Here is a 144,179-nt window from a genome sequence, read left to right as displayed (position 1 = left end):
TGGGCGCGGTTCGTGCGATTTCCCAAGATGATGCAATATTTGTCATCTGCTGGCAGCGATATTATACTAAATTTGATTTTTTGAAAAATGAATAGTATTTGATAAAATCTTGCCCATAGTTACAGGACTTAATTGTCACTGAATCACAAGTAACCCGTACCATCAGATAAAAGCAGAGAACACAGATAAGCAATGTTTGACAATGTCTCAATTAGGATAGGCGACATATTGTCTTCTATGGCTACCTTTCATTCTGATCTCATTTCATTTTATTTCATTTTTAACATTTTTTACACCTCATTGTAACTCTGAAGTCTAAAATATAAAAATAAAAATTACAGAATAATTGTGATAAATATGCGCACTGTTATGAGCTGCTGGTAGTGAGTCATAAAGATAAAGCGAACGAGCAGAAACCATATGTTTATTCATCATCGTCATGGGAACGACGCCATATTAGTTTTATTTCACGTTCGTGTGGTGTTGACGACTCGATTATGCCATCAAGAAGACGAAATTGAGGATGTTATTAGGACAGACTTTGAATTGACTACAAATAGGATGATAGTGTCATCTGAATAATACAATTAAATAGCTGAACTTTTTACTCTCTTAAGTATTCATAGATTGTTTGATAACATAGAATAATAAAGGAGGAAATCATTGGATTCCGTAGATTCCATTTAGTCAATGGCAATTCTATGGCTATGTACAAACGCACTTGAAAACTGACGTTGGCAGGGAACATCTCCAACTTCGAATCTGCGATTGCAACATATGGGTATATGTTATAACATAATACGGAAATGATTAATTTAATTCAATTGTATTTATTTATTTAATTAATTAATTAATGAAGGATTTGTCTATACAATTTCACACACGATTTCTACTTTTTGTTTTGTTTTTATTTACTTAATTGTTTACATTTCCAATGTTTTCTTGATACAACAAATTGCTAATATACATCCGAAGCAGTTGTTATCTATTTCTGTTAGTATTAAATGGATTCGAATTCAATTTTTATTATTTTTTTTTATTTCTTTATTTTTTTTATTTTTACAATTTTTTAGTAAATTCGTCGTACCCAGTATTAAAGTGAATATAGTCGAACAAAATGTAGTCCACCGAAATATTCGACCAAAAACATTGAGTTTTAATCTGAATATTACACCATTACAGATCAGTTTTTTTGGACAAGATCACGCTATTAAGACAACGATTATTTTCGGGTTTCTTTTCTTGGTCGCCTTTAAGTTACTGATAGCATTGAGGTTTCCTACTTTTAAAAACCATCTTAGGCAACCTTTCGTCAAATGCCAACATGCCAACAACACGTGCACGTGGTTTCATCTACCCCTTGGGTGAAATGAACATGCAAGTCATTATTAAATGAAAGATGTTAAACTTGATAACAAGCAGATAAAGCAAACACAATAAAGTAAACGAGGAAAACTGCTGACATGCATTTTTTTCCTCTGCAGGCTGATTGCTGCCCGGGGTGAAAGTGGCTTTGACAGAAAGACTGAAGTCATATTGCATTAAAGACAGTATACACACGATCCCTGTAACATGGATGTATGTTAATTGATTTGGCCGTTAGCTACCAGTCTATATTACAATGCAATTGACTGATAGAAATAGGCACTGGCTTCAATTTCATTAGATATGGCAAATTGGCAATGAAATCAACCATTTTATTGGATTAGCAAGATGAAGAGATCAGTAGCAACTGCATGATATGCTACTTTTCTAATCCGATTACTTGACTAAAAGTAACAATTTCCGTTCTATTTGAAATTACTCCAATCTACACAACACAGCTGCTCACTTTCTTGGAGATTGGCAAATTTTTAAACTGTCTGTCACCTTGAATAGACTGAGTTGATTGAAAATTCATCACTTTTCCCACAGCACCTGACCTTGTTGGTAACGTTAAGGGTGACTGTCATATTGTATCAACCACATACATTGTAGAGTGTTGATAGAAAAGTTGCCTAGCCGAGGACGTGCAACATCATTCATGTGTCAATGTATTATTTTAACGTATATCCAATGATTAGATTGACACGTTAACAGCTTAATATTATAATGAACTGCCGTTGCGTAGAGTTTAAAGACTCGATAGTTGTAGTTATCCTTAATCTTAAAGTGTGTCTGTCTGTCTGTCTGTCTGTCTGTCTGTCTGTCAATTTGTATGTATGTATGTGTGTCTCTGTGTGTGTCCCTCTCTCTGTCTGTCTGTCTGTCTGTGTACGTGTCTGTCTCTGTGTGTGTGTGTGTGTGTGTGTGTGTCTGTCTGTCTGTCTGTCTGTATGTATGTCTGTCTGTCTGTGTGTGTGTATGTATGTGTGTCTGTGTCTGTGTCTGTGTCTGTGTCTGTGTCTTTGTCTGTGTATGTGTATTTTGCTGTATTTAATTTCTTTGTTTTGTACCATTTTCTTTACTAGTATATTGTGTACAGCTGATATCTGAATAATTCCATACTATAGAATAAGACTAATATATCTTCATGTCACAGAAAGTTCCATGAAGGCCATGTTTAAAATCTAGGTGTGAAAAGCGGTTGCTTGACCTTTGACCTCTTGAAAAAATTGGTCCAGAACAAAAGAATGGTCTCATGTAAATCTTATTAACATAATACTAATGCGATGACCTGGGAGTGAAACATAGCCCTTTAAAAACTTCAATAAAACACTTTAGTCCATCGAAAATGTGAATGTTTGGTTGTCAATTAATTTGCCGTATTGTTTTAGTGATCCTAATAGTAAACAAGCTGAAAGGAGGTTAGGAAAAGATGTCTCAGCCCTCAGTTTTTTAAAATATCTTTTTTTATGCTAAAATAACGACTTTTATTAATTAGTATTTCTGACATAGTATATATTCAGACAATTTCTGTTCAGAGTCGTTCAAGTTGTAAAATAGAAATACCTGTCGAATCAGTGATCTCTGGATGGTTTCATATGCTAAATCCCTGGTAAGAAAGAGAATGTTATACTCTTGCTATTACCCCCCCCTCTCCCGACTCAGAAACTATGAACAAACTGACACTCTAACAATACCTTTCAATACCATCCCTGATATAATATCATGCTTTAAAATTTCAAGTCTAGAAAGATATCAAAAATGAAACAGATACCAGGTCCAGATGTTTTCACATGATGACGAATCGTAGTTGGTGAGAAAGAGAAAGTGGATTTTTGAAAATAACTAAATCTTAGCCCTGTATATAGCGTTAAGTGAAGCCTTGTCTATGTACCGTATAATGGCTAACGATTATTTCGACTTCAATATAATTGTCGACTTTTTGAAAAAATACACATTTAGGTAACAAATTTCTTGAAAAATGTAGGCGGTGATTTGAATTGAATTGAATTGAACTTCAACAGAAAATACAGTAGTCCCAATACATATTTACAAAATAAATGATAGTATGTTTCTGGTAAGAACCATGGATATAGTCCACTAGGGACTAATCTAGTCCATCATCCTGACTAATAAATGAAATGATAAAGACACTGTTTCCAGTTCAAGGGTCCTCGGAGTGAACGGAGTTAGAAAGTCTAGTGTTATGTAATCATATTTGAATTCAAATATGCAAGTCAATTTATAAATACAATCCCAGTCTATTTATCATAGAATTGAGAGGGACCAGTTGAAGTAACATACCCCCTCCTTGTACTTCAAAATATACTCCAAATGGACATAACACCACGATTACGAAAGAAGCTCACTTCTTTCCATCATTGTCAATTTTCGCAACCTTTCTATTTGTCGTCGCAATCAGACAGACAACTGTTCCCGACGGAAATTGAGCGTCGCGTGACTTTAACTTCAAACGATGTAAAAAAATTTGTGCGGTCTCTCAGAATGTAAAACAATACAGCAATTGACATGTACGTGTTTATACACAATAGAAACAACATTTATCATTGGTTTCATCTTAATTCAGCTTTAAGTATGGTGGCATTCAAAAGACAATTCATTACATTTCTCATTTATGTCACTCAAGTGATTTCTCTGTGTACATGTGTGTGTGTAGAAGCACGATGTATTAATTGTGTAAAAATCCACTTTTTTCTCTTGAAGTAATCACTATTAAATCTCAATGTAATTAAGGCAATCGTAGAGTAATACAAATTGAAGGGAATGAGAACGTTTCCTGAGAAAAATCTCTTTTGAAAAAGTCGCGTTTCACTGTAATCGCTTTGAATCTTACAAAACACACACTCTATCTTCAGACTTGGATCACGTTTCAACCCTTTCCTAGTTTTATTTTCGATTTTAATAACTTCCGGTTTGACATTATTACGGTTATAGCCCGGTATAACCCAACATCGCCTTAATAAGCTTCATAATCAATTTGACACAGTACATAATAGTTAGCAAATCGAACGCCTCTTTATCAACCACAAGCGATTTCTTTATTCCGTCACGATCACATTTCTATTCAACCTACACCGCAGTAACTTGCTTTCTTTCAATTTGAACAGGTGCGTTTGTCTCTGCTCAAAAACATGTTCATTTGAAAGAAATGAACCGTTCAGAACAACACAACTATGGAAAAGAAAAAATGCGAAAACTTACACTGTATAGAATTCGAATGAATACAACCTAATAGTACATGGGCGAATGAACATTTGATGTACGTGTTGTGTAACAACGCAATCGCTCAGCTCAAATCTGTTGTATCAACGTCATGGGTACCTGTATTAAAGTGATGTTGGGAAAGATTTGCCATTCAAAAAGTGACATCGTGAAAACGATGCTTCCTCGAAATCTGATATTTATTCCGGGATAATAGCAGTAAACTAAATGGTTTATGAAGTAGCACAATGTAACGTATGGAGCGTTACATTCAGTTTTTACGGTCGAGGGTGGGCCGGTGAGCTTTGTTTGTGTTGTACTGAAATTAGACTGCCCCCCCCCCCCCCATGAGCCCTTCGCGGAATAAACCAACCCTCCCAATAAATGAAGCAATTACGATGACCCCTTCCCCCTCCTGATCCTTTGGAGATAAAAAACATGCCATTTTTGTTCGTCCTATCAATTAATGCCTTACTCTCTATGGCAACGTATTGTTCACACCGATACACTACATTCATTAGAGTAACATTGACAGTCGACTTCGGAGTTCATAAGAAATTTCTTTACAAATAGATACATGTGACATTTGTAAGAGAAATCTGAAAAATCATTTAGCTCTAAGCTATACTTGGAGATACCAAGCCAGGGCTATAGTAGGGCGCCCCCCCTTCAATCTTGATTTGGCCATTGATGTATTTATTACTTATACAGATATGAATTTTTGTTGGGGGGGGGGGCGTATATCATAACTATGATGGATGCTGGTGGGGAAGATGTGACAGGGGGTGTCCCTCCTATGGGGAAAACATTTTCAAATAAAAACACGCAGGAAGCCATTTGGAGACGTAAAATATCAAACCATAAACATACATACTTGTTCTCTCTCTTAGATGACATCTGAGTACTTTATCAGGTGTTAGAAGTTTTGTAATTTAGAAGTTTGAATAAGATACAGATATATCGATATGAAAACATGATAAGATTAATAATCATAAAGTTACAGACTATGTCATTTTAGGTAACTCAAAATAACCGTTATTTAAGATAAAATTTTCCACTTTCTATTTTAACAACAAACAATTTAAGATCATAGGTCATACGTATAATATTCCATACACCGATTTCATCTACATAACTTAGATTAATTTTCCATGGAACAGAATTTTGTACGGATTTACTCAGACATTACGAAAGACAAAACCGGCTAAATGTAAATTAGTAATTGCTGTACTTTCCGAAATTTAACATTTTTTCGATGAAAGACGGTATCGTAGAAACCTTTAAAGTTATGATACACATACCACTTTAATGTCTTAATATATTGGGGTATACCTATTACTATTCTAAAACCCTTGATACCATAAGATTACATATTAGTTTTCTTCCCCATGACGTCATCACTGAGACGCGGTACATACATACAGACATGAAGGAATGTAAAGAGAATGTAAGTATATGTATTTTTATGGAATGTTTTTTATCAGACTTTGTGCATTACCAAGAATAATATTACTGTTAATTTGGATAGCTTACCTCTAAGAATGTCGGCTTCTTTATTTTACAGTAACAGTTTTCAGTGTGAGACACAGACAAGGAAAACATGAGACTGCCATTGAAAATCCGTGACCGCAAATAAATCATTTTATGTAGCTACTGATACTGTATACTTTCTACACGCGGCTTTCAGTTCAAGGAAACACCACAATTGTCATTTTTAAACATGTGACAAATGTTTATATATTTTTGCATACATAAGCCAATAGGGCTAGATGTGGTTCTTTCTTTGTAGACGGTACAAAACACAGTATTCATTATTTGATAAGTCTACATACGACACTAAACAACAACAACAACAACAACAACAACAACAAAAACAAAAACAACAAAAACTACTACTACTACTACTACTACTACTACTACTACTACTACTACTACTACTACTACTACTACTACTACTACTACTACTACTGCTGCTACTACTACTACTGCAGTAGAACACTGATAAATTCGGGATAAAATATTTTCGATGATAGCAATGTCTGATATTACACCAAATAAGACGTTATGTTAGTCGGGATTATTCGAACCTCCGAAGTTTTCCTCTACCGACCGTGGTATTGTATGCGTTTAAGACAAATTAAAACATCGGAAGACATAGCGTAAAATTAAACATTTCAAAATTAATTAAAAATGTAATTATGAGTTATAACAAATAAAATAATAAGGATACACAGTCTGTCTACCTATTTTAAACGCTAAAAGTCAGCATTTTCATTACATTTGGCCGACACACAACGATGGAAAATTAGAGTTCAGATACAGAATAGACTATTTATTTATAAAATTAATTGACACCTGACAGGTACAAAGGGTCCACTCTAGCGAGCCGATAAACAAAAGTAGAGTGAAAACACGATACATAAGATAAACACAAAAGACTAAAGAAACGTTATAAACAATTCTATTTCTGACACAAGTGTATTTTAATGATACTCTAATTTAATGAAACTCCAATTAATCCGAGTTCATTTTTCCTTTGCTATATATATACTTTTGTGATGTTAATTTTTCTTTCGGGTTATATTGTTCCATTCAATTCAATTCAACTCATTTCGGTACATTTTATATGTAAATGCAACTACGGTGAACACGAAACAATACCATGAATGCTTCAAAGTTACTTCTGTATACATTGAATGTTACGGTTTGCATACTATCAGGGCCCCGTTAAAGTGGCACGGTCCATAATCGACAACAGATAGAAACAAGGCCCATTTTGGCTAACAGTCAGAATATCGTGAACATTCTTGAAAATGCCCGGTCATGGTGCGAAACTAGGCAAGTTGAAGATTCAACGTTCTTGTACTGGATTACTAGGTGAATATCGTGAATTGACAAGATACACATTAAAGCTTCTCTACGAGTAATGCTGGAGGTGGTCGAGTATGCACATACAGTTTTGCTAATCGAGAATGAGATCTTTTTCTCTAATTTTTTAAGCAATTATGTCATATACCATTTTAAAATCATATCTGAATACTTCCTAGGAACATAGACAAGGAAAAATGTGTTTTTCTTTGATAAGAGCTACATAGTATACGATTCAACATGTGTGAGTTGTTAGACTGAAGGATATTCAAATATACATGAAACAAATGAAAGTAACCATGTGACCAAGAACCATCAAATTCTCTTTAAATCACCCTGTTTTCAAGAAATAGGGATTAAAACACATTATAAAATACAAACAAACAAGCGTCTATTTTTCGCGCCAAATATCGTAGGAACAAAGTAACTGCTTTTATTATAAACTGCAAGGTAAGCTTAAGTGTACTTTCAAGCAAATTATGTCAAATTACAGCGACTTCCTTGTTGGAACTTGTCATAAATATTCATAATGACAACCCATACTCTGACACCCATTAAACATGACATCCTAAAAGGTAATAACGTCGTAATAAAATTTTGTCACAGGCCATATACACCGTCGACAAAATTTGACAGTCATGGCGAAAATGAAGATTCACATCAAAACGTTGTAAAAGCACCTGGTTCCAATTTGTTCTATTAGAAGACGACTGTGACTGCTTCATTTTCATGTATTTGTGGTTCTACCTCTGTCATTTACTAAATGTGAGCACTGGTTAAAGAGTGAATGTAAGTTTCGAGATTATTCCTAAAAATAATGGTTTTTGTACAGACAACATAATATTGTTGACAGTAGACTCGGAACACATACGTTGGGGGCGCTATTCAGATATTTGTACTCCACACGATGCAGCCACAGCTAGTCCCGAAATTATATAGAATTGTATCGTAATGTTTGGGTGTTATGTACTAGGTTATCTTTGGGTCGAATAAATTTCTCAATAACAATAAAACCCATCTACCTACTCTACTGTCTGAAACCAGGTTATTGGAACAAACTTGTTTTTGTCCCATAGTGATATCTCTTTCTTTTTGCCTGTTAGATTGAAGTCAGATGTCTGAGAAATCACATATTACAGATGGATGGATGGACAGACAGACAGACAGAACCTTTTGCAATAGCCCCCCCCCCCCCCTTCATGGGACTAAAAGATCATAACGTGTCTGTTTTTTGTAAATTCATATGAAAAGCTAACTGCCATTTCATCCTGTTTTAGGGAGGAATTCAGCAACCATCATTCCATAGTAACTTGGATGAAGATTTGCATAAACATGTGGTTTCCATAGTGACAAGTCACTTGCTCTTAGCAACCCATGAAGCATGACCAATCCAGTATAACCACAAGATAAGGCATAGTCCACTAAGATAGAAGCAACATCGAGAAGAGCGCCCTCATCTAACTCAGATGCCCATTTTCCACATGCCTGTCAATAAAAAGACATATGAAGTGAATCTTTATTCAACCAGATATAAATAAATAGAACAAAGTTGAATATAAACTCAAGTATTACAAACCTACAATTCAAAACAAACAAAATATAATAAAAGAATACTAAATTATATCTGGTTTGGACTGTGGAAATAGTCCCAACGGACTAATCGAGTCCACAGCCCACAATTATTACTGCAATAAAATTTACAAAAAAGTCATACATACTTTCATATTTACATATGGTATTATATCTGTCTATAATGTAATAGTTCTGTCAGTGACTAGTAATGCTTAGGTATGTTTTAGTCAGTAGTAAAACATATTAAAATAACTTTTTATATTTAAAGTAAAACGACATAAGTTTCAGACAAGGTACAGTTCTTATTATGAAAGGTAACTTGTTGTAGAACTGACACATACACTCTTCAGTTTTACACCAAATATTTTACTACAGTTGTATAGACCAGAAAGACTTGTTGATCACAAGGATTTATGATAAAACTGCAAATTTGTATATGTTGATGAATATTTTAGTGATCTTCCACTGTTGAAGTTGTTCAATTATGAATAACTTTTCTATGGCAGCAAATTGTTCGACCATAGAGTTTGGTGCTCACATATCAAACATATCTCGTATAATTCATTGTGCTCTGTTGGGAGTGCTCAACTTCATAATTAGCATAGAAGTGCGCCCCCTGTGGTCAACTTGACATTCTTGTTAACCTCATCATACTGTGATTAGCTACTCACCTGACACCAATCAGTGAGACTGCATTTACACAGTCAAAATCATTTTCTACATTCACATTATGTAGTCGGTCAAATAATTAAAAATGGACAAGAAGAAATGTTCTGTAAGTCAAACTATCATTGGGAAAACACATTCCTGACTGCCAAATTCACCACACCAAATAGACAACAAAATGGTCTATGAATGTTGGCAGTATGACTAGTCACATCATTGTGGTTTCTCGCTCTCAATCTCATTATAGTTTTTTAGTTTGTGGTCGTTGTGTTGTCAACGATTGATAGATTTAGTTTCCATATTTCAATTTACATTATCACTAACTGCATGTGTAATTGAGAGAACATAGGTGGGGTATGTAGATTTTTTAATTTTAATTTTGTTTTCATATGTGAGTGTCTAGTTCAGGTAGTTATGTTTTCCATTGTTTTCCATATGGTCTCTGTGTTATTGGTTTCTTCTCATCAGTTGTACAGCCATTGCAGATTGGAAGAACAGTTATATATTGTCTTTTTAAGTTGATGTCAGTTTCTGCATCCACTATTTCTTGCAAGACAATTTTTGCGATTTTAGTATTTTTTTTTCAAATATGTAAAAAAAAGTTTAATGTCAGTGTGAGAAACTAGGTGGGGTCAGGTAACTGAAACCAAACAACTTTTTTTTATTAGGCCTAACCGTTAATGTTAAATCAGAGACCCTTCACATTGATGGGGAGGGGGGGGGGTCTATAGTTAAATGTTTCAGTTATTTGTGATGATTACAAAGAAAGGTCAGAGGTTTGATCATTGTAATAGACAATATGTGTAATATGCATATAGTATCACTAATATCAATAATATCCAAAACATAAAATATGTAATAATTTAATAGTGACAAACTTGATCAAAAGGTTCAGCTGTTGGTGAGTAACCATAGGGACCATCTTTATCATGTGTATGTGCAAGATCGGCACTTATCACCACGGCAACCCTCTTGGGACTGGAATGAAGCATTTTGTATAATGTTCCTCCTGAAAGAAATAGAAAACAACAGCAATGCAGTGGGTGATAAAAAAATACTAACTGAAGAATAAAATGAAACGAAAAAAAATTTGCAATGTGTAAAACAAATTTACAGAATTAAACATTTTTTTTAAACCACAGGTACTGAAAATCGTGTCAAGTAAAATTGTAATAAAACAGGTGAAAATGTCATAACTTTGTATACCCTTACCAACTCTAAGTAACTCTGGTATCATTTCCATACTGTCGTTGTATCGTCTGGTTGGCTGTGATAATATCACCACTTTGGTTTGAGAAGAATTCCAGGTGAAATACAATGGAATAACTTCACCCCATCTATCAATTTATAAAAATACAATGGAAAGTTTACATCGCCGTTTGAAAGTAATGACTGCTATAGCTGCAATAATTGTAGCGTTAGTTTTGACATTGACATTGATTTTGTTTTGATTTAATTCGTTTGTTTTTCTGGAAGTGTATTTTTTTTTCGTTCCGGAGTTTAAACGCCACCAACGCTAACATACGAAAAAACCGTCAAATTCAAAACTAACGCTATTGCAGCTATGACAGCTAAAATAGTACCGAAACAAAGCAGAGCAAAACCGATGAAATCCTTTGCTAGAGCACCGATCCATGACGTTACCTTAGTGGAAATTGTTCATTGTTTCCTGGTGCTCCAAAACCTGTTAACCCGCTGACATTGAGTTTATGTTGGACTCTCAGTTCATGAACGATGTCTTGGCTAACATCGGAATCCAACGGTACGCTAATATTGTAACAACATGGCGGACACGCACAATTATCTGTATCTGCAATGCCGTAACCTTCACTATTCAAGAACAACACAAAATCTTTAAGGTCTGCTATACCATGGGGGGTACTAAGGAATATGATGTCAGGTGACTGTTTACGAATTTTATGACCGAGTTGTTTAGCTGCATGATGTAGTGTCCATGCCTCTTCCTTGCTTGTCGAGTTTGTTGTGTTGAAATAAGTTGGGTCCAGAGCAATACCACCATGGGGAAGAACATAACAACCAGTGACTCTGGCATTACATTGTCTCATCTGAAATATGCCGAGAAAGAAACACATCAACGTGCACAAACAACAACACAACTTCATGTTTGCCATTTTGGGTTTGTTTAAGGTCACGAAGCATGCGCAGATCAGTCTTGAAATATTTCTATTGAATTCAAACTTCTTAAAAATGCCCACTCACGGTGTCTGAAACGAGAAGAAGATGTCAAGATACATTTGATGTCATTGTCCGAAAACTAAAAGTAAGGCAAACTGTTATCCCCTTTAATGTGAATGTGTGTATCATAGCCATCTCTATACTATATACAGCAGAGGACAGCACAGTCATGTACCTAGGTAACGATACCAAAAATTTATATTCTACTAGTAATAGAAGACAAAAATACGACAAGAAAAGCAGTCAAAAAAGACAATGATTGCAAGAAAAAAGGAAAAGAATTTCCCACATGAGGCAAGGATATTTTGATCATTGTATCGGACGAATTTTTTTACTTAATTAAACAATGGAAACAAGAGTTGGCCATCGTAAAATCGTTTACATAAGAAAATACCCGAAGCTATAGTATATGTAAGTGTTAATGAAAGAGAGGGAGGCTATAATGTATATATATATATATATATATATATATATATATATATATATATATATATATATATATATATATATATATATATATATATATATATATATATATATATATATATATATATATATATATAACTCGGTGAGTATCAATCTGCTATAAGACAGTGCTCTATACCGCAGTGGCAGAGCGTAATATATATATATATATATATATATATATATATATATATATATATATATATATATATATATATATATATATATATATATATATATCAAAGTAGGTTGGTTGGAACTTGAGGTGCTTAGTTGTAACTCCGAGTTTCACGCTCAATGCGTTCATCAGACAAGGTTGTCTGATGAACGCATTGAGCGTGAAACTCGGAGTTACAACTAAGCACCTCAAGTTCCAACCAACCTACTATGATTATTCCCGCCCTGCTTACCCAAGCATCGAGCACTCTATTCTACGAGTTTGATACTATTTACTATATATATATATATTGCATCAGCCGAGTGTGTAGCGCATATACTAGTATAAAGTCCGACTCAAGTTAACAGCTTGCACCACATACACATCAATCACATGTTTAACATCGTCGCAAATAACGGCCTGTTTTACGGCACCGTTCTTAAGGAGCCGTCCCACTGGAGTGTAGCGGAAGAAATAACTTCTCTGGTTTGCGAGAATGATGTTTAAAAACTTGTTATTAAACATAACATTTCTCGGCCCAATATAGTTAAAAGCAGCTAAATAACCCCATCAAAGAATTGTCAAGCTAATGAATGTATTTGGAAGATTATGATTTTTGAAAGGGCCATCAAAGACACCTGTGTGTGGTCACTAATTGGCCAATCGGTTTTGAGGATGTGTTCACAAATTAGCAAGTCCTTGTGAGCAACAGGCCAGTGATTGGCCAATTCATTAACCATCTGGCACTTGAGGAACACATGTTTCCATCAGTTTTGTTTATTCTTAGCTGTCGTTTGGATGAGAGCACATGTATTTGGCACTGTACGTTAAGGGGCGTTTGTAGAGATATTAATCTAGTTTGACTTCTCCGGGATTTCAGGAACAGAGTGAGTAAGAATATTATCCCCATGTCGTCTAATTTTTTACGTCGCCGCACTAAAACCTCTGTTTTCGTCCATGAGCCTTGAAATCGTCTCTGTGTGCCTCAAAATCCCACGTGATTTCAATGACCAATGGGTTATCACCATTGCCACTCTGTAAGTCAGATTGACATTGTTAGCCATGATCTGTACTAATTCGACAGTCTACGTAATTTCATCATATATCAGATATGCCAAATGTGGTACGTTTTTTTCCAAATAATGATGTGTCGTACTAGCTCTCATTTTATCTGATAGAATGTTCTCCATTCATTGTCTTCTCAAATTGTCAAAACCTACGAAAACTATCATGTACAGCAATTCTAAGTCTGCTATTTGGGTATATATATGATTGTCAAGTCGATTCATATATTGTTCCTAACTTTGGCGTTAAAAAAGTTACATTTTCGATCTTCAAAAAGACGTCGAGTTTGATCACCATATATTCTTTGTGACTCTGATTAAAGCAAGGTGTGGGTATTTTAATTACTTTTTAATTAACAGCTGTACAGTTTGAGACTGGTCACAATAATTGTAGCGTTGTTTTTTGCTTTTTAGTTTGTTTTTTGTTTTTGAGGTTTTTATTGTTCCCAGGTTTGCAGTAAAATTACTAAAATTTTGAGTGCAAACCCGGAAGAATAAAAAGCTCAATAACGAAAAAAATGAAGAGTCAAGATGCACTAATACTACAATTATTGCATCTATGCTTGAGACATCATGCTTAAAACTAACATAATCACATTTTGCGTTTTATTCAATTTTTGATCAGCTTAAGATGTCCAATACAGAGCATAATTTTCTAGTGTAAAACATTGTCTTAAAATATTCCATCGTTCCAGTGCAATGTCTGAATATTACAATTACACAATGTCAATGCAATGCTCGTGAAACAAATGGTTTACACACGTGAAGTGGTGTAAGGACACAAATCTGAAAACCTATAGCCAGAAATGTACCGATGGTAGTAGAACCTTCTTGGTTCCCAAATTAGAACTGACCAGGAACTGAATATACTAGCTACACATTTTACCACGACAGTTAAACTGCGAGTTCGAGTGACAATTTTAATTATTCGAAACCTTGAATGTCAAAACATACAAAGCAACGACACTAAGTTGTAACTGTTGCGCGTTATCGTTACCATAGCAACCAATAAAAGCATTAGTTATAGCTTATAAAACGGATAGACTCCGTGGCTGCTTTTCTTGACAATGAACAAATTGAGATTTACAATCCTTTCAATATAAATAAGTGCTACAATGCAGTGTTGTCCCATAGGACTAAAACTACAATAGACACGGATACAGCGTTCTTAACCCCAAGTGGCTAGAGGGTACATATCAGTCGGGCGCCATATATGTTGGTGTAATAACTATATCGCTGTCAACTTACTCTCTCCGGATTACTAACATTCGCCTGGGATATTTGCATGAACGTCAACCTCATCAACGTATACTATTGGGCCATCACTGTACGGTGTCTTTGAATGTTGAAGAATCTCTACAGTTCGATATTCTACACGTCGATTTCATTTCACTTTATTCTGTGACTTTGTGACTGATTTAAACTCCATATTATAGGATCATCATGAGTGATCGAAGGAATTCAGTGTCTTCAAGACGAAGCTCCGTTCAAATTGACCCCAAAGACGGACCGGGAGTAATTCTTCAGACGGGCCCATCGTCTCAAGACGACGGCGAGAGTGGGACTTACAGCAGTATAAAAATGGCTAAACCGAACGTTGGTATAGCAAGTATTGCTGCCTTACGAAGGTTTTCAAGACGTACGTCAATGGCTGGATTCGGTAGATCAATTCTGAAGAATAAGCCCAAACTGGAAAATACATACAAGATGGATCCTGATAGAAATGTCAAGTTTAATGCAACGCGGGTAGAGAGAATGCTCGACAGTGTATTGTGCTCTAATTTAGATGATGTAAAATATGACGCCAAAACTGCATCCACGTTAGCAGCCACCATCGCCGATACGGCAAAACGGCAAACCAAAATCATGGGTTTTGAGCGACATAAATTTGTCACTCATGTTGTAATTGGGAATATCTACGACCAAGACGCTAGTGTAACTAGTCGTTGTCTTTGGGATAGCAGAAATGACGACTTCGCTTCTGCTTATTACAGAAACGCGTCTCTCTTCGCCGTAGCTACCGTGTTTGCAGTCTATTTTGAATAAGTAACGAATTGAACAGTTCCTGAACTGCAACACAACTTCTTAGAATATATATACGCACGAATCCTGTATTGAATATTTGCTAATGTTTATCTAAAACACACACACAAAAAGATATCAGTGAGCATATTGTTCCATTTCTGTTTTACATCCAAGTGTTGGACATGATAATTTGTTTATTTTGTAAACAGTATAGAAAGTAATACTTGTTCAACATCATGGCATTGTAACCAAAGCTTGGACGGTGTTTATATAGCGTAAAATTGTACTTAATTGTCAGTGTGTTTGAAGGTCATTTTAAAGACATTATCAAATTTAAGCGATCAAAAGAACTCATATGTTTAGTGTACATAAGATGTTATTATTTTCGATTTGATATATATCTATCTAACATGACTGCTGTATTCTAGTTCTATGTACACCCGTTTGTTTGGTATTGGTATACGTTACCAAGCCATTCGACCTTAGTTGCCCCATCCTTTTATTCGGCCACAATCAGGCGTAACAAACAGATATACAGCTTAAGTGGCAGCAGTTTAGAGCCTTTGTCCTTTTTTTTTTCATTGTGAAAGACATCTCATAAAAGTTGGTGTTATAATAATTCACAGAGAGTGACGTTAGTTACCGTGGATCTGGTCACGTCCTGTCCATCAAGAGTTTGACCTATTGAACTAGCGTATACAGTGATCTATAGTGTATAGAATACAATCGACCTGGCTATGCCCAAAGTATTCAAAACATATACACACCATTTTAGTGGGTATGTCAATTCGTTTAAACTTACGGGACACTTAACTTATCAGCAGACTTTATTAGATATTCGTTGTGTGTTTCTATATTTTAACTTTATCTAGTGTCTGTTTTCTAGTTCAATCTATTGTCATCTTGGAATCTAATAAATACCTATTGTAATAGGTCTCTTAAATAAAGATATGCTTCAGTGGATGTGAAAAATACACCGACAATTCAAAACTATTGGTATCGATGCTTGATTTCCTTTGAAATACCCACTTCTAGCAAAACAATACTTTTGTCGAAATAAAAAAAACGAATGTCAATCACCAAATAGGTAAGCTCAATTTAGACAGAGGTCGTAACGACGTTGTCAACTGTACCAGTAACAATAATTCCATTCATCAGATTGACAAATCATTAATTTGTAAACCTTTGAGAACGTAGTAATAGAATCTCCCTGCCATCCTCATTGGTAATGACAGACCATTGATAACGAAATAATAGCTCCCCATTGTTATCACTTACTGTCTAACAGTGCCATACATTGACATATAATGGTACTTTTAATGTACAGTTATCACATCAATATTGGACTTTTCACTAGGAAAGGAGATTACAGCATTAACCAGTCTGATCAAAATGGTCAGTGTTAGAGGGGTGTCGTTGTGTAAACACTTTTGTAGCTGTTATTTTGTACTAGAATTTGGGAACGAATATTCCTTTAGGCCGTAATGGCAGACTGTAGTTATAAATGACATTACACTGCAAGTTTATACCGGCACTTAGTTTATCTAAAAAAGTCGACAGTTTATAAAGTTTAGAAATAGCAGTGTAAATATTAAAGTTTTAGAAAGATATTTAGCGACAGCTTAGTAGATGATATCCATTGTCAATACTGTAACCTATACTAAGCTAACGACTCGGCTAAAAAGTGGATACTAAATGTATTTGCCAAGAATGATAATCCCTTCAACTTAATGTCCGCATATCCAAGACTCCTTGCCATCCATAGCAATTTCCCGCCTTTTTATGGCTCTCACTGAAGCTGTAGGCACTGTATCCTTATTTTATAAGTAAGTACACTTTTACTACCATAGCATTTTAATTGTCAATGTAAAGTGTATAACGTTAACTGTCCAACCACACGATCGCGTGTACAATTTCTAGGGAGTGTACCCCCCCTACCCACCCACCCACACACACACACGACAATCGATTCCATCTTTGTTTACGTTTTATAAAAACAACTAAATTTACACACACACACACACATATATATATATCACCCTGTGGAGAATCTATACATTCCTATTTGAGTAGACCAGCTGATCTTGAACGCAGATATGTGTCGTTCCGCCCTCAACGGTCTTGCTGAAAGACGTTGGCCGATGTGTGAGGGCGCCCCCGATTAGGCTTACAAACTAAATCTTCCGCTACACATCTAGTAAAAAAAACGACAGCCCACATCAAACTATGACAATTACATTTTAGTAAATTGAAATTTGAAATAAAGAAATAATTTGTTATGCTTGTTATCAGATGACAGAATAAATATAGTGGAAAACACAAAATTTTTACTTTTGACCAGTGTATATGTGTAGACATTGCTATAGTACATGTAAAATACAACTCCCTAAAGAGTAACAAATTTGGGCAAGCCCTTATTAGTTACCCACTGGCAGGACTGTACTTCTTATGTATGTATTTCTTATGTATGTATGTATGTATGTATGTATGTGTGTGTGTGTGTGTGTGTGTGTGTGTGTGTGTGTGTGTGTGTGTGTGTGTATGTATGTATGTATGTTTGTATGTATGTATGTATGTATGTATGTATGTATGTATGTATGTCTGTCTGTCTGTCTGTCTGTCTGTCTGTCTGTCTGTCTGTCTGTCTGTCTGTCTGTGAGTGAGTGATGTGGCATACCATACAAACTCATTACCACTACTCTGTATTTCAAGACTTTATTTGAGGAAAGGAGAATACTATACAGGACATGTATACGACTGATACCACAAAACTTTGCATTTACAGACAAAGTTAAAGATTTAAATACTACAGACTGAAAATATACCAATACAAAAACTTATCAACACATCAAATATTAGACTACAACTACAGGACACCCAAATGGCTGCAACAACACACACATGAATGTCTGTCACTGTAGTCTGGTGGCAAGCCTGTAACCCAGTGGAGTCTGGCCTGTATTGTTGTACATCAATGACCTCATGGAATAGGTTAGCACACAAAGATAACATTAGTCATACATGTATGCATTTCAAATTTGACATCTTTAATTCTGATTTGTGACACTATTTCAGTCTTGTTTTGTGGTTTTTTGCATGTGCGTTTCCCTGAAAATGTCTGGCGCATACTCTTGGACAAACGGAATGGTACCACAATTCTGTATGGTATGGTGCAATGTTACCTCTGTGGACACTGAACGTAACCATTGGGTGTTCTGCATGAAGTGCTGATGATAATTTTCATTAAAAAAAAAACAATAACAAAAGAATATAATATCATATTAATGACAATGGTCACAAAATCACAGGCCTCTTGACGGCATCGTCTGAGATGCGCCATTAAGAAGTATTATTTTTTGAGTCAGCAGAAAAATATGCTATGACTCGCAAGAATGATAACAGACGTAACATAAATATGATAAATTGGAGTCAAACTCAAAGTCAAACATGGTAAATTACAATTCGTAATATAGTAGATATTCCTCTAAATGACCAGGTATACATTCATCTGTGTAGAGTTTTTGTTACCGGTAATTCGAATAATACAATACAATTGTCCACTTCCAATAAAGTGACACCTCCCTTGTCCTTGCACTGTACACTATTTTACCCACAACCCTCTCTGATTTGTACTTGCAGACATGACATCTCTGAAGTCAGAATGTCTCACCAATGCACAGGGTTGTCTGAAAACATTTTGGAAATTTTGACAACATAGAATTGCCACTGATGAGTTTCTGTATACCCATTTTCACTGGTATAGATATCAATGATTGATGTCGATAGCAATTTTATACATTTTTCAACAGACTTTCTTGAAAGACATTCAGGATTTTTGCAAGGAAATGAAGGAAAACAGATGTACCTGTTCGATCTGCATGAATGATATGTACTAGATGTAACACAAGAAATTTACATGTTAAGACTTTTCTACACACTAACTATACAAGTTAGTGATAAAGTTGAAAAGCACTTTATTCAAAGTACCTTTTATTTGGGTTTTGGGTGCATTTTTCGACAAAATTTTTTAACTTTCCTTTCGATTCATCAACATACTTGTTACATAATACTCAAACGTACTTGTGCTTGAACTGTTCAGAAATCTGGTTCATTGATAAGGAACATTCAAGCATACAAATCAGAGAGAATTATGGGTAAAGTATTGTACAGTGCCTTGCAAGCAGTATTCTAGTTAGGATTAATGATTGCATATTTCTAGCACAAGATATGTTGCATTTAATAGGATCTTACATGAGGTAGGGATAACGAAGCACAATTCTCAAGATCATATCATTTCTGGTATTTCACATTTGAGTGCTGTACATTCAGCTGACCCAAATACATGTACTGACCTCCGCACTTTGAAAGAGTTTCAGATACTCAAAATAAATTTTTTGCTCTGGAAATTTTGAAAGAAACAAGACTATCAAAGTATAACCTGTAATATACATGTGTATAGTAAAACAGTAGATATGGCATGCAGTTACTTAATACATCATTTTACATTGAAAAATAACACAGAGTAGAAGGGTATAATACAATTCTACCATACTGGCAATTTTATGCACGTTTGAAAGATTGCGACAGAAATAAACACGTTTCTCATTCATGTCATTGTCTTTCAACAGTCTAATCATTGGGAAGGTGATGTATGTGAATTTGAGATTTACACAACATTTCAACAGTAAAAATTCAGCATGCTTTGGTCGCAATTAAATTTTTATTCTAGCAATCCTGAGACAACTGGTATGCTTATAACGTGTCTACATGAAAGATAGTAACAACCTAAAATTATTATACCGGTAAATATCTGTTAGTAACTATTCAGTGGAAGAAAATGAAAACAAAATGAACGTCAGTTTTACAATCAATGTCTCTCATGGCAGTACACAGGATAACATCCTTTCTCTGTGATAAATAGATTCACCCAACAATAGGGTTCAGCCATATTTACAGACTATAGGGTAGCAGAAGTTCTGCAGAATAAAAGTCCCTCATTTTATTCTTACAAGAAAAGTTTTGCAAAATGTAAATCGGAAATGGAAGGTGCAAATTAACGGCGTAAATCAAGTCGAATCGACAGTAGTGTACATTTATGTGACGGTGCAAATATTCATATTCCTCATTATTAGGCAAATACTATATTATTAACACAAAAATGTCTGAATACATACATTACATATACACTTCAAAGGGTTAGACATTGAGAGAAAAAAACTACCAAAAAAAAAAGACATTATCATACATCTACTATGGCCCTGACGGACCAGGAAAGTGTTCTTTCCTACTAGATAACAATGAATAACATACTTGGAGTAAATGTAAAAATAGTATTTTCTATTGTAAACTACTCTATTGCCAATTAAATGGTGATATTTGTAATATTTCCAAGACCTCTTCACAGTTCAAAATGCTTGGAGAGACAATTTCAACTCACACATGCATGAAATCACCTTTACATATTAAGATAAGACAGAACAAACACTTTTTTTTTCATGAATTCACTATCACAATGTATTATCACACAATTCAAATCAGTGTATACTGTAATAATATAATAAATGTGTGTGTATGATCCAAAAAAAAAAGGTGGTTTGTTAAGCTGCACATACCTGTAAGGCAGGATAAATTCAATATAATTATATGACCCACAAATCTGACTTCTTTCAACTGATACACATCTACATTCTCTCAAAATTCAGATATTTGTGTCAAAGTCATACAGGGTCATTCTTGTAAAAACCTTGTCTTTTGATGGTTAGTCCAAATGATTTTAATCAGTTATGGTATAATGGGTTGGGAGTAAGACAAAACTTTGATGCCTCCATTTCATTTGGTAGCCATTTTGTTTACTTGAACAAATAATCATTTAGACTAAAGGTGATGTATGGTATTATATTAACTTTTTGCTTTCACGCATTTTGGTGAGACAATTTAGGGGTTATTTCAGGTCATTGACCTCATGAAACAAAGAATAAAGGTCATAGACAATATCTCTAAATTTCAGATTTCTTTTCTGGATTTGACATGCTATCAATTTGTTGCATTTGTTACAAGAAAACACAAATTATGCTAAATTGTGAGGAGGTGGGGGGGGGGGGGGGGGCTGCAAAACAGGGAGCATCATGCAAAATATGCCATAGAAGAAGCTGTATATCAAAAAGTGTGATATTAAGGCAATTCATCACACACATACAGGTAAATTCAATCTATTTTGGTTGATATTTCAAAACCAACTGCAAAGTTTGCAAATACAACGGTATGCTTGACATTACACTGGAATAAATATATATTACTAAATAATAGATTTTATCAACTCGTTGATGGAAAACTAGCATTGGGAAAAAATAATGTCAAAATCATGGTAAAATTAATAACACAATAATAATAATAATAATAATGCAAATCAGAAAGGAATGATACATTGTTTAATAGTTCAAAGCTAAACTTCATTGTTTCTATTCTCAGTCAAAAAGGAATTGTTCATTTAAAAAGTACATTTTAAGTCATTTTTTAAAATTTTTTTTAATTTTTTAATTTTTTTAAGATTTCTTGTTTCCATGTATAAATACTATGTTCACACTTGGTAATGCATAGGGTTGATATTTTCATCATACGGCTAAGTGATAATTAGTTATTTTAATGGTTCCATTAAATTAAAGCCATGCCTACACAGTAATATGTACATGCTAATTACTGAATACCAGTAACAATACAGGTAATAGGGTGTTATGAAAATACAAGATAACTCTCAGCCCCCTTCCTATTTACTCAATTACATGTATATGTACAACCTCTATTTCCAGCTCTAAGAACAACAAAACTTGTGTCACTGGTGTATTACCAAATCCACTCTATTCTTATGGCAAGGGCAAGACTGAAATGTTGAGTACCATAGTCTGTTTTGTATCCCATACAAAATGCAGGAGACAAGTAATATTAGGGTTAGGGATGTTAGAGTACCCACCATGGAAATACTGAAGAACACTGGACTCAATTTGTGTGTACCCTAGCCTGCTTTGTATCCCATACAAAATACAGGAGACAAGTAATATTAGGGTTAGTATTATCAGAGTCCCCACCATGGCAAGACTATATAACACTGGGCCCATTACATATGTTGTATACCCTACTCTGTTTTATAACCCTACAAAATGAAGGCTTTAAGTAACATTAGGGTTAGGGATGTTAAAATACAGACTGTGTTGATAAATCATTGTTAGAAGCTGTATCTAACGCAAAGTGTTGTCATTTGGAAAGCTAAATGTCCATCAGGTGTATTTACAGTTCTTGATGAATTTTGGCACAAGGGTTGTCTCTGATCCACACAAATCTTACTGTATGTTAACAGGACATGTTTTTGAATGAAATAAACAAACTTCTAAGGTGTTTACAATGACATCTGAGATGAGAGTGCGACATTACTAATTGTAACATTAATATTCAATATCATTCAAATGTATTTATAATTCATTGGCCTACATATAATTCACAAATTCTGAAAGATTATTTATGGAACCTATGTTTTTTTAAGAATACTATGTCTTAGCATAAAGCCTCATTTCACAAGTGTTTCAAACATATCTTGATATATCTGTGGGGTTTTTTCACATGCTGGATACACTAGAGAGCACTAAATACTTTTTTCCTCATGTCCATGTATTATCTGTAGTTGTCTAGTATACATTTGTGATGAGTCATTGAGATAAGTAGCTTTGTAATCTTGTTCATTATGAAGAGACTCCAATTAAAAAAACTCAGTTATCTCATACTTGTTATCAGCTTTTTTTTTTTGGTTATTTGAGCTGATAATACTTTCAAATTCAATAGATACTGGATTCCTAGATAATTTCTGAGTGTTCAAGTGATTTCACACAGAGATAATCATTTATCTTTTCATCTGTACTAGATTGAAATGTTGTACAAATAACTGACACTCAACTACACAGATACATGTACTAAGGTTTGTATCTGGGTGGAAGTTGGACAGGGGGTCACTTTCTTTATAAATGAACAAATTCCTTTTTGACAATGAAAACAAAACAAAACACTGGCCCCAATTCACACATACACTTGTCGTTAAACTCAAAACTACATCTGAAATCTGCACAAATAGTTCATTTATACACACTCATGTCTACAGGTATTGACATAGGTGAATCTTTAGAATTTGAGCCTATCACTGGTACCCAGTTATCAATTAGCAATAGTTAATTCATGAGTCACAAAGTGTTTAAGTCTCTCCAGGTATTGTCCATACAGCTCTACATCATTGTGTCCAGCTCCTTCGACCCACAGTGGCTCAACGGCTCGGGGACATCTCTCGTAGATAGCCAGACCATGTGAGAAATCTATCACTTCATCTTCTGTGCCATGTATCACAAGCACTGGTGACATAACTCTACCAACCTTTTCAATACTGCAAAAAAAAAATGAACAAAAAGAAAAAGGTTAGAGTATGTACATGAAACTGGAAGTCTGGTTTGGTCTGATATCTTAGGAAGGTTCCTAATGATTGGTGAGGTAATCTTGCCTGTATTGGCAGTTGATGTAATTTCCCCTGCCCCTCATTATTTTCAAATCAGACAACCTTTTGAAAGGCTTCCTGTATATACTATTAAAATGTGTGCACTATTGAAATGTCATAGTAATAGACAGGATGACATGGTAGAGGTGAATTTAACCCATTGCATGTGCTTCTGCCCCATGTCTACTACATATACATGTACAGCACTTCTAGTAACATTAACAACTTTTAGTCCTTGAATTCAATCGGCTGCTTCACTGTAGTTGAAATTGAACTTAACCTTAGTGTGAATAGTACATATTAATTTTGGTCTAGCGAAAGACAAGTACTACATTTGACATCCGGTCCAGGTATATCTGGTTTATAGTATGTATATACACAGTGCTGCATTAATAACATTTCCAATAAACACTTTTGCACCTGAAAGTACTATGTGAATCACATACAGTATGTGGTCAGTGGTCAGCTGTAACTATGGAATTTGTCATTCTGATGAGGATTGTCAACCAAGACAGATCAAAAGCTCAATGCTAAAACACTTTGAACTGATTATGTGTTATAACCATTGTAAATTATTTAATCTACCAAGCTGATAAATATTTTTGGTCACATATAATGTATTATTTGTATGTGACAAATAATTGCTGGCTTAACTATGTTCATTTTCTTAATGATTAAATTAAAATTAAAAGGAGTCCTCATTTTGTTTTCTTTAAATTTGCATAGGTGACAAGTTCTATATTAAAAACAAAGACGACACCATAATTATTTTAGAAACATAATGTAGTACTTTTTGCATATATATAAATTTAGAAAAGTTAACAAAATAAATGGATACATATATGTATACACACAAGTATTTGGTAAGTAAGACTCAGTATGTAAGTTACATTGTACATGAATTTGTCACAAAAGTCCGATAGAGTCACATATGTCTCTCTTTCACAACAATTGTCAGTAAAATAGACGTTACTCATAACCAGCTGAGGTCTCTAACCTATTCTCTTTGAATGTCAAACTACTATATAATATGTTAATGTTACACCTTTGTGAGTCATATAAAAATGTATATAAATTTCAAATGTCTGAGCTGTGGTTTTTGATTTCTGAGCTATGGCTATTGATTTCTACAATTCAAAATGTCATTTATATTATTTGGCAGAGCCAAGAAAAGTGTTTCTATATCATATGTATATAAAACTATATTTGAATGCTATATTTTAGGTATTTGCATATTGATCAAAACTGATACATAATCATTACAGAAATTAATGCCAAAATTGACGAGAGCACTTCAAAAATTTGCTGTAGAATACCAATATTTTTATCAATGCATAGCATAATGTGTTGTTTACAATGTAATCCAATATTTCATATTATAGTTATTTTTATTTAAAGTGCATTTTAAGTTTTGTTCACTTACTATGAACAAACAAACGGGATGAAAGTGATTGCTTTTTTCTCATGAGACCAGTCAGCGTACTATAATGTAGTTTCATGCCATGGGGTAAAGTACTTAGAGCATATGGTTTGTGAAAAGTGTTATGATATATTAATCATTGTATTCAATGCTTGGTAATAAACTGCATGTATCTGAAACCATGGCAACTCATCATGGAAGTATAATCAGAAATTATCATGACAATAATTACATTTTTTAATCACTTGCAAGGATGAATAAATTGACGTTATTTTCAAATTAATATTTTTGTCAGTTTTCTTGTCAAGTTCTCACCTCTAGCAATCCATGTATCATTATTGAACAATGTAATGACAATAATTTACATTTGAACTTACAACACCACAGTGAAATTCACTTTGATACAAACATGTCATTCTTCACGATGTATCTTTCAATAACTGCACTCATTACTGGTAGCAGCATATACAATACATTTGTAGATAACTACATGTGTAATATTAGTTTATTTTCTCATGTCAAAAACCAAGTTGTATTGTCAGAACACAAAATGTTGGATTTTCACCTCTTTCTGGTAATTCTTGACATTACACATCAATTCATTGATGGTACAGAAAACTGTATCATTACATGTATAAGTATTCACTCTTGAATTTTTAAAGAGCGTCCTGAGAAACACTACATGTGATTTGTAGTTACTGGTCAGAGATCATGAATTCCATGTAGGGTTTGGCAACTTTTTGATGGCAGTATACATGTTGTCCCGAATAATATAAACACATTCATCCGGTCAGTAAAACATAGTAATAAGTTCTTGTATCACGTAGAAGGGTTCTTATTGCTTACAAGTAATGTTTTGCCTGTTCAGATCGACAGGCTTTGAGAAACTGTCTCTTTGCTGGCTTTACCACTACTAGGTGGTATACAATCCATCATGATTTCATAATTATGGATTTCGTAAATCAAAATGAATTTCATTTCATCTAGTGCTTGTAGTGGGTGCTCAGAAATTACATGTAGGGATTAACATGTGTGTGTACACATGTGTACCTTGTTGAAGGAAAACATACAATACTATACACTGTATCTCTAAAACTAACACAGTATTACAGCTATGTTTAATGGTGAGATATAATCATTTTTATAAACAAACCAACATCCATTTTGTCATATAAATAACCCTATATTGCACTGATATATACATGTAGTAGTTACCATAACACTAATATGGTAGATGGACAAGAACTGTGTTATGACATTAATGTCACATTTAGTAACAGACAGCCTTATAATGAACTGTAATATGATGTCCAATCTCACATTTAGTGACAGACAGACATATTACCTTACAATGACAGGTAAGCTATAAAGTACATGTACTTGTTATCTATTATAAATGTATTACTTATAATGGAATAATTATATGTTACTTTTAGAACCATCATAATACATGTACCATGTACTTCCAATACACACAGAAATACATAAAGGTTGTTGGTACTTTACTGTATAGAAATAGCTAATGGTAGCTATAAAACCATTATTTATTATAGGGACAGTAATAACAACTGATAGTTTGAACAGGAAGTATAGTCAACATCATAAGAATATACATTTGTATATATATTCTTATCCACAATTTTTCGATTTTCAGCCTGAATTTCAAATTCCATGTTTTGTTTGAATGTGTTCAACTTGGCTTGTGTGGTATAATACACTGTGTCATTCAAATACATGATATAAACTCATTATTCTTTTGTCATATTGTCAAGCACTTTTAATATTCTTTTCCGTAATTTACTGCTACTCCTTAATGGATGTATTCAAGTACAATATTTGACCTTTGGGTATGGCTGAAATTACTCAATACTTATCAAAATTTATCACCAATCAGTGACAGTCCAAAATACAAACATTAATTTATACCTATTTAAAATAAGTAATGAAGGTATAAATATGATGGAAGAAATAGTGTATGCTAATTACATCAAGTATTGACGACAAATACATCTTTGTATAACAATCAAGCTACTAATGGGCAAACTATAACTGTGATATTGTGTGCGGATAAATTTCAATGCGCACACTCACTGCATGTTTGAAAGATTTTTTATTTCAACCTCATGATAACATAAAATTTTACAATGATATCTTTTTCTAGTTAGGTTTTACCTTACATATATGTAACCCTGTATGCATCCTCAATTTGACTAACTACCTGTATACTAATGGCACATGAAACAGGTATATATAAATGCACTACCGGATATTAACAATGTAATGTCTTGCTTGTGACGTGTGATGTGGAATCTCAAGTCTTATGGATATGGCTAGCATGGTTTACTGTCAACTTCTGCATTAATGAAATGTCTGGTCCATTGATGGATTGATAAAATCCTGTAATTCATGTGAAAACCAACAATTTGATAAAATCCTGTGATTCATGCGAAAACCAACAATTTGAATATCTAATCAACAATTTAAAGATATTTGCAGTTATTCTGAAGAGATTGTATTGTATTGAACTTTTCATATGATAGCTGATATGTACGCCATGCACCTGGGTTTTAAAATAGAATTGAGTCCTAGAAATAAACACCTCCACTAGGCAATATCAACATGCATTAGTGCATGTTGTGCAGCCATGTATTTTGAGCCCCGATAGTTAAAAGTACATTTATGGAATTTTGGGTTATTCTGTCAAAAAGAGTCTAGGATTGGAAAACGAATTATAACTCCTAATATGCAGACTACTTTTATATAACACTGCAAAAAACAGTCAATTATACTTAATACAAGTAATTGAAAATGACATAGTCCCCGCTATGATTGGGTTCTAAGGAACTGGCAGTTTATGTTGTCATTTTCAAACCTGGTTAATGTTGTTTGGCCTCATATGGTTGTTTTTGATATCACTACTCTGTTCAAGCATGTCTGAGTTATGGCTTTGGACATGAAAACTGTGCCAACAATATGGCTGCCAGGCAGCCATATCGGATTGTATAATGACGAAAATGGATATGCACATGTATGTCATATACTGTGCTAATACCAACTTTGAATGAGATCTGTTCAAGCATGTCTGAGTTATGGCTTTGGACATGGAAAATTCGCAAACAAAATGGCTGCCAGGCAGCCATATTGGATTGTATCACGACAACAATGAATATGCACATGTATGTCGTAGAACACTGTGCTAATACCAACTTTGAATGAGATCTGTTCGAGCATGTCCGACATGGCTTTGGACATGGAAAATTCGCAAACAACATGGCTGCTAGGTGGCCATATTGGATCATAAAAAACAAATTGACGTGCATATGTATGCCATAGTATGTTGACCCTGTACCAAGTTTGAAAAAATCCGTCGGAACCCAATCCATTAGTCCCCGTCCGGACGACTAATAATAACTGGTGTAGGACTGCTTTGCTTTACAATGATATATTAGGATTCACACATTACAGTAAAGAAGTCCAATTCTGCCTTGAGTTGAATGGACAGTGTCAACTATATAAGATTACATACAACTATAAATTACACATCAATAGACATAGTCTACCATAGTATACACATGACATAGTAAAAATAATGAGATTTCATATGCCTGAGTGATTCAATATCCACTGCATGTCTGATTACAAAGAAACACTTCTAATAAAATCATTCGACACACGAAATGACCCTGTATATACTGAATGATAGTGGGTGTATGTTCTTATATTTCATTTTTACATTATAGGTACATGTATACAACATTACAGCAACTACATGTATACATTGTAGACTATCAGGTTATGTGCATACATTACATTGTAGATGTCATAAAAACAAACAACATGTACATGTAATTAATAAAACACACACATTTACTTTAAGACTACCTACTGGCCCTCCAATATATATATTTTTTAAAAAGGAGTTGTTAGATCACTATAATAAAGCATAGACACCATATTTTGTCTTGTATATTGCTGATTTATTTGGAAATGGCTCAACAACAAGATTAAATAAAGTCAATAATAATGGGAAACAATTCTGTGACCTGTCAGAATTGTGAAAGAAATATATACAAGGTAGCGGTCTACATCCTAGAGATGTTTCTGCTTGCAGCCACTTCATCCTTACTATGGGATACTGAATTTGTAGTGCTGTACTAAAAATGTACAGACAATACATGTATGATAATGTGATGAAGATATTGGTTTACCATGTACAATGTACAATATATGCAACAAACAAACAAACAAACAAGGTAACAGTTACATACTACACTGCTAGACTGGATTTCACTGTGATGGTTTTCACAGGCACAGGGTTAAAAAGCCTATGTTAAATAGGATGTGAAAAATAGTTGTCTGGTAGAGCTATATGAAAGGTTGGTTTCAACAAAAGAATCATATCCTAATGGCCCTTATTCATGAGAGTGTACAATTTTGCGATACTTTGAGAGAAATCTAAGCGCTGGTTAGGTTTAAATAGCTAGCTTGCCAGTATTTGGTATTATAGACACAGCTTAGCCTCCATTCTTCTATGTCAGGCGTACACATACCATATTGTTAGTTACAGTTTCTACAGATTTCAATAATTCCATATTGCAATTTTTTTGTATGAATACTGACATTGCTAGGTTCAATATTAAAACATTCATTTCAATAACGACATATTTAACCACATTTTTTCTAATTCTAATATGATCCTACATGTATGAAATTTTCTGCAATATTAAAATCAAATTTTACGATCATTTATTCACAAAATTTATTGCATTTATTTTACGTCAATTTGTAATTATGGTATCAGCTCTACAAAGTCTTAATCTATCAAAGACCAATTACCAGGTTAAGCTTTCATTATTTGATACATAGGCGTACTCCTGGATCTTTAATTAATATTTAATTACTTGTTATACAGAACTAGGAGCAAGTGTTAAATTTTGATTGTTCATAGGACTTTAATTTTACAGATCTATTTTGAGCAAATAACTGCAATTAATCACTACCTGTATATTGCTATTTGAATATCACGCTTTGCTTTGTTTCATCAACCATATACATATTTACATATCTGCCCTCTAAGACAATTTGATGTACTTCTTATACATGACATGTTTTGTGACATCCCTTATTATTATTTAGAAACTGAAAGAAACCCATTTTATTTATTATTTGATTCCTAACAACAAATTTTCTTTCATTTGAGGGTAGATTGATCTTCAGATATTTTACATGAAGGTGCAAGTGGTTGTACCACCATCAATCCATATTCTGTGTTCGATATATTATAACACAAATTCCATCCGTTTACCAATTCATATTGTGACATTTAATTTATATACATTTGACAGTCAGCTATATAACACGGCATACAGGACATCTAATCTGTCATAAAACTATAGTATGAATAAATTGCTTGTCACAGTGTCAGCTTTACAGCACGGCATACAGGACATCTAATCTGTCATAAACCTGCATCATAAGGGCTGTAACTTCTTTCTTTCCCCAATTAACCACTTCAAAGACCATTAAGAATATATTTCAAGACTTTCCATTATCACTTTACTATTTTGGGTTTTTCTGTGTTTGATTCAATAAAACATTACACATTAAACTGAAGCCTTTTCACATCAATCAGAGAGAGAGTTTTCACATCAATCAGAGAGAGAGAGAGAGAGAGTAATATTTGCAGATGTGTATTTTTAAAATGTGAATCGATTTTACACTCGCCCTAAGATGACATTACATTTTCTTTGTTTCATAAAAATAGACTTTGTAGGAAGATGAACTCATATTTCTTTTAAATTACCCGAGGGAGATAGCCTCAAAACAACAATGTTATCAATTCTGAAATCCCTAACCCTAAATGTGACATTCTTGTGGCAAATTTGGATTTAATGACATGCACGCAATGAGAACTGTGTTATTCAGTTTTGATACAAGCCTGTGTTGAAAATATTCCTGTATTATGTGTACAAATACCCCATCCCACCTGAACTCCACCGTGAAAGTTCACCATGATAGCTATTAAAATTAAATCCATTGGCAATAGCATGGGATCTAATTTTAACAGGAAACTACAGACCTTGCCAGAATTAACACTGCGCACACATAGCATTTTTGCCAAAGGCTGGGAAACCCAATAACAGGAAGGGGCAAATTTGGTAAAACTGGTACAGTTTCCCATATACTATACTATGATTTGGTGATGGAGTTGAACTCGGGTAGATTTTACCGACTTACCATCCTTCACAAAACACTGACAATGTGACATGTGATATAAGTTTGTCACAATATCTTATTCTCATGGTGCCATCATAGCTTATAATTATAGTAGAAATCTCTTTTCTATATATCAATTCAATTATGGGGTAGAATGGTAGAATGTGTGAGAATTCTTGTAGATTTGACTGTACCTGACTGACCACACTATCATATCTATACAGATATCAGCCACTGAATTTTTATATTCATGATACAATTATTTAATAATGTCCCTTGAGTTAAATACTAGTATTTCAGATCTAGATATTTGATAAGGTACTTATCTCACATGTACTTTCATTTCCTATATATCAAATAATTACATCACTAAATTGTATATAAGGTCTGCATTACTTTTTTGAATTTATCATCCATCTTGTGTAAGTGTCATGTGAGACTATTTATTTAAATGCCCGCAAGGTAGAAATACTTTGGCTTCCTACAATAAATTGCTATTGGTTACCTCAAAATATTTAATATTACAATCCCTTTCCCTTCCCTTCTAGACAAAAATGAAAACACTTAGACTTGCTACAATAAAGTGTTATTGATTCCTTCCCAGCATTTCAATATCACAACAACACACCTTCCAGCCACAGCCACAGCCCATAGCCCATAGCCCACAGTCTCAGCCACAGCCACAGCCCATAGCCCACAGCCACAGCCACAGCCACAGCAACAGCCCCTGAACCATAAACATCGGTAAAAAGTGCACTGATGTACATCAGGAAAAGAATGGTGCTGAACACTGAACATTCAAACATTACTGAACTTACAATTATATAAACTTTCTTTTTTATTAATGTCAAATTGTCAGTCTGGTTGTTTTTATCTTGTGAGCCGATGTGAACAGGTCTAGGTCTACACAGGTTATTTTCTTTTCCAAAAGTTAACCTTGTCATTTTGAACACATAGAAACCATACCAAAATGAAGAAAAAAATAGACAACATATATTGAGATTTCTATCTTTGATTAAACTATTCCATTTTAAATGATTTGCATGACCATGACAGTAAATATGGCTGACTGGTGTTAACTAAGTCTGCCAAGATCCAAACTTTATCTACTGGTTTGTATAAATATGAAGCTAACTTTCCCATATAGATTACAACCTATCCTATACTGATGTTGGCCTGGGGCATGTTAGCGTGAACATCACTTGTAATACAGTACTGGGATTAAACAAGGCATGTATACAAATGTATCTTGATCTGTCTGAGACAGCCACTAGTACCAGACTATCAACTGGCCACTACTGTAGTCTAGAACCGTAGTCTAGATATACTTGTGGTATCCAATCATCTCAAAAAGAGATCTGACATTTGATGCAACAGCTAGCACTAGTCTAGCTGGTCACTTGTTGGATACATTTAGTAGGTATATCTCTGATCCCTTGAGTTCCCTCTGATTCTGGAAAGTATATGCGTGGGTTTGTTTTCTATGATCTCTCTCTCCATGTATAGTGAAATGGACAAATTCTGTTGAAAATCTAGCTAAATCTCCTGCTGTGAAAAGGGTGTAGTAATGTCAGTAGTAATCATTGGTTACTTTGTGTAGTTACTGAAAACTCAACCTCCAGTTTTAAAGTAAGTCACATGACAACACGATAATGTTATCAGGTTTATATCAACACTCCGGTAGCAATAAACTACTGCTGTCGGTGGTAATAACAGAACAGTGTACTAGAGAAAGCCATTGACTGAATGGTGGAGGGAGAGCATAGAAAATGAGCCCACACGTATAGTTACTAGACTACACACCAACAATTTCAGTGGCTATTACTACTATCATGGCAGGACCTTTAGTGTGCAATCAGTGAGTTCCACTATGGATTCCCTCCATGAAACCCATTCATATTGGAACCTATTGCAGATTCTAACTTCTAAGTGAAGAATCTGTGACGGCTAAAGTTATGACGTACATGTACAGCTTTGCACTATCAACAATTCTATGTGTTTGGCTGTTATTTGACTACGACATCACATTAATTACATCTCAATTACAATCTCAACTCATCTGAAGGCCATTTACATTATACATTTTCTATTGTTTCCCTTCATCAAAGGTTGCAAAATCGATTCAAGTCTCTCTTCAAATCTGTTTCTATGCATGCCTTATGTAACCTCGCAAGGCTACCTCTAAACTATAAATAAAGTACACATACTACAGTAACATTTTTACCTGACAACTATGTATTTATTGACCTCCACAAGATGTTAGACATTTTCAATAAGTTCACATATTTGTCTGTGACAGCTGTCCCTTTCACAGTAGTGAGTACAGTGTATGTTTTGTGTCTATCTATTTAAATACTAGATCAATAATATTTAATGGCATGCACACATTATCCCAACTTAATTCATTATTTATCAATTATAATGTACAAATAGTAGAATTTGAGGATCGATTGCAAAATATTGTACAAAATCTGCTATGATGTCAATTTAAACTATATTGTTTGAACATCTCTTTAGTACACATCTAACAACATACACGTCCATATATAGATGTTCTCCTTTGTGAAATTACTGGCATACTGATTTACTATTAGTATTACTGTGCTTTCTTAGGCTACAGTGCTACTTCTCATGTTAATGTTAATACCAGCAGCCAATGTACCCACACTGAAACAACTAATCAGCAACAACATAGCATAGTTCATTGAACATGACTAATAATATGCAATCTTATGATATTACCTTTGAACCATGTCAATGAATTACAAGGACAGCTGAATAACAAATATTGGTGTGGTACTTGAGCCAACATAACAATAACTCAAGTTCTAGATAATAACTCAGCAACAAGTGGTCTGGAGTCTCATCATGGCTACCAACTTACTTGGAAAGAACACTCATTTAGGATTTTCTATCCATGTTCATGTATTACAAAATTTAAAAGATTACAGTTGGAAAGCTTTGTAGTTAGCAGACAGGTCTTTGAATCTATGCTTATAATGTGGACTACACATTAGATTTATAATTAATCTCCTGTAAATAATATACTGTTTTGAAATCTAACAGGGTACAATGGAAGTACATGTATGTACACAGGGGTTATACTTTCATGGCACACGTAAATACCAGAATAACTATAAACAACTTGGCAACTCATTAAAGTTTAGAAACATGTTAAATCACGTTAAATAAATGTACTTATTTCCTCTCAGCCTCTGAAGTCTGTAATCACATTTGCCTTTCATGAGTGTACATGTATTATAAAGAATGAACAATGACCTTTCTCTACAAAACAACCAACAATTTGCAATTTCCTTGTCAGATCACATGAAAAGTGACGACTACAAAAGAGTGTGATCAAGTCACCAACAGGTCAACTCAAATGTCTGCTTCCATTAGTATACTGGTTTACCACCCACACCTTCAAATGTCAACCTTGCCAAGTGTCATGTCACTGAACACAAGAAGTTCCATATTTATAGTACATAATGTATTGTAATAAACTGAAGACAGATTCACTGCACAAACCATAACCACAATATAATTGGATAGTAAAATAGATGATCATGTTTCTGGGCCCTGGGAACATTATCACATGTAAAGGCTGAGGAAAAGCAGTAACCATGTCTGCAGGATTCTGACAACGACGGTTCAACCAGCTACAATGCATAATATAGACTTACATGTATCACACAACCATCATGGATACTACTACTGGTACAGTGTATGCATATCGCATGTACATGTAGTAGTTCATATTATACATAGTTGAACATTGAAGATACTCCCATCAGAATGTGTACAAAAAATAATGAAAGTAACAAAATATGTGACAAGATTATTCATATACAGTTTACTGGGAACTATTGGTAGTCATAGTCCATTGGTCCAGACAGACTACATGTCTAAAAGCTGCCAATATGTCACTGAAATATTATGTCTCATATGTTAAGGTTCACTGGAATCTTATTTAACAAAAGGCAGGTCAATTCATTCAGTCTGCAGGCTTGTCAACAATATAGGTAAAAAATTGTCCCAGTGTTTTGTTAAAGACACTTAGTTCCCCAGGCAGCTTACCTGAGTTCCATACCAAAATACAGTATAGCAATACATGTACATGTCATCTCAGACCACTATAGTCTCTATAGTGGTCTGACAGTCATATATTGAACACATATTGCCTGGCCATGAGGGCTATAGCACCCGTTTATTACACCCGAGGTGCCATTTTGAACTGCTGTGAACTCGCGGTGGTCACGTGACCATGTAAAAGTTGATGGAACTATTTCCCTAGGGAAATAGTCATTCTATTTTCCTATCACGTGACTGATTCCAGCGAATCATGGCACAGCATTATCACTAGGTATATTATAAGAACCCTTATTCACAGGCACACCTAAAGATTCCTGATGATAACTACTATTTTGCTTTGGATAAAGCCTGTAAGAATCAAATCATCAACACTCATATTCTACATTGTCTAATATCAGGGATTTCCTAACCCTGATGATGTTACTTGTACCAGTTTCCTTCATATTGTTTGGTTTACAAAACAGGCTAGAGTACGTGTACACATTGAGCCAACTGTTCTTCTCAATAGATACATTGTCTTCAGTTCGAGTAGAGCTATAACTCTGTTTGGTAATAGAGGTGTTTATGGTACATGTATGATGTCGTTATCATCAATTCATTCTACATTTTGTATGTACTATGACATTCAATAAAATGAAGACAAAAGTGGTTTCACCTGTGACAGAAGTGAGTGTAGCAATGACAAACCATAGACAGACTCTGTGACTTTAAATAAACTGAAACCTTTAGGGAATAAAGAAACACTGACACTCTAAATGTAAAGTCTGTGCTACTTCCAACAATGTGAAGTCACTTTCACAGTTACAACTGACCTAAAACTGTGTAAATCTATTGATAAAATGTCAGAGGTTTCACAAAACATCTTCTCACAAATGGAATTATTGTGTTTTCTTTTCCCTGCCTTCATTTTCGCCACTAGATTGCATCTACATACAATTTCCCTTCTCAGACACATCTAAAATTCCTTCTAGTAGAGATCACTTGAGACTAGTGATGATAATTTGATGGAATGTCGAATTCTTTTGATATGGAGACTTGGTGAGAGTTATAAAGTTATAAAGATGAAGTGATTTATTTCCAGCTGGTACTGGATGTCATGCAATTGCTAATTACCAGGCACACACTGTACATGTACATGCACATACATGTACGTCCAGGCATTTATAACATTACCAGGGACACACTGTACATGTACGTACATCCAGGCATTTATAACATGACAAGGGACACTGTACATGTACGTACATCCAGGCATTTATAAAATTACAAGGGACACACTGTACATGTACATGTATGTATGTCCAGGCATTTATAACATTACCAGGGACACACTGTACATGTACATACATCCAGGCATTTATAACATTACAAGGGACACACTATACATGTACGTACATCCAGGCATTTATAACATTACAAGGGACACACTGTACATGTACGTACATCCAGGCATTTATAACATTACAAGGGACACACTGTACATGTACGTACATCCAGGCATTTATAACATTACAAGGGACACACTATACATGTACATGTATGTACGTTCCAGGCATTTATAACATTACCAGGGACACACTGCACATGTACGTACATCCAGGCATTTATAACATGACAAGGGACACACTACATACATGTACATGTACGTACATCCAGGCATTTATAACATTACAAGGGACACACTACATACATGTACATGTACGTACATCCAGGCATTTATAACATTACAAGGGACACACTACATACATGTACATGTACGTACATCCAGGCATTTATAACATTACAAGGGACACACTACATACATGTACATGTACGTACATCCAGGCATTTATAACACGACAAGGGACACACTACATACATGTACATGTACGTACATCCAGGCATTTATAATATTACATGTACAAGGGACACACTGTACATGTACGTACATCCAGGCATTTATAACATTACTCATACTACTGCTTTATAATTCTGCGCAGCAAAGTAAACCAAACTTTGTCCGTTGTACCATTTGGTGAGATTGATTTTCTAAGATTCACCAATGAATACCACTGTACTATTTAAAGAAAATTAAATCACAAAGACATGAAACGTGTTGAAAAGATTTTAGTTTCCTGGCTAAGACAGTTGTAGTTTTGTCCACCTGATATGTTAAGTGACTTCACCTTCGGTTATGAAAAGTAGGGCATACACTGGCAATTGGAATATTTAAATTTGTTATCTGATGGCCTTCAAGGAACCCTGTGATATGACTCAACTGCATGTATATAGTGAATCAACTCATTACAACTGAACACTGAACAAATTTACATTACCTTTTTCAGTCCTAATTTCTGAATACCTATTCTTTTCAAATGAGGCAACATGAGATCATATTCACTCAGGAAATGATGGCACGGTATATAAATATAAGTACAATGTAAATGTTAAATCTTTTATCCATGGTATTACAGTAGCATGATTACACATGTCAGAATTTGGTAAATCTCTACAAGTTCAGCGATGAGAACAAGAAAATGTGACCTTCAGAACTGTGGCATCAATCAAAATGTCTGGGCTTTCATACTTCTCAATATTCCCTTTCTACTTGCATGATGATGTGGATAATAACATTTACTAATGTGTGTTCATATGTACAATCTGATTTGCCCACCTCCAGATGAGTACATATCAATCATTCCACTATGCTTACAAATGATAATATAGATTATCACAGATAACAAAGATACATGTATGTGGGGGAGGGATTTGAGATAAGCCCATTTTTATTTGTTGTTCTCTTTCGTGATGGTTTTGAGAAATTACACACAAATTTATGCATGACAGTAATGAGTGTACCCTATTGACATTTGATTTTACTAGAAAACCATTTCCTGAAAATGTCAAGGCTATATACGGTCAGTACTTCTGACATATTCCAACACTAAATAGAAGTGGGTGTAGGATTAAAAAAATTTACTTGTTAGACTTCTCCTATACATTCACATCCCAAAGGTACATAAATTTATAGTCAAATTCCCTGAAACATTTTCACAAATTACACTTATTATCACATAAATGCATGGAAGGCCGAAGGAGGAACAGCTATGCAATAATATAATACCAAAAAGTGTTGATGTACATGTATGTTTGAATTGAATCTTTTTTCAATGGGCAAATTTGTGAAGTTTACTAAATAAACAAATCGCGTCCTTTAAATATGATGTCCTGCGAAAAAAAATTCATACATGCATATATTATACAATGACACACACTGAGAATGGTTGGACTCCGACTGTATACACTCCTACATACATAGACTTCCTGTTAGAGCTATCTTCTGGATGACCCACGTGGGGATAATGATTGTAAAAATCTCCAAAGGTGATTAACTCCCATCATTTCAATGGCTTTACACACAGTTGCTGAATTACAGTTGAAATCTAATTAAGACAGAACCACCTACGATGACACCTTAACTTCTGAGTTTTGATCAGAACAATGGTTTTCTCAAAACTGATTCCAACATGACTATAAACTTACTTATCAAAATGTTCACATTATCAAAATGTGATACACATCGTGTCATAACTGTTCAGATTTGATTATGGAAGTAGGTAGAGTATGTACATGTAAGTGTATGCCTGTGATATCAATACCATATTTATAACCTTGACATTTTAATTGTCTGACCTTTAGTTGGAATCTATACCTGTACATCCACAATGTCATGGATAACACAGCTGGCACACCTTTTACATGTATTTAATCACAGATTTGTTTCTTTCAAAAATATATAAGCCAGTACTCAAAATAAATCATTAACATATGTCAAATTCTTCCAACTGTACACATAAATAAACTGGTCAATAATATCATTAAAACATTTTTTAAAATAAATACTGTGACAGTGTCATGTACTTTTTGTTTTTGTTTGGAATTTTTATTCCTTTATATTATTTCTCAATTCCAATCAAATACATTTTTAGTTGTAATTCCTTCTTTATATCTCGATATATTTGAGGTGAGCAATAGTTGTAATAAAACTGACATTCCACTGTGAATGTTCTGCATTCGGTAAAATCAAAGTATGACATGACAAAAATTCCTTTACATAACCTAAATCTAACCATGGTCAAATCTAAATGTATACCCACCTTGGGAAAGCATCAAAGCACCAGGTTCGTTTGGTGTCAGGGAATGCCACTCTCATGCCTGACATTAAAGGTGAATGCAGCACAACAGCAGCACACTCGAACCTCGAGGCCAGATCAATGGTTGGTACGGTGCCTATACTCTGCCCGTACAATATGATATTTTCTGGGCTGATACCATATCGTGTACGTAGTGCCTGCCAGGCTGCATCCACGTCGGAATATAGATTTCTTTCTGATGGCTTCCCTGTGCTTACGCCATAACCTGAGTAATCGTAGCTGAAGATGTTACAACTAATGCGAGTACCTAAGCCTATATAAAAGCTACTCATCTGGCCAATATCGACGGCATTTCCGTGACTGAATAAAAGTGTGAATCGAGGATTTGTTGAACATCTTACAAATATACAAGCAATTCTATTTCCTTTTTTTGTCCGCGTTTGGAATACTTCAATAGCGTCCAGTTCCCGTTGTGAATACTGCCATTCGGCTCTTTCTGTTAGATGTAAACTATGCCTATTCCCAGATTCGTCAGCTATAAGGGAATATGTTGGTTCCGGTGGAAGAAAGGCAAGCTTTGCCGCTATCCTCGATGGACATGGCGGACAACAGAACAGACAACACAACTCGCCAAACGATAGCCCATTCATTTGGAATTCTTCAAATTCGACCTCGTAGGCAAAGTGTTCAGATAGTATATAGTTATCTGTCGCTACTCACGATCAATAATTGTCATCCAGATGGACACTGTTTCACGAAATGTTGATAACCTTTGGGATTCTGTAACAGTGTCACGGAACTGACTGCGATGATTAGAGAAAATATACTGACGTCATAGGAAATGATCCCGTGGGTGAAAAGGTCATCACAAAAGGCACATTTTGATTGGACACAAATCCTTCCCCGTCTTTCTTATATACTCTGAAAAGAATGGGTCGTGAACAGGCATTGCGCGGATACCTTTTGAGGAATTTACGAAACGTATTTTCTAAAATTAGGAAAGCAAGAGAATGTAATATTTCAAAAGTCTGAAAGTGGGAAATTGAATCTTACACATTTTTGTGGAAGAAAGTATAGGAGCCAATTACAGTGGCTTTTACAAAACACTTTTGGAATCAAAGTAAGATTAATTTGCTGGTAATTTGTTTTCTCCAACATTTAACCCACACGTGGGACAGGGTTATCACGTAATTTCTCAGAAAGTGTATCTACTTTGAATGTTTCTTACATTTGTGAGAAGGATGAAGTTGATAACTCACAATATGTTGACGTCACACGTTAAAGGAGTGACGAACGGTTACCCTCTTGTGATTGAAGCCAATGAGGTTCGTGTAGAAGAGGTTGATTTCAATCCTGAGTTCATATCAAGAATGATACCAAAACTGGACTGGGACGTTTTATACAAGGCTGCTGAGAGTATTGGTCACCTAGGCAGCCTGCCTCCTCAGCCTGTAACGGATTATGACAGTAATGAAGACTTTTTGAAAGAAGCTCACCGAGTTATGATGGAGGTTGAAATTATTGAGGGACATTTAGTGTGTCCAGAAAGTGGAAGGAAATTCCCTGTAGCAAATGGAACACCGAATATGTTATTGAATGAAGATGAGGTCTAACAAGGGTTTCCATGCCAACAATACATGGTTTCCATATCAACAATACATTGTCATCATTCCTTTGTGCATATACCCCAACATTGATGGTTCCATTGTACATGTACTTGGATTTTAGAAATCTGACCAAAATTTGTGAAAAATTTAAATGTAAAGATCGAACTTCACTTTTGGCTTCAAATCCATTGGGGAATCCATGCCCCTTTACCTTACCTGGCATGGAACCTGGAGTGTCATGAAGTTGATGTGGTTCCAGATCATTCACTTTTGGGATGAAGTATGTGCTACTTGCAGATTTGGAAAAGAACAGGTTGAAAAGACATCCTTGTAAACAAACTAGTATTGGGATGCTGTACATGAAATGTGACTGAAGGACAAGACAATGTTAACCAGCGGTATATGTTGTATGAGGGAGATATATGATTTTATGGAGAGTGCTATACATGGGACCAACCAGAAATTGTGTTCAACATTGTTATTCATAACTGTAGATCTGTTTACAGAGGGTTGCCGAAACTCAAAATGTTACTTTGCTTTATGTCATCTGAATAAGAATATAATCCATCTAGTTACCATATCAGTATATTAGCCCAAGTTGCTTGCAGGCAGAGTTACTACAGGTAACGCAGTCTTGTAATTACTCTGTTTGCAAGCTAATCACCCAATCCCATTCAGTATCTATTTCTTTGTACTTTGTACTTTGATTTTAGTGTAATAACTGAATAAATAAATGTCAGCACTTGAACTGAGTAACTGTTCATGACATACATGTATAACCTATTTGACCTCAAAAGAATACAGTATGCAGATGAAGTAATCTTTTTCAAATCCATTTGTAAAACATTTAAAACCACCCTATCTAATGTATTGTTATATGACATGGTCACATTGAAGGAAGAGGAAGGGATGATGGCAGCAATGATGAAAATAAAAGAAGGTACATTTTTAGGCATCAAATTGGTGACATCACTTAGTATTGATCCTTCAAAGTGAATTGTTATATCATTTTGAGGGATCAATACGAACTGACTAAGTGATGTCACCTAAAAATGTACTTTCTTTTATTTTCATCTTCATCGCAGCCATTGCTGTCATCATCCTCCTCCTTCACTTAACAGCTGCAGAGCAGGTCACAAGTTTTCTCCAAATACAATCACCATTGGAGAGTGCAGTCATCTGATGTACTTGCAAGATTGTTCTGAAGATCCCCACATTAACCAGTACTATGTACATTTATGTGAGATACGATATCTGTTGACACCCTGGTCTCCTACCTGCATGCATCATCTTTTATTTTAATAGTTGTAAAAGACAAAAGGATGTTACTTCAGAACCACAATTGAACCATACAGAGCTACATGTACATGTAGACTGTGTATGTCACATTTATTGACATTGTTATTGTAGGACATAGGTTTCTGGTGAATGTCAGTCATGGTTAGTTGTATATTATTGTTTGTGTTTCAGTACATGTGATCAAACCCTTAGACTTCTTGATGGACATCAAATAAATACCAGCAAGTTCTTCTGACTTTATTCACTGGAGGTTGAGTTTGTAGTAAACTGAAAGAATGCACTGTTCACCCTTTCCTTAGCTTGAGATTTAGCTAGATTTTTGGTAGAATTTGTCCCTTTGACTATATGTGGAGAGAGAGAGATCGTAGAAAATGAGCCCGGGTATAATTCTAGACTAACTCAAAGACAGTCAAACATTTTTTAGAAAACAAATCTCAAAGGATGTTTCAGTCTCACACTCAACTGTTAGGACTAAAAAACCATGACACCAGTCAGTGATAGAAGAAACTTTAATAGTGAAAGTTGATAATAAAATTTGACAATCCAACATAACTGTACATCTTATAGAAGATAAAATAACGTCAAAAATATCAAGGTTGTAAGAAATGAAAAACATATAACAATAACTTGGAAGAACTTTGCTGCCAAATGTGAACTGAAAAAAGTAAGTTAACTTATGATGGCATAATTTGGTAAGTGATAGCATGACTACAAAATGTTGGTTTCAGCCAGTGGAAAATTAAGTATAAATTAAAAGGTTTGTGATAGAATAAAAGTTGTGGACCACTTGGTGAATATTAGCCTGTTTACTGTGCTGCACAGGTTGGTAATTACAATTTGAAAATGTGTGCCCAATAACCCGACTACAACCATGATGTTCTTATTCCAATGGAGTCATTATGTAAATGTACATGCACAGCAGAGATGAACACAGGAGTTAACACATGAAGCATATGAAGTGTGCATGTGATAATTTACTTGTAATTATGCAAATTAAGTCATTATGTAAATGAACACGGTTAACACATGAAGCATATGAAGTGTGCATGTGATAATTTACTTGTAATTATGCAAATTTAACATTCAAGTGTTTGATAGTGACTTTTTGGTGAGTGACGTTCTGAATCAGTTGTGATGGTTCTCAACACAAGCTAATTGTGAGGGCTAGGTACAACGACTGTACCAATGTAACAATAGCACAGTAAACAGGCTCGGTGAATACATGTAATGACAGGGTTTAATGAGTGATTTCACATGTATAATCACTCCATAAATGAATCTTTGACAGATCTGTGATATCACATAAAGTGAAATAGTAGATATGTAATTACATGGCAGTAATTTCAGTTGACAGTAAATCTCAACAATTTTATCTCTAGAACCTGATAACTAACTTTGTTGTACCTGGAATGACATGTTGTCAGTAGGAGATGAAATAGCACTTGGATATGAAATCTTAACATGTAGGAGGAGTAATACTAAGTAGTTAAAGCGATCATGTTAACTTAAAAATTAAAGCAAAGAATAGCGCAGTGAAGACTGTAAGGAAACACAGAGATTATGACAGATACATGTATCTGAAAAGCCTGACACCCTACGTGATTTAAGGTGTAATTTCATAGTTACAGAAACCACACCATTAAGAGGTTAAATTAAGATATGGCATACATTTGGTTGGATAATGATAATATGATGTACCAAAGTTGTACTCTACTGTAATGTAGGACTAAAATAATATTAGTTCATAGATGGAGTGATGCTGTGGGAAACATATCTTGGTGTACATAATGAGATAGAGTGATGATGTCAGAAACAGATCTTGATGTACATACAGAGTACTTTAGCTAACACTTACAGTAGTGAGCAATAAAAGTGATACATCTGTTCTTGTACTGAGATAGACTTGTGTACACTCCTCTAGTCACTTGTTAGCTAACACTATAACAGAAGTGCCAACAACAAGTCTTTCATTCTAATTTCTAGTACTAAAAGTGTTGTAAGTAGTCAAATAGTACACTGAAATAAGTAAAATATGACAATCATAAGTAATGCTCTGTAATATTGCATGGCAACACTAATCAAGCTATATTGAATATAGAATGATTTCAAGTTATACTAAAAGAGTTTCAAGTAAATCTTGTTTACTACCAGCACTGACAATCTGTCATCAGATCAAATATTTGTCATCCAAAGTCTAAATCTAGCCAAGTGAGATGGATGAAAAAAGTCATCTGTTTATGGGGATATATTTAATTCAAGTAATGCTAATAGCAATAAATGTGATATGAAATGGCAACAGAACAAATATAATATATGACTGGGTGTATTTACTCTAACATCAAATCTAGCAAACAAGTTGGCAAGTTAGGCTGGCTTACCTCTTTATACTAATGAATGACACTCAGTCTTAGTCGTCTTCATGTCAGGTAATAATTTAGCACTCTAATGGAAAATGGCTCGAATGTAGCATTTAAATGCAATCTATACATTATGGTGAACACATGATTAGGCACAGTCAGCTTATGGAAATAGTACGTTATTTTATGATACCAAACTAAACTCTGGTAAGCATGAGGTTGGAGATAGTACCCTGGTACATTATTTCATAGTTTAGTGCTATCCTTGAAGGCTTTATCGAATCTTAAATAACGTGTTATCGAGATATGTAACATTTTGTAAAGTGAGTCTATGTACAGAACTTAATGAGTAAAATTTAAAATGTTTGTAGGAAGCTTGATAAGGTTATTAGACTCTTAAATAACCCGGAGTTTAACATTTCTTAAGATCTTAATAGTTAGAGATGAATCGATACCATGTTGGCATCCTGACTAATAATTTCATGATACTTCAACCAAACTCTGGTATATGGGCCTTCCTTGACAGCAAACATGACTACAAAAAATGTTATTAATATGAGACAGTCTTCCTTTGCACTTCTCACCTGTTGCTCGTCATAATAACTGCCAAAAATACTGTACAACTAATGTATACATTACAACTTATTAAACTATCCCTAAACCTAAAACTTAAAATGTTTGTAATTTTCTTTTGATTTGTGTTTCATTTTCTGGAGACCCAAATTTCAAAGGTGAGGGTTTGATATGGAAGTCTAACACTATTACTTTCAACATCTAGCTGCCTTCACACTAAAGCTCTCTAAGCTTACCATGCCTCAAACTATTATTATTGTCACTAGTTGTAATGAAATCTTTGATCTACTGCCATCATAGTGAATGGATTGATACACACTTATAGTAGTAGCACTGAAAATATACAAATCAATTATTCACCTTTTCCTCATCATCAAACACCATGATTATGTTTTAAAGTAAAAATCCAGCTAGCTAGTACCAAGTTTTTACAGCACTATATTGAAAACATGTAACACTTTGCTAGGTCAACAAGGTTTCAGCTAAAGGCACAATGTGATAATATTTGTTTTCTTGCTTAAAACCTTTGTAGTATTGTTTGTTTAACTAAACTGAAGCTAAATTATAAAGAGCCTACCCTGCAATAAGGTGTGTGTGTGTTACATGTTACTTGTCTGTGATGCAACATAGGTCTACTGCTGCAAATACATGTATTCTGCAAACCATTGTGCGCCCTCTATAGTTGGTAGTACTTAAATCTTTCGTTTATATACGCTGCTCTGGAAAGAGACTTCTGATAATTGCAACTAAAGTAAACTTGTTTGAGAGACAGCACAGAAAGACATTTGGAAAGATCTAGGTAAAACAACAATTCTGACATGAGAAATATAATAAACACATTAAAACTTACATATTTATAATGAAACAAGCAAATAAACAACAAATAACTTCAAAATATACCTTCTATAGAAAAACTTAACAAAGGCAATGAATAACCATTAATCTTTTGATTTGGAAATTGTTCTGATTTAAAATTAAAATGTTAAATATTGGGGAATAAAATTTATTAATATTTAAAAAAAAATTCATGCACACAATCTTTGGTTAACTTGATTCATGCTAAATAAGCCATGCTCTAAAATAGCTATATATTCTATGAAAATTTAATAATCTACACACTATCTTTGCACATTTTCAGTTCTGGGCTAAGAAATGGTTATCGATATGAAACTAACCATTAAACACTTTTTAAAACTAAATACAAGACAATACAGTCAAGTATTTGGTCAGTGCCAGTCAGTGGTTGCAGTCCTTGTGGTTAGTACTAATTGCCCCAAAGGAGAAGGTTGTTCTGTTCTATGTTATCTTATATTACCAAACACTGATCATACATAGCAAATAACATGGAAGTATAACTATAACATGTAACAGACCAAGTTTTCTTTGAATGACGACTGGTACGGACTGTGTATTGAGCATGGAATAGTCTGTAAGTATGCCGCGTTGAGGGCGCCCTCACTGACCTACCCCTTCACAAGCACAAGACTGTACCTTCATTTTTTTCTCTCTTCACATGCATTGTTTCAAAACTAGAACTAGAAAATTACTATGTTGAACAAGGTTTCATTAAACTAAGTAGAAAAACTATATTTGCAGTATAACTGGATAGTTATGTTTGCTGACTAAATTAAGAAAACTCTATATGTATCTCTAAATTACACAAACACACAAGATAACTAAAAAAATGCCAATTCAATAATGTACATGAACAGATAATATGCATCAAATGCATTTCCCTCCATGATATAAACAGATCAAAACACACTATAAAACCTCGACATATTAGCTGAAATGCATTCTATCTTACATAAATCCATGATTCCCCATGATGGACCAAATACCCTTCCCCTCAAGTAATAAATATATGTATATAACATTTGAAATATGTTAGGTGCTGGCATAAGATGCCTTTTGGTGGGCAAAATTCTCTAACTAAGAAATAACTCTACCCTATGATTTTGCTATGCTATCCCTGATTTCAATAAGTTCTTTCTACGTAGTTTGTAAGGTCTGCCATGATGGGACGCCCTCACATGCGAGAGGAGGCAGGTGAGGGAGGAACAACACGACATATCTTACATTCTACTTTCTACGCTGCATATCCAAACTTGTTTACATTCCACTTTTGTTGATTGAAGCTAGAGATCCTCCAACAACTATGTTGATAATCAGCCAAGAATGTATTTGCTCACAACTGGTAAAATCTCAAAACTCTAGTTTTACACTGACCCTGCCTCAAGTCACACTGACTACATGGTACCTAGCATGTGATCACCATGTGACAATCACATGACACCATATCTACTCATCATACTGATATTTTATGAACAGTATAGCTATTTTATTTTCAACAAGAAAGGCCAATGTTTCCTGAACATCATAAATAATGTATAAAAGTCTGACTTTTCCTATGATTATCAATTACTTGCAAGTGATATGATGGCAGTGTTTCAAATATTGGTTAGAAACTAGAAACACAGTAGGTTAGCATAAGTTTTAAGGTGCAAATCCACAATGTGATACAGGAATTCTTATGATTTGTTTGGACATGAATCGATACATCTTTGATTCTGTCACATTTTCACTAATGACCTGTGAGAGTTTATTATTTTATCTTTATCATCAAAAGATTAATAAGCAATCATGATTTATGGTAATATTGAAGAGTTAGTAGCTGTACTTTAGGGATAGGATGGTACTAAAACTCTACCCGACCCTCATCACAGATGCACAAATCTACAACCACTCAAACTGAACTGTAACATATGTCTGCTTACATGTCAACGTCGAGAAATCAGAATTTGAACTTTATATAGTAATAACACTGAATTATCACACACTATTAACCAAATAACCAGTAGATTTGTCGTCGTCGTCGTTGTCGTTGTCGTCGTCGTCGTCGTCGTCGTCATCGTCATCGTCGTCATCGTTGCTGTCGCCATCGCCGCCGCCATCGTCCTCGTCCTCGTCGTCTCAATTCTCTGAAATTGTTTACTTTTTAAACAAATAACCAACAAAAAACTTAACATAGTGGACCAGCACTTTTGGGCAGTCTGTAAAGTAAATAGTAAACAAATAGTCTTCGGTGCAATAAATCTCTTACTAGTCACAGACTTGTAACAGTTTAGTGAGAGAGGTTGTATTAATATTTAATACTATCAAAGAATAGACTACAAAATGTACCAACTGTACCATATCTCTTAATTAATCTTTAGATTTCAAATCTTGACGTGCTTTCATAGAAAGAAATTGTACATTAGAAGTACAGTACCTGACTTTTTTAGGAGGGTGGAGAAGCTATGAGACCAACCAAAGATAGCAAGACTCCTATATTTCCTGTAGAAGTTTTCATCACACACTTCTTAGGACTTTGAATTGAAGAATCTATATTTTGGGTATTTATTTCTAAAAATGGATGATTAAATTATTGATTGCACTGTGGAATGATATAGCAATTCATTGTCCAGCAACTTGTATAATTAGAGTCACACAGTGTTGCCTCGATAGCTTACACTCAAGTCTTGTATTGCCAATCCCTTATTTACTGTGGAAGACTACGCTAAGGAGTGGATATACTGAGGAGTAACATACACATTTTTCAAAAGGAAAGGTAGAATTTCTAATTTTGGTAAGGAAAAAAAAATAGTTTGTAGTAACTTTACATTGGATGACCATCACTGCAAACATATTTGGACATGAAATGATTAGGTTCAGGTAATTCTACGTTTGGTGAAGATAAACAAATCATTGCAAATATATTTTGATCCTGAAAACTTTTATGTAACTTTTCATTTTAGGACCATTAAAAAAACTGATACCATATATATTTCTGTACAAATTAATGGACCATCTTTTGATCATAATGCTAGAAAGATATTTAAATTAAAGTTCAGGGACGGGACTGCTACTTAATTCCAAATCATCCATGACTCAACTTTGAACTTTGACATTGCTTGTAGGTATGACCTCTAAACATGATTGCTCATTTGGTTATGCAACTGCATAACATCTTGTAATTTTTGTCCAAGTTGAGAATGTATTCTTCCCAACTCCTGACGTTGTCTTTCTTCCTTTTGTCTTGATTGCTGTAGTTGACTTTTCATGTCTTGGAGGGTGTCTTGGAATGACTGATTTTCCTGTTGTAAAGACTGACAAATAAAAACACATGGTTAGAATTGAAAGTGTCAATGACTTCATCGTCTATTCATAAACACACAGCTGAGCCTAGGGTACACTAGGGAAAATACACAGCCTGGGGTATACTATGGCAAAATACACAGCCTGGGGTATACTAAAATGGCAAAATACACAGCTTGGGGTATACTATGGCAAAAGTGATTTGTTTGAATTGTGTGTTTCTCAATCAAAAGTGAAAGAGAACTTGTGTATGAATGTTAGTGCTTCCATGATGAACATAAACAGTTTTACAGCACTAGTTAGTGTTCATATTTAATTTATATAAAGAAAGCTACTATGCAACCACTGTATTTTGTAAGGTATCCTGTGTCGTGTCAGGGCGCTGTCACGCATCAGCTTATCCCTTTTAGAACACAGTATTTAAGCCATAAAGACACAACATATCTTACTGTCTAGGGATCTCTGCAACTTACAAGGTTTTTTTACCCCACAACCAAAATTAAAGTAAAATATAAAATCTCAGCTCTACGTATAATGAGCTATGCTATAACATTATAACAGCATTGATTTTGAATATCTCCCTGGGAGGAAATTTGAAGATCTCAAATAAACTAAATTAAATACATAAGATCTTTGCCCAGGTTATAGGGCATGTAGAATTATGAATTCTGTCAGTCAATGTAAGTGTTATATTTCTACCATACTCAAAATAGATGTATGAAGTAAATTAGATGATCTCAAATAAACATAACTGAAATTTTACCCTGATAAATAATATTGGATATCAAGTCAGTTCAATGCAAGTGATCTCTCAATTATATTCAAAATACATGTGTTCTTATCAGCCTTTGATATATTTATATTTATAACAGGTCACTGATCTAAACAGATGTAAGTCATATAAGGGTCAGTAATGTTAACATCTAGTATTGAATCATATCCATAAATATTTAATATTCACTTATTAGGATATTTTTTCATTTCCTATAAGCTCTCTTTTTTAACATTTTCAACTTCCAGTTGATCTCAATCTGATTGTTTCACAATGTCTGAAAAATGTGTACATTCACACTGTTTTTATTGATTAAATGGTCTGTCCATGTACTATACACAGACCCCCATGATGGTGTTCACAGTCATGGAATGACGCAATTGAAATAGCGCCCTCAGGCATTCGACATTTGCATATGAATGAATCTAGGTATGTGGTGTTTATTCACAATGGGTCTCACTTCATCTTTTATTCAAGACCTGCATTAACACAGTATAACCATTGGTAACACAGTGAAAGTAGGTCCAACTAATATAATTGACGTAGGAAATACAAATGTACTGGAAGCTGTATGCCTTCGTATCTTTGTTGTGTAATTATACACTGAGTAGAGTTAACATAGTTTTCCTGCTACTGGTATCATAAAATTGCATTTCTATGGTTACATGCTTTCTATTTTTCAACTCTGATTTGTGTATTTCTGGAGTGCTTTTCAAATTCCAGGGAGTAAATTTGGAAATATCTGGTATGCCATCATCTACATCATTAGCCTTCTACTTATTCTGTCATATTCCAATGTTTGAAGAACTTGGGTAAAATTCACTAAATTTCCACTGCTATTACATAGTAAATATTCCAGTATTTGAAGAACTTCAGTAAAATTCATTCAATTTCCACTGGTATTTGAAGAACTTGGTTAAAATTCAGTCAATTTCCACTGCTAACACGCCAGTATTCTAAGAACTTGGGGTAAAATTCAGTCAATTTCCACTTGTAACATTACTATCCATCTATGGCTAATACAAATTACAAGTCGTCTAGACTCAATTAAATTCAATCTACTCAAACTGATTAATTAGTTTAATTGCTGGTGCAAATCGTTGGCAAACAACCATTGTCGATGAAATAATTTGTATTCATGTTTTACTGGTCTGATGTGGGACATACATAATACAGATGGAATTTCAGTTCCATATGGTCTGAATTAAGAGACTAGAGATCACAGATAATGTTACCATATTGCTTTAGATTCATGCAGTGAGTTACAGTATCCTGAGTACCTTACTGTTGTAGTACATTCAAGGATAAACTTGATAAATAGCATATAGCATTATCAAATTATGTTGTAACCTAGTACTAAAAATATGATATTCAGTATATACCAGGTCAAAATGAACATTACCACTATGCATACAATTCTTGACATCTTCATTTCAGATGAACTCATTACATTTTAAATTGGTGATTTGATTTACAGGTTTGTCATTGTGAAAACTACACCTATGATAAAATATGAATCACAAGTCATGTTATTTCAATGTAGATGAAAACCTGAATATTTTTTTAATACTTAATGTCGTCAGGTTAGAATTGTGTATATTAACTTTTGGCAGTGTAAAAGAATGCCTTGGCAATACTTTGACTACTAGAATGGTTACATCTGATTTACTATGTAGCTCAGTACTGTATCTATCTGTGGTGTTAGTGCATCTTTTAAAATATGATATAAAATGTGCAATGACAGCAAATCCAATATTCAGATACCTTGATACGACTTTCCATTGTTCTATTCTGATTTTCCAGCATGGACAAGTCTTCCACTCTTCTGGACAATGTATGTATTTCCTGTAAAAGATTCAAGTCAACTTTTTAATTTACCCCCTACCATCTGTTGACAAGACCCAGTGGCATAGACTGTTGTGGTTTGATCAAGTGAAATGACCCATGAAATCTAGTGATAAAGACAACAACAGATAGGGGTACAGATGTTCTACTGCATAATACTACATACCTTTTATGTATCTGACCACATTGTACCTTAATTAGAAAATGATGAATGTTCTAAATTGAAATGTGACAAAGACATTCATGAAAAATGTGAATTGTTTATCAGAATTTTAATCTAAATACACAGTACTGCTATTTATTATATGGTTCTGAGATTTGATTTATTAATAATATTGACTGGAATAAAACTGACCTGTTCTTTGGCTTTGTTGTCAGACTCTACAGAACTCAGTCGACTTTCTAGATCTGTCTTCTCTTTCTGCAACAGTAAAACTTTAGAACTATCACCACCTGTTGATTCTAACTCTATAATCTGAAAGAGACACAAAGTATACCGTCATTACAACAGCATATGGGTATCAACAACAATTACATGTACAAAGATAGCATTTTTTAATTTTTTTTTTTTTTTTTTTTGGGGGGGGGGTTGTTTACGAAGGGCAAATACAAGAAATACCAATAGCATTAACTACCACAGTACAGATCAACAATTTCAACAGTTGGAGGTCCTTTTGAATCTTATTTGAAACTCCCCTAAATGAGGAGGGTCCTGTCGGAAATTCAAATGTAATAAATAACAAATATATAATTGGAGGCAGGCAGAGAATCAAAACTTCACTGTGAACTGAATAAGTGAGAAAAAAGTCGTTATAATCAGTGTTATTCATCCATAATAAAATATGTCACTTCTAATAAAATTCAATTTCTTTGAAAATAGGTAGATCATCACTCTGTCCATACCTCTAGATATTCAAAATTATTTTCACATTACCAAACAATTACTAAATAACGTACTTGACAGTGATATATTCTCGGCTCACATGAACATTTTCTAGTACACATAGTGGTACTTAATCTTGACTTGAAATAATTTGTATGAATTATTTGTTGTCACTTTAATATGACTGATGAACAGAACACATTCCACACATAATCAACATAGTGGTACCGTACATACACACTTATTGCACTGTGTGAGATTACAGACAGGTTTTACGAAGAACGGGGAAAACAACAATAGTATGATTGTTGACAAAATCATTGACATGACATTCTTTACTGGGTGTCAAGAGGCACTCAAATCTAATGTTGATATAGTTCTGGAATTTCTAGATATCGTCTAACAGGTCGAGGTCAAACATAGTATGAAGTTTTTAAGTGTATTGGAAATGTGAAATAAGAACCAAATCAATAATCATGATATTTTAGTGTATAGCTTTTAGTAGTCTAATAATAACAACTCACTGACTAGTACATCAATGAAACATAATGCAAAACTTCTCTAACTCTCTGTCTGAATACATAAATGCTGTTCTGATTATTATAACTTTATAAAAGCAGCTAGTCAGGTGAATATTTTGTTTGAAAAATTCATTATTTTTAAATATTTCCTTCAAATGTCTACTATTTCCTAAACTTATCTTTATTTTACATACCAACACTAATCGACACTATATTCCTCATAAACATAGACTTCAAAACTTTCTCACACAATTTGACAGTTATAGAAAAGTTTACAGGAATCTACAAACATAAAATGGTTGTTTAGCCAGACACTAGCATACTAAGTTAGAGGGTCAATTGAAGTCATGTGACAACTTATCTTGAATTCATAGTAACAAGGCTCCTTATCTCACTCATATTGCACTCACTCAGTGACATCAGTAGTCAAGTGAAGACTTACAATTATAACCAGATGAAGACTATTGAAAGGCATAAGGGGTACAAACTTACTCTTTTTTTAAGTCTTGAACTTTCATCTTTATACGAGGCAAGTTGTCTTTTCCATTCCTCTACGTTAGCTGTACTCTCTTGTAAAGCTGTTGTTAGCTTGGCATTGTTGTTTTTCAATGTTTGCAACTCAGTTTCCCACTTTTTTGCATTTGCAGAACTGTAAAAGAAGTGTCAAAATCTCAAACACACTATATAAAGACTTACATTGGAACATCTTTTTGTAGTCACTATGATGTATTTTCTTGTGAACCATGCACTTTTCCTGGACAGCTGGCTTATCAAGTTTGAGTTAATATTCAGATTCACACATTGGAATGACAATACAATTGATTATAAATGTTGGCTTTTTATTTTATGCAGTAGAGTTAACAATTTACTGGATGTATGTATACAATTCTAACCCAGAAACTTGTCTTGGAGTTACCTTCTCAAGAAGCTCTTCAAAATGTTGGTAACACCAAGACAACAAGTTTTTGGGTTAGTGAAATTCAGACAAACTTTGTTCCCAATGATAGATAGATTATTTCAGTCATTGTTTGATAGGCTATAGTGCAGAGAATGGGTTGACAGCTGTTAAACCAGCCTTTATTCAACTCATTTATTCTCATTAATTATACCACTTTCCTCATCTTAAAAACAGTTGTTCAGTCTTTCCAACCAAAATTCACCTTCATAACACAAAACAGGCCAGTAAAGGTAACAAACATATACATCCCTCCAGTTAAAACTGAATATGGGAAACAGGCATTTCACTACAGTGGTGCTGTTCCATGGAACAATCTACCCCTATCCATAAGATCAGCTCCTAACCCATCGATATTTACACGTAAAGTACATCTTAAGAATGTAGTCTGGTAATGTAATTGGATATCTTTTAAAGTACACTGTGCCTCTGTAATGTTTTGTCCTAGTTTGTCCCTTTTTTGTTTATTTTTCTGTGTACAATAAACTTGCAACAGGTTCCATTGGGAGAACAGTGCTTAAGGACTGAAATGGTGTCTGTATATGAAAGATTAATAAATAAAATAAAAAAGTTGTGTACTTGTGACATCACTACTTTGTGAACAGTATCAGTATTTTAAAGATGTGTATCCACTAAAGGTAAATATGGAATCTTGAAAAACATCAAAGTTTTACAAGCTAACAAATAACCACAGAACTAGTCTACATTGTATATTTTCGTAATTTGATAATTTGAAAATGTGCATTTATCCCAACTTGGCTGAAAAGTTTCACTGATTCAACATTTAGGTCAAAGTTTAAGAGAAAAGCTGCACCAAATTTGAGTAACTTTATGGCACAAAAAAATTTATGACCCAAGTAATTCAAATGCCAAGTAGATGTACTGTCAATATAATAAAAGCTATTGTAGTAGCTCTAACAACAGTTTTTTGTCCTTCAACCTTCATTGTCATGTTCTCAATGAACACTGCTTGTGACCTTTGACCTAAATATCTGACCTCTGACCCACTTCTTTATGACTTACCTTTGTGCTAAGGCAATTTTCAATCTATCGTTAGCATATTTAAGCTGGGAATCTGTGGCTGAATGTGAATCACCTTGTCGAAGGTTTATGAGGGTGGACTGTTGATTTGCACTGTCTGTGCTGGTGTTGTCCTAAAAAGGTCCAAGAAAACAAGAATTATTGTCATCATGGTGGCTGAAAACTTTTGTGCGACTTTACCTCTTATTTACAATGAACAAAAAATATTCATAATACAACATCAACTTTGAGAAAACTGTACAGTTGTATAAGGATGTATCATAACTTTCAATTTATTGGGTGGGTGGGTGGGTAGGTGTGTGGGGGGTAAGAAAGTGAAATCTATTCCACTCCCTTTGCTTTGTTATCTCTCCCTCGCACATATTTAATGTATGGGAAAACAATGTCAATTTGACAATAATTCCCCCTCTCAGACTCTGTTACAATATTCTATGTTAAGCAACCACACTAACATCACGGGTCTTGAAACAATTGCAGATCTGTTTAAGGATTGTACGTTCAATAACTATGCAATGTTTATTTTAAAGTAATGACACATATATGTACATTAATTTCAGGTTTCAATGAAACACATCATTTTTTTCAAATCAGTGACATTTTATTATAGATGATAAATGAGTTTTATATATCAATGAATTCACTCATACTCATGGCATAATAAAGCTGTTTACCAACCAAAAACCAGGATGTCACATATTATGTGTTATATATTTCGAGTACCTATATATCATAGTAACCCTGTTAGGGGTGTGCTGGAATGCGAACTGTGTGTCAAGTAGATGACCAATATATGAATAAGTGATAACGTATTTTCATTGCTTGTAATTGTTGCTGTCATAGTCCCCCATAAACATGTGATGGACTCATAGCTTTTTAAGAGGCATGTTGTAGGGGTTTCACAACTTTAATTGTTTCAATCAACATCCTTAAATATAGGCCAAAGTCACGTAAGAAAATACTTTGGGTGGGTGTGAAAATTAGTTGTCTGGCTGACTGAGCTATAGCGAAGGTTAGTCCTGACTAAAAGAATAATGATATTGAACTTACATCTCCACTGATAAGATAGTAGTAATCCATGGGACTCAAATATTGGGGTTTAAACAGATGTTAAGAGTTCTGTAATTGTTCCAAGACTCTTATTTTTATGAACGGTTAATTTGTGTGGTTGTGATTTTTATTCAATTTGACAAAAGTTTTCCCACTTCTGATTGTCTCTAATATAGACAGACAGAAGACAACATGTGGTTCCTAGCAATAGTTGAATTTTGATTGGTTTCTGATACCTGTAACAGTCACGCACATGGTCTTTGCAGTCACATGGAAATTTTACTGATTGTTGATTGGCTATACCTTAATACAAATCTTAAATACTGACTGCTGATTGGCTACTGAATGTAAGCTATGATACACAGATGGTTTTCGTAGTTGGTTTTGAACACTTGTTCTTCATGTTTGTCAACAGAAAAAGATTGTGACAACAAAAATAAATATAACATTTATTTAATATCATTAATATTCACCTACCTCATTTTGGTCATTATCTTTGCTCTGATTGGATGAGACATAATTATTCGTCATGGGTGATTTGACTACGGATCCATTTGACTGTACAGAGCTGCCACTACTGCTATCACTACCACCACTCTTTGCTTTTTCTGATGCTTGTCTTGTCACCTCTCTTATCTCATTAAACTTTTCAGAAAACTGGTGAGAGAGAGAAAGAAGATAATGTTCATTTTTAACAGCAATTTGTAGTCTTAATTTCACTGAGTTGTATACCAGAATGAGTTGCTAGCAGAACTGACCATAAACTACACTTCTCATGGGGCTTTACGTCACTTCCTGCTATGTGGTAGAAAACAGTGAAAGTAGTGTCTAAGTCCACATGTCACTTCCACCTACGGGCAGAGAAGTTTGGATTGACGTTTTCTCCCATACCGATAAGTGAAAGTGAATGAAACCAACACATTTTATCATGTTTAATGCTCATATATTTATTAAAAGTCATTCAATCACAGGGTATCCTTTCCCTTTAAGAATATCTGTAAGAAAAACATATTGATGATACATTTTGTACATATTCATATCAGGATCAAGACTCTTGTCTATCACTGACACATTAACCATAGACCTTCTGACGTTGGTGGAGGGGTTATGCATTAACTGTCAAAACAATATTTTAGATTGATTGTACAGATGACTGTTCATAGTCTTTTACATGTATAGTTTAATACAGATAAAACAAATTCTTAGATGAATTGCATGGAATTTTATGAAATTTTGCAGTTTTTAGTTACTACATGACACTGTGGTCTTCAAAATGTCTACACATGCATACACAATAATGTGTTCTTTTGCCTTATAAACATACCCGAATTATTACATGCATGTATCGTAGCAGCCTACCGGTGTGCGTTATTACAATGTTTATACCATTTAGCTGGGCCTATGCAACTAAGTGTTTCTATTTATAACATCATATCAAGGACAAATATCTATTGCTGGTATTAATGACAGTCTTACATTAATTATCATTTTATTGTTGAAAATATAATCTAACACTACAATATATTTATCTTTTAGCCAAGTTTATGTACACGCTATGTTGAAGCAGGTGTAACTTTCTTTGCTAGCAGATACTATTTATTGCATGGTACAAATGTACTGTCATTGTTCAATACATCATTCCATCTATCCAGCATTGACAGGATCTCATTGACATGTACTGTAATATTTTCAAATGCGTGTATGTGTACTGACATCATTTTTGCTTGGTGACAAACGTCTACAGACAATATGCAGCTGGTTCTCTAGTTGCTCCTTACAGTGTTTGACAACAACCATTAATAAAATTAAAGTAATAAATTCACAATTGTTTATCTATCAGCTGATTTTTGGGGGTCCATGGGAAACATGCTTGCCCACGCAGTCTAATCCCTGAATAATTAGCAAACCATTAACAGGTCATTATCTTGGTAGACACTGATTATCTTCCGAAGACAAACAACAACTATTTGACATCAACACCTTGACTGTGACCATTAAATCGTAGGACTTTGTGACTATGCTTCAAAGCCAGCAAATAAAGATAATCTCCATAGTTTATGCCATGCTAAGACCAGATACTGCAGTACAATGTATGTACATGATGTTACTTTATGTAGTGGTGAACTCGTAGTGATCTAAATCAAAATGAGTTGACACACTTTCTTAAACGAAAACCTTATACACATTTGGTTGCATGAACGGAGACGCAATGTATTGTTCTTAATAGGCAAACTATTAAAAAAATTTTTTTTCACATTTGATAAGTTACCGTTCAAAGTTGGTATTGTTCTTAATAGGCAAACTATTAAAAAAATTTTTTTTCACGTTTGATAAGTTACCATTCAAAGTTTGACTAAAAATATTCCAAGACATTGTGCCATGTATTTGTAAAAAACCTATTCTGATCCAATAATTATATTGTAAATGCATGCTAGTGAGCTACGTGTTGAGAACTGTTTACTGTCATCTGTTCTAATCTAGCTCTAAGTCTTATAATATGTAATCCAATGATGTGTCGGAGTATCGCATGATCATTGCCAACTTGCACGATTGTCGAACATCCTACTAACCACTCGGCAGTAGTACCATAAACCCTACGTGTATTGGGGTCTATGGCACTACATGCAAGACCTTAAATCACTGAAACGCAAGTCTAAGGGCTATCTGTGGCTTTGAATCTCTCTCTACCTCGTCATGCTCAACATGAAATTATGAACCAAAAGTTGTTCATGCAAATGAGTATATATTAACCCCCATCTGTTACTAGTTTAGAATGATGTAAACAGTATATAAATAGCATCCTGATATGACAAATGTACTTGGGCAGATTTATGTAATTGAGTATTAAACAAAGACATGATGACTTTGTAGGTAGCTTCGTTTGAATTTGAAATTTTATTTCAGCACCTCATTGAGCTAGATGTGAGAAAAGATTTGAAGTCATGGATAGCCTCTAGACTAATGATCAGAAGCCATGGATGACCTCGAGATGACCGATACACTAGTGAAGCATTTGCAGATTCTCAATTTGTGTTTTTATTTTTATTAATTTGCATAATACACAATAGCTTGTGTATGTTTTCCCCAGCTGTTACTAGGCCATGGTACAATAGGCATCATTATGAAGTAATACCAGGTTGTACTACTACACACAGATGTACACAATAACCCTTGACCTCCACAAGTGCCACTTCAAGTTAACATGTAAACTAAAGTACATATTGCAAACTAAGCTGTATGACCTTGGTTGCAGCATGGATGTATTATGGTTGCAGGAATGGGTGGTATTATTAAATTTCAATATGGAGAATGTGGCATGTTTGGTAAATTTACTTGTAAAATCTCAATTTATTTGTTTTGGGCGGTAAGTTGGTAAAATTTATGTAAGCAAACCACACTTTTATCTGGGAATCCAACATTACTGGTGTGAGGAAACACTATAATTTTTACCAGTGACCACTTTTCCACTCTATATCACAAGGGTTCTCAAACCTTTGCAACAACACTGAATACAAGAACTTGTGAACAATTTTAACCCCCCCCCCCTCCTTTGTTACCAGGGTAGTCAAACCTTAGCAAACAAATGAATACATTGGAACTTTGTTGTGTAAATTTTACCAAACAACCAATCAATTAACAAACAAACAAACAAACAAACAAACAAACAAACCAATTCCCTCCCTTTGTTACCAGGTTTCTCAAACCCTAAATACTGAATAAACTTAGCATAAACACCCAGGGTTCTCAAACTAATTCCATCATATTCATCTACTATCCAGGGCACAAACAGCTTGGTAGATATTTGTGTAAGTATACTAGCCACATGTATCTACTGCATTCATAATCCTAGCAACTGTAATATTTCAACATTGTTAAAGCCATTTCAATACTAAGCTAAATCCCTCAAAAACAAATAAAATGGAGTGTTTTACTGTAAAGATCACTTAGGAGTGGTTAATCAATTACTAATGTTGATTGTAAATGAATCAGGTGACACGGTCAACAAATATGAAATTATTTATTCATAAATTCCACACACGAAAACTACTATATATATGATAATAAAATTAATGAAATGTTAATCTACAGTTATAAACTATGGTTGAAATTACACATATATGGAACGATATCTAATAAGTAGTATTTTTTTTTATACACAAAATGATAATGTAAAATACAGGGTTTCCCCCAGTATACTATAACACTAATACTATGTTGTGTTCTTTCTGTTCTCAAAAAAGTTCAAAATTAATTTAACCTGACGACAAATTATTTTGGTATACCATATTAATTTCCAAAACTGGCTGGTTTGAGGATAAACATAATTAAATAATATCATGCAAATCAGTCTATCAAACAGTAGTTCTCCAAACAGGATGTCAACAAGTGTCAATGAAGTCATCTATACTATAGTGATGTGGGTAAAATTACACTGTTATTGATGCCTATTTTTGTACACTGACCTCTGTTTGTAACTAATACCTCCAGTATTTCGTTACTGTCAGTCTTTCTATCAGACATCAATTGATACTGTCCTAATGCTACATGTATCTAAATTTTGATGACTACTGTGAATTATCCAAAAAATGATGTAGTCTGATATAGGACGATTGACTCTCACTTGAATTTTCATTGGTTGAATTCATACATGGAGAGATTTCTGTCTGTAATTTTACATTTACAATTATTTAGTAAGTACAACTAAAAATGTACCAATCTTAAATTTTTTTGTGTTAACATTTAAATTTCAACAACTGAAATACTACAATTTTGTGAAGTGAAATGGCAGCTTTCCTCCACATCTGTAGACCTGTTCACCAATCTGATGTTCTGGGTTGGTAATATGCCTATTTTTAATAATGCTATTTTTGTCAGCCTTTTTTTCCATAAACAATATTTCAAATACTGATTATTATTTCGACAACTACAAGACTACACCACCTCATTCAATATCTGGCTGTCTTGGTTCTCTGATTTAGCCAAAACCAAGTGTCACTGAATAAAAGGATTATCTATTACAATACGACATAGTATGTTATGTTATGTTATGTTATGTTATGTTATGTTATGTTATGTTATGTTATGTTATGTTATGTTATGTTATGTTATGTTATGTTATGTTATGTTATGTTATTTTATTTGTTTATTAAGATATCATTTCTGGACTTATCAAATTATACAGTACTCGAATAAAATTTACAAAAAAAGAGCCACATCCAGCCCTCTGGCTCATAGGACACAAATTATATGAAATAAAATAAATATAAATAAATAAATAAATAAATAAATAAATAAATAAATCAGTAAAACTGAAATACACTGGGCATTTAAAAACATACTACATGTAAACAAAATCCTGTGAAGTCACAGTTGTATTTTTTTAATGAAATGAGTGATATTTTGTTGTGACAGCATCAACAACACACCATGAATCTGCATGAGTATGAGGTACTTGCCATTACTTAGAGTTAATATTTGCATCTCATATTTTGTTACTGACCTTGTTGAGTTCGACCTCTGACCCAAATCCTAGGCCATACACGGTATTGGCCCTACCATCTGACCACTGTCCAAATTTCTGACTTGTCTTGGTAAATGTCATCAATGGAGTGATAGTGCTATTAATGATTGCCTGGAAATCAATAACACACAAAAAATGGAAATATAAGAAAAGTAATGACGTGATTAGAATCAGTCATTGTAAATCATAACAGGTTCATTATTGTTAAAAAGGAAACAGCTGTGTGAAATGGAAACTATAAAAATATAAACCATAAATTTAAGAGATAAGCTATAGATATTATAGTTGTAGATGGTCAAAGCGACACACAGAAAACTCAGGGTCACACAAATAAAGGATTTTTTGGCTAACTTTAGTATTTCTGTAATTTTCTACATTTACTACAGATAGTATATTGATGTGAAAACAGTTTGTACTGGTCCAAATTATGAATATTCCCTGCAGTAAATTTGAAACACTGCTATATCAGAGAGTTCTTATGTATCCGTTCCTCTGCTCTTAGTTGTATGAACTGCAACTTTAAAACACCCCATACCCTATAAAACTGACCCTAAAGCTAAACATCATTGATTTGGAATGTTTTCCTTTCGTTTTTTTCTGAGAATGTTGATTAGTATTATAACCAACACCTGAGGATTCAACAGGAAGATTTATTTTTGAGTGTTTTCTCGCCCTGGTGAAGAACGACTGGATTATGGATGAATGAACTATTGTCCTTGGAGATTTTGTGGAAATTTTACACAGTTGAAAGACAAGTGTAGGTTATAGTTACATCTACTAGTGTTTTAACCGAGACAAAACAAATATGGTTGGCAGTGTGTCCCAATGTAATGCACCACTGACACACAGCAATTTCTTGTGGTGTACCAAAACACATTTTTTGATCGTTTTTTCATTAGAAGGTAGATGACTTCTATGCTATTGCTGATTCCTCATCACCATAGCACACAGTGTTTACTTTAAATTAACCTTTAATCTAAGGAAGTAATACCATGTATCATTACACACAGTATATAAATGTGTAAATGTAATTAGTTTAAAACACTTTACATGTGTATACCATTAATATACATGTTGACAATTGTAATGTATTAACACATTGGTCACTATATATGTGGACACACTCTGCAAATAAAATTATTGTACTGTACTGTACTGTACTGTACTGTACTGTACTGTACTGTACTGTACTGTACTGTACTGTACTGTACTGTACTGTACTGTACTGTACTGTACTGTGACTGTACTGTACTGTGACTGTACTGTACTGTACTGTACTGTGACTGTACTGTACTGTACTGTACTGTACTGTGACTGTACTGTACTGTACTGTACTGTACTGTGACTGTACTGTACTGTACTGTACTGTACTGTGACTGTACTGTACTGTACTGTACTGTACTGTGACTGTACTGTACTGTACTGTACTGTACTGTACTGTACTGTGACTGTACTGTACTGTACTGTACTGTACTGTACTGTACTGTACTGTACTGTACTGTACTGTACTTTACTGTGCTGTACTGTACCGTACTGCCTAGAACTGTACTGCATTACTTTACTCCCCACCCCACCCCACCAACATACATTTATTTACCTTTGAACCATTAACACTAATGATCCGATATGAATTCCTGGTACTGTCATAGAAATAAGACACTGCTACGGCTTGCTTGCTGGATGGAAGCCAGTTCTTTTTAGTGGTAGGATCAATCTGGAAGACGTGTGCCCGTGTAGTGTATATTGGCTGCTCCCTGAAATACAATCATAATATGTATCACTTATCAAACAAAGCTGTACCTTGTCTTATGGGTTACCTTCCATGGTGATACATGTTGTATCTTTCTTGTTGTTGACAGACAGAGATGACATTTTTTCCTTAATTCTAAAACACAAACTTCAGTTAATTGTCTCCAAGACGTTCCTATATATACAGTAGTATAGTAAAACTTGCCATCATTTTGCTTGAATAAGTGGTGAATATAGTAACAGGTTACTTTTAATAACAAGAACAGCATGGTTACACATGTTTTGTCTATTCAAGCATAGACATAAATGACCCCCTCTATGCTTTGAAGTTTCCTGGTGTTGACTTCCTGCATTGAGTAATACACTCTGTGTATTATGCCAGGAATGCCAATTTGTTTGGTATGGTGATTAGGGAAAAGATTCGACATACAGGACTATGAAGGCAGAAATAAAATGAGCATCTATTCCATCAATCATGAAAACACTATTCATGTTGTAGTTGGGTGTTGTACATCACCAACTTTTCTATTTTGAATTGATGTTGTTGCACATAAACTTCTCACCCTAGGTGTGATATTATACATAACACTCTTATGTTTTGAAATGACGTTTTGTATTTTTATAACATCTTAAGGTGACACCTTAGGTGTGATATTGCATATAACATCTCATATTTTGAAATGACATCATTGAATATACCACGATGTCATACTAACACTTGTTTTTGTAAAGAGAAATTAGCCATTTTTTAGATATAAAAGGACCCATCTAGTTTTATCAAACAAGAAAAATATATTTATCAATGAAAATTTCTACTCATTATTATAGTAACAAAATGTTTTGACTGCGAGTAGAAATTGTCATTGCGCATGTATGAGTCATTGAACAGTCATTTTCATCAGACATACTCGGTATATACTTACATATCAATGTAGTCTACTGTCTATTATTATACTATAATATATATTTGTGAATATTAGAGATGCGCTGAGCATAATATAGTTTACATAGTAAGGACTTGAATATCTGACCATTTACCTTGCCCAGATATATATGAAATTGTCTATAACATTTACACATGCACATCCATTGTCACCTGACAATTCAATGAATGAATGGTCCAACCCTACAATGTTGATCTTATACCATATTCTGACCTTATGATGAAAAGTTCTCTCTCATCATAGTAAACCAAAGCCTCTATTATGGCGCCGTCTGAGACACATCGTCAAGTTCATTGCGTCAGCAGAAAAATTGTACTCTTGCTTGCAAGAATGATCTTTCTTGGCAGTTCAACAAATTACAATATCAGTCAAACTGTTATAAACTAAACCCTGTCTTTTATTACGATAACAGTCAAGTTATAATTTGTTATTGCTATGTTAAAAAGACTGATGTTTGATCAACAAATTCCATGGTCCAAACTTTTACAATGTACTTTATAATGATACATGAGAATGAGATATGTGTTGTTTGACTGATAGGAATGTTTGCTCTTTGACAAGGTTTACTGATAAGAATTTCACAGATAGTTGGAAAACTACCAATATTTGAACTTTATATTTAGTTGGAACATAGATGTTTATGGTTGGCAAGATATGCAAATTACAGACATAAACAGGTTTGGAGTACCTATAATTAGTACACTGTTGTTGATAATTATCACTATATAACTAAAGATTAATCTTACTGAAGTGTGTGACAAGGCCTAGGGGAGTGATTATCAGTTTGATGCCCATGAACACCTGATTGCATTATTTATTTTGATTAGATAGACTGCAGTTATTGTTGTAACACTTTAATACTATGGCAGAAAACTAAATGTAAATGTTTTCAATGTCCCTGACTCCCATCCCTCCACACAGACAATGGGACACACACACACACACACACACACACACACACGCTGACCCATCTCCAGACAGACACAAAAATGTAGTTTACACAACAAACAAACAAACAAACGTACGTACGTACGTACGTACATACATACATACATACATACATATACAGAGACAGACAGACAGACAGACACACACACACACACACACACACACATACACACACACACACACACACACACACACATACACACACACACACACACATTATATTCATGGATTGTAGTCGAAGCATTTCTTAGGCTGCAACTAGGTGTAACTTTCAAATTAATTCCACCCCCTGTGGGGATTTAGTTAGATGTACCCAAGTTTGAAATACCACTAATACAAAGGCATGTGATGATTAACTACTGAACAATGGCTAAACTGACACCACAGTGTTGGGACTAAGTAGTTTGTATTTGCCTGTCTGACGACAAAAATACACCGCAAAGTTACCGCACCTAATATCATTAATTTAAAAAAAAATTGTTACACATTTCTAAAGTCCGACAAGACTTATGTCAACACAATCACACAGTCAGTGTTTTCAACTGGGTCAAAAGTGTTGTGTTCGGTTCAAATATTGACTTGCTGGGTGTACTACCTTGAAGTTGAGAGATCTCATCTAAAATATCGTACGTGGACTACGTTGGTCACAAAATATATGTATATTTATTCTAAACACTTCGTAGTATGAAAACCCACTTCTACATGTTCATATGTGCATTTTACGATCTCGAAGTTCATGCCAACCAACCCTACGGACGCAACACCACCGTAAGTAGATACAACCCGATCGCATATCACATCAACAGTTAGTTACTACAATCATACCACTTATCATTCAAGCAAAACAAAGTTACGTCCAAAGATATCACTTTCTCCACTTACCCCATTTTGATTCACTGTCCGAATAAATAGTAATATTTTGTGTTTTTTGTCTTGGTTATCTGTCAACAGTAGGGAAACCTCATCTTAAGAGTGCACTGGGTTGACCAACTAAATACGCTACTACTGCCACAGAAACATTGTGTACGTCCCGCTTCGACGATTTCTCTTTCAACGTTGATTTTCATGCGCAGGCGCAAGTGGTTATAGACTCCTTAGGATTGTAAAAACATGTAGTGGTCTGAGATCATTGTAAGCTGAGAGAGTGTTGACAATGTTGAGTCCGGTGGCGGTGCCGTGAGCGTGAGCCCCCAACGACAAGAGTCTGGATAACCGAGACCATCGGAAAGTACAGTGATGATATTAACTGTAGCAGTTTTATGTTAAAAAATAGATAACAGAACGTACTTGTTTACAAATATTAATTTATGCAACCCTGTTTTCGATTCGGTCAATTATATTTTTTCAAGGGCAATTATTATTATTATTTATTATTTAAACTTTATTACAGACCCATGGTCCAGAGAAGAACAAAAATATACCACAAGACAGCGTAATTTTTACATAACAGACAAATACAAACAGAAAATATTACAAAAGGTATTATTTTAAAAGAAAAAAAACCTTCAACCAGTGGGCCTGAAGCCCACAGAACCGTACATCACAAGTAATAACACGATTAATCAGAACATTTTGGCTGTCAAAAAGACGTAGCATAAACCGAAATGCCACCTTTCTTCTCAAAACAGAGAGAGAATTAACTGAATTGGAGACAAACGTGTTAGATGCACTGGCAGAACTTGGAAGTCCTATCAGCCTCCGGAACGCATTGTTGTGACAGACAATTATAGTTTGCATACTACTTACATTGAAGTCACACCATAAATGGTTTCCGTAAATGTTATTGCAAAAAATGTTATTACAATGACATCCCCAATCAGGCAAACAGCACAACTTGTGACAATATCTTCAAATCGTTATATAAAAAGTCTTAAAATTACAATTGACGACCAAAATTTGACTATAAAGAAGCGACTAAAAGTAATTCAGTTATTTATGCATTTTAGATATGGAATAGATAACGCGTTCCAATTGTTAATATTTGATGTTACATTTCTTCTGTATCAACAACTACTCTCCGATCTCTCGGATCGGATGTAGCGTATGCGCGTAGGGATTGAAAACAGTGGTTCATTTTGGGCCGCATATGCATATGTAAGTAAACCTAGGCAAAACAATACTCATTATTTTCCATGGTGTATAAAGATCTTGTAGAGAAATTCTATTTGGGTAAATGAAATTTATGTTTTCCATTACAAATGACGAAATGATGAAAATTTATCAACTGCCTATAATATACTTGGGGAGTCTTGAATCGCGACAGTCCGATTAAATACATAGCGCCCTCTACAAAATTATTTATATTTTCTTTCGTTTTTGTGCATCTATTAATTCGCTGTGTCAAACGCGTAAACTAACCTGACCTTTGGAATATAATGTTTTTTCTACAAATGGACGACGTGACCGGTGCCTCGTAAACTACTGTCATCAGGTTCCTTGAAGAAAGCGGTTATGCTAAGGGGCTTTACCCGCGCGATTCATTATTCGTGACTCCAAAGTTAGAAATGGAAATACATTGGGCGGGTTTAACAAATACGTACACTTATAAGCTTACTTAATTTCTAAAGTTGATTTTCAAATCATCTTTTCTCATGTGTTGTAAGATAGTATGTACAAACAACCAGTCCTGTGTGTGTGTGTGTGTGTGTGTGTGTGTGTGTGTGTGTGTGTGTGTAAGTGTGTGTGTGTGTGTGTGTGTATGTGTATATATGTATATATATATATATATATATATAACTCGGTGAGTATCAATCTGCTAAGACAGTGCTCTATACCGCAGTGGCAGAGCGTAATAGTTTTGGTAGTACATATATACATGTATATACATGTATATATATATATATATATATATATATATATATATATATATATATATATATATATATATATATATATATATATATATATATATATATATATATATATGTCTGATGATCGCACTATGCGTGAAACTCCGAGTTACAACCAAGAAAGAGTTCCAGTACTACCAAAACTATTACGCTCTGCCACTGCGGTATAGAGCACCGTCTTAGCAGATTGATACTCACCGAGTTATATATATATATATATATATATATATATATATATATATATATATATATATATATATATATATATATATATATATATATATATATATATATATATATATATGAGTGTGTGTGTGTGTGTGCATCTCAAAACATTTAACTCAATGAATTCTTTAATACCATGCATGCTAGGATTTTGTGAACATATTCTCCTATAAAACTCTTGGAATCACCATGTATTCGTATGTACACATTTTATCTACACATTGGGATAATCATAAATTATTTTTGACAAATAAGTCTCGCAATCGCATCGAAGTTTTTTTTTTTGTGTGTGTTATTTGTTGATAGAAAAACCATGGACGTTGGTGATACTATTGAAAAGCTTCACAGAGTACCAGACGTGATCGTCGTCTACACGGATTAAATATATGCTAGCAGATTTGTGTATTATTTGGAAGAAAGTCCGGGCAGTATTGGAGTTGATCTAGCAGACACTACTTTGTCATTCCTGACTTTAGCCACCACGTAGTTGTGTCAGCAAGTTGAGTTGATTTCCAGCCAAACCATCGACGAAGAGTCTGACCCACATTGACCTTGTGTGGAACTTATAATGTTCCCCATGGTAAAACCACAGCTAAATGGCATTTCCCCTCCTCTTGTCTATGGTAAAACCACAGACCCTACACGAAAGTGCGCGCTATATACTAGTAATATAATTATTTGACAAAGGATCGTCCTGCTAGGGGGTCTCTCAATCACTTATAATGTCTCGCACTTCGCGAGAATGTGATTCGTGACTTCCGTATGCCAAGAATAAACAGTGGCTGAAAAGCTTCACAGAGTACCAGACGTGATCGTCGTCTACACGGGTTAAATATATGCTAGCAGATTTGTGTATTATTTGGAAGAAAGTCCGGGGCAGTATTGGAGTTGATCTAGCAGACACTACTTTGTCATTCCTGACTTTTATCCACCACGTAGTTGTGTCAGCAAGTTGAGTTGATTTCCAGCCAAACCATCGACGAAGAGTCTGACCCACAGTGACCTTGTGTGGAACAATTCAACATGTCGGCGACAACAACCGGTAAGACAGAGGTTATTATCGAATATTTGTTCCCCACTCACTGGCTTTCATCCCGTACTACGACCCAGACATTCGAAGAATACGGAAAACCAAGTCAGCTTTTTTTTTCACCGTGGTGATCTCCTGACATACATTTGAGTGAAGCTGACAATAAAAATCGGCGATTGGAAATTGAATTCTGTTTTTTACCTCGTAGACGGATAAAAGTTTAAAATACGTAAACAGTGCTTGGTGTGTTGAAATTCGGACAGATTATAAATTTTGAAATACAATATTTAATTTAATCGACTATTTGAAACTAAAATAAAATCGGCAAATCACGACTAATAGGGTAACCAAAAGGTTTGACTTAAACGATTTCCTGTTGAACTGCTATCCCCAACATTGAAATGAAACGAAGTATACTACTCGACAAGAGGAAGTCTACCTCATTAATACATTTTATAAGTGTGATTTAAAAGTTTCATAAATCGAAAACTATCACCAAATATAGCATCTAGAATATGTCATGAGAATTATAGAAAAAGACATGGTTTTCTGAAATTTTCTCTTTTCTGTTACAATTTAAAACAATGTTAGATACATGCCCTCATCTTTTTTGCAAATTTCTTTAGAAATCGTATAAAACACTTCATGATATTGAAAAGTTGAAATGAATATAAAAAGAACACAAAAATTAATAGGCCCTAAAGGGATAATGTGAAACTAATGCTGTATGTGATTGTCAAGTGTGTACAGTATTTTATATCATATATTGTACTTTTTTTTACTCAAACTTAGATGGACTATACTTGTATGCAGCATTCGTACTGAATAAAGTCACTGTAGCTAAGACCAAACATGAATTAAAAAAAAATGAATTATTCATTTTAAAATGAAAAAAAAAATTGTCCTCTTCCCATTTTGTTCAATTTTTTTGCCTTTAAAGGATTGTTGTTGTTGTTGTTGTTGTTGTTACCTACATGTAGGTTTGGAGAGGAACAATCTTTGTGGCAATTTAAAGAGGTCAGCTTTTTTGCCCATTGCTTACTATGGCTGTGTTGACTCATATTCACAACAATTAAGAGGGTCACAGTGGCTATAGAAAACTAATCAATGTCGACATTTGTCAAGGGTAATTCCTTAGTCTAGAGTGATTGCAAATATTGTGCAAATTGGTAAAATATGCTAATTTCTGTCCACAAGAATCAAAAGCATATTATGAGACACTGAAAAGTAAATTGGAATTGAGTCAGTCAGGGCAAATCAGTCTTGAATGTGTTTTAGCAAATTAGTATGTGCCATTGATTGATATGTATGTTGAGAAGTTTTGTCATTGAAAATTAATTTGACCAGCCTGATCTTATGGAATAGTGGACAATGAAAGAAGAGATTTGGCCGACTGTGATTGTCACATATTAGATTGTCTGTCAGGTTATTGTGTAGAATATCAATTACCTCCATTACAGGCAGAATCAACCTATCACAATGTAATGTCTCTAGGCCAATTCAACTTCTCTGATAAACTTGTAACTGTCAAATTTATGTCTCTAAATGTCATATCGAAATGAGATTGCTGTATTTGAACAGTTTCAACAACCCAACCAATCTTAGCATTATAATTTATATCAGTTGTTTGACCAAATAACTTGAGTGCAAATTTGTCAGAGAATAATTAAATTGAACATTACCAGTCAACACACAAATGTCAAACTTTGTTAACATTTTACATTTGTGACATTGATATTATATAACTATAACAAAATTTTGACGTACAAATGGAGTATAAAATGTAGTTTATTGATAATATTTGTTGGTCATGTTACATGTCTGAATATCTTCTGTTTAATCAATGACTTGCATGGTATGTATGTATCATTCACCAAATTGTAATGGTTTTGTGAGAATTGTAGTGAGGGGTCAAATTGTTACAATGGAAACCATGTTACCAGAAACAGTAATATCTGTCCTGACAAAATCTATCTTAACATTGCTATATTGTATCATAGTTTGAGAAAAATCTTACTAATGTGGCTACATTTGATTGTTTGGTCTGATAAAATTGCAACATCTTTGTCTGAGATACAATTATCTACATTGCTACATTTTGTTAACTGTAATGATTTGTTGACAATCTGGTATTTCGTACAAAGATAATGTAGCAATTTGTACTAAGATTTTGTTTCCAGCCAGACAATGAAATGTAACTAAGATCTTTTAGATCCAGATGATAAAATGTAGCAATGTTCTAGTAAGATTTTTGTTGAGGCAGACTACACTGTTTCAGGTGACACAGTTTTCATTGTAAAGCTCTTTGAATTTTATTGTTGTTTGACAATTCAATCCTAATGCATCAATGCAGGTCAAAGTCAGTTTAGTCAAGTGAAACATTGCAGCACTGCAGGTCAAAGTCAGTTTAGTCAAGTGAAACATTGCAGCACTGCAGGTCAAAGTCAGTTTAGTCAAGTGAAACACATTGCAGCACTGCAGGTCAAAGTCAGTTTAGTCAAGTGAAACACATTGCAGCATTGTAGGTCAAAGTCAGTTTAGTCAAGTGAAACACATTGCAGCACTGCAGGTCAAAGTCAGTTTAGTCTAGTGAAACACATTGCAGCACTGCAGGTCAAAGTCAGTTTAGTCAAGTGAAACACATTGCAGCACTGCAGGTCAAAGTCAGTTATAGACTGAAGTGAAATACATTGCAGCAATGCAGGTCAAAATCAGTTACTAGTATATGAAAAGCGCTTTGAGCTCAGAGTGGGAAAGCGCTATATAAAAACCAACACACCAACATTATTATTATTATTATAGACTGAAGTGAAACACATTAATTAGAAATCAAACAAATTTTCCTAGAATTGACATCCATGTATAACATACTTCAACTTTTTGCTGCTGTCATTATGTAGTCAATAAATTGTGGAAACACAATGCTAAACAAAATGTTCCAATCATAATAATAGGTCATTTATACTTTGTAGTCCATGGCCATTGGCCCAAAATACATTGTAGTAATGGTAATATCTCTACCTAAAGTTTAAACTGACTTTGAAAAACCTTAAAAACATGTACTTTGTGATTTCAGTAAAAAAAAATAGGGTAACCCCATAAATTTTACAAGACATACTGTTTTCTCTTGTGACCTGTTTTTTCAATTCATAACATGTCTACAGTTAGTGGGTGGGGATTTCCCTTAGAGCTTGTAAAAAATCATCACATAAAATGAATGATTCCTGTGATGATAAAATGCAGGAAACAATGAAGTGTATCTATAATCTAGTTTAGTTCCCTGTTAACAAAGACATGTCTCATGACCTAGTTTTTTCAACTAATATATTTGTATAAAGTAGTAATTTTTTGGGAAGGGTACATTCACTATTAAAGGTAGTTACAATCATGTAAACCTGACCCACTCACTATCACTTAACAAAAACCTTGCTGTGTGACCCAGTTTGAGGTGACTGTCTAGCCAAGATATCAGATACAATGTCAAATACTATTGTATGAAGGTTGACAATTTATCCCAACAACGTGTCTGACTTCAAACTTAGAAAGTAAAGTCGACAAAGCATTTCTAGAAATGTCAGGTTCACTTATTTACCATTGCTAACAAAGAGAACATAAAAAGTTGGATGAAGTGCTCTCTAGAAATGTCCTTTTCACTCACAGTGTGTTTATACCTCTTGAGACCTGTAAATATTTATTGTGTGTTGTCTTTGGTGTTCTCCTACTTGATATAGCCTGAACAGTTAGTAATCATTTGTCATGTTGGTTCTGGAGAAACATCTGGAATGCTGTTATTCTGCATGAAAGAAACCTCTGTAGTTCTTGATCAAAAATACAAACATCCAAGTATCTATTACCATCAAGGCGGTTGGAAGGTCAAAGGGCAGAATACCTGGCTCCCCCATGCCGAGCTTGAGGTGTTTCCTAAATAGTATACAGACTAAAACTACACTTTTATTGGTTCACTACATGTCACTTTATGAAGTAGTAACTATGGCTACCATAGCCCAGAGACATGTCATGGTCTAGCATGGTTTGAAGAGAGTTGAGTTTAGTGAGACAGGGGCAAGTCTCTGGGCTATGACCAGCACACATTACATGTATAATGTTACTGTTGTTGTCGTCTTTGTCGTCATCACCGCTGCTGCAGAATTTAGAACTTTGCATTCATGTTATAACAATTGTAGTTTTATTAGTTTGACTTGTCAAATTATGAAATCATAACTACATGTTTGACTTCCAGAACACATTCTACATGTATGTACATTAATTACTACTTTATACTTCCAATGTGCTATATGAAAAGTATGATATACTAGATGTTGTCTGACAAACTTTAACAATATTAAAAACACATTATCCAGTTTTCTTCTGTTGTATGTTATCATAAACCTTCACTATTTTCATTCCCGTGTTCTGCTGTTGTCTGTTATCACAGTTTCACTATTTTCAGTCCAGTATTCTTCCATTGTCTGTCATCATAGACATTCATCATTTTATGTCCAGTGTTCTGTGGGCGTCTGTCATCACATCCATTATACACAGTCCAGTCTTTTTTCTTTACTCTTTCATCACAGATGTCCATTTTTCCCAGTTCAGTAAATTCTATAGTTATCTGTCATCACAAACATCCGTCCTTCAACGTTTAGTCTGTTTTTAGTTAGTATGGAATAACTATCATACAATACATCTGTTGCACATCAATATAGTGTATAAAGGTGATATCATAATTGCCACATCAATTACATGTAGATAAACCATGCTTGCCATATTAAATCAACAGAAATTGTCTATTCTTGGTATTTATTTTGTACATGTTTGTCAAATTGGTAGAAATTGTCTAGATATTTAGAATCAATTTTGTTCATCACAGAAGAATCATTGATATACTTAGGAGGGCCCACTTTGTGATTACTTCATTCCATCCATTGTATTTCTGTTGATTTTCTAGCACTTCATCTGTAGAGGGGCTCTTTTGATTATTCTCCCCAGGGAACCTCAGAGTGGGGCAAATGACATCACTTGGGGAGCACCAGGTCGAGGCAAATGACATTACTCAGGGAGCCTCAGGTCAAGGCAAATGACATTTACTTGGGAAGCCTCAGGTCACATGAAAACTTAACACATTTTGGGTACCCTGGGGAACATAATTAGAGCTGGACATGCATGCAGTAAATCAATGATTCATGGTAAATGAATGTGTCTTTCCAGAGTAGAAAGTGGTTTTATCCTAAAATATGATGGACAGAGCTCCTCAAGAGATAAAAATAACTAGTAATCAAATGTTGTTTCAATATCAGATCAGGTCAGGTCAATCCGTGAGCTTTCCCAGGCTCCAGAAGGAGAATGGCCTAGGGTACCCTGAGTATAATGTCATGTACATGTCATAGTTAACTTCACTTTGGGTAACTTGAGGCATCTTGAGGGACCCCCACCCCACCTCAATGATGACATATCGGTAATTTGAATGCATTTGTATTATTCTATAATGTAACACATATGACCTTTCACCTTCAAGTAGCTGAATGTAGATGTGTAGACTCATGTTTTATGCAAATTCTAAAAAAAAATTGTCAGTTATCCTCCAAATTTTGATATCAATTCATAAATAGATTTCTCATCTATAAAACTTACAGAGGTTAGGTGGTCATACACCAAAATCCTTTTTTTCACCAGGTAATTTTAAAGGAAAGATGCACACACTGTACTGAGATGGAGGAGGTGAAAGGTCTTATGTTGGTTATTGTCTAAATTCAATAGATTCTTAGGTTGACATAAAAACAACTTTCCAGCTAGATGCTTCAAATTACTGTTGAATAGAGAAGTTAAATAGTAGCAAGGCCATGTATTGTGGGTATTGTCCATTAATAGGTTCAAATCACAATATGAAATCTGTACTTCTCAAAATATCAGATTCATTCTCATATTTGCTGTATTTCACTTTTTGAGATAAATACTATCAAAATTGTAAAATTTGCGAGAAAGTGAAAATTTGTAAAATGTACATACATGTAGTACTCTGTAAAAATTTCAAGGGAAGTACAATGTACATGCAGCCACAGAGAGCACACAGCAAGCACCCTGAGTATGTAACACTATTAACACTGGCACTCACTAATGATGAGGTTCTCATATCATTTATATATTTAGTATCTATAACTTGAGATATACATATACAAAATTTTAAAGGGAGTAAAGCCACATACTACAAGTACCCCCCGAGTACGCTACATATACACTGGCATTCTCAGATCATGGACTGGGTTCTGTTATATTCTCATTCATATATTTGATAAATAACAGCTTCTGCATGCCTAATTCCTGTGTGTTTTTCTAGGTACCAAAACATGGCCAAATATCTAACTCCTTACACTCAGGATTTTGTACAATTTTTACATCTTTTTCCAGTTTAAGTAACTTTCACTGATATCTCAATGTAAGAGACAATTGACAAGGTGTAATTTTAATAATGCTATTTTACGTCCAAGCAAAAATCAAGGACACATATTTTTTCTGCAACGAAAATTGAATACGAGTCATACATCTATGTTTAACTGTGTGTATATGTTTCCATAACCTTGAAGATATTGATAGCTTTTCCATTGACAATGAACAGGAGTGTAACATTCTAATAGCTATTTCGTACTGAATTTTTTCAATGAGGAACAGATACATTTTTTTTCTTCTGGAAATAGTTTATTTCTTCTAAATAGCTATTGTCTGCTACTCTTTGATGGTACCGTAGTATGTTGCTGGTATAATGCTTGTGTATAAATGTAAACAATTTAATTGTTTGTCAACAACTTAATAATAATATGCTTTATTTATAACATGACCACTGGCCCATAGCAAAGCAAATGATAAATAAATCAACCACTGAATACCAAAGACTGCTTAGATATTACAAATTTTTTAGACGGCTTCCTTCTTCAATGCAAATGCTTCAATTTCAAAGACAAATTTTAGTAAGGTTACATATTACATTGTATTTTAACGTCTCTGCTTGAAAAAACTTTAAAAAGATTTACCAAAGACTGTTGCATTTGAAATGTCAATTGTGGTAGTAAATTTTCCCTTTGACATTTGTAAACGGAACATTAAAAAAAAAGAGTGAAACTTGTCTCCTATAAAAAACAAGACTCACAAAATGATATTGTTAATTCTTTCAACAAATTGTAATTTATGAAGGGTCAATACAGTTTCATCATTAGTTGATCATGTGAACAATAACAACTACATGTATAATATTATGAAATAAGATGTTTCAGTAGACATCCAGGGCTCAAAATTAACAGTAGTTCTGTGTCCACAGACTACCAATTCTTGTCATGGGGCTACCATAATATGCAGCTGATTATGCGATGATTTAAAGATGTAATATTTACAGAAATGAAAGTTTTTTGATAACATACATATTTCCAATTAATAGAGGAACTCTGTTTTCAAATCAGGAATATAAGACTATTGGTCACCATCCTTTCTTTTTCTGAAATTGGTAGCCCACTAGGAGTACCAAAAGAAAAAAATTGATTTTGAGCCCTGACATCACGTCATCAGTAATAGACACAGAACTACATAAATTAGGAGTCTAAGGTACAATGTATGTTGTGTCAGTCTCATTGTCTGATGGAACATACTGAAGATGCAAATGTTCTCCCCAGGAATTTCATTGCATGCAGACTAATTTCCATAATAATAAATCATATTGTCATGCAAATGAGTGTCATTAAAGATCCCCAATAGCATCATAAACGTTTTAAAATTGTTTATGTACTTCTCAATATCTTAATCAGGTTTCTCACATTTTGTGATTTATGCATATCTTCATCAAGACGTTGGAAAGACAGATTACCCATTGATGTGTTTAGGCTAGCTTAATAACAACACTCCGATAATACAATGAAAATGACTTTGATATTTTGTGAGGAAAAAAGGAATTTTACAGTGTGCACTTGCTGTGATCAGAGGTTAAAGGTCAAATGCAGTGAGCGAATGCCAATAGATCAACTTTTATTAGAGAAATAATTCATAGGATACAGTTTTAAATTTTCTTGTTCATGAAGTATGGAGTCATGTGGAGTCATGATGGGTGAAAGGTTAGAGTGGCTGGCTTGGAATCTGCAGGTTGCAGGTTCGAGCCCTATCGCTGTCGTTTGTTTCTGAGTAGCTAAAGTCCTTGGGCAAGATTTGAACCACAGCTGTGCCTCAGTCAACCCAGCTGTACAATTCGGGACCTGGTAGGATAGAGGTTGCAATATGAATGCTTTAATCCTATGCGCTTATAAAGGCTGCAAAGGATTGTATGCTCCCCAGGGAGTTGAGGAAGTAAAGGGCCATTGTGCCACTATTGAGCCATGCCAGGGGTAATGATTGTAAAGCGCTTTGAACAGAGTGGGAAAGTGCTATGTAAAAAATAACATTATTATTATTATTATTATTATTATTATTATTATTATTATTATAAGTATGAAGCCTTGTGTTTATGTATTACCTAAAAATAATATCTCAGAATCTGAGTATGAAGTTTTAGTACATAGGAAGATAGATGTTTATGATATAGTAGGTTTAATCTTAATGAAAATGTCTTATTTTTGTATTTTCCAGGTGCAGAAGACCCCCAAGGAAGTAGAAAGAGAAAGATGGGGTGGGTATTCATTATCATATTGTATCCATTGAATCCCTACATGTATGTATTGTCTAATGTTTCATGGAATATTTTCACATTTTATCTGTTGAATTCCCTACATGTATGTATTGTCTAATGTTTCATGGAATATTTTCACATTTTATCTGTTGAATCCCCTACATGTATGTATTGTCCAATGTTTCATCGGATATTTTCACATTTTATCCAGTGAATCCCCTACATGTACATGTATGTATTGTCCAATGTTTCATTGTATATTTTCTGTGTTTTCTTTGGACAACAGTGTTCATTTTGATGGCAGCCATCTAGAAATGAAAACTTGAAACGTAGTCATATATTTTGTGTGGATTAACTTCTAGTCTGTACTTCCTCCTGTTTGCATCAAAATTTATACCAGCATTTTTCTGTGGAATTCCTGAAATTCTGTACAGTCACATCTGACATCAACAATGAAGAGTATATATATATGTACCAAAGAAGCCTTCTCTGTATTTCCAACATAATATGGCTACCAATACAATTATCACAGTATATGATATTTACCTTTTGATAAATCAAAACCATTGTGTTGTTGGTCAAAATTATGAGAAAAAAAAATCAGTTTTCTTGTGAGTCACTGCATAAAGGATTAGGAAATATAAAATGTTGGTGTATTACACATTGCTGTTTGTAAGACACACTGATACAACAATATTTATGCTACCAAGTGACTTCACTATAAATGATATGTTTATGGTAGAACCCTTTGAGTATAACTATCCAGTTGTTTCCCCCTGTGTCGTAATGAAATATATCCAACTGGTATGAAATATTTCACATTTTACATATCCACAATCCCCTTTCATATTTGTTGTGGAAATCACGTTTTAATGGATAACTCACAAACTGTAATATATAGACTGAATTCAAGTGTCTATTCCTATGTATAGAGACTGAATTCAAGTGTCTATTCCTCTTAATAGAGACTGAATTCAAGTGTCTATTCCTATTTATACTGACTGAATTCAAGTGTCTATTCCTATTTATAGAGACTGAATTCAAGTGTCTATTCCTATTTATAGAGACAAAATTCAAGTGTCTATTCCTATTTTTAGATACTGAATTCAAGTGTCTATTCCTAAATATAGAGACTGAATTCAAGTGTCTATTCCTAAATATAGAGACTGAATTCAATTGTCTTTTGTGTGGCCTGGTTTCACTGTCCTTGAGTGTACAGAAGAACAAATCACATTGTTTTGTTCCACTGTAAAATTGGTAAGGAATCATGTTGGTAAATTTATCCCCTGCCTACCTATTGAAAACAACATAAATTAAACACTGACTAGCTTTATTTTAAAAAATCTCTTCTCCTCACAGACATTGATTTAACACATAAAATACATTTTAAAGTGTACATAAAAACAGATTGTAAGTTTCGTATTTATTTTATTAGAATTATCCAAACATGTCAGTTTTGTTCTTCAAGTAAACAATGTAGTATTATGTCTGGACCTGTTATAGAGCTATGACCTGGTAGTATACCTGCAATAGAATACAGTACTTTTAGCTGAAACAGATTTGAATACAACAATAGTACAGAGTTGTTCGGTTTGACAAAAGTTAAAGTTAAAGACTCAGATTATTTAGTAAGATAAAAATACTAACATGTACGTCCATTGTTTGGTTGCTGGCATTGTGACTCATAATATAGAGATAGTCCTAAAGAGGAATTGTTACTAATATCCTGTTCTCTATTCATATCCTAGAGATTTCCTCTTTTAATATATACCTTCTTTTGTTCTAAAAAGTAAAGAACTCGTTGATGTGATGAGAGTCGTGAGGTCTAGGAGTTGTTAGAAATGTTTAGTTTGTATTCAGTGCTTTAGATATGCCTGCAAGGTAGAGGTTTGGTACATACGAACAATGCCACCAACCAGATGGTGTCTTGGGAGTTGAAAAATGTGACTAGTTATTATGTACTTGTGCCCAGCGGCCCTTTACGCACCAATACACTGATTGAAATTTACCCCACATTAGTTTCATAGTTGTGTGGGTGATGATTTGTACAAGTCACATAGTCTATCAAGCATGTGTATATAAATCTTTATTGTCAACCTACATTATTTTGTATACATGTACATGCACATCTATGTCTGAACACATATTCATGTGTATATGGTTATGAACAGCTTATATCCAAAACTGTAAATTGTATATTAATAATGTCACTGTATATGTAAGCTACACACTCACATACAATGATACATACCTATGGGACACACGTGCACACATACACACACACACACACACACACACACACACGTGCGCGCACACACACACACACACACACGTACACACACATACACACATACATACATACACACACATACACACACACACACACACGTACACACACATACACACGTACACACATATACACACACACACACACACACATACACACACACACGTACACACACACATACATTCAACTACTCATTTGCATACCATATACAACAGTTACCAGTACACACATCCATACATGATGCAAGCACTCTTTTTTTTTTTACATAATTTTTTGTTTGAGTTAACTTCCAAATATTACCACTCATAGCTAAAAAATCAAAGAGGTATTGAAAATAGTTGAACTCTGATTTCTATCAATCCGTAAAGGCCTGATCAATCCAAAATGGCTTCTCAACTTGATACCATATTTATACACAAACATCATGGGAAGGAAAGAAACATGATAAAATAATTCTACAAGATTTTCTGACTCTAATAGTAGCAATAATGATTGTTTTAGATGAAATACAAAGGACTGTGATGTTGTAGTTGCTTGAAATACCATTTTAATAGTATACTTGCAGTATTCAATATGTGAGATAATTGTAAATCTTTGATTTATACACAGTTGGTTCCTCTGTGATAGAGGGACTGTGATTTATAGTTGATGTGTTGAATAATGACCAATATGGGATATTTGTCACAACTCCCGCTGTTGTCATTAATATTAGGCTGCATGCTGCCATACCTATGTTACCTTGATATTGTACTGAAAGTGTCATTAACTGTTTTTTGTATCAACTATGTAATAAGATCTTCCACAGTGTTGCAATACATTCAAAAACATTTCTAAATTGTCTTCTGACAATTGCTACTATACATGCATAGATTTCTTATACTACTTGAAGTTTTTGTAAAATCTTGAATTATCTCTTGCTATTGTACATGAATAGAGGTTTAACACTGGTAGAAGTGTTTGAATTGAAAATGTTGTGATATTTGAACCCCAAGTTTTGATGTCTTTAAAAGCAAGGGTTGTTTTGGATAATCTCTTTCAGAAATGTTATATGGATACTCTCTGCTTTGAAATTACATTTGTTTGGAATATTGTGCTAAGGTTGAATTTGATATTGACATTTTTTACCACATTTTATTATAAGTATGTGTATATCCTAAAATATTAGTACATACAACCTTGAACCAATGTATGGCTGTCATTTCAACATACTAGGCTACTGTAGTGGAAATCACATACTGTAAATGCAGGGTTTTCATGTGCAGCAAATAAAATTTGCCACGAAGGACAGGGGTAGACAGGAAATGAGAGGAAGCTGACACTCCAGTCTTGTCAAGTAGCCATTACAAATCACAATGACATTCAATTGGATATGAAATATAAATGACATTGGAAGGTAGATTAGGTTTGAGAAAGAACGATTCTCAAATGTGTACTAGCTGTAATCACAGTCTCAACCATGGAGATTAATTTTTGCAAATTGTATGATTATTTGGAAAGAGGTTATAAATTCTTGAGAGAAATAACCAAAAGACAAATAGCTGTGGTTTTGTGATATTATAGCAGTGATTATTAAATAGTGTGTGACATTTGAAGTAGGAAAATGGCAAATTTTGAATTCGAGAATGAATGTTCATTGACTCTGAGTTCATACTCAGTAATGAATATTTCTACTCACAGAGTCAAAAAATTTCTCTAGGAAGTGAATCCCAATTTTCGCTAATGTTTCATCAGCAGCATCAGGGATGTACTACAATTGGCTATTGTCATGTGTCTTAGAAGAAACATGTGAAATTTTGCATTCGTCTTTTCAATTCCACTCGTCAAAATCATACAAAGTCAACAGTTATTTTCTCTCTATGAAAGAAAGACTCCTCTCCTCTCGTAATAGGTCTATATCTTTGTACTACAAGAACATTGTTTGAAATTATGAGTAGGTTTTGAATTTTAATTAAGTGTAGATTAGTCTCAATTTTTAAAAAAAAAATTTGAATGACATAAATCCTATGGTATAATTTGGTGTAGATTTTGAAATGTGTCTTGGTTTCATTTCGTGAAAAGGATATTGTTATTATCTTCAATTCCTCTTAATGGTTTATTGTACTGATTACGATTGATATACTCTGGAGTATCAATATTAATTACAGCTCTCAATGTGTCTACTTGTATCTTATACAATGTCAAATTATTCCAAACAGGAAATTGAAAGAGGAAATGTATTGTATCATATCTAAGAGCGTGAAGAGTTCTTCAAAATGTCGTACAACTTTCACTTCTTTTAAAGTTTTACTTTAATATTACTAATGGAGTACTTTCACAATAATTTGTCTGACAGTGTACTTTTCAACTGATGTTATGAAAAATTACTTTCTTGTAATATATTGGAGAAAAACAAGTTCCTTAGGCATTACAGTCACTGAGGGTTCCATCATAGACCCTCCACCAATTGATGGAGGGTCTATGGTTCCATATTATATAGCATAATGCTTAAAAATGTACTGGGTTTTCCCCTGTTTGTTACCTGAATTCCTAGACCACAGTGTAAACACTGCGTAAAGAATGTTATTATATTACTGGTTTCCCCTCTCTCTTACCGACATTCACTGAATAAAGTACTAAATCTAGTGTTGTCATTTTACCTGTTTCCCGTCTCTTTTAAATTTTACTGATGTGCATAAACCATAGCGAAATCACTACATGCAGTGTTGTCATTTTACTGGTTTTTCCCACTCTTTTACTGACGATTGTAAACCATAGCAAAATGAAGTGTTGTCATTTTACCAAATTCCCCCTCTCTGTTACTAGCCCCCCCCCCATCCCATAATCAAATGAAATTACTAATTGTAATGTTGTCATTGCATCAAATTCCCTCCTTCTCTGTTACTAGTGTCAGATAGCCATACAAAATCAGTCAATTTTTGTTATCATTTCACCAATTTTCACTCTAGTAGTGATGTCATTTTACTGGTTTTCCCCTTTCTGTTACCGACGTTCCTGAAATCATAGCAAAAAGATTTTGTTCAGTTATGTGTACATGAAGTAGCATTATCCTAGGATAATAACATACCATGGTAGTGTGTTCTGTTGACTTAGCACCAGCTTTAAATGGCATATAGCAAATTACATGTACCGTAGGTTTGTAATTCCCCCCCCCCCCCCCCCCCCGTAACAAAGAAGAAAGACAGCTAGTCTTCTAGTAATTAGTGACAAAATGAAAATCCTCCTCCAAATCACTTTATTTTATACAAAATATGGTATCAAAACAGGTACGTGTAACAGACCAAAAATTCTTCATGTCACGTCAACAACCAGCAACTATCGAAGGTGTTCGTCTTTGACTCTGAGCCATCTTGTTATCAAAACAATTTAGGGAGAAAATCCTATATGATGTATGTAATCACTACAGTAACTACAAAAACTTGACTTCCTTGCTGACATTGCATCATGTTGCCGAGGTAACATGGTCACATTTATAAATTGTAATTCTTTTCATATTAAGTATTCATCTAAAATTTTCAACATAGCTGTAGGCAGTATATTGTATTATGTGGGAAACCATGAAACTGAGTACAACAGACATGCAATATGCATGGCTATTACATTTACTGAATCTTCAATATTCAGTGGTCATCATTTGAGATTTTCTTTGTTTCTGTTGGAGACCTAAACAAGGTGTGCCTCTGATATATATACATATTCTAATGATATAAGTTTGGGGGCACAAAAAGGTGTTTTTTATAACTAAGTGTTCACTATAACAAAGTTCGTTATAAAGAGGTTGCTGTGTACTTATTTTTCAAGTGAATCTGATGGTAAAAAGTCATTTAAGAAGCAAAGAGATTCTTTGTTTAAAAAAACCATTGATTATCGTTTATGTCTAGGGAGAACCATATTTTGCTATGGAATGATGTGGGTATGTGTAACCACACTGCCAAAAACTGAATGTTCATAAAAGAGTTGATTTATGACTAACCTATATATGATTGATCATTACAAGTTGTCCCAAGGACTCCTACCCTTTTGTGGAAATAGAGTCCCAATTTAATTTGTGGAGATATTGTTGAACCAGAGCTGAAGTGGATACATTAATCCTTCATCATGGTAACATACCTTGAGAGACCTATCCCCATGGTAGCTACTTACTCATGGAATTTGTGCAAGGAATGACTATTTTGAGGAATTAATCTTGTATTCCTGAAGGCACTGGAACAAAAGGAAAAGGTTGTATAAGATATAAATTTAAAGATGTTAGCAAGTTAATATAACAATTTATTATGGTGAATAGTGTAGCGTAGTCAGGAATATATGCTATAAGAGGGAAGGTTGTGCCATTAGTTTTTGAAGTACAGCATGTCGGTTTCATAGGATGGAAGTGTCAATTTCTTCTCATAATAAATTCTAAAAAATTGATGACCCAAAATTGTCAATTTTTTTCGCATAAACTTATTACCAGTAATGCTACGGCCTACAGTGAGTTGTTAGTGCTAGCATCTTTTTAATACAGTGAATTTTTTTGCCAGTTTTTTCCACTCAAATAAAATAAAATGAAATTTTCTAGATTGAAATACATAAAGTATATTATAGCTTTTACTACACATGTACTTCAGTATATGTGTTAGTTTCCAACTTATGGTTGTAAAACATGTACTATGTCATTCCAGTCCAGTATCCTGTACACTATAATTTGACTTAGAAAAAGGATTTATTGTATGTAGTACAAATAAATGAAAGTATTAAGTGAGTCAAAACTTCATCTGGTCTCCAAGGTCCATCTTTTTTGTTTGCATAACTGTTATACCATAGACACTTTTTGCCTGCAAGGTATTTGATAACGTTATGAATATGACATCTGTTGGGAATACATATCAGTTATTTACTGCTGAGAAGTAAAATGAATACATGTAGGTAGGATATATAGAAGATACTAGAGTGTGTAGGCATATTAGATCAAGATTTGTATATTTAGCCCGTCGTCAACCAATTATATGTTGTATTTCTTATTTGAACTGAGAATTTCTGAGCATTTAAAATTTAGTATGCAAGATATAGAGAGGTTCAAATACTTTATTTTAGATTATGTTAGACAACAGACAGTGCTGAACATGTATATTTTTAGGTTGTGACTCTAAGTGCATTTCCCTAGAAGAAGTGAAATTATTTTGTTTTTCGAAGCTTTACATAGGAATCAATTAAAGGGGCACAGTCTGTAACTGTATGGTTCTTGGTTGTTACTTTTGTTTCAAGGGGCACAGTATGTGATTCTATGGTTCTTGGTGGTTACTTTTGTTTAAAGGGGCACAGTATGTGATTCTATGGTTCTTGGTGGTTACTGTTGTTTAAAGGGGCACAGTATGTGATTCTATGGTTCTTGGTGGTTACTTTTGTTTAAAGGGGCACAGTATGTGATTCTATGGTTCTTGGTGGTTACTGTTGTTTAAAGGGGCACAGTATGTGATTCTATGGTTCTTGGTGGTTACTTTTGTTTAAAGGGGCACAGTATGTGATTCTATGGTTCTTGGTGGTTACTTTTGTTTAAAGGGGCAGTCTGTGATTCTATGGTTCTTGGTGGTTACTTTTGTTTAAAGGGGCACAGTCTGTGATTCTATGGTACTTGGTGGTTACTTTTGTTTAAAGGGGCACAGTATGTGATTCTATGGTTCTTGGTGGTTACTTTTGTTTAAAGGGGCACAGTCTGTGATTCTATGGTTCTTGGTAGTTACTGTTGTTTCAAGGGGCTCAGTCTGTAACTTTATAGTTCTTGGTGGTTACTGTTGTTTCAAGGGGCACAGTATGTGATTCTATGGTTCTTGGTGGTTACTTTTGTTTAAAGGGACTCAGTCTGTGATTCTATGGTTCTTGGTGGTTACTTTTGTTTCATATTCTGTATTCTAAGACGTGTTAAATCTTGTCTAATCTGGTAGAGCTCTACATGAAATTAAGATATGACAAAAATGACACCCTGACTTAAATTTTTGGTTACCAAAGTATTAGAAAAATACTATTAGTCTTGGTTACCAAGCATCTTCATGTATACTTACCCACTCCTATTATGCTATGTTGATGCTGATTTATTCCTTAATACATTTTTGTTCTTACGTACAATGTGAACTTTGCACTGACTAATACCAAAATAGGACTTGAGTTACAGGCAGTGCCACTTTTAATGAATCTTACTTGATAATCAAAGTGTCTTCTCCTGACAACAAAAAAGAAGTGAAACTATATCTTATAGCTTACTAAGTGTTGACCACCTCACAGTGAAATGTCTACGTGCAAATCGTCATCATTGCAGTATGTCCCAGGGCTTATGTCAAGAACAGAATACGATTTATAGATGTATACTGTCAGCGAGTTTAGTACTTTTCATCCCTCTATTCATCTTGAGATATTGTAATATGCACGCCATCAAAAAGATGAAGAGAACAGTAAATGAATCTGGTTGTAAATAGTTTTTTGGAGGTTATGATCAAAAGCTTGTCCAAAAAACCCCCCAGAAAACACAAACTAATAACATGAAGTTTATGGATCTATATGTCAGTACATTGTAAGGTTAGACAGTTGTTTAAATATCATTAGATATTATAGATGTAATATGAACCACATCTAACAAAATGAAGAGAGAACAGTAAATAACCCTACTTACACATCATTTTCTTTGGAATCCAGGGCTGCTGTCAAAAACAGAATACGATATATATACTAGTATATATATATGTGTAATATCTGTGGGTAGTGGTCTTTGTCCACTTCTCCATCTTCAGATATCGTAACAGAAACCCCATCTAACAAAATGAAGAGAAAACAGTAAATAAATCTAGATAAACCTCACTTGAACTTTAAATTACTTTTCTATGAATTGAGATCTGTAGTTGATAGATTTATTATTTTCTGTTTTAAAAAGTTGATGGGAAAGGTCAATGCAGACAGTTCAGTGACTGTGTCAGATTACAGTGTTTCCATGGTAATTCATATCTGTGGTGATGGTTACTGTTAGTGTACTCTGGTACATTTAGCACATAGGGTAATTGAGTTGAGATGACTCTGAAGGCCATACAGTATACTTTTGACATTCCAAATCTAATAGAGCTCTACTTTGACAGTAACGTGTACTCCTGATAACTCTTCAGCTGTTGTCTTTCCACAATAAAAGGACAATTTTTTATTCTAAGTATGTTTGTCTATGATTGGTCTAAGGATGAAAACAATAAGTTCATCAAAGTTTTGTGTGTCACTAGTATTACTAGTATTGAGGTTAATTATCGGCCTTAGTACAGTAGTTCTCAAAAAATGAACATATAGTACTTGACACTGAATATTGGATACATACACCTCATTTCAGAATTAAAGACATTTTTATATAGCTTACAAGATATGTTACTTGATTTTGAAGTTTTACCTTGACAATCAAGGTCAGGTTTATAACCCTAATACTGTGAGTCAGATACATTTAATTGAGTCTACATATATGTATCTGTATATTAGTAAGATCTTAATTCTTAAATTTTTTAACAAATAGGTTTAGTAATTGTGGTGTGTTGTTGAGAATAGGACTGATGTGTACACTTCTGCCTCTCCACTCTTTATACATACACACGTACATACATGCAAACATAGACATCCACACATATTATACAACTAATACATGCCTATACACTGATATAGCTACCCCTGTCCCCCACACAAACACAGACACAAACACACACTTTACATTTACCTGTAGTTACACAGTGAATTGATTATTGAATGATTGAAGAGTACATGTCAACATGTCAAATATTTTATTTATGCTCCTATAAAAAGGCTGTCCTCGGAATACGATATGCTATTTATAGATTATTAGCTGTGTATGACAGGTCAGACAACTTTGTGTAGATTTGTTGGCCACATACTCTAATCACTCAGCAATGTTTTATAGGTAGTACTCCTTTGTGATGCAATGACATTTCAGTGGTCTACAAAATGAAACTTGATTTCTACATGTTTATGGTGAATTCTTGTCTAAAACATCAAACATATGCAAATATGTCATATGACTTCTATTTGCTGAAAAACTAAAATGAATACAAAAAAATGGCTTGAACTACTTGAAACAGAATTCTCACATTTATTATGTATTGTTTAATAAAACTCAAAAGTGAGAAATTATAACTGAATGATACAGGAGTATAAAGAATAAAAAGTATTTTGCATTTCTCATCTGTTTATATGTCAGCCCTTGTACAATTTAGTTCGATATGAAATGACAAGAACTTGCTCCCAATTTGGTTGAATTTAAAAGCTTCTAGACTGGAAGCCATAATATTATCTACATGATGATATGTCTTTTGCTATCAATGCAATATGGTGTGTTGCTTTGAATTCAGGAATGGAAATAGCTGTAGAATAGAAAACACCATTACTTTCAAACAAAGAATTTCAGGTCACATATATATTTGATCACATAATATGATGGAGTTACATGTTTTAAGATTTGAACTGTATTTTTTCTCTCATAGTCTTGAGATGTTTGAAGTCAATACATTGATGTACAGATTGGTTTGAATACCAGTAGTATAGATGTAAGAATATAGCAGAATGGGAACAAATCAATAAAACTCTCTTTTGACTGAAATCCCATCAATGAGAGAGAAGAAATCTGCTGGTATCATGGTGATTACATTTTGACTATGGCCATAATAGATCTCTATTCAAATTTGTGCTATTCTCGAATAATCATATAATGAACCTAATTTCCCAGTCCTATTACTCAGAATAAGAGACACTATTTAAAATGATATTGTGAGGCTCATATTGTATTCTTAGCCCCCAGGCAATTTACATACAACTCTTAAAGGCTGTATTTGTTTTCTCCAGATCTCCATTCAGCATATCCTGCATGTTCTTCTAGAAACATTACTTCAGAAAGCATGACAGTATCAAAGCTTCGTAGAATTTTTTAACCAGAAAAATTGTACCATGGTATATTTGCTCACCTTAGCTAGCGTGAGTCATTTTTGATGGCATATGATGTTCAAATACAAAATTGTTGCTGATTGGTCATTTACAGCATCAATCTCAGCTTTTGCTGTGCATTGACCAATCACAGTATCTCTAATATCACAGCATAGGTTTCTATGTTGTTCTTATTCAATGTTGTGGAAACCATGCAGCAGTAAAGAACTGCTATGTTAGACACCAGGGAGAGGTAATGTTGTGACCTCGTGATGTTTCTCCCTCGTGTTATATTTCCATATTTGTTATCGGAGTAAGATAAAAATCAGAGAACACCTCATATCATTTGTCATTCTGGCGGTGTATGTTCATTAATTCATAAGGTTCATGTAAAGTTTATAACATAAAGCTTTCAAGTGAGATATGATATGGACTGCTTTTAACTGCCAGTAGATATATGATATTACAAAATATGATGTACAAATCTTCTATGAAAATGATCAAAATTGATATTCAAAAAATAATCGAATCAGTCTGAGCAAGTCTGTATAAAGTTTTTTGGTAATTTCCTGTTTACTTGTCTTGCATATTTCCTTTGTGATATTGGTTTGTATATCAACATCAAAAGTGATATTTAGGCCATAGTCACATGACCTGAAATTGTATTGTCTGATTGGTCAGTGGTCATGTGACCTGATATTTTTCATTTGATTTCTTGAATACAGTCACAAGATAATACATTTCTGAAAATGAGACCAACATTTTAAAAGCAAACTCTTTTTAGTGGTCTTTTCGCCAAATTAGATTTTATCTTCCCCATTTCTAAACATTAAAATGGACATTTGCATGGTTGTAGTGAAGTAACAACAGTCAGAAATATATCACAGAATGAGATATACAACAAGTGGAACTAGTACGCCAAGGAAAATAAATTCTAGGTCAGAGTGGAACATTTTGTTAAACTTCAATACTGAACATGGTAACCATTTCCGCTTCAAATAGTATTCAGTGAACACTTTAGCATTGTTTCAAATATGGCAGAGTGGTTGTTGGTGACACTTGTGCATGATTTTAAACAAGGAGGGGAGCTGATGAGGTCACCAATATGTTACCTCATTACATGTAAAGTTGTACAATACCAATGGAATCACTGTTTAAAACAAAGTTGTTTGAAAAGTGAACAGCAGTCCTACAACAGCTGTTAGTACAACGAATAATACAACATTGGGTCAATGAACGAATAGACAAGAAATTCATCTCTCTGCTGTCTGGGTCTTTACCTTACATGCAAGGTTACGAAAGCTAAGGCTTGACTGCGCCTGTTTGTTTGATACAGTGGATATCACTTTCATGGCTTTTTTCAATATCAATCTAGCTATATGCATGTCCACATATGTTCTCATGAAATTTCATTTCATTTTATTTAAAGTCAAACATTATTATTAGAACCATATTTTACCATATTTGATTCTTAGTATACAATATTGTATATCATTATACCATGCACAAGCCATTTAGAACAAAAAATCTGGAATATATACTGTGTTCTATGTCATGTCTACATCACTGGTTCTGCTGTGTCCGAAATATGAGTCAAAACGTTCAAAATTGCATGCCATTACTTTCCCTGATTTTTCCTTCATATTACTGGTTCTGGTATAACTATGTTATTCCCCAATATTTTTCTTCATTCAGCTGGAAAATACTCGTGACCTAAAGGGTCGTAGTGACAAAGGCTCCTTAGGTCACTTGTATTTTCCTTTGCTGAACAAAAGGAAAATCTTGAGGAATAACATCTAATTGCCACAATAAAGATGTTTGCAAATGAGATGGTCACATATCGGGAGTGTAGGGAAGGTGGATAACCTAACTGAAAGGTGCAATGCCAATATTATTAGGACTGTATATTTTTATTACATATTTGATAAATGTTATTATGATGGCAAATGTATATTGAATTTTGTAATCATGATTTCCATTTGATAAGATTGTGAAATTATGAAAATTATGATATTTATTGCATCTTGTAAAAATCACATTCAAATGAGGTAGTAGTTTTTTTCATGTATTTCTTAAATTTTTTATTAAAGCTTCACTTTTTGCAGAACTATCTCAAATTGTCCTTTCTGAATCAATATGGTATGCATACAGTATATATTGATATTTGATAATAGTATATAATTTGATTAATAAATTCAATACCACTGCATTTAATTCATAAATTTTGAAACCAGTAACATAATATGTAATTGGAATATCGCCACCTGTATTGCCACATTGAATTAAAATTATATGTCAATATTACCATGTGTATTTCAAATTTCAATCTCTAAATACCACTTTGTATTATTGTATTACTATAATATTTATCATTTTAAGTTATACATCAATGATCAGTATAAGTATTGTTAGTATTTCATATATTTTCACTTTATGTTACCATCAAATTCATGTACATTTACTCTGAGAAACAGCAATATAGTCTTCCCTGAATATTCAATTGAAAATATGTCATCTCTGATTTCTCCCATTGTCTGTTTAAAAGTCACCATTATGAGTTAGTTGTGTTTTATGTATGTACATGCATAAAGGATTGCCTGGAGAAATGATAGTCGACAATCAAGGTACTCAGTAGGTATAGAACTGTGGACAGTGTGATTGCAGTCTGCATTTCCCTGAAACCCTGTAGATGTGTAACTGTGTGGACAGTCAGTGTAATTGCAGTCTCTGCCGTTCCCTGAATCCATTTAGATGCAACTCTGTGGACAGCATGATTGCAGTTTTTGCAGTTCCATGAAACCATTTAGAATAGATGTAACTGTGTGGACAGTGTGATGGCAGTTTTTGCAGTTCCATGAATCCATTTAGATGTAACTATGTAGACAGTGTGATGGCAGTTTTTGCAGTTCCATGAATCCATTTAGATGTAACTATGTAGACAGTGTGATTGCAGTCTTTGCAGTTCCATGAATCCATTTAGATGTAACTATGGGACAGTGTGATTGCAGTTTCTGCAGTTCCATGAATCCATTTAGATGTAACTATGGGACAGTGTGATGGCAGTTTCTGCAGTTCCATGATTCCATTTAGATGTAACCCTTTGGACTGTATTATGATGCATTGACATGTTTTTGAAGCCGTACAAACTGATTAAAATGTGTAGCTATTCTGACAAACCAGTCACTTTTTCTACTCGTAAGAGGGAGTGTTTTCTGAGTTTGTCACAGGCGTGGTACAATTGTAATTGCATGGTGAAGAGTACCATATGTGAATCTCTGTCATGATCAAGGACATGGAGTTCCTATTTTGACATATCAATCTATTTAGTTGTAATTTCATTTCACTTATATATACATTGGAAAGTCACTAAGGTACAGAACTGGTCAGAGTCAAGCTGTTTTTGGATTCATCTACTGGTATATTAAAATTGCATAAATGTATAAAAAATATATTTAAAAAATCTTAGAATAGTCACTGTGTGAATTATTCCATTTATGGGCATGGATACTGGAATAACCAAATCAATTTATCTTATATTTGTAATATTACAAGTGTATAAAATAATAAAGGAAATCATTAAAGTGAAAGAGCTGCTAAAAATAGATATGCAATGTAAAAAATTATCTGAATTTGTTTTTTATAACTGCCAGCATAAAAAAACACAGCCACAAAGAATTATGATAAAATTTACAAGCACATAAACAAAGTGCATTTTATTGAAGACAATAACTTTTAAAAATAGAGTAATGAGAATGAAAAATATATAGAATAACACATGGCTACCTTTAAAAGGCATTATCAGATAAGAATTAAAATTTGGAAGAAAAAAACAATTGCCTGGTAGAGCTTCAGAAAAAGTGGTTCTTCAACAAAAGAATTGTTGTATTTTACAATTTATATGGTTTCATTGTTATGATTGGTTTAATCTAAGACCAAGGGAGTCATATATTGGGCTTTAAGAATAACAATAAAAATCTCAAAACCGTTTCAAAGATCATCTTCAATTTAGGTGAAAATTTGAGCTTTGCATTGATATTCTCACTGAAATTGAAATGTTTTTCCCTTTGTTTACACAATGACTGACAGTCATTGAAATTGGACAAATGGCAGATCAAAAAATGATGGTATTAGAGAAAGAGGGAAAAATGAATGAACGGTTTGACTGTATGCCACCAGTATGCAGGATATTGCTTTGTCATATACTGCACAGATGTTGGTATATTACTTATAAATTCAAGTCAGGAAAATGAGAAGAAACCTAAGAGATCAAACAGACCAGAATACAACAAACAGAGTATTGAGACTAAATCAAACATATCAAACTACAAAGAAAAGCTGAAAAGGGTTCTTGAGAAACATGTCAAGCTACCGCTGATAGACCTGATGTATACACTATAATGCGCACCACTGAGCTCTATTTACCATGTGTGTGTAATCGCTGTTTTTACTTTGCAATATCATGTAGAGAAAAATAAATAGAAAAAGTAGGACTAAACGTGAAATATCAAACAAACCTGAAAAGAAATAGTCCCTTTTAACACTAAACATACATGTGTCTCATCTGAAATGACTATTTTTAGTTTATTCAGTGACCCAAAGATTTCTATAGGACCTGGATTCTGAATGCAGTGTAAGATATTACCTCAATATAGAAGTGAAAAAATAGACATTTTGCCACCAAAATGTACAAAATTTGAGATATACAAAAATGTATTTTCGACAAAAACTATACAAAATAGGCTGTAGAATAAATTTCTAAGCGAATAATGGTTTAAAATTATCAAAATTTATGATTTTGCTCTTAAAATTTGTTCGTTCCTCAGAATTTCTTGCAAAGTAGATTTTCAATGTTATATATGAATGATTGTCATAGACTACATAGAATTAATTTATACAAGAATAAGGTTTTAAAATTATCAAAATTTTTGGTTTTCTCATAAAAATTGTCTGTTCTTCACAATTTATTGAAAGGTAATTTTCGAAATATTGTAATACTGATGATTGTTGTAGGCTTGGGAATCAGTTTGTACAAGAATAAGATTTTAGAATTGTCAAAAATTTTAGAGTTTCTCTCAAACTTGTCCCTGATAGTCATCAGAATTATTCAGTCTCAAAAAGGTTAATCCCCGTGCCAGAGTGTGGTTAAGTTTGGTGTTGTGACCGTAAGTAGACTGTAAGACTTGAATCCTCACTACAAGCCTTGTCTGTAAATCAGAATACAATCTTTAAATGCTGCAAGTGATGATTTGTCCTTGGAGCCAAGATCCTACCTCTGATGATGGTGTTCCCTCCAGGCCAATAAATTGTCTCTTCTCTGACAGTCCTTACACTCCTAAATGAGCATTTCACTTGTAATGGCTTTGTACTGGCTAATACATACTCTGAGATCAGCATGAATTTCCAAATTTGAATTCCTCATCCATATTTTTCACAGAAATTCTCTGTATTAAAGGAGGGCAAATCTGCGAGATCAACATAAATTCCTAATTTTGTTAATTTTGTATCTTATTTTAAACTCAAAAGAATCAGCATAAATTTCTAAATTTGAATTCTGAACTTCTATAGATATTTTTCAGTCAAACTCTCTCCAAAGGAGGATATGTCATTAGATCAATATTAAATCCTGACTTTTAAATTTCATTTTACATTCTAAGAGCTGCATGAATCCCAGTGCCATGGGGAAACTCGCTCGAAAAGTGTAAGTCATTTAGATGATCATGCATGTGTATTTCTCATTTTGAATTTCACTTCCTTATTTTCAGTGAAACTCTTTCCTAGAGAAAACAAGAACATGTACTTCCACCAACATTTGGTGGTATCACTCAGGATTAATTTGAGGCAGCTGCAGATTTACACAGGATGAACTGTGAAAGGTCTAAACAGCTGATAACGAATGACTTATAGAGGGGTTAACATTAATTTATCATTTAGTGGTTGTAAAATGCTAAAATCAGACTGCATATTTCTACTAAAGTGAGTTATTGTGTTCAAAAAATGAATCCATATAAGCCATGCTGTGGCATGTAAAAGAAAGATAATGTCATCTCTCGGTGAAAGATTACACACCTATGAAGGATGAATCCAATTCCTCAGATAGATAAAGTTAACAGTTATCACACACATATACAAAATAGGCAGATAACTTTTCTCATTTATTTACATTTTTATAGCTTTATGCTGCAAATAAGGCTTTCTTTCAAATCACATATGTGATAAGTATAAATTGCAGGTAGTGGAATACAAGTACGTCGTGATTTTGTAATTTTTACTAAAATTTGACAAAATGTTTCACAATACTCAACACCACACTACTACTAGGACAACTCCCCATATCCAGCAACATGCATCTTTTTGTATCAAAAATGTTTCATCCATGCATTTATTCACTTTTAGTTTAAAGTCTTTGATGAAATGAGGTGTCTGTCTGGCATTATTACAAGTTCAAGCCAATTTTATTCAGTTCATGTTTTTGTGAGGATGCCATATATTGTAAGGTGTTACATCAATCTTGTCAATGCCCACACAGTGTTGTAAATGTACAGTTCTTGTATGACACTATTAACATATCCATTACTTCATCTGTAATTAAATCTGTTCATATTTCTCCTGCTTAAACATCAACACTATTCACATTCTAAGTATTATGTGTGTCCTCACCAGTTGATGTACATCAGTTTTGTGTATTATATCGCATTAAAACTTTTGTTCTAAACACAAACTTGAAAATTGTTACCTGAAATTTTCGACTGCACATTTCAGTATCTGTCAATAGATTGACCCACTAACATCCAGGCACCTATGACATGTTATTTGGCGTTATAGGTGTCTGTAGAGGGGGGGGGGGGGGGGGTCATGTGTTCTTATTAATCCATCAGGCTGTCACAAAGTATGCAGTTGAAAATTCAAGGCACAATTTTCAAATTTGTGTTTGGAACAAAAGTTTAATTTGATACAATGATTTACCAACACAGATGAATTTTCATTTGAAGACTACTTTGAAATTGTGGATTATTTCACCATCAGTGTTATTCATGAGAGTATTCTGTGTGTCCTCACCAGCTGATGTCTGATGTAGCTAAGTGTATTATTTCAACAGCAGGTGGTCTTCAAGCAGGTGCTCTTTGTATGTAGTTTTACTGACATTTTCCTCAAATTACAAGAGAATCTTTCAAACAGAATTTAATGCTTTCACTTCAAAAGATTGTTGTACAGCGTGTTACATATTGAAATACATAATATTTTATGTAAGTGAATCTTTAGATGAAAGCACACACATGTACTACTCAATAAATTAGTTGATGGGTTTTTTCTGCTATCCAAACTCATAAATGAAAGCACTTTTAATAATCAATTCAGTCTTAAATATTTTTTAAAGTGTCAAAATGACAAGTTCTGATTAATACGATGTAAACAGTTATTTGAGACCAACCAGGACCGAGGAACAATTTTATGCAAATCATGTAGGGGGAAATGACCAATCAGAATGAGGTCAATATCATTTAAATCATCTTGGGTCAGAGGTGAACATTCATGCAAATCATCAGAGGACAGAGATGACATCATCTCATTTGGGAGAATGGCTTGCTGTATGCATGTATCTGAAATTATCATAGGGCTGCAAATTACACGTAGCTATTGTGAATATTGTATTGTATTTATCTGTTGTAGTTATTAAATGAGTACAAAAATGACTGTAAATGTCTGACCAGATTTCCCATCAATTGAAGTACGCTTTATCAGGGACTTCGAAATACAAATACCTGCAACATTGATGAAAAACACTGCAGCATGGGCTCATACAACAATTCAAACACTTGGCATTTAAGATGAGAGTTTACACCTGCATGTATACACATAGGTATATGAATATAAATATATATATGTTAAATTTGGGGGGTTTTTGGAGATAGACTTTTGAAAATGTGCTTCATACATGGTTTGTTTTTAAAAAAGTATGACCAAAATAAAATGGTCAAATTGCTTGAGTTCACATATCAGTAAAATAAACATGTTGAGAAAGAAAAAAAACACAGAAAAAAAGTTGATCAAATAGAACAAGTTGTGACATCTATGATTGACTTAGATTTTAGATAAAAGCTTTGAATGCAGTACTTATGCATTATAGATTGACAGAGTGACCTTTTACAACGAATACATCAACCTGTATCGCAAAGATAATTATACCTGTAATGACAAAATTTATGTTCCAAATAATTTATATGTACTATTTACGCCTTCCCAGTTCCACCCACCAACGATGCAAAATATATAGAAATCAATGATGTAGGCGAATTTCAGAAAATGTCTTCACTTAGTAAAAAGATGGATTCTTGCTATGGTAGATAATGAATATATGGTTTTATGGTTATTTTTATTGGGTGGGGGAGGAGAGGGGGTGGGGCATGTTTAGTGGGGAGGAAGCAAGACATTATCAAAACTCAACCTCAAGGAACCATTGAAGCATCTGAGTTTTATTGATTTATAATTTTATTTCCCCTATTGTTAAAGTCAAGAAAAGATATAATATTCTGGATTGTTGGATATAAAACCTATGGCCTACGGCAACACACTGTAAAACTCATTATTATAGCTTTCAATCATTTAATCATTGGCATTAGTCTTGCTAGTTTGCTTTCCAAATGACAGCCAGGGGCAATCTACAACTGGTAGGTCATCCATATACAACTGACAAACTGCTTTCTCTTCTGTCCTACACTGCAGCTGCTCTCAGTCAGAGGGGTGACAAATGAAGGAGAATAATCAGCTTTGTTACGGCCATTCTTATTAGTCAATAATTCACTGTGATCTCTGCTTGACATTTTCTGAACCAGTCAGAGATCTCGTTAAAGAATAAGTGAGATTAGTCTGAGTAATTGTACTCCAAAATTATTAGAAGAAGGAGAGGAGATTTCAATCCACAATTTAGAGATGTGACAATTCTTAGTGTAATAACAACATGATTTTAAGGGGAAAAAAGGATTTGGATTGACAGTGTCATGAAATTATCTTTGAAAAATACCCTTTTTTTTTCCATTTTTGAATTTGTGATAAAAGTTCATGACTTCAAATAATTGTTTAAGTTTCATGCAATATTTCCTTTTGTTTGGAAACTGTACAAAGTATTAAATGACTGCTTTATGATGAACACCACACCTCTAGGTTGTGCGACAATAAATAAAATAATTTTGTGATTCTAACTTTAAAAAGTGAATAATCAATATGAATCATAGAGAGGATGAATCCCAGTGCCATATAGGGAAACTCTCTCTAATAGTATAAATCTTTAAGATTTTCTCGTTTTGAATTTCACTTCCCTATTTTAGACAACAACAACAAATTGAAATATCAGGTATAAACATAGTCAGATATCAAAGATAAACACAATGTTCATTTTGTATATATTTCCCATTTGGGATTTTCAAACAGACTTGTTTCATATAAATCACTGGTTGTGTCTTTAAAGCCCAATGTGTGAATCCCACAGTTTTGAATTACAGACTTAGTAATAGTCTTTATCAAGACGTGTCTGTTTGAAAATCCCTAGATGAAGTAGAGAACTGAATTAATTTAAATATATTGATCATGAAAGTGTTTTAAATAGGTGTTAGTTAGTACTGACTTACAGTATATACATCTATTTATGTCAAATTGTACAGGTGTGATACTCAGGGCAGCCATTTTAATTCTATGTTTCTTAATAATGCCCTCCTTTATATTTCTTTAATCTGGCAAAGTGATAATTTAGGTACAGTAAGAGGGACAGTAGATACAACATGTAAATAGCTCATCCAGTTGGCCTGTCTTCAGTATTTGTAATTCAGCTATATATATATAATGTATGTTTCTCAGTCTATGATAGCCAAGGCTCTGTTTCTAGAGTTGAGTTAAATATACATGATGTCCTGCAGCAATTTATGATAATTTTGGGATAATTAAATTATTGCATGGTGAAAGGAATTTGAAATGGTTCTGAGAATTATAACTTGATGTGAATGGAATTAAGCTCATATTGGAAACTTTATTTAATGATAAAACTATAGCGGTTAAAGGTCGTACAAAAAAGTGAGATTCAATTGAAATGTGTAGGATTGTTTGTTTATCTCAATACTCTCACGCTAATTGTCAAAAATTACTGGTTTATCTACTTTGATTGTTGTGGTCACAGTAATACTCACATTGCAGTGCCTGGTCTGAATTTAAGTTAACACACTTCACTTCACTGTAATGTTTCAGAATTTAGCATATATCACCTTCACTTATGGTCAGAACTCAGCGTATTACGCTTTTACTAACTAATGGTCAGAATTTAGCTTATAACACTTTCACTGTAGTGTTCAGAATTTAGCATATGATACTTTCACTGTTATGGTCAGAATTTAGCCTATAACATATAGTTTAATGTAGTGTTGTTTTATAATATAATTTTCTTTTCACCATTTCCCATTCATTCTTAAAAATTGCTGTATTTTAATTCACATAGTACTTTAACACTTTTCCTTTCCATTGCTGTTGTCTTCAGACTTTCCACACAAAATTTTCCCTCTTATCACAACAAATTCTTTACAAATCTCTGTGAGTCATTGTCAAAATTTTCCTTGTCGTGACTACAGTCCCTCCATCATACACAGAGAGCTGTGTTGTGTGACCAAGTAACAAATGCCCTTTTGTGATTATAGTGCCTACAGCTTTGGGAAACTAAGAATTGGTCCAACTGCATGGAAGGATAGTTTATTGTGAGAATTGGTCCAACTGCATGGAAGGATAGTTTATTATACAGTTTAAAACCGTGGAATATTCATTGACTAGAGTTCAGTTGGCTCATTAGTATTCTAAGCATGTATTCCTATTGTGTACATCACGATCCTATTGAGGGAGGTAGCTTGTTAGTTGTAGGCTGACTTGAGTCCCTTTTTTCGCCCTTGCCTCTCAGTTGAAATGAACTTGTTTGAAGATCAAAACTACTCTAGCCATAGAACATACAAATTCTATTGTTTGTAGTACCTCTTTTCATGTTCTATTGTATGTCATCTTGGTTTTTAAAAAGAAAGCCTATAGTAAGTAGAAAATATCTGTCTTTGTGTTTTTTCCAATTATTTGTATATTTTGACGTTTGTTTAATAGATTAGCATTATTTTTTTTGTTCTATGCTGACCATACATCTGTCTAGAAGCCCACAAAACAGATGACACACTAAACAAAAACATGTAATTTGTTATGAAATGCATACATTTAGGTATAGAAAATAACATGCATTCTAAAGCAATGTAACAGGGGCACTGAGCCCTCTTGTAATTTCTGAGAGTCCACTTAATAGTGAAATGAAAACTATATTTCAAATCATTCCAGACTGTCAACTTTGTATCCAAATACATGTAGTCACTGAAGTTCAGATGCAATATGTATGAATGAATGAATGAATGAATGAATGAATCTTTATTTACCTACTAATAACATAGCAGCCATCATGTGTTCAATGTGCTTGTATGTACATTTCAGAATAGTTGGAGAAAAGCTAGAAAATAGTCATATTATAATTGAGACTAGCCACTCAGATACTTAGACATTTATCAATTAACAGCTGCTCTTCTTGTAAAGAAAAAAAAGTAATATTGAGGGAAACTACAAAAAATATGATGAACTGAACAATCCAAAAATAAAATGAAATTTATCATCAAGTGAACCTAAATTACATCTTTTACAAAATCTTAAATCAAAAGAAACCTTTGGAAATTTTCTCTGTATTAATTGAATGTTGTGTGATCTAAGACGGTGTATAGAAAAAAGTCAGTAGTTTTGAGTTGAATAAATGTAAGTGTATTCTCCAGAGAGTAAGGTACACTCAGTGCACCAAGATGAAACATGTAGAAGACAAGTACAACACTCATGTATGCAAATGGGACTGATCAAATCAGATATTTGACGCCATAATGATATTTTAATGCTCTTTCAATACAAAAGTAGGTTTTCAGATTATCACAATGAATGCAGTATTCTGAAAATGGGACTTGGGGAAATGAAAATCAACCGTTCAATTACTGACAAAAGTGAATTCCTTCACAGAACTCTTCCTGCTGCCTAGCAACATATCATCTTGATTATCGTTTATCCACCTGATGTCAAGTTGTTTTCTGTATCACCATGGGAATTGACTAATCCTGATGGCTAATTACTGTCAAGCCATGCTCTATAAAGTGTTACTGATGCAAAATAAAATTAGTTCATTCAGGCGAATAACTTTGACCCCAAGATTCTATGTTTGCTAACTCTTATACACTTAAATGTTCAATCATTTTATTCTGGGTAGTTTACAGTAGGTTAAGTATGAGGTTCTTTCTTCATTGTTGAAGAATGGCAGTTCAGATAACGTGTTATCTAAAACTGAGTAATGAAAAATGACCACTTTGCATGTTAGAATAGTAATCTGACCTCAGTAAAAATGATTGTAACATATCTGTATACAGTACTTTCTCTCGTTATGGCCATAAAACAGAAGCTGTGTTTTCCATGGCAACTTTGGTAATTTGGTCCTTGTTTTAACTGTTGTTTCATATTGCTATATCCTTGTGTTATTCAAACTAAAAACATATGGACTATGGCAATGAGTAACAGCAGTAATGTACAATACATTTATAAAGATGGTAATATGAGATCAATTTGGGTACCAATACATGAAATAAAAAGCAACCACTCTGTCAATCCAATCCCCTTTTTGTATGTTTGACCACGTCTATTCCACTATGTCATCTTAGATTTGCTTCTTGATTAGTGTATATTATGTATAAATTGTACATCGATGATAAAGTCAAAATGGAAAAAAAAAATGTCTCGGTTACAGACTGTCACTTTACTGCAATGATTTCTCCTTGCTTCATAGAAGACAAAATTGTTATCACTGTGACAGCCTTTCTCAGTGTCCGTCAGGTATGTCCTCCCTAATTTTAATAATGAATGTACAATGATGACAAAGAAGGAAGAGGAGTCATTTGTGAGTATAAATTCCCACTCACATAAGGTCAGGTTAGATTTGAGAAACATTTTTTCACGATTCATACATACGCAATGCAAATTTATAAGACACATTTCTGTCCAGTTGATCAGTACACTAAGTCATTGAGTAGAGATTTAATGAAAAAAATCTATTTGTAACTTATTAATTTTACATGAGACTTATTACGCTGTTGAGAAAAGAACTGTTTTTGATAACATTTCTACAAATTTTGCATATATTCTGTTCTTTTACTCCATAATTATTATCTGACCACCCACTTCAGAGTAGAAAGTGTGAAATTACATAAGTATAATGTTTTAAAAGCATAGTACTTTAGTCATTTATACAGTGTAAGCCCTAACATATTTGCATTTCTTGACTCTAGTGACTTGTACATGTTTGTATGGTAATTTATTGTCCATCTATGCATGTGTCATCATTTGTGTGTGATGACCATCCCCAGGGAAGTCAGGCCTGTGTTGTCAGTCAGATACACTTGAAAGCACACACATATATTATATACGATGAGGACAGGTTCTTACAGAGGTATTAGTGTCAGATTCAGAAAACTCTGAAATAAAATCATCTCTACATTACTAAAATCATTTTGAGGGCAGAGTTTTGAAAAATTGCTTGTGGGGAAATTCAAGATATTTTTTTACATTCCTTTGTGGTCAAGATATAGGAATTGGTGTTCATATGAAATGAGATGGGCTGCATATTATTGAGAGCAGTTCAACACTGCAATGGGATTGGAAAGGAAACCGTAACTAAGGAAATTTTAATTATGTTTTAGTGTTTTGTCTATTTTCTCCTCAAATAATATTTGAATTGTTTTTTGAGATGGACATATGTTGGACTGAGATTAGAAAGAGAATGTGACACCAAGAAATCATGATCTTAGTAGATAAGAAAGAAAACTGAATGAATATGGGTCTCCAACGGTAAAAACCACCCAGGTTCCCCTGGATTTCTATGTGGGGGTTCCCTTGGTGATCACCCAAGTTCCTCTGACTTCCTACATGGGTCTCCAACAATAAAACCACCATGGTTTCCCTGGCTTTCCTACATGGGTCGCCAACAGTAAAAATACCTAGGTTCCCCTGGCTTTTCTCCAAGAGTCCCCAAGGATAAAATCCACCCGAGGAACTCATCCGCATATCTGGCTGTATACAGGGGTTCTTGAGGTAAAAAACAAAAATAAATGAAAGCCAGGGAACTTCCCCTTGCTATCTAAAATCTAAAAAAAGGTTCCCCTTTAAACTTTGGTGTCAAAAATCTTACACGGGAAAACCCATAAAATGATACTGATAGGTTTCAGGCTAACCTCAGCCTGTGTATAACATATATTGTATACATGTACTTGTAAAGAGTTGACAGTTGTGCGAGCAGTGTCATATTATATATCATAATTATATGTCATACCAGACTTTCTACACTAAAATAAATCAATATACTATATTCATACAGTAATATCAATTGAATGGTTTATATAGTTTCAAGTGGTACCATATATTGGCAGTAGATAATTCTAGCCTGGGTTGCAGAAAAACGTGAAGGTCTCAGGTCAGAAGATGACATTAGTCGTCCAACATTTGTCTGTGAGAATTGAGGATGGTTCTCTGTTCTACTTTCATCAACATTTGTCAGTATTAAGCAAGCGTGGTCTTAGCAAATGATATACATGTATTTGGAAGTAATAAAAATGGTCACCATGTATTTGCTTTTTTCAGTGAAGTCTTCATGATAGTGTTTTTGCAAATGCTATTCGGGTAGCAATGATATACTATGTGTTTTGAAGACCAGATCTGGACATGCTTTGCACAGTTTCCAAACTGTTCAGATTTCAAATTAGTCCATTAAGTTCTTCTGCTGTAACCTACAGGTTTTTGTTACAGACAGGATAAAAGCGTAAAACTGTTTTGTTTTTTGTACGGTTTCCCTATAGATTACACCATAATCTTGGGTTGAAACTCTGATTACATGTAAATGTGTTTGAAATACTGTTCTTTGTGTAAACATAAACATATCACAGATTATGTTTATGAAATCTTGGCTCACTCTTAAAAAACTTAGGAAAACAAACTAAATACCAAAATTTGTGGTCAAGATGATATTTGTGATTTGTGAAACTTTATCTTGTTTTAGACATGTAGAAACACTTTGCAATACTATCAGTATATTACTAATGATGTTTACAAAAAAAAAAAAATGATAATAAAAAATTTTTGATCAAAATAATTCAGGAAGCTTTTCCTAAGAAACTACATTTCTGAATTGTAGTGCATCTTCCTGTCAGATAAAAAAAATTGTCACGGAAATTTTTGGTCAAAGTGATATTTATGAAGCCTTTTCTGGCCACCTACATATCTGTACTGTAGTGCATATCTTTGTGACTATCTTACTGCTAAATTTACAGATATAATAAAAAAAATTACTGCTGAAAATTTTTGTCAAAATATTTGATGATTTTTTTCTAGTTGCCTATATTCAGACATTGTAATATTATATCTCAGCAAGTACACAGTCTAGTTGTTGTTATACAAATACAAGTACAAAAAACATAACGAATGCTGTGTGCATTTGAACATTAATCTCAAACATTGAGCACTGTCTTAAAACAATGTCTTAAAACAAGTGATAAAATTCATAGGACGTAGACAGTGGTTTCCAGACAGCTCAAGGCGGGATTAACCTTTGACCTCAAGTGGCATGTAGTATTTCCATTATAACCTGGTAAAGAGGTAGACGACAGAGCCATAAGGAGATTATATCCATGGAATACAAATTACTCACTCACTGTGAAAAAAATAGCTTTGATGTGTGGCCAATTGTCGCTACTATACTTCTAGCTTTTATTTATAACATTGCTGGTTTTTGTAAAAAAAAATTATAAATCTTGTAATTTTCAGAAATTTTTATTTAGATTTAAAGTTTTTAAAAAAATTTTGTTCAAATTTATGTAGAGTATCTGAAGAGTTCAAAAAATTGTGCAATATTACTTAGAATTATTTTTTCAACGTAAAATTTGAGGAATTACATTAGACATATATTTGATAGGAAGGGAAAACATTCTCAAATTTGGTATGTGAAGTGATACCTTATTAAAAGCTCCCCACTGTGTGATAAAAACAAAACCATATTGATTATGCAGGCTATAATATTTGTCTTTTGGGGCAGTTTTGTTTCATATTCTGTTGGATGACTTTCTCACTTGTGATCCCATCAAATCACATTAGTTGGTCTTTTATATTTTGAAATCAGAATATTTTACCATAAATCAATACCATAATTGAGCTATAATATGAATTCGTAGTTCCAACTAGGAGTACTAGCTGTTAACATTGAAGGCTGAGTTCATCTAACTTGTAGTATTTTTAAAGTATTGTGTGTATTGTTTTTCTGTTAAATTTCTTTGTAGCATGTAATTTTGTAAAAAGTAAATTTTAAATGCATTTTGCATAGCCCATAGCTGTTCTGAAAACATCTTACTTATTTTGTCAAAAAAATTGAATTTTGGTCTGTATGTGAAATAGAATGGTACATGGTTGTATATAAGATAATGCTATAGTTGAAATATGTTTTAGTTCAACTTGCTAACCTGTTCAGCTGATGGTAGAATGGGAATTTATTTGCAGGATAAAATATTTTGTTGTGTTCACAAGAAATAACACCCCGTACATTATACTATTTGTCTTTTCAAGAAGAACTGTAAGTTTGAAATACTAAATAACCATATGTTACTAAATTACTATCTAGACCTAAATATTCCAAAGTACTCAGAACTATAGCTCATTAAATTCATTTGGGTGAACATTCACTCTTATAGCATGTTGTACTTGTAGCATATGTTGTACTGTGCTGTACTGTATTGAATTTGCTCTGTTCTGTAGGTTGTGCTGCAGTGTACATGTATAGTACAATGCAGTTTATTGTATCATATACCCAGTGTAGTGGAATGGAAATATCACCTGAATCACACAACCACGTACATTGACAGTGAAATGTTTTGGGGTTTTTTGCAAAACGTAAAAACAGTTAATAAATTAACCAAGTTAAATCACTGTGCGAATGGATATCGATAAGTGCGCCACTTACCATATTTGGGCAAAATGTGCTGGGGCGATATACAGAAAATTATTACCCGGATTCAATGCATGTGCTTTCCATTGCATTGCTTTGGAAGTGATACTGGGTATATGATAACATCCAAAAGTTGAGATTTATTGATATTCCCTGGTATCATCATCACCTGTTATAATCAACATCTAAACTCTCCATCATGTTGGAGCTAAAAATCTAGCAATAGCGGAACTAAATTAAAACTATTATAATTCTTTCTTTGTTCAAAAAAATATGAGTGTATAAGCAAATATTATGAAATGATATGTACTTGTCTAACTTTGATATTATAATTACCTGACATCTGATAGGCTATGTCAGCCATCTTTTAATTGTTATATACTCTCTAATAGAAGGTCATCGTAATCATAAATATGAATATATTGATCAATTTTGTATGAAGCATGTCATTTATGAATAATCTTTGTAAGACGAGCCAAGGTCGTCACAATATAGATTATCCATACATTACGATAGGTTTATTTCCATGAAGTCAATATAGCATATATACTGTACTATATGGTTGCTAACGTTCTGTTCTGTTGGCTAGCTTATTCTACCCTCTGGCAAGAAATTATATGGCTGCTTGGATTGTAATTAAAAATTCCACGGAATGTAAACATTTGGAGAAGTCTCCATATTTATGACTGACATGGGAACATCATCAAATGTGGGTGGTTTAATGGTTGTCAGTGCATAATGACAAGTGATGACAAAAGCAGCTTACTGACCCCTTAGGCTGATGAAAAAAACCTTACTCATTGATTGACTGGAAGGTTCCGTTTAAATCATATTTATGAGGTCAAAATTTGTTATTTATTTTGTATTGTTTTTCTTTTGAAGGAAAGGATAGTTGTTGAATAATTTAACAACGTTAAAAATGACTCTCAAGTCAGCTGATAAATTATTTGATTTCTTCATTTGCAAATTTGTTGTGCTTTTGTCGTAAACTATACAAAATGGGATACAGTACAGCTCAATAATCCCATATTGATTTCTTAGCCCAATGTAAATCTGATGCTAATACTGGGTTAAACCTGGTCTGAGCATAGGGATGTTGGCATTGCTGCTAGAGCACATACTGCAAAAATATTAATGCCAGTCCAGTTTTGACACTGAGCTAACCCCATGCTTATCCCTGTTGGATGGAGGTTTTCTTGAACAGTGCCAATTATATGGAACAACTGTAAATAAATGAATACAAACATATCTATCTACCTACCTACCTACATCTACCTACCTACCTACCTACCTACCTACCTACCTACCTACCTACCTACCTACCTACATACATACATACATACATACATACATACATACATACATACATACATACATACATACATACATACATACGCATACATACATACATACATACATACCTACCTACCTACCTACATACATACATACATACATACACACACACACACACACACATACATACACACATACACACATACACACATACACACATACATACATACATACATACATACATACATACATACATACATACATACATACATACATACACACATACACACATACACATATATACATACAATATACATGCAGACACATATATACATATTGTACATGCATAATTAACAAGATCATTTAATTCTAATGGTATGTGTCCTAAGGGATGACCTTGCATACATTATCCATTGTTCCTTCATTACATTTGTTGGCAGAGACATCATCATTAGTAACCTTGAAGTTGTATGTAGTCACGTAATGACTACAGTTATAAAAAGCATGCATTCACATCATGTCACTGTGTATTAAGACCTTCAAAACTTAGGACGCCATCACAATTTACATTAACATAGCCAATCAACCTTGTAAAATATTCCATCAAAACATACTACAGGAAAATGGACACGAGTTTGAAAATCTAGCAGTGAATTTACATAGCAGTTTCTGAAAGACAAAGAAAATTTGAAATAGATTAGGCATATTGAGGAATGCGTTAGCTGAGAATGAATTTGAATCTCAATAGTGTGAGAGTAAAGTTGTAATATTTGATAAAGTCAGTCTTGTCTGTGTATGTTTTATGTTGTATTTGTGAACTAGACTAAGAAGTAAAGTTCGTTAACGTTGTCACCCTAAAAGTAAAGGTTTTGGAAAAGTAACAAATTCAATAAAATGGTTTTGTGATAATTATCTTATTTCTATTTGCCTTTTCTTTTATAGTTCTATTTGAGTTGCCATGACCTGTTTATGTATTTATTCCTAAGCAAGGAATAGCTATTTATTTATTAATTTTTTTTTATTTGATTAACATTTTGCAGTGAGTTTGACGATGAAGAAACATCACAGGGTGCTACTACTACAAAATATGCCAAGTAAGTCAACCAATGAAATGCTTTTGACTTCAGTTTGCCCTCTGTTGTCAATGTAAGACTTGGTTTTATTGGCTAGTAGTGGTTTACTTTTAGTTTCAAATGTGCTTTGAGTTGATATTGATTCCCTGTTTTTGTTTGTTTGTTTGTTTGTTTGTTTGATTAGGTGCTTTGTAGTCCCTCCAAACCTAAAGGCATAATCAGTAGAACTTCTTAACTTAATAATGTGTTAAACAAATCTTTCTCAATAAACCAAATAATTTAATGGTCTCTGTCTTGTAATACTTCACGTTTACATGATACAGTAGGAGTGTGTGTGTGTGCTGTGTTGTGTGTGTGTGTGTGTGTGTGTGTGTGTGCTGTGTGTATATGTGCTATGTGTTTGTTGTGTGTGTGTGTGCTGTGTTGTGTGTGTGTGTGTGTGTGTGCTGTGTGTATATGTGCTATGTGTGTGTGTGTGTGTGTGCTGTGTTGTGTGTGTGTGTGTGTGTGCTGTGTGTATATGTGCTATGTGTGTGTGTGTGTGTGTGTGTGTGTGTGCTGTGTTGTGTGTGTGTGTGTGTGTGCTGTGTGTATATGTGCTATGTGTTTGTTGTGTGCTGTGTGTGCGTAATATAAACCTAAAACCTCTACTGTGTCTCTATTGTCTTTCCTATCTATCTATCTGTCTGTCTGTCTGTCTGTCTCTGTCTGTCTGTCTGTCTGTCTGTCTGTCTGTCTGTCTGTGCATCTATCTGTGTGTCTGAATGAGTGTATAAGTGTATGTGTATGTATATGTGTCTGTCTGTCTGTCTGTCTGTCTGTCTGTCTGTCTGTCTGTCTGTCTGTCTGTCTGTCTCTGTCTGTCTGTCTGCATCTGTGTCAGAGTGAGTTAGTATGTGTATATGTGTATGTATGTATGTATGTATGTATGTATGTATGTATGTATGTATGTATGTATGTATGTATGTATGTATGTATGCATGCATGCATGCATGCATGTATGTATGTATGTATGTATGTATGTATGTATGTATGCATGCATGTATGTATATATGTCTCTGTCTCTGTCTCTGTCTCTGTCTCTGTCTCTGTCTCTTTGTGTGTATGTGTCTGTGTGTCTTTCTGTTTTAATGTTTTAGGAATAATACAGACAAATTAACCATTTTAAACTTGGTAAGTTGTAAATGTAAATAGAAATAAAATAGTATCCATTGACATTTAACTAAGAATACTTTAAGCCTAAATAGTCAAAAAAAGATTATTCAGTTAGTTAAACAATTACTGTCTCTAGATGACCTAAAATCCAGTTATTTCTATCCTGTGTGTTATCATTTCACCCAAAGGTATAAATATTTAAAACGGATGGTATTGTTTTCATTAAAAAACCCTTTCCTACACCTGTTTAGTTTTTGCTTCTGCTTTTGCTTTGCTACACACTTTTCTGTTTGTATTTTCTTTTGATTCTTCTTTAAACTTGGATGCAGGAACGATGAAGAGAGTAGACATGACGATAAGGAACGCTTTGCCAGGTAAGGCTGGCTAAGTGGGTCCTGTCTTTGCTTGTCCCCCTAACACGCTGATTAAAAATCTCTACTGTGTTTCTATTGTCTTTCCTTGTTACCTTGTCATTTATGTTGACAATAAACATTAGTGCTATAATGTAGCTGTACTAATCTAACTAAAACTGCTGTTGTGTGAGTGTGCATATTCTAAAGGCGGCCCTCTAGTGTCAGGTTTTAGAAATTTAGGTTGATGTGTTGTTTCTACTTTTTTTAATGGTTTGTTTGCACAAAATTACATTTTTTCTAAAATCTTTCTTTACTTTGTGACAAAATGTTGGTATAACGGTTGCCAAGGAAAACATGTTTACTCTTTTCAACTATTTACAAACTTTGTGGGCATTTATTTCTGTTTGATGCAGAGAGAACCACAGTGAAATTGAAAGACGTCGACGAAACAAGATGACAGCATACATCACAGAGTTATCTGACATGGTACCAACATGTAGTGCACTGGCCAGAAAGCCTGACAAACTAACAATTCTACGCATGGCGGTATCACACATGAAATCTCTTAGAGGTAAGCCCATAGCCACAACCAGTAGTACGAGAAAGGGATCTTCACCTAGAGCCAACTCCTGTCTTTCAGTATTTACTGACTGCATGAAGTCACTGTGCAGTGCCCTCTAATAAAAAAACCCAATTTTTTTGTTTTATGAAAACCTTGATTTTTTGTGCTACAATCCCCACATTGTAAGGGATGATCGTGCAATTTCGCACAAGCTCAATAAACGAAAATCGTTCATTTAGTACAATAGTCCCTCCCTCTCCTTCTAAACGAACATTCACAAGTGTGATTTCACACGTTTATATACGATGTAAACCATGATGAAAACTTTACATTAGAAGAAATTTTTATCAACATCTCAGTGGTAAATACACTGATGAAGGTGTGAAAGTTCTGAAATTTGGTTTGATTTGATTTGAAGTGTGAAAATGAAGTTCAGCATTCACAGTGATGCCAGACCCCTTCCCCCTAATGAATGAAGTTTGCATCAGATACAAGGCGTATGTATTTATTCCAATTTGACAGGTACTGGTAATACCAGCACAGAGGGAACTTATAAACCCTCATTTCTAACTGACCAGGAACTGAAGCATCTGATTTTGGAGGTAGGTAGATGTAGATAGATTTAAACAGAGAGACAGTGTTCTTCCTCAGGTAATGAAGTAACAGTGGTGACAAGCCCACCTGCAATTTTCAAGCAACGTCTTGGTTCAATGTTTGATTGATTGATTCAATCTTGATTCATTGATTGAGAAATCATTGAAGAAGGGGCAAAATATTGAAATTATGAATACACAAAGTATTGATGTCACATATCCCCCTCAGCAACAGATCACATTAATGTTGTCACTCACAAATTACCCAGCTGTTGTTTTCCTAGTCTGTTACACTGCATGAAAAGTGGCATTTCTGGATTCATACACACGACAGAAATGCAGTATTTCCAGATTTTCGGCAATTCCATTCTGTGACCGTCTTGTATACAGAACCAGAATTGCCACCCTTTCATGCAGTGTTATTGTCATTGTTATGCTGAAATCTTTGGCTACCTAAGTGGCCTCTGAACTATGGTTATGGTACATTAAGCCTTTGCCATATTTTCTAACCCCCTAGGCTGCTGATGGATTTTTATTTGTGACCTCCTGTGAGACTGGAAGGATAATTTACGTTTCAGATTCTCTCACACCAGTGTTGAACCAGACACAGGTTTGTACTACTCATTTCAATAATTACCCACTTCAAGTAAAATTTAAGTAGAATTTATGATCTAGGTGTGAAAATCCACTTGCTTGGCAGAACTATAGTAAAAGTTGGACCAGAACAAATGAATGATCTCATGTAATCAGTATTAAAATAATACTCATGTGATGACCCAGGATTGAAACATGGCCCTTTAAACGATGTCACCAGACATGAGTTTGTAGTAACAGTGTAGTGATTAAAATGCCAAATGGAGAATTGTGAAACTCTGCTTCACCATAAATTTATTTTACATTTTAAGAAATACGCTAAACATTTATTGGAGGCAATTCAATCCTCCTAATAACCTGTGTAATAGTTGTTGATGGTATCATGTACACTGGCTTGATGTCTGTATGTAAACAATACACTCCTAATTACCTGTGTAATAGTTGTTGATGGTATCATGTACACTGCCTTGATGTCTGTATGTAAACAATACACTCCTAATTACCTGTGTAATAGTTGTTGATGGTATCATGTACACTGCCTTGATGTCTGTATGTAAACAATACACTCCTAATTACCTGTGTAATAGTTGTTGATGGTATCATGTACACTGCCTTGATGTCTGTATGTAAACAATACACTCCTAATTACCTGTGTAATAGTTGTTGATGGTATCATGTACACTGCCTTGATGTCTGTATGTAAACAATACACTCCTAATTACCTGTGTAATAGTTGTTGATGGTATCATGTACACTGCCTTGATGTCTGTATGTAAACAATACAATCCTAATTACCTGTGTAATAGTTGTTGATGGTATCATGTACACTGCCTTGATGTCTGTATGTAAACAATACAATCCTAATTACCTGTGTAATAGTTGTTGATGGTATCATGTACACTGGCTTGATGTCTGTGTGTAAACAATACAATCCTAATTACCTGTGTAATAGTTGTTGATGGTATCATGTACACTGGCTTGATGTCTGTATGTAAACAATACACTCCTAATTACCTGTGTAATAGTTGTTGATGGTATCATGTACACTGGCTTGATGTCTGTATGTAAACAATACACTCCTAATTACCTGTGTAATAGTTGTTGATGGTATCATGTACACTGGCTTGATGTCTGTATGTAAACAATACACTCCTAATTACCTGTGTAATAGTTGTTGATGGTATGTACACTGCCTTGATGTCTGTGTGTAAACAATACAATCCTAATAACCTGTGTAATAGTTGTTGATGGTATCATGTACACTGCCTTGATGTCCGGTATCATGTACACTGCCTTGATGTCTGTATGTAAACAATAGAATAAACAATCCAGACAACTTGATTGTTTGTAAATTTGTGGGATGTTGATTGGGTTTGGTGAATGACTGATTGATTATATATGCTTCAGAAAGTACAACAGTATAAAAAGATTAATACAGAAAGTATGAAAAAAAAGTTCTTTTTTACAGCTACTGGCACTTTAAGTGATCAGTCGACATCATAAATGTGGATTAATGGGATATCACTTTATTTATGTTTTATCTGATAGTTTAAAAATTTCAACTAAAATACAACGTACATACTTATGATCCAAGTGAAAATCTATGGATGCTGTCATCAAGATATACATGTATGATGTAAAGATAGTGATGGTTAAAATATTTCTTGTGTTTATAAATCATGTTTCATCTTACATTTTTGTATGTTTTATAGTCTGACTGGTTCAACAACACATTGTATGATTTAGTCCATCCTGATGATATCGACAAACTGAGAGAACAGTTATCTACAGCTGAATCACCAACATCTGGCCGAATCTTGGATCTTAAAAGTAAGTCTCCAATTTCATCAAGTAGCCAAATTATAGAAAACTGGTAAGTATGTTCTTTGTAAGTGCATACCTTGGCCAATGCTCAGAACACCCTCAAGCCTTTGTGTTTGATGACTAATGCTAGTAATAGTTTCACTAAATTTGTACTAAAATCCAGATCTAGAATGGTATCTAGTCATTGATGTTTCCACTTCTAATTCATTCTTAAATATTTATTTTATTTTATTCACCCATTCTTTCAGCTGGCACTGTGAAAAAGGAAGGACATCAAAGTAAGTTAACTTGTTAGTATGTATTGTGATAGAAGAGAGAGAGAGAGAGAGAGAGAGAGAGAGAGAGAGAGAGAGAGAGAGAGAGAGAGAGAGAGAGAGAGAGAGAGAGAGAGAGAGAGAGAGAGAGAGAGAGAGAGAGAGACAGACAGACAGACAGACAGACAGACAGACAGACAGACAGACAGACAGACAGACAGACAGACAGACAGACAGACAGACAGACAGACAGACAGACAGACAGACAGACAGACAGACAGACAGACAGACAGACAGACAGAGGCGAAGACAAAAAGAGAGTGTGTGAGAGTGTGCTGGGGATTTTTTGGGGGGAGTGTTGTGAATTATTCAGAAGTTTGGTAAAGTGTACTGGTTTCTCTCAGACTGATCAAACATTTTTAAGTGGGAAAATTGCCCTACAAATGTTGGAAATTTTAGGTACTGTTTGACTAGAGGGAAACTTTAAGGATAATTTAAGGATCAGTTTGCATGATGTTTGTCTAGTATTAATTTGTTATTTTATCAATTTGTCATGTTTGTGTAGAGTATCAAGGTTTTTGAAGTTGTCATTTTCATACTACTGCACCAGTATGTAATTAGATAGTTAGGATTTACCCATTCTATATTTACAGTTATGTAGCCAAAGGATCACAAAAAAATGTTTATCAGTTTTCCTGATTGACTTATTGACATGTTAATAACTAATGTCATTATTCATTACACAGCCTCCATGCGACTCTGTATGGGTTCTCGTAGAGGCTTCATCATCCGGATGAAGATTGGAAACTCACAAATTGATCCTATTACATATGGTCGTTATCATCACATGAGAAATATACGTAATGGTCTTGGCCCATCAAAGGACGGTGAGCAGTATGCTGTAGTCCATTGTACAGGATATATCAAGAACTGGCCTCCTGCATCAGGTAAAACTGCTTTGACTTATCGCTTCTTGATCCGTGCTGAAAAGAGAGAATCTCTTGAATTCTGTTATAAATGATTACAAAAAAAGTTATATTGTTCTACTAGGTATGAACCTAAAGTGCCACAAGCTGAGTTTATAAAAATTTTATGCAAATGAAATAATTACATAAAACCTTGATTAAACTATTCTTGTATAATGTTAATGTCGAACAAAGCATTACTTCTATTACATGATTTCACTAACACACATGAATTATTTGTCATTAATAGGAGCACAAAGGGAAGCCCAGGCTGAAGGAGAAGATGGCCAGCACACCAATCATTACTGTCTGGTAGCCATCGGCAGACTTCAAGTTACTAGCTCACCAAATTGTGCAGACTTAGGGAGTGCAGGCACCCCAACTGAATTCATTTCCAGACACAGTATGGATGGCAAGTTTACATTTGTTGATCAGAGGTAAGGAAAATCATGAAATTGTCTTTGTTAGGAGATTTAACTAAAACTACTGTAAAATGTAACAGCATTTCATGAGACTCTGACTTTGTGATCAGGAGAGAGCCCTCAGTGGTGAGACTGAGATAGTATAGAAAAGTTATCTATGTTTATATATTTGTGGCAATAATAGGCAGAGCTACTTTGATGATATGAAAAATATGTATAGTTTTTTTTATTGTTATGTGATGATTTGCATTTTTTTTGTTTTGTTGACAGAGTGACCAGTGTACTTGGTTATCAACCACAAGAACTCTTAGGGAAATCATGTTTTGACTACTATCACCCAGAGGATATGAGTCACCTCAAAGACAGCTTTCAACAAGGTATGGTTTCTGAGTGGCTATTTAATACTAATGTCTTGATGAGACAGATTTTTATGATTGGTTGTTCAATGGTGATGTCATGATTACACAGATTCTATGATTGGATGTTCAATGGTGATGTCATGATGACAGATTCAGTGATTGGTTGTTCAGTAGTGACATGATGATACAGATTCTGTGATTGGCTGTTCAGTAGTGATGTCATAGTGACAAAGATTCTTTTAGTCAGTAAACATTTGTTCTGTTAGCCTGATATACTCACATCAGTAACTTAATTTTGGACAGACATAGACTACATATTCAACCTCTCAATTTTTGTTTTGTTTTTTTATCTGAATGTTATGTTAAAAACAAAATGTGTTTGATATTTTACGATAATAATATGTCTTTGGTGAAGACCACATAGCTGTGGTCAGAAATCTTATAGAAGTGTGGGTAACAGGATTTAGATTTGAAATGCAAACAATTTTATAACTGGCAACAGAAGTGGACATACATCCGTGCAGAGCACCTCTGCCCTCATTGGCAAAATATATCAAAACTTTTGATTTTAGAGGGGGTGGGGGCTTCTTTCTGGTATCATCAGTATTTGTTGTCTTGTAAAAAGTTATTTATCATTGTTATCCTTTATTTCAATTGCAGTTTTAAAGTTGAAAGGTCAGGTGCTATCTGTGATGTATCGTTTCCAAGCCAAAAACCGAGACTGGATTTGGTTGAGAACCAGCTGTTTTAGTTTTCAGAACCCCTACACAGATGAAGTAGAGTACATTGTGTGCACAAATACCTCAGTCAAGTAAGTCAAATCTCAAATTAATGTGAGTCTAAATCTTTCAAATTGCCATCATAATTTCCCAATTTGTCATAAATCATGATTCTATTATTCCCCAAATTTTGTCTTCATTCAGCCAGAAAATACTCATGACCGAGGGAGGGAGGGGGGGGGGATAGTTGATTTGTCATTACTCATCTTGCAACTCGTAGTGACAAGATACCTTAGGTCACGCAAAATTATCCTTGGTGGGACAAAGAAAAGTATTTTGGAATAATATCTAAGTGTCATAGATAACAGTCTGCCTTTCAATGTCCACTATTTTAATCTTCTGATATCCTTCTGTTTTGCTATAGATAACCATTTCATCTAATTTGAACCTAAATATTTCACGCATCCAGTGTGTTCATCACTTGCAGTTATTCCATGATTAAATTTGGATTGGTCTGTCTGATCTAGTTTAAATACTGGGGAAGGACATTAGGGGATTTAGTTTGGAAATACTAGTATGGTTTTTTTTCAAAATCCAAAGTTGAAGAAGAACACATTGATATTGAAATAGTTACTAATCACATATCTTTTTAACTCTTCTGTATTTCTGTTTTGATAGAAACCTTCAACAAAATCAGCAGCAGCAGGAGATTGAAGCAGGGAAGCCAACTCCTGGAGGGGACATTCCACCTCCTTTGCAGCAGTACCCCCCAATACAGCACCAAACACATAGCTACCCTCAACACCATTCAGTGACAGAGCCAAGTAGGGGGGCCTCAGAGGATAGAAAAGATGATAAAAATGACAATCGATTTGCTTCGGGAAGAACAGAATCAGATGTCTATCCTAACTTGATAGGGACTAGTCCAGGAGAAAGCACTAAAACCAATTCTGGAGGTACTTCAACTGGTTATCCAGCAAGTGTGTATCCACCAGCCAGATCACCTCAATCTGGATACACAGGTAGTGCAAGCAGAGCACTTTCTACCTTGGTACAACCAGGAAAAAATTACCCAGCATCCCAAGGACCATGGCCAAGTTCTGGATATCCTAGTCCAGTGGAAGTAAGTCTTTGTAAATGTATCACCATAGAGGGCGGTATAACAGTAATTTGTGTCAAGTATATTGGTCATAGAGAATGAAATTTCAACAATAAACTTAGAACAACAGAAATACCAAGTCATAAAATTCTGTATTCTTAGAATCAATAAGATACAGAGAAATCTGTAATCTGTCATAAATATGTAATGAATCTTATGATTATCAATATCATGTGCAGAAAGACTTAATATAAAGATATGACACAAGAGTATTCAAAATTGAAGAACTCTATCAGCACATCAAAATGTTCAAAGGTTTGTTCAAAGTTTTCAGAACATTGATAACAGAATCAAAAGACATACTTCTACTCGTTATCTGAGAGATGTATTCTCACTTGATTCACACTTCCCAGATAAACAAGAGAAGTACTGTAATCTGTCAAAAAAAAAAATTGAAAAATTATATTCTGTTCCGATATTTGTGGAGGACCTTAATAAAAATATTTTGATAACTGTTATATGTACCATAATTGATAAGTTATACTTTATTTATTATTATTTCAGCAGAGAAGTGGGGGAGGCTCCAGTACTAATCAACCTATTGCATACACATCACATACAGCACAGCCATCAACGCCATTATCAGCAACCTCTTCTCCTGGTCCCATTTATACTCAATTACAGAACACAGTAGGAGGAGGAAGACAGGCAGCTTACCCTTACCAACAAGACAAAGGTATGAAAAACTATGAGCTTTAGTGCACTTCAGGGTAGAATTTTGAAATTTGGTGTGTATGCATAACTTTCGACTGCAAATTTCATTTGATATAGTGCCAATTGAATAGCGCCGTCTAGTGGCATATAACACCTCCTATCAAGATGTATTGTGTATTTTGTAAACTTACTTTACTGTAGTTAAACAAAAATCAGGCCTCAGTTACAGAGCATGTCTTTGTACATGTTTGGCTGCGATGAATAGTTAAGTCCCCTTAAGTCAAATGAAGGAATAAAAGTTGCAGTTCAGTGGCCAAATGTTTTCTGTTTGCATTATTTGTCAATATATCGTAAGTTCTCCTTTATATTTATTTACATGTGATTTGTATAAACATACAATGTATTTTGACAAACATTTGTTTATTTAATTCATATTGACTTTGTTTATACCGTGATCTTTTGCTGAATTCATTTATTGATTTCCCCCCCCCCCCACCCATGTTTTATCAAATCTTTTAAATATTTTTAATTGTGAAGTTTGCCTCCATTATTCTGTGTTTTGATTTTCCCCTATTTTCTGTTTTGCATGTCAACTTGTAATAGCATTAATATTTTCATTTTTACCTAGGTGCACACCCCCGTCCAAGTCACCCAACACCACTACCAGGTATACACAAAACATTATTAAATGTTTTACCCCAAACCATGACCAAGCCAATCTCTGGTAAATTCATTTCACAGTACAGTATAGTATATGCATATATCTTATATCACTGTCCATACTTCACTTCTACTTCCTTAGTTATAAGTTCCAATGATAGAATAATTCTTGTCCTGTTGTTTCATGTTTTGTTATTTTTTAATTTAGATTTAATTCCCAAAATTGTGGTTTATTTCTTCCATGTTTTTAATAATCCAATGATTTAGGTGTTCATTAGGTAGTATATCTATACTACTATAGATCACCAGAGATCACAAATATTGATTGTACATTTTGAAATGTTTACATTCATACAAATGTAGAAAATGAATGCTTTACTCAAAACATGTGTTTGTCTACTACTACAGTTACTATCTTTTAACAAATGTACAAGGTGGTGTCTAGCAAATGGAAATTTTATGCCACATAGATAATTAGATATTATTTCACAGTACTTTTCTTCATTCATCTGAGGAAAATCTGAGTGACCTAAGGGGCTTTGTCACTATAAATTGCTATTTTCTTCCACTTTTGATTGAGAAACAGACATGTTGCAAAACAAATCACATCTTCTTTCGTATCTAACCATAGATCCTACACCTATGGTCTAACTGGATCTGACAGAATGATCCAAATTTGCTGGAGGTATTTACTAAACTAGAGGTGTGAAAAGATGATAGGTGTGAAAGTACTTGTCAATTATATACATCTAACTGTCCAACTTCTGTGGTGATGACACTCTAGATTGGTGGTTTTCACATCTCCAGTTTACTCAACACCTCCATCAAATTTGGATCATTCTCTCAGATCCAGTTAGACACTGAAGAAGTGATTTGTTCGAAAACATGTCTGTTTCTCAATCAAAAGTGGAAGAAGAGAATTTGTGTATGAATCTTAGTGCTTCCATGATGAACATACATAGTGTTATTATAAGAGAAGTTGGCTATAACAGAGATCATTATTAGAGTATAATTTTGTTAAAATCTAGAGATAGCTGTAGATTGTATCTGTTAGATCTCACATTGCTGTCTTCATTTTATACTTGATATAAATGAGTGTAGCACACAGTTAAATTGCTTTACTTGGGTTTTATAGGCTGCAAATTATTTACTGGTTACCAATTACCGTAGTGTGTGTGTGTGTGTGTGTGTGTGTGTGTGTGTGTGTGTGTGTGTGTGTGTGTGTGTGTGTGTGTGTGTGTGTGTGTGTGTGTGTGTGTGTGTGTGTGTGTGTGTGTGTGTGTGTGTGTGTGTGTGTGTGTGTGTGTGTGTGTGTGTGTGTAAATCAATCCTCTCTGCTACTAATCAATATTCTATATGGTTAATGTATTGACTAGCATAATGTCTCTCCGTGTATAAACAGATACAAGTGTCAAGACTTGTTAGCTCCCAATAGTCACATCCAAAATGTTCTGAAGGAATGTGTTAGTTGTTTGGGGTTTGTGTCCTCCAGTGTTATTTTCACCCATTTGTACATAATATATATTTTGTGTCACTGGTGGGAATTACGACTACATTACATGTAATATGTTGGTCAGTTTATTGTTTGTACATGATAGATATTTTCAACACCTTACCAATGTTGGTACTTTTGCTAAAAAGAGTTGTTATTTCAAGCATTGGATTCTCAAGGAAATCACAAAAATTCAAGTCTTCCAATAAAACATAAAAAACCTAGTTTTGGCTTGCTAAATGCAAACATAGGTGAATTTTAACACATTAGGAGGAGGGTTAGTTAGTGCATAGTGTGTGTGGAAAAACAAAATACAAAGAGATTGGAATATTTTACATTTTGATGATCAGAATCACTTTAATAGTTCAGTTTGTCGAAAATTGAAAACTAATTATCCTACCTCGTCTGTTTGTGATTGACAGAAGGCCAACAGGCTAGTGTGTACAGTGGAAGGGATGGCCATCCTGTATCAAGAAGAGAAGCAGCTATGTGGTCTCAGTGGCAAAGTGCTTCAGCCAATGCCCAGCAGACTGGTGATCATCCACAACAGCCTCCTGGAGCACATGATGGAGAATTTAATGATGACATCTACAGAATACTAGGCCAGCAACAGCCTCCATACAACAACGTAGTAGAAGGAGACTTTGGTGATCTTTCACTATTCACACCTTTTACTGAGTAGAAATGGACTTTTTTTCTTCCCCTTCAAATCTTCTTGCCTCTTCTATCATTGAACTGTTCTGTTCTAATGTATTGTTGTTCCGTTTTTTCAGGAGCACATTGAATGTTTCAAGTAAGATTGTAGATTTGTGTGAGTTAGTACACAGTGTCTAGGCCCCCCCATTTATTTGATAGAACCTTGTCAAATCTGTTATGTCAGTCTTTTTCACCAAACAAGCAAAATCACTGTTGCGTTAATTATCTGTACAGCTAATCAAAATCAACTTATATCTTTAAACCTGTCATTCAGTTATGACTCAGTTTGAATGTGGCCAATCAGATATGAGAAATGGTTTAAAACAGCCAATCAGTTATGACCCAGCTCAATATGGTCAATCAGAATTGGGGGTTTGTTCAAATCAGTCGGTCAGTTATGGTACAGTTTCAATGTGGCCAATCAGAAGTGAGCGATTGTTTAAATCAGCCAATCAGTTACAGTACAGCTTCAAAGTGGCCAATCAGAAACAAGGGATTGTTACATTTGGCCAATCAGAAACATGGTTATATCACAACATATTTATGATTGGTTCAATGACATTCAAAATGATATGAAAACTATTATATAGCATTGTTATTTCCAGTATCAATGTGCATATTTTATTATTGAATCTTTGAGTTTTTAATAATTATTCAGAAAGAAAGAAAATAAATTTTTATGCTCTTGTTATGTAAAGGGCTAATATTTTATTCCTTTGATTGTTTAGAATAGTTACGGCATCTAAACTCATATCATCTTATTACACTCTCATTTATTGAAAAGTGGTGACTTGTTATAAAACACAGAATGATGTAAAATCAACCGACACACCAGGTTCAGAGTAGATCTGTAATTTGAACTGTAGACCCTTATGGACTGCAAAATCTAAAAAACAGCCAGTCTACCATGATACATACATTAGATCTGTAATTTGAACAATAGACCATGGTAGATTGCAGATTTAACAATCAACTAGCAAAACAGAGCGTAAATTTGAACTATAGACCATGGTAGATTGCAGATCTAAAATTCAGCTAGCAAAACAGAGCGTAAATTTGAACTATGGACCATGGTAGATTGCAGATCTAAAATCAACTAAAACAACATAGTAGAAATAGTCCAAGGTTGATTGCAGATCTAGCAAGGAAATCGTGATGCAGAACAGATGTGAAAATTGAACTATAGACCATGGTAGATTGCAGATCTAAAATTCAGCTAGCAAAACAGAGCGTAAATTTGAACTATAGACCATGGTAGATTGCAGATCTAACATTCAGCTAACAAAACAGAGCATAAATTTGAACTATGGACCATGGTAGATTGCAGATCTAAAATCAACTAAAACAACATAGCAGAAATAGTCCAAGGTTGATTGCAGATCTAGCAAGGAAACCGTGATGCAGAACAGATGTGAAAATTGAACTATAGACCGTGGTCAAGGACTGATTTGAAGTCTTTCTTGCTTTTCATTACTGTTGTAAGATCTGAACCTTGACCTGAATTGAGGGCAATTGTGTCTGTGTTCAGTTACTTTAAAAACTGAATATTATCGTCAGACAGCAACGAGAGATAGTTCTGGTTCCAAATGAGTAATTTTTATTATGTTTTGTATTCCTATATCAAGAAAGGTGATAAATCATTCCATGAAATACAAAATGATATGTTCAGACTGAACACTAAATAATTGTAAGATTTTCATTTTTAAAATTTGCTTTCGTACTTATTTTTAGGAACTTTATTATCTTCACCATGTGGCAGGTGAGAGAAAACAATTTTCAAAAATTCCTATTTTTGATTGCTTGTTCTGTTAATATACAGGTGTATCGAGGCACAGATACAATTAATGGCAATGGACTTTGAGAGAAACTTACTATTTTTTAGATGGTAGCTTGTGAAAGGCCAAGAGTACATGTTTATTTTTACTGCCATGATTTCATTTTTCAAAATTTGATGTTAGACAGGTAGGGTTTCTATGAATCAAAAGTGTATCAGGTACAACATTCAAAATGTGGTCTGATTTGCACAAAAATGGCAAAAGATAACTAACAATAAAGTTAACTGTCAAGAGTGTTTTACAAATAAAACACACACAAAATAGAACTTTATCAGTTATTTGTTTTAAAATTTGGAATTTGGAATGGTAGTCTTTCCGAGTAATCTATTGTATTTAACAGAAAGCTTTTGAAATTATTTCTGTATCTTTTTCAGTAGGAGATATATGCAAGTACTTAAACTTTTTGTCCACAACAGAATGTATAATGTCTTTGCTGGTCTTTTGAAGACTTGTTAAGTGTGAATGAATATCAAAATATCATTCAGAAGGCAACATGTTTTATTTCTATGTTTTTCATAAACCCAAATGACCTTTGCTTCAATCCAGTGAAATAATAAAATAAATTAATGCCCTCTATGGCAGGATTAGGAAAAAATCCCAATGTCACTGATGGTGACCCCGTAAATACATATCTGGGTGAAAAATATTATTCATTGATGAAATTGGGGACATAAAAACAAATGGTTTGATAGATTCTGTCATTTCTATGGTATCCAGACTGTTAAAAGTATGACTATGAATTGAAAACATCACCAACATGTACACATCATGCTTACTTTTTACACTTTTAACAGTTTTGACCAACCTATCCTCTTTAAGATATGACGAGAAACTAAAAATTCAAAGGCCACCTTAATGTGTTTCAATATAAAAAGAAAAAATATAGAAAAAAACTTACAGACTCTGTCATCCAGGCAGTGTTTGGAAGTATAGACTGTTTCTCTCCAACTCTTGACAGACAGACAGACAGACAGACAGACAGACAGACAGACAGACAGACATACAGACATACAGACAGACCTAACTTTAGTCTGGCAAGCAGGAAGAATCAGACAGATTGGTGGATGAATTGTTACATAGCAAATTAAGAAACAGACTGACAGGTAGGCAAGTAAACCAGATTGCCTGACAGGCTGAGTGGCCATACCTATTGAGGTGCAGATAGGCAAACAAACAAACAAACACATGTACGGACAGGCAGGCAGATGCGACAGTGACAGATCAGTGACAGGTTGATTATTGGGAAGCTAACCCAGACACAAATTCAAACTATTATTCTGACATGTTGATGTAATTATTAGGGTGGCATCTCTGATAGCAAGTTTTCCTCAAGTGGTCACACATTAAACCTCCTTCAGTGTTTACACACTGCTTTGATCACAGGGTGATTAATATCTACATAATCAAGGCACTGCTATTACTCACTTGTGAAGTCTACCACATGCAACAACAATAGATTGAGTTTGTGTCTGTCTCAGTTTCCTGATAGCATGTTTTCCATAAATAAATGATATTCAGACAGGCAAGTGAAGTATATATAGTATATATTAGACTACATACAAATAACACAGTGTAGTCGACACTAACACCACTATTGTGAAACAAGACAAGATTAATTTGAGTTTACTGACACTCCTTTAAAACTGATCTACTTTATGATCTAGCCATGTATTATGTTCAAATGCTATCACTATTCTCTTGTTTGTTGTCGTATGTCAATTCTATATCTGTATCTCTAACCTATGTACGGCACTGACTGTGACTCTAATAACTGTCATCTTCTCAGCTTGTGATATAGTCACACATCAAGTACATGTTGTCATTAGAAAATATTCCCATATGCTGATTGGTCACAGTGAGGAGTGATTACATACATTAGACTGATTATTCAAATGAAATGAAGTCATTATGTAAATGCACATGTTAAACTGCAATGTACATAGTTGACAATGGTGACCTTTGAACCTTGACTCCTACATAGTTTACATGTACTTTACATGTAAGTATTCTGATTAGTTTTTGTGGGTTTGAATTGATAGTATCAGAAGCTAAGGAGACACCATCTATCTATTGGAACCACAGTCAATACTGTAAACAAGTTATTGTATCCCCTTCATACTACCGCTGTAAGGCATTAAATGTAATAATATCACAATTTCTCTATGCCTTTGCTGCAAGTAAGTTTCTACATACAGTTTGATGCAGTCGGAGAAACATATCAATACAGGGAAATTTTCCTGTGAGTCGTCATTCTGTATGCAATATGCAATTGTACTAAAATCTTGAAACCATACTTGGGCAAGGTAATCACTGTCCTTTCAAAAGTTATATTTTCATGTCAACATTCTTTTGTAATGGTGTCTTTAAATCTGTGTGCATGGTGGCATTTCTATCACATCAATTTCAGCGTCCTACTAAAGCTTCCAATAGTCTTGTCGTGTACCATGTTATTTGTTCATTGTAAAAAATAACTACATGTATTGCGCACTTTAAAAATAAAACAAAAAGAAAGAATTGTTTTATATGGACTATAGAGGGCGACATACTTCGTCAAATGTGCTTCACATTCAATTATGTGTCGAGATATTTGGCTGTTGTGAACTAGAGATTATATTTTTGAGAGTGTTCCAACAAGCCAAATAGATTGATGTTTATTAGCATAAATTTGTATAAGCGTGAATATTAATGAAGTGAATTGATACTTTGATGCCATTTTTACTCTATATAAGGAGTGTCATATATTTGAAATTCAAATGCGATTAGTAGAACTGATCAACTGAACACTGCAATACAGCAAATGACTTCATATTGTACAAGTTGAAATAGGGTAATAAGTTAGTCATGGGAAGATTCACAACATTCTCTTATTGTTTCTCTATCATTTGCCTGTCATTGTTTGAATGGACTTGGTCCTGTATTTTGTTTCATGTACTAGTATGTCTGAATATGTAATGTTTGTTACCATAACAACACATGAGTGTACACCATTCACTCCTTTCTTCACACACACACACACACACACACACACACACACACACACACACACACATACATACATACATACATACATACATACATGTACATACACACACATACATACATACACACACACACACACACACACACATACATACATACATACATACATACATACATACATACATACATACATACATACATACATACATACATACATACATACATACATACAAATATGAAAGCTGGGTTTATTGCCATAACAATACATTAGTGTATGCCCATATACTGACACACACACACACACACACACACACACACACACACACACACACATGAGAGTTAAGTTTTTGTTATCAAACTCATCATGCGTAACAATTTTAGAATCTGTAAAGTCAGGAAGTGTCATAGTCCAAATTTTATTTTATTTTATTTTATTATCTTATTTTGTTCCATAGTCTGTAACTTTGCTATTTCAAGTCTTCTGTAAAGAGGCAGTTGTGAGGAAGGCTTTTGGATTGCCTTATTTTGCAATCAGACCATGACAAAGACTGCTGTAGAATTTCAAATATTAGCTTAAATATGACATTTCCAAAATTAATTATATGTATTATGTTATACTAAGTAAATAAAACAATATTATTGGAGATAAATCATATGCTTTTGTGATTATTTTATGAAGTAAAGGGAAGTTTGCTTTTATGGATATGTGTACAGGATAAAGTGGCTGGTCAAAGGTCAGAGGTCAGAGTTCATGACCTGGAATAAAGCTCTGTAACAATGATTTTTCTGATACAATCTGATGTCATGGATGCTGGGTCAATAAGTTGGGTGAATGAATGAATGAATGAATGAATGAATGAACGTTTTTAAATCATGTGCAAACCTTTTTATGTGTGTAAATATAAATACGCCTGAACGCGTATTAATATTGTCATGGCTATAAATACATCCATGCAGGTACACCAAATAAACATGAACTTCAAAGATGAACTTGTTATATATTTTACCGACTGTCTGTGTATCAAGTGTGATACTTTCAAATGTGTTTAATATCACATCTGATATTTTATTTAAATAGACTGATTTATTTATCTTGTTAGCACCGTCAATGAATAGAGTATTATTTCAAAGGCCATCCACTGGCAAACTTGTGATAAAAATACATGTACAAATCACTGCAGCTAAGATAAATGAGCTACTATAGCGCCACCAATCAGTAACATCTTGTTGAGATGATGTGACACTTACAAAGTGCTCTCTGATTGGCTCTTGAGAGACTAATTAGCATAAGAAAGGAAAATATAATAATGACATATGCTGACCGAGCGAGTACTGACAGTTGCTGACAGCGGTCTCACTATATCTTAGATTCAGGCTACACCTAATAATAATTTTTTCTGTCCCTACCAATTTAGTTTTAGAAAGAATAGACATACTTCTGTAGATTATATAGTTTGCCAAGTAATCACGTTCTGAAAAAGGTACTTAAAGTAAGTACTTATATAAATTCACCCTGAGCAAATTTTGTTCATCAGAATTTAGGAAGTTACAATCATACCAAACTGTTCAAATCATTCAGCGTTAAATCATGCATATCATCAGTTAAACAAGAAAATAAGGTAGAAATTATCAGAAATTGCATGGAGAACAACAAATTTATTCAATGATACAAGGAAAGATGGAAGTGGTAACAAATTGCATACTTATAGAATTTTCAAGAATAAATTTAAGTTTGAAGACTACTTAAGTAATGCATTAGAAGTTATACTACGTAGAAATTTGTCAAAATTTAGATTTAAGTGATCATAATTTGGGTACAGACATAGGAAGAAAAAGAAAAACCAAGATTACCTTTAAATGAAAGAATTTGTCACAGATGCAATAATAATGAAATAGATGAGTTTCACTTGTTATTTTCATGTAAGGCGCACAAATCTAAAAGAATTATATTGTTCCAGAATTGTAATTTTAATATTTCCATTGTTAACCTTTTATATTTCATTTTGTTTTTCAAAATTTGTACCATACCACACTCTCTGGTAGTGTGTGTAGTGTAATAAAGATTGATTGACAATAGTGCTTTGGCGTGCATGTGATATATACGCCTCGAAGTGAATCCAGAGCTAGGTTCAATTGTGTAGCTTTGGTTCAGAAAAAGATAGGCATTGCATCGTTCAGCGTCAGCATGTATCAGCATAGGAGCTGTGAACTGACCAATCACAGCCTTCGATGTAAGTGCCTCACACATGGCTTTGTTAGTGTACGATCAAATATTTCATGGCTTGTCATTAAATACATCGACAAAACACATCGACAAAACCTCATTGTCCATTGTTTTATCATTCAAACGATGTCAAATAACAATGGAAATAATAACATGAATGTCCGGGTAATCAGTCTTAGCATCGAATGAAAAAAGAAAACTAGGGCAACAGTAGTACCAGCCATCGTATTATTTTACACTAAGCTGAAGAGTTCGACTTGACCTATTTACTTCGACTTACGGATGGCTCAGACAACCTCAATGTAAACGACTCTAAAACGGGGGATTTTGTATGGTTTTCCACCGGCAAAATGACAACTCAGGTAGGTACAACTAACGCTCTATACAGTAGTGAGTATGGTAAGGTAATTTCTGTTGTTTTAAATCGAAAAAATGTAGTTCTGGACAATATGAAATACCGTAGCGATCTAAATAAATCAAACCACTTTTTTGATGGTCTTGCTGGAACTCGTCCTCTCCAGGAGTCCTCATGTCGTGATAATCTAATCAGCGAAGACGGGGTTTTGGCGGGAGAATTTTATACCAAGTTTAAATCATAAATTACTCGAGTAAAACGAGTAATTAGAGAGACTTAGTGTTGTAATTCCCGTGAATATGTACACAGAATAGGATACCCAAAATTAATGGTGTTACTGTCAGTCTCAGATTTTGGCAATGGATTTGTTAAGTTGTCAATTTTGACTACAAATGCTAATTTGTGAGATCCTGTTTGTTAACTTGGTACTCACTTTTATAATCAAGTAGAGGAATACATCAGAAAGTTTTCCCGGATTGGTAATTCCGATCTTTCATATCTATAAATGTGTCACTAGTTGCTAGAAAATGAACTGTCAAAATACTCCATTGACAACACAACTATAGTAATAGTGTCAAGTCGAGCTGTCCATGGATCCCTACTTCCATGGATCTATTATCTCAATAATAGATCCATGGTCTGTCTGATTCACAATCCATGTGACCTGTGAGCAATGATTAGTATATTAGTATCACTTTCGACAATTGAATGATTAAAACCAAGGTTTTGCTAGTAAATTGTAAATGTGCGTGGACTCAAACCTATAGCCTGGACTGGAGGGCTATGTACCAGTCTTCAACTGTGGTAGAGGTGTGTAGACCATACTACTACAAACACAACAGTTCTTTTTACATTACTTTCAACCAAGAATCTATACATATTAGACCATATGTGGAATACACAATTAGTCATACAGTTTGAAAAAGGTCAATGAGTCTGTCACACAAGACTTATTTACAAGTTTGATACTGTTTTCCACTGCTATTCATAGAACATACAGAGCAATGGAACTATCTCTTTCCCAATATACCACCAGCATAATTATATAGACTTTGTCTGTTTTAAGGTGGGAGAAATGATTACCATTTGAATGGGTGGAGGACACACATCAGACAATAATGAGTTGTCGGGAATTTATTAGTGGTATTGGCACTGCAGTGCAATACTGAAAACATTATTGCATACCTGTATGCAAATGAGGACACGATCGATTGTTCTAAAACGGTGATTACAAAGTGTCATTTTTATGGAAATTTGTTGTTTTGGATAAACATGCAATAATAGCAGAACCCCAATACCACGTGATTGCCAGTGTTGGTACTCAAGGGTATTTGCACTCATGCTTGCAATGTTTTCTGCTGCACTTTCACTCGCAACACTTGTGAAACTACTGTCACAGATAACACAGCAAGTGCTTGTACAAATACCCAGGGTACACCACACTTGCACTCACATGTCATGGAGTTCTGTCATATTGTTCTCTAACATTTTTCTTTCATCAGCTGGAAATACTTGTGACAATAGGGCTCTGTCACTATGAGTTGACAAATCATACTGGCAAGACTCCTAAGGTACCTTGGTTGAATTAAAAAAATAAAAATAAAAATATATGTGGATTAGGTATTTATTTTGGATTTTGAATTTATAAAACAATTTTATAACTTTTTTTTACACTTTTTAAATCTTTGCAATGGATCTATATATATATATATATATATATATATATATATATATATATATATATATATATATATATATATATATATATATATATATATATATATATATATATATATATAGATCCATTGCAAAGATTTAAAAAGTGTAAAAAAGTTATAAAATTGTTTTATAAATTCAAAATCCAAAATAAATACCCAATCCACATCCATATGACCACTTTAATTAAGAATGGGTGTCAATTTCAATTTCCAAGACAGTGATACTTGTGAAATGTTGCTGGTTTGTCATAAATTAAATTAAATGCAAATGACGTCTTTAAAACCATGGAAAATAGTGTAAGGAGAAGTATGTCAAGAGATTTGTTCTGAGAGATTCAAAAATAGACAATATTGCTTAAAAATAGTGATGAGTATAAGAAAAGATAGTTGCATATTATGTTTTCCCAGTCATCTGATCTGAAGGCTTCACCAGTCCTGGAGGACAGCTGTGGTGTGATTGCGTGTGGCATGTCATTCCTGAAATGGAATATTGAAGGTTTTTATACTGCAGGCCAATATACTACATTGTAGTTCATCTTCCAACCACAAGGGGGTCGGCTTCAATGTAATTCTTTCACCATTCCCCTTGCAGTATTCTAGTATTGGTCATGTGACCATTGCAGGAGGGCTATTTTATTGATTGTCCTATTCTGAAAGCTATAGATAGTGTAGTCGTGGTCACCCTGACCCTGACCTTGCAGGAGGACTATTCTATGATTGCCTCAGATTAACTACAAATAATCAGATCTCTAATCTACAGTAGGTCACCGTGACTCTCTTTGCAGGAAGGCTATTCTGTTGATTGCCTCAGAATCAGATTAGGTTTCACAACTACAAATAATCTAGTCTTGCTTACCCTTGACCCATGACCCTTGACCCTTGCAGGACTTTTCGTTTGTTTTTTGGGTCAAGCAATGGTAAAAATAAATAGAAACAAAAAGATAAAATAAAATAAAATCCTGACCTACCTACCCTATTTTCTGAGGTCATGTTATTGGAAACACACACAAAAAAATTTTCCGCCTCAGAAATCTTGTTTTTCCAAACTTGTATTTTTTTGTGTACAAACAAATGCCCTCTTCCATAGAAAGAGCTACATAAGTTCTGCCTCATTCACTCTCTCAATGCATGATTTCCCTTCAATAGTTACAGTAAGTGTGTCAGACTTGAAAATGGTTGTTTTTCCCTTCTCTGTTACTATAATTAGATCACACAACCACAGGAAAATATATATAAAAGTTTGCTGGTAGGGTGTAGTTGTTTGACATTACCTTTTGTATAGTGGTATATAAATTTAATGAACTCATTGCACTTGACAGGGTCAATGTTTATGGTTAAATTACACCAGAAATTGGGATGGTGTGGCGTTTCATAGACAGGGCACATTTTTAGCACAACTGAACTGAGGTTCAGTAGTGCTATAGCCATGGTAAAGCATCTGTCTGTCTGTCTGTCTGTCTGTCTGTCTGTTTGTTTGTTTGTCTGTCAGTCTGTCTGTCTGTCTGTCTGTCTGTCTGTCTGCCTGGCTGTTTGTCTGTCTGTTTGTCTGTCTGCCTGGCTGTTTGTCTGTCTGTTTGTCTGTCTGCCTGGCTGTTTGTCTGTCTGTTTGTCTGTCTGCCTGTCTGTCTGTTTGTTTGTTTGTCTGTCAGTCTGTCTGTCTCTGTGTGTTAACAACTTGAAAGTCAAAAACCACTTGATTGATTTCTTTGGTATTTGGCAAGAATATTTCAAGACCACACCCATAGCAACAGTGAATTGGTGAAGTTTATCGCAAAAATAACAATATAGATGGTTGGGCAAGGGCTTTGAGTTGAGTTTTGTTCAGAACATCATTTGCATATTTTAAAAATATAACGCTACACATAAAGTATGCAGTTGTAGTACAATACCGTTGGCTATATTTTTTTGGTTTTGGGTTGTACAATTGACAGCAAATTTTGAAGTGATTTTATTAGCACAACTGAACTAATAAGGTTGAGTAGTGCTATAGGCATGGCAAAGTGTCTGTCTGTCTGTCTGCCTGTCTGTAGGCAAATTAATAAAGATTCCAAACGTATGCAAATATGCCTAGCAACAAGACCACGCCCATACCAACATCCAACTACACAGTTGTGCTGCAGCACCAGTGGCGGTATTTTTTGAAAATAGTACTTGGAAAAAACAAACAAATACTACAGGGAGAAAAAGTAGATGTTCACATGGAACGAAGGGGAATATATTGACATGGCAACTGTACTTACTAGTCAACAATTTAGAAATGGGGAAAAAGATCACTCAATTGTGACTTTACGTATGTACATATAAACCACAAAAAAATACAAATGTATGTACTTTGTGGATGAGTACTTTTAGTTTCAGGCATATACTTTTATTTACTAGTTGTCCAGTGGATAAATTTTTTTTTTCATTATTTTGACCCTACGATTTGTTTATAGGTGTAAACTGGTAGAATAATGGTAATGATGTGTGTGATGTAGGTGGTCCTCACAAAGATCCCCATACAAAACACACCAAGTCCAATTAGACGGAAATCTATTCCCTAGTTGCAAACTGGTTGTGATTAGAATCAGTTTAACATTTAGCTGTGATCTATAATTGATATGATATTAATGAAATATATCACAAGGTTTACAAATTAGATGGAGTTATGATATTGGTAGGTTTCCATCCTTGTGCAATAAGCGTAATTAGAAGGGAGTGTAATTTGTGATGTGTTGGTCTGTTTGTATATAGTAATACCTTATAATTGGTGCACAATGACGTTGTATGTCAAATTGTCAGATGTGAGGTAATACTGAGAATGAGAAGTCAGAAGTTTAAGTTGCAAAAAATATACACAGTATTTCAAATAAAATATTAGCTCCAGTGAAACTCTTGAATTTGCTCACCATTATTTCTTTCTTTGTATTTTTGCTTCCTATAACTTATGAGTTGTTATTTTATTCTTGTGTGTGTGTGTGTGTGTGTGTTTGTGTGTGTGTGTGTGTGTGTGTGTGTATGCCTCTCTGTCTACTTCAGCAAATTCCAAATAATTTGGCACATACATCAACCATAACATTTTACCACACATATCTTGCAAAGCCTACTGGCATTTTTTTTAGTTTTAATGAGTAATTGCATAAGTAATGATTTTTCAGTAATTAGGCTTTATCTTAAGATTTCAAGCTTCAAATTTCATATATTTAGGTACATATATCAACCATAATAATGCGTACATGTCCAATAAAGTTTGTTGACTTTAACTTAACATATACCATAGTTTTAATGAATTATTTGCAAAAGTTAATGGCTTTTATTATCTACAACATTTCTCTGTTACTATGACAATCTCCCCAGGAGAGAATATACCAGTGACAATTTTGTTATCTATGTCAATTTCTCTGTTACCATGACAATCTGTCCAGGAGAGAATAAATACCAATGACAATTACTGAATGGTGGCCATATTTTGTAAGAAAATCCACCAATTGTACAGTAGTTAAATAACAAAAAAAAAGACACAGCACTTTATTTAAGTATCTGTTTCTATGACCCTCTATCAGTACATCTTTACATTTGACCAAGAACTGTACCATCCAAGTCAAAGAAGTTATTTCAGCCATTAGCCACTGAAATATTTTAGTATTTGAAGAGAGTCTTGTGTTGTACAGAGACTTGTTTCATGATTTATGACTACAGTAGATGAATTCAGAAGCTGGATTATTCATTATATCCAGTAAAATAAATGTTAAAATGTGTGAATTGCAAAGTTACATACCAATATGTCTATATATAACATGTTATTTTCAAGGCATTACTAAGGTATCCTGACATACATTGTAATTCTACAGCAGTGAATGTTTCTAAACTCCAACTTCAGTGACATCCACAATCATTTGATTCATTACCAAGCAAGATCTCATGCCAGTATATATTTGTAAGGTTTCTATATACTGTATAATATATGTTTACTGTTGTCCAAGGTCAAGGGTATACATGCAGTGTGACTATATTCTGTATATACTACTATATATTTGACGATATAGTACTAAGTATTTACCCAATATATATACTACTATCTATGTGACGATATAGTACTAAGTATTTACCCTCTATATATACTACTATCTATGTGATGATATAGTACTAAGTATTTACCCTCTATATATACTACTATCTATGTGATGATATAGTACTAAGTATTTACCCTCTATATATACTACTATCTATGTGACGATATAGTACTAAGTATTTACCCTCTATATATACTACTATCTATGTGACGATATAGTACTAAGTATTTACCCTCTATATATACTACTATCTATGTGATGATATAGTACTAAGTATTTACCCTCTATATATACTACTATCTATGTGATGATATAGTACTAAGTATTTACCCTCTATATATACTACTATCTATGTGACGATATAGTACTAAGTATTTACCCTCTATATATACTACTATCTATGTGATGATATAGTACTAAGTATTTACCCTCTATATATACTACTATCTATGTGACGATATAGTACTAAGTATTTACCCTCTATATATACTACTATCTATGTGATGATATAGTACTAAGTATTTACCCTCTATATATACTACTATCTATGTGACGATATAGTACTAAGTATTTACCCTCTATATATACTACTATCTATGTGACGATATAGTACTAAGTATTTACCCTCTATATATACTACTATCTATGTGATGATATAGTACTAAGTATTTACCCTCTATATATACTACTATCTATGTGATGATATAGTACTAAGTATTTACCCTCTATATATACTACTATCTATGTGATGATATAGTACTAAGTATTTACCCTCTATATATACTACTATCTATGTGACGATATAGTACTAAGTATTTACCCTCTATATATACTACTATCTATGTGACGATATAGTACTAAGTATTTACCCTCTATATATACTACTATCTATGTGACGATATAGTACTAAGTATTTACCCTCTATATATACTACTATCTATGTGACGATATAGTACTAAGTATTTACCCTATATATATACTACTATCTATGTGACGATATAATACTAAGTATTTGCTCTCTTCCAATCCGTTTATTGTATACCAAATATTGGTTCTTTGATGTCTTTTTACTTACATGTATACTGATAGAAAACTCACTGTTTTGAAATTTTGTGTTGATATTCCAACCATATAGAAACAAACATTTTGTTAGTGATAGTAGAAATTTTGAAAAGTATGGTTTTATAAACATTCAGTTTTGTTTTGTTTTATTAAAGCCTTTGTTGATAAATTACAAGTATTTTCTTGTGGAAGTTGTTTCAGGTATTTCAGATTCCTGTACTATAAGGGGGCTTCAAATATTTTTATTGATTGTAATAAAAATGTTTGTTGACCTTTCCAATATCAGTCACATTAGAGTTTGTAAATAAATAAATAAAATGACCTTTCCAAGATATGTCATCTAGTGGTAAATTATAGCAGTGATGCAAATACATGAAAACAAACTATAGACCTTTTCAATATATTAAGTCCTGTAGTGGTGAAGTGTAGCAGTGAGATAATGACATGAACAGTCAATAGACCTTTCAAGTGTGTTGAGCCCTCTAGTGGTGAAGTGTAACAAAGATGTAGATATATGAAGACAAATTAGAGACTAGAGACTACCATAGTTTGTGGTGAATACAATACATATCTAAAGGAGTTGGAATAAATGTGTAGTTATTTTTCAATGAATAAAAATTAGTAGAAGATTCAAACTTCCAGATTGTATAAGACAATCCTCAAAATTTTGCTGTGAAATGCAAATAAATTTGTTAACACTCAGGAAAAAACTATATCTTATAATATATGAGATTTGTGCTGTGAAATGGAGATAAATGTGGTAAATCTCAGAAATAACTTGTTTCCTATGATTTCACTCTCTCATCTTGCTACATGTATAAGCTTGATCCAAGTCAAAATCTGTTACTGAACCATGTCATCAAATTCTTACTTATTTTCATATTTTCTTTCAGTGTGTTCAGGTAAAGTTGGAGCTTGGCCATCGAGCCACAGTTCGGAAGAAGCCAACAATGGAAGGGTTTACTCATGACTGGGTGGTATTTGTACGAGGTCCAGAGGGAAGCAATATCCAGCACTTTGTTGATAAAGTTGTTTTCCATCTACATGATAGCTTTCCCAAACCAAAAAGAGGTAAAGTACAGCTAATAATATTGATAATATGTGTATAGGTTAAAGGAGGTCATTTCTGTATAGGCTATTTATTTGTCTTTGCACACCTGAAGGACACTGGGGGGTCAACTCTCCATGACAACATTTTCACATTGGATAAAGCATCTAACAGTCATTTTTATCAACATAGACTTCTCTAACATCGCTAGCCCTAATGTTACTTATACCATGCACGAGCCAAGTTCAACAAAAAATATGGAATATATACTCTGATCTTTCTACGTCATGACAACGCGTGTCTACATCAATGGTTCTGCTGTGTTTTAAATATGGGTGAAAACATTCAAAATTGTCATCACTTTCCCTGATTTTTCTTTGATATTACTGGCACTGGTATAATTATGTTATTTTCCAATATTTTTCTTCTTTCAGCTTAAAAATACTCATGACCTAAGGTTTGTCTCTACTCGTCAAGTGACTTGTAGTGACAAAGGCCCCTTAGGTCACTCGTATTTTCTTTGGCTGAAAAAAGAAAAATATTTGGGAATAACACCTAATTGTCTTATACATGAAGTTAGGGTTGAATGCTGATTTCACATTGATTTGTTATCATATTTTTATGTTTTTAGTGGTAAAGGAACCACCATACCAAGTGTCTGAGTCTGGATATGCAGGATTCACATTACCTATTGAAGTTTACTTCAAAAATAAAGAAGAACCTAAAAAAGTGAAATTTGAGTACGATTTATTTTTACATTTGGAAGGCTGTCCACCTGTGAACCATATACGCTGTGAAAAACTGACCTTTAATAATCCTACGGAAGATTTCCGTAGGAAACTGATCAAAGCAGGCGGAGTAAGTATCATGCTGTCAATCTCATTTTAATGGTTAGAAATTACAGACAAATTTAAAATAGCGTAGTGTCATATTGTAGGAAGACTTTTATACATGTAGGAAGCTAATCAAAGTAGGTGGGGTAAGTGTCTTAATGGCCCTCTCATTCAGGTAATTCAGGTAGTAGCAAATTTAAAATAGCAGAAGGTTTTATTGCAGGAAGACTTCTGTACATGTAGGAAGCTATTATCATAATAGACAGGGTAAGTGTCTTAATGAAGCTATTATCATAATTGGTAGGGTAAGTGTCGTGATGTCCCTCGATGTTCAGTTAGAAATACATCAAAATCTAAGCATGGAGTTGGTCTATGTTGTTTAACATAATGTTGTTTTGAAAGTAGAGGTATTTTTACGAAATAAAAATCCAAAATAAGTACCTATTTCTCATCCATATGGCCACTTTAATCAGTCAGTCAATAGGAGATTTCAGGCACTATGGAAGCCATATGTCAGTCTGTACTGTCTATGAGAAAAGCAACTATGTACTATGTCATATACTAGACTGATATCATCAAAACAGATTTGATGAAGATTAGTACCGTATGGTATTAAGAAGTCGAGCTATTTTGTGATTTTCTGTAATTACTTGGATGTTATCAGAATTTTTTATTTGTCTCATGACAGTCAGGTGACTGCAGACAGTCATGTGACTGCAGACAGTCATGTGACATCACACTTGTACACATGTGGATGGTTGTGTCAATTGTGTAATGCTGTTTGTGTGTGTACCTGATTTTTTTGTGGATTCTCTGATTTTGTGGGACCAGTCAGTAATGTCTCCAACTTGAATGAAAGCCATGTATTACTAAGATAATTGTTACTACTCTGGTAAGGTACAGTAACATGTTTGAACTTTTGTTTCAGGAATTTTTTTTAGTTTTTGTTTTCGTTTTTACAAATAATCACTTCTAATATTTGTTAAGAAGTTTTACATTGTCATTTACATTTGCAATATTTTATATATTTATATAATATCCGATACTTTTAATATAATAATATGATTTATTTCTGTACTATGGCCACCGACCTATGGTACAAATAAGTTTCAAACAAATATACATCAACAGAGAAATAAAAATACAGCTGTTACAAGGTATTTCTCCATACAACAAAAGGCAAAAAAACCAACCATACTTGGCTAGATCTTATACAATCGTTGTTTTCTGGCACTAAAGTAAGATAAACAAATTTATGGTATAAAGGTTCCATAAAGTGGGGTAGATATTTATATCTCAGATCATTGTATAATTTGCAAACAAAAATAAAATGATACTCTGTTCTAAATATCGCCTGTTTCACACATGTTACATTTTCTCGCATGCCTTGGTATTCCAGTTCCACGACCTGATTCAATTCTCAAATTATGATACTTAGCAGTCAGTTGTAATGAATTGTATGTCTTATTGAAATGTATCACATTGTAGTATTAACTGAATTATGAATACAACCAAATAAAATCAAACCTTATCTTATTCTTTATGCATGTGATTGAAACTTAATAACCCTACCAAGCAACTGACTGTCAACAGTCTGTGAAAGTTAATAACCCTACCTAAGGCACTATGTACCAGGCGTAGTACAAGCCACTGACTGTCAAGTCTGTACAAGAAAACTTGTAATTGATTAAAAATATTTGAAACTGATTGTTACATTGTAGCTGACGTTTTCAGAGGTGTAGGACTATTAAAGGTCACATCACACGTCTACATCACAATGTCAGCAGAAGTTTGAGGATCAGTTTTAGTTTCCAAAATGTGTTTGACTATGTGGGTTGACATTTTACATTCTGAAAGCCATTCTCAATCCTTTAGATACAGACTGTCCTTGTTACAAATTGTCCATCAATCTAATGTTTTACCCTAACTTTCACTCTCCTTATTGTTATTGTATCGTATATACTAATGTTTTAAAACTTTATGTTCTATTTAATCTATATTTCAGTGATATCAATTTCGTGTATATGTACTGTATTTTATGTATTTTTCCCCAATACACAACATTTTATGGCTGCATTACCATAAATGAATAAAAGAATTCTTACGGGCTTAGAGTTCATAAACAGTCATCTCATCTGATTAATTTTCTTTCTGTGGTTTATATAGGTGGGAATTATCCCAGGAGAACCAGCCTTATCTACACCGCCATCAAGTTCTCAGTCTAATGGTGATACCAGTCTACACACTAAGTATATGATGACAGATAGTTTTATCAAAAGTAAACCCTACCCAGAGGTGTGTCCTCCCCCAACCCTTGTACCTCCAAAGAAACAGAAAACTCATTCCTCCAAGGTTAGTATTTTGTTACAGTATACATGATATTGTCATAGTTCATTGTCTGGATTTATGTCTGTAGACAAGCAAGTATTTACATTGTAAGCATTGCTTAGTTGGAAGCTTTAAAGTCCCTGTAGCTGAACTATTTGTTTTGTTATTATATTTCTTATTTTTGACTTTTTTAATATGTTTTTATACTTATTGAAACATGAATGATTGCCATGTAGTCAATTTGCAGTGTGTTGATTAACAATGAAATGGTCCTGACCAAGTTATTCTTACTGTTTACACATGGACATCAAGCCAGTGTACAAAGTACCATCAACAACTGGTAGTAGGCAATAAAGCCTAAGTGTCTCTTGATGAGTCTGTAGTAATTGCTTGAGTGTAAATTGCAACATTGTTTCACTAAAGTGATAATCAATCAAGGTTACCAAACACAACATTTTGAATACCAGAAACAGTTGATGTTATCCCAGACAACAAATACAATGTCTGAGGCATTATTCAAAACAATCTTTCCACTAAATAAACCATGTTACATTGTACCAAATACACCATGTCTGTGAGTGTTACAATGTAACATTCTGTCTATACCAAATACACCATGTCTGGGAGTGTTACAATGTAACATTCTGTCTATACCAAATACACCATGTCTGTGAGTGTTACATTGTAACATTCTGTCTGTACCAAATAGACCATGTCTGTGACGTTTCCACTTAGCTTCATCGTCAAAGGAAAATAATGATTACTTCGATTATGATTATTGTTTGTAGATTTACTTTAGACAATACAGTGATCTTGGTTGTAACTATTCTATTCTTAATTGCCCTTTCAGGATAAAAGTTCACAAAAAGCATCGAAGGAGCCAAAAAGAACTAAGACAGGAGACAAGGAACCAAAGAGTAGTACATCCAAAGAGAAGACGTCTAGTAAGAGATCATCATCACCATCCTCAGAAGAAGGTACAAAGAAGAAACGAAAGAGAAGTACATCAACAAGTGGAGAAGGTGTACATAAATCAAGCAAAGACAAAAATTCTTCAGGAGAAAAATCCAAAAGCAAAGAAAAGACCAAAATGAAGAAACCCATAGTGAAATTAGAACCACTTGGAGATTTGTTTGCACCAGAAGCTATCTTGGAAAAAAGACCAATGAAACCAAAACTGCCTGTTCCAAAGAAAGATTTGCCACCATTTGGTGACGAACTGAGTACTGAGGAAAAAGATGATTTAAGTAACGAGGCTCATAGTCCCAGTTCAAGTATAAGTTTCTCATCTCTGCCTGTTGGGGGCGCTGGTGCCCTGAGGACTATGATGGCAGAGTTAGGTGACGAGAATGACGATGATGATGATCAGGACATTATGACTCCATTTCAATCGACGGAACTTTCACAGAGTTCAGTACTTCCCAGTGATAATGAAAGCAATGCAAGTCTAGGCCCTGTTCTATCAAATTTGTCCACAACTCCAAGTTTTGAAAAAAAGAAATCACCATCACATAACAGCACATCCTCACACAAAGAAAAGTCCAAGAAAAGCAGCTCAATCAACAAAAAGAGTAGCAAGAACTCAGATCGCAAAAACAAGAATTCAGAAAGTCGGAAGTCTGGTGGCAGTACTACAGATTATTTAAATGAACTTGTTGAACTACATTCAAAACTAATGTCATTGAAGGACAAAGGATATCTACAGAAAGTAGTGGACCTTATAAAAGAAACTGGGTCATTTGAGGTCACTGCTACGACCTTTGACTTTGACCTATGTTCCCTCGACAAAAGTACTGTGAAAAAATTACAGCAGTGTGTGGAAGGGGTTGTTCTCACATAACTCTTAACACATTATTCTTTATATGTTTTGAACTGCCAAGCTACCAGACAAAAGGTATTTTTGCAAGATTTTTATATTGATATAAATGGTGAATGCAAGTGTTACACTATGTGTAACATTGTCACATTTGAAGTATATGTAAAGTATATAGAAAGAGCCAGGAAGTAATTGTTTTGATACAAAACACATACTTTATCTCAAAGATTATATTCATTCAGTAAGTTTCATCAATTTATGTTTTCATACATTCACATGTATTGTGCTAGTACATTTTTGATGTTGAAATTACATGTATTTCCTGTCAATCCAGATAAGTTGTTTTTTTCAGGTGATGTCTTTCTGATGTGATTGCATATACCGTATTATGCAAGCCAAGGTGCAACTATTATCACACTGTCTTTGATCACATACAAAGATATTATAAGTAAACTTAAACTATGACTTACAATATATGTGTCACATTGTAGTGTAGGGCAGTCCAGTCAGAATGTAACTAGGAAAGACAGATTTTTGATGGTTGTCTCCAGACCATGCATTCCATCGTATTCATTGTGTTTTATGTCACTTCATATAGTTAAAGAATAGATATAACATCCATATCAAGTTCATGTAAAATGGAATCAACCAGTGTTTCATGTATTTGCAAAGTCAGGTCATCGGATTCACTAGTGGGGGGGGGGGGGGGTTTATTTATAGAATTGAGAAAGGTAGTTTTACATTTTACAGAATACTTTGAGTCAACTTATTGGCTAAAGAAAATTTGTCATTCATTTTCTTTGCACCGAGTCTTTCAAAGACAAGCTTTCAAGTACTTTCACTTGTGACTATGTTTTGGGGTATTATAACCTCAAAACAAGACAGAAATAAATCTTGAAACACTTTCCCAGTTTCATAGGGTACATGGAAAAAATATCTTGGTAGACAGGTTTTGTTCCCTTTCAACCCTTTACAGAAACCCTAGATGTGAAAAACAAAATGGAAATAGGATATTCTCAACAAAATAACTTGGGGAAAGTTTCAAAACTTGTAACTTCGGCCGTTAAAAGGTATCAGGTCAGCAGAACTGGATATAAAAGTATAGTTACAAGTAAATTATCTCTTACAGTAATAAAACTCATTACAAGTTGAATTCCTATCACAATCTGCAATCATGGTTTCCATGACAACAGGGAAATATTTCCTTCTCGAAAGCCTTCAGTTTTACCAAAGACAAAGTCACAGTTGATAGGAATCTACCAAAAGTCTCAGTACAAATACAATTAACAATATTATTTTATTTTATTTTATTGAAGTAGAAAAAAGGGATAAAATAGATACCAGATGAAAATGAAGCATTCCTTAGAAAGTGAAACACAAAATATGTGAGTATCAAAGAAACTCAAAAATTTTGGTGCATTTATATTTTCAAACTAGTTACCGAGACTAAGGCATTATTGCAAATATTTTGTTGATGTCATCCCAATGAAAACTGATCACTTCATTCAAAATTAGCATTGTGGTTGTCATGACATTTACTCATCTCATAGCATTGTGGTTGTCATGACGTTTTATTCATTTCATCCCAGTGAGAAGTCATCACTTCATCCAAAATTAGCATTGTGGTTGTCATGACGTTTTATTCATCTCATCCCAGTGAGAAGTCATCACTTCACCCAGAATTAGCATTGTGGTTGTCATGACATTTTATTCATCTCATCCCAGTGAAGTCATCACTTCATCCAGAATTAGCATTGTGGTTGTCATGACATTTTATTCATCTCATCCCAGTGAAAAGTCATCACTTCATCCAGAATTAGCATTGTGGTTGTCATGACATTTACTCATCTCATAGCATTGTGGTTGTCATGACATTTACTCATC

The 144,179-nt window shown here is 34.0% G+C and overlaps 7 protein-coding genes across 9 annotated transcripts; 4 read left to right on the top strand and 3 right to left on the bottom strand.

Annotated features, from left to right (window-relative positions):
- Positions 1-8,718: 8,718 nt before the first annotated feature.
- On the bottom strand, positions 8,719-11,825 carry LOC144443066 (protein TTE1956-like). The gene is made up of 4 exons (XM_078132440.1): positions 11,338-11,825; positions 10,906-11,030; positions 10,572-10,702; positions 8,719-8,940 (listed from the first exon to the last, which is right to left on the bottom strand). Exons 1-4 carry the CDS (start codon positions 11,823-11,825, stop codon positions 8,719-8,721), a joined length of 966 nt encoding a protein of 321 aa, XP_077988566.1.
- A 3,193-nt stretch (positions 11,826-15,018) lies between these two features.
- Positions 15,019-15,621, top strand: LOC144443065 (dynein light chain Tctex-type protein 2B-like). Its single transcript, XM_078132439.1, has one exon. It carries the CDS (start codon positions 15,019-15,021, stop codon positions 15,619-15,621), a length of 603 nt encoding a protein of 200 aa, XP_077988565.1.
- Positions 15,622-18,299: 2,678 nt separating this feature from the next.
- Positions 18,300-40,791, bottom strand: LOC144443231 (alpha/beta hydrolase domain-containing protein 17B-like). Its single transcript, XM_078132649.1, has 2 exons — positions 39,992-40,791; positions 18,300-24,019 (listed from the first exon to the last, which is right to left on the bottom strand). The coding sequence occupies exons 1-2, from the start codon at positions 40,636-40,638 to the stop codon at positions 23,797-23,799; spliced, it is 870 nt and encodes a 289-aa protein (XP_077988775.1). The 5' UTR covers positions 40,639-40,791; the 3' UTR covers positions 18,300-23,796.
- A 343-nt stretch (positions 40,792-41,134) lies between these two features.
- LOC144443232 (multifunctional methyltransferase subunit TRM112-like protein) lies at positions 41,135-43,129 on the top strand. The gene has a single exon (XM_078132650.1). It carries the CDS (start codon positions 41,206-41,208, stop codon positions 41,599-41,601), a length of 396 nt encoding a protein of 131 aa, XP_077988776.1. The 5' UTR covers positions 41,135-41,205; the 3' UTR covers positions 41,602-43,129.
- A 6,594-nt stretch (positions 43,130-49,723) lies between these two features.
- On the bottom strand, positions 49,724-67,228 carry LOC144443610 (homer protein homolog 1-like). The gene is made up of 9 exons (XM_078133153.1): positions 67,070-67,228; positions 64,144-64,300; positions 62,526-62,657; positions 57,503-57,682; positions 55,961-56,091; positions 54,475-54,631; positions 52,934-53,053; positions 52,498-52,578; positions 49,724-49,972 (listed from the first exon to the last, which is right to left on the bottom strand). The coding sequence occupies exons 1-9, from the start codon at positions 67,072-67,074 to the stop codon at positions 49,793-49,795; spliced, it is 1,143 nt and encodes a 380-aa protein (XP_077989279.1). The 5' UTR covers positions 67,075-67,228; the 3' UTR covers positions 49,724-49,792.
- A 2,815-nt stretch (positions 67,229-70,043) lies between these two features.
- On the top strand, positions 70,044-126,805 carry LOC144443901 (aryl hydrocarbon receptor nuclear translocator 2-like). Of its 3 annotated transcripts, XM_078133503.1 has the most exons (17): positions 70,044-70,303; positions 78,893-78,932; positions 109,552-109,605; positions 111,069-111,113; positions 111,506-111,663; positions 112,177-112,256; positions 112,765-112,857; positions 114,554-114,671; positions 114,914-114,943; positions 115,666-115,866; positions 116,135-116,321; positions 116,577-116,683; positions 117,326-117,476; positions 118,063-118,507; positions 119,051-119,219; positions 119,826-119,864; positions 121,772-126,805. In XM_078133503.1, exons 1-17 carry the CDS (start codon positions 70,285-70,287, stop codon positions 122,029-122,031), a joined length of 2,196 nt encoding a protein of 731 aa, XP_077989629.1. In that variant the 5' UTR covers positions 70,044-70,284; the 3' UTR covers positions 122,032-126,805. The 3 variants fall into 3 exon arrangements, with proteins under 3 accessions (XP_077989629.1, XP_077989628.1, XP_077989627.1); XM_078133502.1 differs by lacking the exon at positions 111,069-111,113 and having other exon boundaries at positions 119,048-119,219; XM_078133501.1 differs by lacking the exon at positions 111,069-111,113 and having other exon boundaries at positions 119,048-119,219; positions 119,826-119,921.
- Positions 126,806-129,364: 2,559 nt separating this feature from the next.
- LOC144443064 (protein ENL-like) lies at positions 129,365-142,319 on the top strand. Its single transcript, XM_078132438.1, has 5 exons — positions 129,365-129,445; positions 137,164-137,341; positions 137,950-138,176; positions 140,318-140,503; positions 141,330-142,319. Exons 1-5 carry the CDS (start codon positions 129,434-129,436, stop codon positions 142,317-142,319), a joined length of 1,593 nt encoding a protein of 530 aa, XP_077988564.1. The 5' UTR covers positions 129,365-129,433.
- Positions 142,320-144,179: the final 1,860 nt, after the last annotated feature.

This window comes from Glandiceps talaboti, chromosome 12, assembly GCF_964340395.1.
Source record: "Glandiceps talaboti chromosome 12, keGlaTala1.1, whole genome shotgun sequence".
In the NCBI taxonomy this organism is placed as follows: domain Eukaryota; kingdom Metazoa; phylum Hemichordata; class Enteropneusta; family Spengelidae; genus Glandiceps; species Glandiceps talaboti.
This window is presented reverse-complemented; position numbering and strand designations above follow the sequence as displayed.

Excerpts from the sequence above, each read along its gene's own strand:
- LOC144443065 (XM_078132439.1), top strand. The coding sequence starts at position 15,019 with ATGAGTGATCGAAGGAATTCAGTGTCTTCAAGACGAAGCTCCGTTCAA.
- LOC144443232 (XM_078132650.1), top strand. The coding sequence starts at position 41,206 with ATGTTTCTTACATTTGTGAGAAGGATGAAGTTGATAACTCACAATATG.
- LOC144443066 (XM_078132440.1), bottom strand. The coding sequence starts at position 11,825 with ATGGCAAACATGAAGTTGTGTTGTTGTTTGTGCACGTTGATGTGTTTC. Across the intron at positions 10,703-10,905 it reads ACCAGAGTTACTTAGAGTTG|GAGGAACATTATACAAAATG; the intron begins GTAAGGGTATAC and ends TATTTCTTTCAG. Across the intron at positions 8,941-10,571 it reads CAGCTGAACCTTTTGATCAA|GCATGTGGAAAATGGGCATC; the intron begins GTTTGTCACTAT and ends TTTTATTGACAG.
- LOC144443901 (XM_078133501.1), top strand. Across the intron at positions 116,322-116,576 it reads TTTACATTTGTTGATCAGAG|AGTGACCAGTGTACTTGGTT; the intron begins GTAAGGAAAATC and ends TTTTGTTGACAG. Across the intron at positions 117,477-118,062 it reads TGCACAAATACCTCAGTCAA|AAACCTTCAACAAAATCAGC; the intron begins GTAAGTCAAATC and ends CTGTTTTGATAG.
- LOC144443231 (XM_078132649.1), bottom strand. The coding sequence starts at position 40,638 with ATGAATGGGCTATCGTTTGGCGAGTTGTGTTGTCTGTTCTGTTGTCCG. Across the intron at positions 24,020-39,991 it reads TGCTTTGATGCTTTCCCAAG|TATTGAAAAGGTTGGTAGAG; the intron begins GTGGGTATACAT and ends TTTTTTTTGCAG.
- LOC144443064 (XM_078132438.1), top strand. Across the intron at positions 138,177-140,317 it reads AACTGATCAAAGCAGGCGGA|GTGGGAATTATCCCAGGAGA; the intron begins GTAAGTATCATG and ends TGGTTTATATAG. Across the intron at positions 140,504-141,329 it reads AGAAAACTCATTCCTCCAAG|GATAAAAGTTCACAAAAAGC; the intron begins GTTAGTATTTTG and ends TTGCCCTTTCAG.
- LOC144443610 (XM_078133153.1), bottom strand. Across the intron at positions 62,658-64,143 it reads TTAGTGTTAATGGTTCAAAG|GCAATCATTAATAGCACTAT; the intron begins GTAAATAAATGT and ends ATTGATTTCCAG. Across the intron at positions 56,092-57,502 it reads AAGATAATGACCAAAATGAG|GACAACACCAGCACAGACAG; the intron begins GTAGGTGAATAT and ends GGACCTTTTTAG.